We start from the raw sequence: 144,179 nt of genomic DNA on the forward strand, positions 1-144,179 counted from the left end.
GAGAAATTGCGTGAAAACTTTTATCACTATCTCATTTTGATCGACTTACCCGCACATGTAAGCAAGAGGTCCAGAAGATCATCCACTTACAGAAAATAGCAAATCAAATGCCAAATGCATTTACTAATTTGAAACGGATAACTATGTCACATATCCCTGTAGTGAATGTGCCTATCTGGATTGATGTCGCAAAAGGACCATCTACTAGTATCATAGCTTCTGAATCCCAAACATGTCTGAAGCGCGGTAGACCATTGGGTTCAAAGGATAAAAATCCTAGAAAGAGAAGCGTGAGAAATAATAAAGATAATACTACAAAAGAACCTCCTAAAGAAGGTCAAGATTTGAGTAATTCTGATATTCCTGAAGAAATAGTGAACCCGAGACTCAAGTGAATGAAGAACTTTTAATAAGTTCTACCGATGATGAGATAAATTTAGATTGATCAAAAATTACATTGGATAATGTTTTTGCATATAATGTTGCATTTAACCTCATGCAAGATAGTGAAATTCTTGAGCCTAAATTCGTCGAAGAATGTCGATGTAGATGTGATTGATCAGAATGGCAAAAGGCAATTCAATCAGAATTAGACTCACTTACTAACCGTAAGATTTTTGGACCTGTAGTCCAAACCCCTTAAGATGTAAAATCAGTTTGCTTTAAATGAGTTTTTGTGCGAAAATGAAATGAGAAAAATGAAATTGTAAGATACAAGGCACGCCTTGTTGCATAAGGATTCTCTCAAAGACCCGGGGTCAACTATGATGAAACATATTCACTTGTTATGGATGGAATAACTTTTCGATATCTCATTAGTTTAGTTGTACATAAAAATCTTGAAATATATCTCATGGATGTAGTTCCAACTTACCTTTATGGTTCACTTGATAATGAAATTTAGACTAAAATCTAGAAGGATTAAAATTGCTTGAAACATGTACTAAGTCTCGGGAGATGTACTCAATCAAATTACAAAGATCATTATATGGTCTGAAATAATCAGGGTGTATGTGGTATAATCGCCTTAGTGAGTACTTGATAAATGAAGGTTATACAAATGATGTCATTTGTCCATGTGTTTTTATTAAGAAAATGGAATCAGAGTTTGTTATACTCGCCATTTAAGTTGATGACATAAATCTCATTGGAACTCCTGAAGAGGTCCAAAAGGAGATTGAATATCTAAAGAAAGAATTTGAGATGAAAGATCTTGGAAAGACAAAATTTTGTCTGGGTATGCAAATTGAACATTTAGCAGATGGGTCTTTATCCACCAATCTGCCTATACTGAGAAAATCTTAAAACGATTTTATATGGACAAAGCACATCCCTGAAGTACCCTAATGGTTGTTCGATCACTTGAAGTGAACAAGGATCCGTTCCGACCTCTAGAAGAGAATGAAGAACTTCTTGGTCCTGAAGTACCAATCTCATTGCTATTAATGCTCTTATGTATCTTGCTAATGCAACTAGGTTTGATATAACATTTTCTGTTAATTTGCTGGCAAGGTATACTTCATCCCCAAAGCGAAGACATTGGAACGGTATCAAGCATATTTTGTGATATCTAAAGGGTACCATTGATGTGGGTTTGTTTTATACTAACAAAGGTTATGCAGACCTCATTGGTTATGCAGATGCGGGTTATTTATCAGACCCACATAAAGCTTGATCTCAAACAGGTTATCTATTTACATATAGAGGAACTGCTATATCATGGCGATCTACAAAGCAGTCTATTGTTGCCACTTCTTCAAATCATGCTGAAATAATAGCAATTCATGAAGCAAGTAGAGAATGTGTGTGGTTGAGATCAATGATACAGTTCATCAAAGAAAGATGTGGCCTGAAAAATAATGTCAAAGTACCCACAGTTATATTCGAAGACAATGCTCCGTGCATAGCTCAATTGAAAGGTAGCTTCATAAAAGGAGACAGAACGAAACATATTTCACCAAAATTATTCTTCACACATGATCTCCAGAAGAATGGTGATATTGATGTACACCAAGTTCGTTCGAGGTATAATCTTGCATATTTATTCACAAAGGCATTACCAACATCAACTTTTGAGAAGCTAAGATATAAGATTGGAATGCATCGTCTCCAAAATATCAAATGAAGTTTTCATCACGGGGAGTAAAATACGTGCTATACTCTTTTTTCCTTAACCAAAGTTTTGTCCCACTGGATTTTTCTAATAAGGTTTTTAATGAGGCAACACTCAAAGTGTATTATCAGATGTATGTACTCTTTTTCCTTCATTAGGCTTTATTTTACTAGATTTTTCTTAGTAAGATTTTAACGAGACATAACATCTATGAGTGTTCAGGATATTTGTTCTTTCACTAGAATTTTTCTTTTATATGGACATTCAAGAGGGACTTTTATAATTTAAATGATAGTGGATGCTCCATTTGTAATGGGGCCCACTTAAAGGGGACAAGTTGCCGCCATTTCTTCTTTCCATTTGGCTATAAATAGCCATATTTTCTTCAATGAAAGAGCACACATTCTTTCAACTCTCTCTTTCTCTTACTGTCTCTCTTTCTTATTAATTTTCTAAGTTAGTTTGTTTTATAACAAGATTAACTTTATCTCATATCTGATTTGAGGTATTAGTTAACCGGAATTACTATCTCATATAGAAGGTGGGACAAAATAATCTCATAAAATATCTTTGTTAGAGAGATAGACATGCAAGTAAATTAAAATGAAAAAACTAGGGCAAGCAAATTCCTTGCAAAATGAGAGCCACAACTACATGACCAGATGATATTTTTAAAACATAACACATCAGTATTTCAGCATGAAGAAAAATTAGAATTTCTTACTAAAATATTGGTCTAAATGAGAATCCATAAGCACAACTGTATCACCATATGATATTAAAACAAAAGGCAGCTCATCCAAACTTTGACTAATTTTTACTCAAAAGTACTTGTAAAAAGTGTAGGAGCAAGTGCACTACATACAACTTGTAACTACCTGTTATACTTTCCCTCTTGATCCATTTACAAACATTTAAACCATAAATGGCAATTCAAAATAGAAAGATGTCCAAGTGAAGGAAGTAGCGATAAACAACGTCTAAGAAGTACGCGAACCTCCAAACCATCAAATCCGAGTTGGTCAAGCTGTTTCAGCATCGAGTTTCACTCTATTGGAATATCTACGAGAGTCAAAAGGAAAAAAAGAATCAAAGAACTTGTCCGGAATAATGAAGTAGAAATATTAGCATGAAGTAATGAAATATTAACATTCTTTGCATAGTACAAGAAGGAGCAAGGTACTGCAATCAAGTTGCATAAAGAATCACCTCATTTTGAGTTTTCCATAGGCCTAACAATTTTTTCCACTAGTTCCTCCTTCAAACTTAACAATCTATTCACTCTGGGACATATTTAAGACTCCACTGTACTAGCAAAATGAATTTGAAGCGGTAATTCGAAAAAATAACTCTTGGTCAAGACACATCCATATATATATTGCAATGGACAGATTACTGTAAGGCATTTTTTTGGTATACATTACAAAAATAAGGTAGAAGGAAGAATAGGTATTCCATCGAGGCTACTGCACCTTATACAATCTCATGTTGCACTATATGGTTATCGTATCCTGATATTTGATTTAATTTGTTAATAAACAGATATTGAGTCTAACTCAACTCCAAAAGTTATCTCATGAGAAGAGAATTGCCCAAGATCATATAAAGGAAACAACGGTATATTCCCTCAACAAATGTGGGACACTTAACACTCTCCCCCCTGCTGCTGCACGCCCACAATGGATATCTATTACGTCCGTAGACTGATTATTGTAGGTGACTGTCTCTAGTGGTTTAGAAAGAGTTCTGTTGCTACCAACTTCTTTCTTTGTAGTCTAGTGGACGATATTGGGCAAACCAAGAACAAGGATGTGTGTGGCTCTAATACCATGTTTAGAAAATGAATGATGGCTCTAAATCAATTCTTAAAGCTAGCTCACAAGGTGAGCGTTGCTCAAAAAACCATACAAAGAGACAACAGTTTATTTCGTCAACTACTATGGGGCACTTAATATGATTATTATACGCATGTCTATAATTTTGAAAATCAAATGTGACACTTTATTTTATTCCTATATTCACCTTTTAGTGAGAAGTTATTCCTATATTCACCAATGTATTCCCTTCCTCATGCCTTGCAAGTACGAGATGTAGGATGCCCCACCATCTTTTAGCATAAGTGTAGTAAAAGATGCGTCGAGATCCTATTCTAATTTCTCCATATTTTAGTCTTCTACCACCTTCAGTCCTCCAATAATGTCACTCCTGACCATGTTCCATCTACAATGAAAGAAATCCATCATTGAAACTGTTGATACCAGCGACTGCATCTTCTTTGCAGCTCCACAACTCCACTCATACTTCTTCCTCAGGAAACTCCTCACCATGGTGTCACCCACTCCCTTTATCTTCCTCTATATTATTTAATGAAGGCCCTTTTATCTATGCTGCATCTACACTCTTCTTATACAATGGTATATAGAATCCTCCTAAGTGCACCTCTAACTTCCCATTATCCACATGACATTGTACGAACTACATCACATTTGGACACAATTAAAAACAAATTAGTGCAATCAGAACAAGGCTGGCACCGGATCGCTAACTATTATGTTTTGACAATCAATAGATCTAGATTACCGTCTAACAAGAAGTCAATACCCCAATGACCTAAAATATATTTGAGATACCAAAATCACTTCGACGGTAGATCAACATACAATTCAATCAGTTAAGTCGAATGTTCTAAAAAAGCTAGAGAATAGATAGTTTTGTAACAACCTCATTCGCTATATGATAATAAAAAGGAAACACTTCATCATCATGTAGTGCATTGTCTATAATTGGAACAAGATAAAGAAACCCTTGGATGAGGGCAATTGATTCAGGGACAATGATCATGTCATGTTGATAAGACCTCGATCCCTCTTTAAGTCCTAATCGTAAATACCTAAGGTGATTAAGGTTTGTTGATAGAAGGTACAAATAAATTGAATAGACTAGCACACTCCATTAGTGCTTGTTAGAGAGAATGGTTGATCTCGTAACTACTGGTTTACATGATACTGATGCAAGATTGTGGATGCTCATCAGAGAATATCAGTAAATTGTCTCATATGAAGAAAATTGTATTCCATCCCTACTAACTTGTCGATGATATAGTGGAGTTGTGTGGACTCTTCACATTTGGTGCCGCACACATGTCAACACGACATGGGTGTGGGTGTGGGTGTGGGTGTGGGTTGGGTTTGGTTAATCGATTTTTGGTACTTTTGACCCAAATCGATCAAGAAATTCGAGTCAGATACAATGATTTTTGAAATCAAAACAAAAGCTAGGGTGAAATCATAATTTAGGCATATGTTTTTTTATTGTTAAAACATATTTGTATTAAAAAGTCTGCAACCAGAAGGTACTTTAAAGATATTCACATATCAACATCACTGTTGAATGTCCAATGAACTCAAGAAGTGTATCATGGCCTCTATATCATTTTTCACAGCCACATTACATCAGAACAATACGAAGATGCCTTTGTACTTGATAATAATTACAAATTCAAACTTGCTTAAAAACTTCATGCACTCCTATCCTTCCAAATAGTCCACCATAATTTAAGCATATTTTTATAACTATATTTTTAGATATTTAAATTATTTTTAGTCAAATCCCTGCACCCTTATCCATACCTTGATTTGTACCCCGAATCTTAAAATTGAGATCATGAAGGATCAGGCTTCTAGATCCACACCCGTATTGAACACCAAACTCGTGACCTTTAAGTCATACGGAGACAACTTTACCATTGCTTCAAGGCTCCCCTTACGAATTAACATTATATATGTAAACAAATTAAAAGTATTGTTATTTTTCATTTGTCTTTAGATTCAATTCAACATTATTACTTTTTCATTGCAATTGAATAAATAAGAAAACAATGTTGTTGGAATTCGTGGTAATCCCATTGTAAAGATATGGTACCTGGGCCTAACTCAACCCCAAAAGCTAATTCATGAGGAGAGGATTGTCCAAGTCCATATAAGGACCAATTTCTCCTCCATTTTTCGATGTGGGACTTCTTAACACTCCCCTGCAAGCTCAGACCTCAACTGGAGCGTAGATAGTATAATATGGAGTCCAACATGGTGAACAAAGAGTTGGGATGGGTCTGGCTCTGATACCATATAAAGCTATGGCACTTGGACCTAGCTCATCAGTGGAGGATTGTCCAAGTCCATGTAAGGAGTCCAATTTTCCACCCTTTTTTTGATGTGGACTTCTTAACACCCATAATAGATTCACAACACTAAATAAACGTGACAAATAAACTCATAATATGAAAACAATAAATAAACATAACAATACACATGGCAAAGACTCATAATATGACAATATTAAATAAATGTGACTTTATTTTTCATTTATCTTTAGATTCAATTCGGCATTATTACTTTGCAATTGTACTAGAATAAATATGAAGACAGTTTTTGTTGGGATTCATGGTAATCTCATGATCGATTCACATAATATGAAAACACTAAATAAACGTGTCAATACACATGACAAATAGAATGATAATGTGAAAACAATAAATAAACATGACAATACACGTGAAGATGGACTCATAATATGAAAACATTAAATAAATGTGACAATACACGTGACAAATAGACTTGAGCACCTACTATAAATTACACAAGCATTCCTCTCAAAATTGCTCAGGCTTATTCAACCAAAACATCTTATTTTCTTCTTTAATTATTTGTTTTTGCAATGGATAAGAGGACCAGAAAGGGTAGGCAAAAGATTGAAATGAAGTTGATTGAGTCTAAGGAAACACGCACGCTTACTTTCTTGAAAACGAAAAAAGGCTTGTTCAAGAAAGCAGATGAGTATTCAACTCTGACCGGAGCAGATGTTGGTGTTTTACTCTTTTCACCAAGTGGAAGACCATATTCCTATGGTTCCACGAGTATTGAAAACATAACTGATAAATTTCTTGAACTGAAACTAGACGCTCGCTAAGGTGATCATGCTGATGTGAGCAAATCAAGTGTTTTTGAGGCATTTGAAGATATTCATAAAGAAGTACAAGCATTGGAAGAGAAAGATAAAGAGCACCCTCGCTCGGACATACTGACAGACAAACACATGTTGGAGCAGTACATGGCATCCATGTCTCGGTTGGAAAAACTTAAAAAGGATATAAAAGGTAAATGTGTCCCTGAGCCAGAAGAAGAGTAGAGTTCTTGAACTTATAATTATCATGGAGGTGGTAATTGGAATTCTTGAATTTGGAGTTGTGTTTGGAGGAAAATTACCAGCTATCAAGTCTTTTAATTATGGTCAAGTCTTGTCTTTGTTATTAAGTTAATTGTTTTCAGTTTTCATATGTCCATTTATAAGAGGTTTTAGATGACAAAAAATAAGGTTATGTAATTCTTGTGTTATTAAGTCAGTCATTTCATTTGTTTCATCTTTAGTCTTAAATGATGTTTTGTGTTGCCTAGATTGGTAAATCAATTGAAATCGTTTATTGATCTAGTGAGCAGCATGAAAGAAATGGATCAAAGAAAACTCTCGTGCACTCATTAGCGTTCTTTTATGTTTCCATCTGTTGATGCATTTATATTTACACCACAGCTAGCTCTCTATGAGATGTTGGGAATCTCTGTAACATGAGTTTATCTGATATCTATTGACTTTATTGACATATTAAGGAGTTCAAGAGTGATAGCGGATCTGGTTTTTCAAACCGATCCACATATGTAATGGAACAGAGTACTTTATTTCCTTTTAACGAGAGCACATACAAAAATGAGGTTCCTTTCTTGTACGATACAAAATAAATTTTACTCAATTGCATTAGCCTTAGAGATCACTAGGTATGTTGTTGTACATTAGTTGTTGTACATTAGTCTTAGAGAATACTTTTCCAGATTTCACTTATTCCTTTTCTGGCTCCAATTTGTGCAACCTCAATTACTAAATTAGCAATATAGGTATCAACTATTTAAAGTCAAAACTGCTCTTTCAAAGTAAGTAATTCTCAAAAGACCCTTGGCTGAATAAACAGTGAAACACAGGCAATTGAGGAATCTGAATTAAAAAAAAAAAAATATTCGCTACTTAGTTTAAGTTCAGAATCTGATTTTCTTCAAAACATTGTTTATATGCATCAGGACGACGCATACACAGAGGACTAGAAAGGAATCTTGTCAGAGTTATAGAGTCTCTGTCTTTTATTAGCAAAGATAAACATCCACTTTAACCAAAAGCATAACCAGAGAACATGTATAAAAGATGTACAAAGTTGATCAACTTTATGGTTAATAATGATGGAGTTGCTCTAAATCCTTCCAAAAGGCATCATCATAGCCTGACAACGTTATCAAAAGCGAAAAGCACAAAAAAGCTCTAAGGTCGTTTGGGCTTTAAGCGCAAAGCGTAAATAAAGCGTGGGCTTTATTGACAAAAGATGCAACTGGAGAAAAAAAACGTGTGTAATCCAAAATTAATAATCACAAGCATGAATACTAAATATATAGACAAAGAAATTGAAAAACACATAATGATAAAGTGAAATATCAATTGTTTAGTGTCCAATCTTCAGGATTGCACTCATTGGCAAGGAAAAGTATGTCTTAAATCCTTGACAACACTGAAGTGCCTATAAAGCGAGGCGAAACGCTCTACATATTTTCTGCCTCTCTTCAGGGCTTAAGCGTGCTTTAAGCACGCCTTTGACAACAATTAGACTCTTGGATTGTTTGTAAAGATCTCCTGATTCAAAGATGCTAATGGTGAATATTTACATACCTTAACATTTCCACTAAACAATAGAAGCTTTAACTCTCATCTGAGTTTTCGTCTCTCTTTTGATGGTTCAGATCTACACACTACCAAAGCCATAAACATCCAATAAATTACAGAAGCAACAGGCATGGAAAGTACTACAATTGTGAAAATAGTAAGGCAAGATCTATTTTACAAGTAAATAATAGGTTTGAGAGCTAGAAGAGAATTTCTTCACTCCTCACTCAAGCAAAATTCTTGAAATGAATCTTCTCGTAAGGAAAATAAAGAGATTGTGTAGCACCTCTAGATATATTGTCAAGATTCAGGTCGCCTTGTTGAACTTCTGTAACCCTCTGATCCTGAAACATATATGAGGGTAGTTATAAGAAGATGGGCCAACTTTGAGACACACATCTCTCCTTAATAAGAGCAAATGAGAATACGCCTGACAGGAGACACACAAATGACAACCCTAGGTAATTCCTCCATACATCCGAGGTTAGAGAATTTCAAAGCCTAAAAGATGATAAATCTGCTTCAAATTAGGCATAGAATCTAGTTGCTAAGGATGGAAGATGCATATGACATGAGATGCCTGTGGTGAAAGAATCTGTAGCACCGTAAAGTGCATAAGATCAGATGATATCCCAAGATTCATGACCGAGTTATATAGAGGTATACAAAAAATCTGATGACAAACCGCATCATAAACTGCTCTTTGATTGCGCCAAAATGCCATTGGAGGAAGTAGCACTCTCCCTACAGAAAACCAAATGCAGGCAAATTTTACCTTATATATACATCAATCATAAACAAACAAAATTTTCTGTGAACACTAGAAATAGCTAGCTCTGATGACGAATGCACCTGATCTGGATCTGTTAAAACTCAAAGGTTCAGGAGAGATAAGTGGAACTGCCTCTTCCCCTTGCTGAGGACTTCCCTAAGTAAACAAAGGAAAAATAAACAGCTTAAAAACTAGTCAAACATATAACCAAAAGTATTTTGGGGTGATGTTCAAAAAGTACAAAATAACACATTAAGCATTGGAAGTAGCTATCAAGTTCACACCTGTTACCAGCTATCAGTTGTTCAATTCGATAAACCAATTATAAAAGCAGGGAAACAACAAAAGACTTATGCAATAACACAAACTTAAAACTGTAAAACATTGATATAAATGGCTAAATGTGGAACAACCAAGAAAAGACAGAAGTATCAGATCTCTTCTGGGACTAAAGGCACCCACCCCCTACCCAGAAAACAAGAAGCTGGAATTGCTTGGATTGTGTTCACACAATCAGATGCCATAACTGTTTGTGATATTTTTCCTCTCATGCTTAAATCTTCATGCCAGCTCCATATTATCTTACCTAGAAATCTCATACTACCAAATCTTGGTGCAAATTTTGAAAGAAATGCTAGTTTGAGAAATACCTAGAATCATGGTTACTGATGGGAGGTGGCAGGTATCCCGTGAACTTAGTCGAGGTGCACACAAGCTGGCCCGGACACCACGGTTATCAAAAAAAAAAATATCCTAGAATCATGAGGTTATAATGGCTCAATTTCTGCCGTGCTTCTAAAACGCTAATTATTTTAGAACCTGTTAAACATGTAAATTGGAAGTGCACTTTCATGTCACAAGAACACATAATGTAAAATTAAGATAGCTTTTCTATGAGCGCCTACTGACATATGACAATTTTCTTTTTGCATTTTTCGTGGATGCGCTTGAACTTTTAAAGTGAGTTGTTCGATTATCATCTGCAGTTTGCTCCTTTGCAATGCTTGTAGAAGTGTTTGTAGAATTAAGCTTGTCCGAGGACCTCATTGCTCTTTTTGTCTTCTTTTGTACAATAACTTCACTTGCAACTTCTCCATCATTCTCATTGTCCCTCATCAAATTGTCTTCTACTTCGTAGTCTTTTCTCCCATTATGATCCTGTATTGTTTGCTCCTTTGCAATGCTTGTAGAAGTGTTTGTAGAATTAAGCTTGTCCAATGACCTCGTTGCTCTTTTTGTCTTCTTTTGTACAATAACTTCACTTGCAACTTCTCCATCATTCTGATTGTCCCTCATCAAATTGTCTTCTACTTCATAGTCTTGTCTTCCATTATGATCCTGTATTGTTTGCTTCTTTGCAATGCTTGTAGAAGTGTTTGTAGAATTAAGCTTAACCGATGACCTCGTTGCTCTTTTCGTCGCCTTTTGTATAATAACTTCACTTGCAACTTCTCCATCATTCTGATTGTCCCTCATCAAATTGTCTTCTACTTCATAGTCTTGTCTCCCATTATGATCCTGTATTGTTTCACCAGTAGTCTCTACATGATCCTTTTGATCTAACTTCTTTAGATCTTTAACCTCTGCAGGTTGTAGAAAAAGTATAAGCAAAATACAACAAAAACTTGGCAACTTTCAGACATACAAATAGGTTCATAGAGTGAACTTACTTTCTGAACACACAGATGGTTTTTCAAAACCAAGGGCATCACTTGCAGAACCCTTACCTTTAGATTCTCTTCCTAAGCATTTCTCATTAAACGTCTCCCATTGAGGAGGAAAACCAAAAAGAAACTGTTCGATCACCTGTAAAGAAAGAACCACTGACAAGAATTAAAGGATCGCCAAGCGCCAATTATAATTATCTTAAATCACTTTTTCTTTTTCTTTTTTTGTGACGGATAACATAATTGTCTGAATGTCTTTGGTCAGCATATAATGATTGCTAAAACTTCATCAAACAGAGAAATCCCTGAATTCTATCCCTAAGTGTAAAAAACTGCACCAAGTCCTAAAAGTATTGCTTTTTTCCAGAAGGAGAGATAATAAGGAAAAATAAACTACTATCACTTTCTTAATTGAGACATTGTGTATGTTGGGACTCCTGGAATCTCTTTTTTTTTCTAAAATATTGTTGAAGGTAGTATATTGATTTCAGCAATAAGGAAATGCTGGGATGTATTTACAACAGGAGGCTACATTACGTATTGTGTAATGAGCTCAGACAGTCAACCGTAGCACCAACGTCATTTGCAATAGCCATGTTATACCAAAAAAACAAGATATAGTATTTGATACTAATTAAATACAAATAATTGGGGCTCCTAGAATCATTTGAGACACATTTATGTATGATGATGATAATTCATCCATCATTCACAATTTTTAGAAATTTCTGTACAGTAAACAATTTTTTGTCCAGATAATATTATTTGATTCCTGATAAATCAACCTTATAGACACCCTAAAATAGTTGATCTAACCTTTACAACAAACTAAACATATTCTAGTATAACATACTGCCTATTTAAGCTTTGCTACTTCTCTAACTAAGTCTGATGGAAGTGTTCTCTTGTCAACTTCAAAAAAAAAAAAAAAAGTCGCACCAATTTACGGGGAAAAAATATTTTCAGTAGGACGCACCCTCTCCCTTCCAATTTTTTTATTTACTACAAATCGATAAAAGGCCTTCTGATGAATCATTGTTTAATAAAATGTTGTATAGTAGAGGAGGATAGCATCGAGAAACCTTATAGATATGCTAGAACAGTAGAGTACGTATACTGAATTAGCTATGCAAAAGGCTTAGATTTTGCTAGAGCCTAGTTCTTGCTGCAATGGTTATTCGCAATCAAACAAATTGTTCTACATTATTAAAGAAGTTAATTTCAGCAACGTATCAAATGAATCTCTACATTAAGTCATGAGAAATCTGCTTCATAACTACATATGCTATGCATACAATACAGTTGGCACTTCTTATTTTTGTAATCCATCTGAGTCTCCACGGTCTCACAGTCTTGAGCTAAAAGATAGGCACAAAGGCCTAACAGCCTGGACTCTCTCCCAATGAGAAGATATTGCATCGAAAACTGCCGTTGAAGATATTAGCGGTCCTTTAGTCATGAAGGCCGTCTCACTTCTCACTTTGTAAGATATCCAAACCACAATTTTCCTTTTGTGTTCACATATTTTTAGTTCAGTTATAATTTACAAATGGGCGTGACTGTTTCTATATCATACCAGCGTCAGATTTTCCTGGGGACATGCTCTAGCCTTATCTTCCAGGAACCAATATTTCAGCTGACGATGAAGTTTCCCCTTAAACTTGACCTCGTCTAAGTAAGGCTTCAGTTAAGGGGTTGAGACAAATACAAAAGCTCAAATGCAGAATAGAAGGGTGTCTCTTTGGCTTCTTCAACGTATGAACAAGACAATCGCGGAGATCTTTCTCATTGAAAAGTGAGTTGCTTATTGTATCCTTCTCAATATTGAGATATCCAAAAGATTTTCTTTTACGTTTTCGAGAAAATTTCTTAAAGGGGTTTGGGTTTGACACGACCCTTCAGGACTAGAGTTAGATTAAAACAGTTTTCAAGTAAACTGAAGTTGCTCTAGGCAATAGCTTGTCTTTCTCTCTATCTTCTTTTATACTTTCTAACCTATCTGTAATTATTTCTATATTCTATTATCATTGTGCAGTACTAGCATAAGGCCCTAAACAAGTATGTTATTTCTGCCATTATTTTATTCCTTTTCCTTTTTAAAGTAGAGAGAAAGCACAGATCCTTACTGCAATTAGAGAGAGCATCATCTTTGTGATGGTACTCCAATCAAACAATACGACTAATTGTATAACACGAAACAAAATAATCTACTATTTGTAGCAAAAAAAGAGGAGGATTATGTCAAATTCTCATTTTGCAATCAACAAAAAGTTTTCACGGGCAAACAAATACGGCATGACCCTCGTAGCATACCTCAGATGGAAAATCATTTTCCTCTGAACGACTTTTGTTTATGAAGCCTTTGAGGACAACGCATACCCCATCAATGGTCTCAAGATTAAAAACATCATATATCTTGAGAATTGGTGCAGAAGTGAATCCTCGCAGTGCTTGACCCCTACAGAAACATAGTAGAATGATTAAAACAAAAGGATCTGAATGCAAAATGACACTTGAGTCAGTTATAACAGAAAACTACAGAAAAATTATGTCTTTGTTGAGTCCTTCTATTATAATGAGGTCTTAAGTTTGAGAAATTCTGGCTTTAACAACCAAAGAAAACCATGTCCTGCATTCTATAACTTACTTGGCCTCATCATCCTTTTACTCCGGATGTATTCTAATTCTTTAATACGATTGCCAATTTGCCTATTTTGACAAACTCACATTACAAATTAACCAGGTTGAACATCATTTCTGGTTTTGAGGTGACATTTTTCAGCAAATAATCCAATCTACCAGTACTTTACCCACATTGATGACCAGTTTCAAAATGATACATCTTCTCAAACTTTCATTTTCTGGTCTTCACACTAGTCAATCTGGTGAAAAATATTAATAGCTCATTAAATACACCCCCTCACCCCCACCCAAAAAAAAAACAAGAAAATTGCAAGACCACATAGTAAATCCTAAATCTCGAAAACCCAAATACCTAAAACAACAATAAGCTAGCATTTGGCCATAGATTTTGGGAGTAGATTTTGAAATTTTATTTTCAAGTATCTGTTTGTCCATAAAATTTGATCAGATTTTTCAAATATTTTCAAGTTCCAAAAAAAGGGCTTAGACCAGTTTTTGAGACTTTCGCTCACAAAACTTTAAAAAATTTCCAAGTAAAATGCATGTCCAAAGCAACTCAAATTCCAAAATCACAACTTTAAGAAATAAACTTTCAAGTTTCAACTTCAAAATCTACTGCCACCAAACGGGCAACACAACTTTGACAGCAAGAAAAAAAAAAGTTGAATCTTGAAAAGGAAGATAAAATTTACTCTCGAGAAGTGAGGCCAGCAACGGCGAGGGTCCTTCCTTGAGAATCTGTTTCAGCCCTAATAAGCCACCAATCTTTCAAACAGACCTGTTTGTTTGTTTGTCAATAAAAGAAAAATCAAAAACAAGAATCGATTTTTTTAGGGATTGCTGCGAAAGATATACTCACTGTTGGCTGAAAACAAGATTTTGATGAATTGCTGCTTTTGGGTTCACAAGTTTCCTTCTCCTCGTCGACCCTTTGAGTTTGAGCAGTTGAATCAGAAGCCATTGTGCCTTCCTTCTTGCGCGGGAATGTCACTGCTACTTAACCGGGTTATTTATCCCTATCTTTTAAATGTATCAATTTTTTAGTTAATTATTTGAAATCGAAATTATTTCTCGTTTTCCTTTTAGCTTTTAATTTCTTTTTTAAATTTTACTTTTTACTTTTATTTTTCTTTTAAGTTCTACTTGTTAAGTTAGATTTTATTCATATTATTAGTAATCCAAATAAAATCTGAAAACAAAAATTGAATAACACGTGTAACTCCATGTGTGGGATCTGAAGAGGTTAGAGTGTACAGGTAAAAATGTTGTTTCCGAAAGACAAAACAAGAAGGGCACTTTATCCCCAAGGTCACAACCTGAGGCATGAATACACCAAACAGCTATTATAAGAGCAATTACAATCCATATGAAAACATGAAAAATATTGAAATCACATCTTTAAAACGGAGCGATTATAATCGATAGGAAGTTCATGTCCTCATTTCCCTTATTGGTGTTATCTTTTTTCTCCTTTGTGGATGTTTTCTGTGGCATGAAGAGTATGGAACTGCAACATCTGAAATGGTTTCCTTGAGATTTGCAATAGAAGATTTTGCCTGGGATTATTCATATTGAACCCCAGCCACCACCTCCTGGGGTCAGAATCTGAAGTATTTCACCGGCCTGCACCTCAATTGTGTTTTTTCCACCAACATATACCTTCCTTTTATCTTTTGTGATGAGGAAATTAGCGCCTCGAGCCCCATCTTTTCCACCCATCAAACCCCTTGGCGCATGCACACGCCTTTCTGATAGGATACTCACAATGACTGACCGCTTGAATTCTATCTCCCTGATAATGCCATCACCTCCTTTATGTTGTCCAGCACCACCACTATTCTCTCTTATTCCAAACTTATGCAATATAACTGGGTATCTTTGCTCAAAGATCTCTGGATCTGTCATGCGAGTGTTGGTCATATGGCACTGGACCGCACTCGTACCATCCCAAGTAGGTCCAGCCCCACTTCCACCTCCAATTGTTTCATAGTAACCAAAAGTGTCATCCCCAAAGGTGAGATTATTCATGCAACCCTGTGAACAAGCACAAGCTTGGAATGCAGTGAGAATGACATCGGTGACCCTCTGTGATGTAAGGACGTTACCACCAACCACGGCAGCCTTGTCACTTGGAGAGAGAAATGAACCAGGAGGTATATAAATCTTTACAGGAGCCAAGCAACCTTGATTGAGAGGAATGTCAACGTTCACCAAACAGCGTACACAATAAATGACTGCAGCAGCTGTCACTGCTTCTGGGGCATTCCAATTACCATAAACTTCTGGGCTGGTCCCGGAGAAATCAAAAAATGCTTCTCCCTTCCGAGAATCTATCGTAAGCTTTAAGTGTATGGAAGACCCGTCATCCATGTAATCTTCCTCTTCGATAGTCACTAAGTCTCCCTCTCCAGACCTTTTTGATTCGGAGGAAACTCTCGCAGCAACAGATTTAAGCATTTCTCTCACTGCTTCTTCGGCATTAGCCTGCACATGGTTCATGTATGCCTGGACAGTTTCCAGACCGTATTGCTCGATAAGCTCATTAATAAGGGTAATACCTCTCTGATTTGCAGCCACTTGTGCGTGAAGGTCAGATAAATTATCCTGAAGCCTGCGCGTTCCTGGAATCTTATGAATTGATTCTTCAGAACAGGGGTAACAAAGAAGTTTGGTGATTCCTTCTTCCTGAAAAATGCCCTTCTCAACAAGCTTGAATGTTTTTATTGCTGCTCCTTCCTCCCATATGAACTTTGAGAAAGGTGGCATACTTCCAGGAGTAATACCTCCAATCTCTGCGTGATGCCCTCTACTTGCGACAAAGAATATCAATCTACCTTTGTTAAAAACAGGTGTAATAACAGTTATATCAGGCAGGTGGCTACCGCCTGCAGAAGGATGATTGGTGACTAAAACATCTCCCTCATTTAGATTATCACCCCAGTACTTCAGCTGCCATCGAACAGTGCTCGACATAGCCCCCAAGTGCACAGGAACATGGGGTGCATTTGCCACAAGCCCACCATCAGGGCCAAAAAGTGCACAAGAAAAGTCTAGCCGCTCTTTAATATTTGTTGATATAGAAGTCCTCTGCAAGGTGCGCCCCATCTGTTCAGCTATTCCCATAAACCGGTTGTTGAAAATTGATAGCTGTACAACATCTGCAACTTTTTCATCTACCTTTGCCGTATTGGAAGTCGACTCTATCTCTATTTTAATGTTGCCATATTTAGTAACAATGGCCTTGCAGTTAGGTTCAACAATGACAGTACTATTGCCATTCATGATAACTGCTGGGCCAGGAATAACATGCCCATATGCCAAATTTTCAAGCTTGAACAAAGGAGTGTCATTCCATCCACTCTCAAAGTATACCTTGTAGTGACTTTCAATTTTAGGGGCACCAGGGGCAGAAGCTAGCGCTCGAGGCTTCAGTATGTTAGTGACTCCAACACCGCGAACCCTAACATCACATATAACTATACTCCTGTTTTGAAGTTTAAATCCATATTCCCTTTGGAACAACTTGACAAATTCAGCAGCATAATCACCTCCTGATCCATCATCATTGATTGGTCTCTTTACCATGATTGCGGTGTCTGTTCCCTCGTACCTTAAGTTTAAGTATGTTTCACTGGTGATAATTGCTTCTCCGAATCCTTGCTCCTGCAGCTTTGACTTCACCTGCTTCAGCAAGATAGTTTCTCTGCGAGAGGCTTCAATCACAGATTCAGGACCATAAACAGCTGAATATGGCTCTTGTGCCTCTTCTACCACATCAGCTAACCCCATACCATATGCACTTAAAATCCCACATAACCTGTGAATAAGAACCTCCTTCATTCCAAGTGATCTAGCAATGGCACAGGAATGTTGAGGACCTGCACCTCCAAAGCAAGCAAGAGCATGGTTGCTTGTTTCATGGCCCTTCATTTCTGTCAATTGTCGTATTGGACGACACATGGTCTCATTGGCAACATTCACAAAGCCTTGTGCAATCTCCTCAACCGTCATGTCCCTCGCAGATGAATCCTGGCTCTTTCTGTAGGAATTGATTTGCCTTGCAAGTTTTTCAAACTCTTCCCTGGTAGCACCAATATCTAATGGCTGGTCTTCATTGGGACCAAAAATGGAAGGGAAAAATTCAGGAATGACATAACCTAAAATAAGATTTGCATCTGTAACTGCTAGTTGCCCTCCTTTCCGGTAACAAACTGGTCCTGGATGTGCACCCACTGAATCTGGTCCCACCCGGAAAGAACCAAACTGAAATTTTAACTTTGATCCACCGCCAGCAGCAACCGTGTTTACATCGAGCTGAGGTGCTTGAATTATTGCACCAGCAACCTGGGTTTCTATAACTTGTTCATAGCTACCAGCATATCGGCTGACATCAGTAGAGGTACCACCCATGTCAAAACCGATTAGGGCCTTGTCTGTTTCAATCCCGAAGAGTGTCTGAGAGTAACCAACTACACCACCAGCAGGACCTGACAAAATTGCTTTGTGGCCTGAAAATCTATGTTCTGGTGCAAGCCCTCCATCCGACTGCATAAATAAAACATTCAATTTCCCTTGTCCTTCATCAAATTTGGACATAAAACCTGACAAGTATTCTTTAATAACGGGAGTCAAATATGCATCTACACTTGCTGTAAAACCTCGAGGAACAGCTCGAACCATAGGAGTTAAAGCAGATGATATAGATACATGCCGGAAACCCAAACTAAGAGCTAACTTTTCCAGAAGTATTTCATGCTCGGGGTAAGTATAAGAGTGAAGCAAAACCACAGCTAAGCAACTAATACCCTTTTGCAGCAAAGCATTCAGTAATGGTTTCAGAGCTTCCTCATCAAGTGGCTTTATTACCTTGACAAGCTCGCCCGAAATACCTTGAACAAGTGATGGAGAAGAGTCCAAATCTACTCCCTCCTTATCAAGAACCAGCTCAACTCTCTCATCAACCTCTACAACCTCTTCATACAGATTCGATGGTTTTGATACAGTGAGGTCAAATATATGTGGACGAGCCTGGTTACCAATCTGGAGCAAATCCCTGAAGCCTCGAGTGACACATAGTGCAATTCTCTCCCCTTTCCTCTCCAACAATGCATTTGTTGCCACAGTTGTACCCATCCTCACCCATTCTATCTTATCGGTAGGAAGCTTCGAACTACGGGGAATTTTCTTTCCCGTAAATTCCTCCAAAATCCTCCTTATTCCTTCAACTGGAGCATCATCATAATTAGAAGGATCAACTGACAACAACTTCATGACTCGGCCTTCTGGTTTTCCAGGAATTTCTGCATACACATCAGTAAAAGTACCTCCTCTGTCGATACAAAATTTGAGTTTTGCTTCACTTTGACTCCCCATGCTAAACTACAGGTAGTGCAATCCAAGAAATGACTTGATTATACAGAAGATATTGCAATAACCTGGTATATTGCCAGTAAGAGAGAGTTAAAAAAGGGCTTTGGTCACAAGCATGACAAACTCAATTAGCCAAAGAGTAGTAGCAAAATAAACACAGCACCGCTGCAGACTATGCACCACAAGAAATTGCAAAAAGAGAAGCATCAAACACTTTTCAGAAGGGAATCAATATATGTTTTCAAGTGCTTGAATGTCCACGTTCTTGAATACAAGAATCAACAAATCCAGTAACCATAAGAGGAAATAACCAGGACAGTCCCTTAAGTATGGGCATAGGAATGTTTTGGTCCCTCATAAATACAGCTGAACATAAAACATTACTTATGTTTGCAAAAGTGAACAGCTTTGGTTCAAGCTATAGCAGATTTCTTAAAACTAACAGAAAAAAAGGACGCAAACTAATGTTACCGTCTGTTAAACTAATGTAAAGAAGACTTAGAGAAACCTTTTCCTAAATCTTCTTGTTGTAAAGAGGAAAATCCCTAATTTCTTTTCTTAGCTTTTGACGCCAAAGTGCAGGGATACAGCAAAGCAAAAAAAAAAATAGCAGAAAGAAAAACTAAAATTGTAATATTCTAGTTTAAAGGCACATTAAGGAAAGAAAGCCCATTTACAGCGGGAGAACTTCAACTTCTTCCCAAACTTTCCTTCTTGCACCAGAAACAAAGAAGTATAATGCATCTCAGTCTTCACTGTATGAACAAATCTCTATTTAGTTGCTACAGACCCACTTTCGTAATTGTATGGACGCCAAACACGATTTAATTGAAAGATAATTTCCAAACTAATATACTTAACCTTAAAATTGCACAGATTAAGGCTAGAAGCACAATTTTCCTTCGATTGAACTTCAATTAATTTTTATTAGATCCTTCCATGATCCATTAATGGAATTTATACATCTATCGTTGATTAAGGATCCTTGCTTCTAGACTAGCTGTTTGGTTTCTAGAGACTTTGGGTAGATTGGCTTTGGGAGAAAGAGTGTCGACCAGACCTTTAATTCTCTAGGATTTTGGAAGATTAAGGAGTTAGTGTCTACATATCGGTGTTAGTTTAACTGGGACTTGTCTGTTATATGTTTGAACAAAAGCTATCAACTTTGACAAACATTCAGGATCTTTATGTTCAGCTCTATATACAAAGGATCAAAATATTTCTATGTTCATACTCAAAAGGACTATGCTGGTTTTTAGCATAAAAAGAAAAGGAAAAGAGCATCAAACACTATAACTGAAAGATAAGATGATGTACTTAAGTGCTTGAGTTTCGATATTCTAGCATTTGAGAATCAACAAAGCAAGCAACCCAAAAACAAGAAACTGAGAGGAAAAAGAAGAAGAGCATAAAAGTTACGACTTTTTATTGAAGAGCATCAAACACTATACCTAAGGGAGAAGATATATGAACTCAAGTACTATGAAAACAGCAAGCAACCAAAAACAAGAACATCCCCCCCCCCCCCTCCCCCAACAAAAAAAAAAAAACACTACACATTCAAGTGCTTGAGTTTTGATTTTTAGCATCTGAGAATCAATAAAGCAAGCAACCCAAAAACAAAAATGGATTTTGGGTCTACCTCAGCCCAAAAGCTAGCTCACGAGTCAGAATTGCTCGAGACCGTGTAAGTAGACCACTCAACTCATTAACTAATCAACGTGAGACTTTTTTATTCTTCAACATAAAAAAGTTATGACTTTATTTTATGAAGAGCATCAAACGCTATAACTAAGGGAGAAGATATATGAAACTCAAGTGACTCAGCATTGATATAGTTCCAAGAATCAAAAACAGCAAGCAACCCAAAAACACAAAAGGTTAGGGGAGATATACACAGTCAAGTGCTTAAGTTTTGATAATTTTGAATCTAAGAATCAATGAAGCAAGCAAAACCCAAAACAAGAGAAGAAACGAACAAAATCAACATATGGGTTTGCATCAATTCAAGCACTGGAGATGAACAAACAAAAATTAACGGCTGTTAATTTCAAGATAGCTACGACCCATCAAGATTTTCTCAAATTTCAATCAAATCCCAGATGTGTAATGAGATAATTATCACTGAAAAGTAAAAGGGTACCTCAAATTCAACGAAAAGCTGCTTAGTTCTTCGACCTACAACTCCAACAATGATTCGATCATTTGCTGTTGATTACTGTATGAAACTTCGCAGAAAATCGACCGTCATATAAATTAATAAATTATATAATTCGTGATGATGAGGAAAATATATACTACAAATTCCAATGTCGTTTGCTACGTGGGATAAGTCGGATAGAAATCTTTAGATTGATAATTTTAATTTTTAAAAATATTATATTATTATCGTATCAAAATTTAGTATGATTTAGTATTTTAAAGTTTTGAGTTTTGATATTTTATAGTACGGTAACATAATTATTGTTGCCGAATCTATAATAATATAAGTATGATATAATACATAAATATGTTTTTTAAATTAGTTTCAGCTGACATTGATGCTATTTAATTTTGGGTATGGATAAACAGATATTTAAATTTGTATAAAATCGAACAAGTAGACATATATGTCCTACGTGACATAATACATATAAAATGTCACGTAGGATGTAAATTGTCATTTAGAGCATATATGTTTCCTTGTTTAATTTTATACAAATTTAAGTGTATTATTTGTTCATATTCAAAATGAGAGAACATAAATGTCAACTAAAATCAAGTTTATATATATATATAAAAGTATCGTTTTGCCCCCCAAAAAATAAGACAAATAATTATCATCATAGTAGTCATTAATTTTGTAACAATTTATATCTGAACACTCAACATTTATACATAAAAAGAGTTCTCAAGAAATTATATATTGCATTAAATATTGTAATAAAACTTATTTTTCAGAATTACATCGATTTATTCGAAAGTCTAGAAATACTACGTATTAATTTAGAGGAGAGTGATATTTTATAAACTTGTATAAATCAACAAATATATATCTTTATTATTTACAACTACATATTAATACTGAGTTGCGTCATCTAAATTCCATTAGGCTATCTAGTAATCTATCATAAAATATATTACTAGTCTACTACTAACAATAATTATTCATTAGATTTCTAAATTATATTACAATGATTTTTGAAAACGATTCTCTGATTAACATTTTCTTCATAGTCCCACGAAGAACTTTACATACTTATTCAAAATAAGTGAAATCTTCGATCTGTGTATTTGAAAGTTGCTCAAATAAAAAAAAAATCTAGTCTAGTCTAAATTCAAGCACGATCAATCCATCTGCTTCTAGGTTCGAAAATGGCACCAAACAAGGGCAACGGGTCTTTCGACCTTCGTTTGGTTTGTATGCAGCATAGATCCATGAGAACGGCTTATATTAATATAAAAAGGTTCTACACTAGGGACAACATGTGGCTGTAGTTTAGTGGTAAGAATTCCACGTTGTGGCCGTGGAGACCTGGGCTCGAATCCCAGCAGCCACAAACCCCTTTTATTTTTACACCAACTCTTAAAACGACGCCGTATAACCACCCATACTCTAAAAACGACATCGTTTAACGACCATCACCAGCACTAGGTTAAATAGCTCCAAAAGTCCGATCTTTAAAGTCTTCACTTCTACTCTCAAAGGAAGAAAAATCGAAGATCGTAGCTTTTGGGTTCTTCGAATTCTACACAAATTTTACCCTTTTTACGTATCACTGTAAGTTTGAATCTGTTTTTTTTTCAGAAATAAATAGTACTTTGTTATTGAGCTGATTTTGATAGGCGATTTATCTTTTGGGGTTCAATTGTTTTGTGATTTATCTTTATTTAGTGCAATTGAATGCTTGATCTATTTTGATTTCGGTAATTCGATAAGGAATGAGGTACATTGTATCAGAATAGGGAAAAAGGAGAATTGTTCCTTTATTTTTTGTTGTTTTGTTTTGTGGGTTTTATGAAGGAGATGGAATTTGTTGAAATATGAAATGAATTATGTAGAAGAAATTAGATTATGGACCAAGGGTTCTGAAGGCTATGAAGATAAAGCAAAATATATAGGGGGGCTATAAGTTCCATTTCTATAGTGCTTTAGGAGTTCTGCAAACAATGGGAAGAGTGTAGTAGGGTTTTGTTTCGTATGATGAAAAAAGAATGCCAAATGTTTGTTTGTAGAAAATGGTAATATCTAAATCATTTTCTGGTGTTCAAATAAACTTTTTTGATAAGTAGAAGGGAAGTAGGAGTAGTTTGGTGGTGGACAATAATGATGTAGTAAGAGTGGGAGAGGGGTGTGTTGGTGGTGTTTGAATACATTTTTGTTGATAAGTAGAAGGGAATTGGGAGTAGTTTGGTGGTGTACGTCTGTACGATGATGATGTAGAGTTGGAAGGGGGTATATTGGTGGTGTTCGATGTTATCTTTGTGAGTTTGAAAGAGTGAAATATTGTGTCAAAATTGGTGGTTTGATATTTAGTTGGAATGAAGAAATCTCTAGAGTATACTGGCTTTATGCACCTCAAAAGATGGAGGCTGCTTTTCCCAATTTGGGTTGATTATTTAACATATGTACTCGTGAAAAAATATTTAAGCCATTGAAGATAGCTAAAGCAGTTTCTCCAAGAAACCAAATCAATGTTTTTTGATGTGGAAAAGTTTGTTGCATTTTTCTTAATATTTTAGCTTCACTTGGATCATACAGCTCGAATTGCTGGAATAGTTTTAGCATGAATCAGATTTTTCTCAGCACGTGCAATCCGTTACGGGTCCAAAGGAGATGGAGACAATTGGATCAAGATGGGTTTTCAAGCTTTTTGCATTTCAAGGGACAAATTTTCATGTGAATGATCCTAATTAACAACTAAAATCAACTAGTATCCAAACAGGTGCATTGTATTCAAGCTGAAGAATTAGAAATCCATAAGATTAAATCCTTCCATCCATATAGGCCCTGAAATTATTCCAACCCAATAATGTCTGGACACTAAAGATATAAGAATGGAGATTGGAGACCATGTAGGATAAAAGAAAAGAGAGAGAAGAGGATGAGGGAATGGGAGTGTTATGTATTTGTTTTAGGATTTGATTGGAAAGAGAAGAAGGTTTGTGTAACGTGACAAAGCTAAGTTTAATTTGGTCATTAGCTTAAACTTTAGAAACAGTTTTGTTAAAGCATGTTTTGAAGGAAAGGGAAAGAAATGGAAGGAGAAGAGAAAAAAGGGGCAGCCCGGTGCACTAAAGCTCCCGCTATGCGCAGGGTCCGGGGAAGGGCCCGACCACAAGGGTCTATTGTACGCAGCCTTACCTTGCATTTCTGTCAGAGGCTGTTTCCAGGCTTGAACCCGTGACCTCCTGGTCACATGGCAGCAACTTTACCAGTTACTCTAAGGCTCCCGGAAGGAGAAGAGAAGAACTGAAAAAAAAAAAAATTAGGAAGGAGAGAAGAAGAGGAGTAAGCTGAACCTTTTGCTGTTGGTTTGACTTCTAGGAAGAGAAATTAACGCAGAAGAAAAGAGGAGATAGCGTCATGTACCCTAAAAGAAAGAGCTGGCATGTGTTCATTGCCTCCAGCTTTGCAAGTCTCTTGCATTTGATGGCATCTTGGTTCTTAGGCACTCATTGGTCTGTAGATAATACTCCAAAACGGATATATCTACCCTCCTTTTCTATTCCTTTTTCATTCTCCATCTTACCGTATTTGGTATTTTTATTTTGTTGCCTTCGTTTTTTTCCCTTCCTTTCTTATTTTGGCCTTTTCTTCTGCTACCTTTAGCGTTTGACAATTGACACAGTGTTGAATAGCTTGGCTGACTAATTATCTAGCGAATAATTTGTCTTCTAGATTGTTAGAAAACAGGTGTTGGTTGGAGTGTGTGGCTGCATAAAACTTGTACGTATGAATGCTAGAGTTGGAGTGGTTAAGAATTTTGGATCGGTAAAGCGAAAATGGGTAATCAAGAAAAGAAACTCAGCATTAATCTCTATGATATTTCAACTTTCAGCAAAAATGACGTATTAGAATTTAGAACATATAACCACTTTCCAGTGACTATCCTTCTTTTTTTTGCTTATCCTTTTCTCGAATGCTAGTGTTCACATATTAAGCGACAAAATATGGTGGTTAATTTGTTTGATATGTTGTTTTTTGTGCATGAATGTTGCAGATGATTGACGACCAGGATCTCGGCTTCTTCGCCAACTTTCTTGGCATCTTTATATTTGTGCTGGTCATCGCTTACCATTATGTGATGGCAGATCCAAAATATGAAGGCAATTGAAAGTAGCTTATTTCGAATTAGCCTCGGCAACAATAGTTATGTTTGTTACTTATTTCGAATTAGCTTCGGCAACAATAGTTGTGTTCTTCTATGTTTAGCAGCTCTATATTATAGATATTGAGTTTTGATGTGTCGAAACATTATTACTGAGCATTGAGTTTGCATCTGGCTGTTTCTGGTCCATAGAAACTTTGGCAAAAACTATTGATCAGTGCATTGCTTCAAATGGAGTAAAGGATCTCATCTTTTCCTCCCCTCCCCTCCCCTCCCTGCCGCCGCAGCGTAATGGTTTAGAAGTGTTTGTTGTTAAAAACAAGAAGTGATTGCTGTCTCTATGATTTGGAACTTTATTAATCAAGATCCATAGTTACCTTACTTATTACACTATTTTTTACCAATACCATGTATCGCTCAACAAAAAATTAATGGCTAATAACATTTTGGTTGTATAAAGTATGGTTTCTTTGCATAATCTCCTCTAGATTTTCTGTGTTTGATGTTATATTTACCATTCGATGTGTTTGGAAATTCATGATCTTAGTGTTAGCTCTTCATAATTACTTATATCATCACTTTGGTATGGTATAACCATAAAATCATTCATAGTTTAAATTGCCTAGATGAATATGTGCTTAATAAAATGTAGAGAAGATTCAGAATAACATATTGCCTTTGTATTTGAAGGAAAACTAGAGAGAGAACTATAGATGATAAAATGCTAATGCCCACTTTTGGATCTACAGCTTTATTCTTTTTTTCCATTTGATCATATGGATTTGTTTATAGTAACTTATGAACAAATTGGTTCTCCCAAAGGATCTTCCCATTTCACCAATTCTTTTATCCCGTTGTCGATGTCTCTTACTTCTCTCTCCAAAAAGCTCATGCAAAATTCTAAAGAACACAAACAACCAACAATGGTTCCTCTAAGCTCTATACCTGCAATGTCCCTCACTTTACCACGGACCTCGTTGGAGTTCTGAAGAAAAGAACTCAGAATCATCTGCATCTCCTCGTCGTTTCTAGAATACATGACACTCTCCCTTAGACATGATGAATTCCCTCCTTCAAGATCATTCAATATATTCTGCTCTGGCTGGATTTGAGAAGTTTTTAACAGTCTGATAGAAATGGTTTTCTCAAAGCAGCTCACTGAAGAGCTTAGAGCATCCTTAAAATGCTGTAAGTTGTTGTTTATGTATTGTTGAAGCTCCCTTTTATCAGGATAATATCTATCGAATGCTTGAGAGAGGAATTCGATATCACAGGACATGAAGAACAGAACATCTGCCATATTTGACAAAGATTTTTGGAGCTTTTGGCAGCAAGAAATTGGAAAAGGAATAAACCAGAATCTAGGTTCCAAGACTGCATCTTTAATGAACTTTGACAAGTCATGAACTTGAGATTTCAGATTCATTTGCTTCTCCATTAACCCCTTTTGCCTTGAATCAACTACCATGTGTTTAGTGCAGTCTTTGATTGTTCCTTGGATCAGATAGAGATGTTTTTTGACTAAAGTTGCTGAACTTGTAGGCTGCAGAATAAGCTCAACAACGACGAAGCAAGCTAGTCCAATGAAGGCCTCTGTGAGTCTGGCAATTGCAAATTCACTAGGTGGACCATAACTCTTTCTGCCCAAAATCAGTAGTGAACCTATCATTGCAGCTGTCCCCCCTGCTTGAGTGAACATCCTACTATGCCTTAGAAATGTGGTGAAAATTATCCAAGGGAGGAGGGATAAGAACCTTATTTGCGCGACTTTTTGAAAAATAGTGCAGCCAAGTACACCATACACTGATCCTATAGCTGTTCCTTGTGCTCTAGCATTTGCTTCTGTGAAAATTGCTTGTTTCCTTGTAACAAAGCTCAGGGCTATTGTGAGGCCTGACCAGTATCCATTTTCTGTGTTAAATAGAAGACCAAGTAGCACAGCCAGTCCTAATGAAAACGAACACTTGAACGCGAATACCACCATTCTCTCATTGATTATTGGCAAAGTCTTATCAATGCAGACTCGTCTGCAGCACGATTTGTTACTACCACCACTACTACTACTTCCTGTTGTGCCTCTTAGTCCTTCGTTTATTGGTGTGATCGTGTCTGAATCAGTCGTGCACATTCTGAAACAAGATAAGAAGAAAAGTGCTGGTTGATCTTGTTTTGTTGGTAAAATTGGTTCATGGGAATGCCTAGAAGAGTACTCCTTCTCAAATTCCCCTTCTGTTTCCATAGCTGTTAGTGAATTATGTGGTAGAAATGATCTATCTTGCCCCATTATTTGACTAAGAAACATCATAACATGATGGGTGACTTTAAAGAGCTCTTTATCTATCATTCTTGTGGGAAAAGATGGACAAGAAGTTAAAGCCACTTCCATTCCTTTCATTGAAATGTCCATATTTTGAAAACCAAGTCCTGGATCTGTGAAATGAGGATTCAAGTATCTCAACCAAGGTTTCTCCCATTGCAAACCTTCCTACTCAAAAGTATAAGAGGGTCATTTATATTATTGGACAAGAATCAGGTTCATTTCACGTATGGACACTGAACTTTATTTACTTTAATTATAAAGTCATAAAAACTACTTTTTGTCCTATGAAAGTAATTGAGCTTGACTCGTTATAAGTTATAACAGTAAAGTCACAAACTAGTCTTAGTCACATTAAAAGTAGAATAGCACAAAATTATTGTTAATCGCATTGAAGTAGCTGAATTTTACCCACTATAACAGTCTAGTCATCAAACACTTGTTTTATTACATTAGAGTAATTGAATTTATCGATTGTAACAATAAAGTTAATGTGCAAATATAGTTATGTAACTATACTGTTATAGTAGATAAAGTTCAGTGATCGTACGTGTACGTGAAATTAACATGAACAGGAATTGATAAGGGATCCTATGAAGTTACCTCCAAGAATTTGATAGTCTCAAGAAGCTTAGTTCCTGTATCAGTAAAGGGCTTTGTTTGAGATATTAACTCCATGGTTATTTGATCATCTTGAGTATGAATGGCTTTCAAATATAAATTTATTCTTCCTGATGCACTTTCTGCATAAATTTGGTATAATTTTTTCACCTGTTTGCAATGAAAATTTACAATATATGTTAGCAATCAAATTTGAAGTACTAAAAGACACATGCATAACATATTATTTGTTAACTTTAAAAAATTATCTCAAAATAAATATCATTTTAGGAATTCAAGACTGAAGTTGACAATTGTTTTTAACTATATTCGATCACGATACTCCTTTCATTTCAATATAAATGAAATATTTTGGCACTTTTTCTATGGTCTAAAATGAATGAAGTATGCACAGTATAGCTTCTTACACTTTAGCTTCGTTCCAGATTCTACATCTTATTTATTTGTGACCTCGAGGAGCTGTATGATGTGAAAATCTTTATACGTTTTTCCACAATATATAGTGACATGACATGATGATGTTATTAAATAAATTATCAAAAACATTGAATGAAGTAGTGCAACAACTATATGTACAAACCCCACACATATTTACTTCAAAATGTGCCTCATCTCTTTCCCAATGTTTATAATTTCTAATCAAACAGAGTGGAAACATCTGAGAAGTTTATATTATGGACCATAAAAGTGAACCATACCATACCATACTAATCAAATTAAATAATATAATCAATCAAATTGTCATAAGAATAAGGCAACTTCTATCTACCACAAAAAAAGTGCAGTGTGCATATGTCAAGTTGAACATCAAATATTTTAATGTTAGTTTTACTCCGAATATTAAATTGACGGGTTAAACTGAATTTGAAAATATCAAAATGGGTTGAGTTAATAAATTGACGATTTATTGACCCCTTAAATGTTATTTGGTCTGAAACGGTTTGAGTTGAAATGGCTAAAACTAAGTTTTAAATTCTTTATTTGTTTTCTTATAAATTGTTTGAGTAACTAATAAAAAAAATTCATTATATTATGACTATATATAATAATTTCAAAAAATAATGTCTTTTAAAAATATTTAGATAAAAATTTCTCATGAATCAATTTGGGTTGTATATTATTAACTGATCAAACCTAAATGAATTAGACGGATCATGATTTTATGAGCTGATTTTATCATTCCTAATTTCAAGTAAAGAGTTTTTCTCTCTCTTCTATTATACTATAGTTAATTGATTCTCCAAAGAACTCAAGGTTCGAGCTTAAGATATATATACCAAATTACCAATAGTGAAAACAATATTATATAATGATGTCAATATACCTAAATGAAAAACTTACGATTAAAACAAAGTGCTTTTATATATTTGACTTTTCAACAGCTTGAAAACCTTGGTTTCATCGAAAGTATAAAACAATTGAATGGTCGAATGGAACGTAAATTCAAGGATTTTTACATGTAGATATTGTTAGTTCACTGGATCATATATGTTTTTTCACTGTGAATATATACATTAACAATAACCTATATATAACATTAACTTACGTACATTATATATAACATTGACCTATATATATTAATAATGTAATTTTTTTATAATATTAAGTCATCTAAATGATATCTACGAGTAGTGGCAGAGTCAGAATTTTTATTAAGAGAGTTCAAAATCTGAAGAGTAGACACACAAACTAGGCGAAGGAGGTTCGATATCTACTATATATATATAAAAAAATTATTTTAACTATGTATAGATAGTATAATTTTCCGTCAAAGGGGATTCGAATGAACACCCTGAACTCAAGATGGCTCTGCGCTGTCTACGAGGTAATCCTTCATAAAAAGTAAGACACTACTGAAATAGAGGCCTTTTCTATCGTGAATCAATGAGAAGATCTTATTCTAAAAATATGATTTTTCTATCGAACCAATTCACTCGGAAAATGCATAGTGGAAAAAAGATTCTTACTGAAATACTGTGAAGCTTCCTGATTTTTTTCGTGTAAAAGATAGTAGTATTTTTTTTTCTCAACGATTCAATCAAAATATCTGTGAAAATAGCCACTACACATTTTTTAGTGGGAAATTTCAACAGAAAAATATTAATTGTTTAATAGTGGGATTTGTAATCTTAAAAATAATGCAAATTAATTATCTACAATAACCACTACTAAAAAAAGGAATTAACGGCTCACAAACTTTATAGATAAACAACAAAATCTATAGCTAATTCTATTTAGCAATGAATTAGGGAAAAATTACCAAATGATTATGTCAGTTACGAGCTATTTAACCACAGAATAACAATGAAATTTAACCATGAATAGTTAAAGATGATCTGACAGTATAAGAATTCTTTCAGGTATTTAAAATTGGGGGAGGGCCATTTGATTCTGAGCTTGTTACGTGTTCATCCGTTAAAATTAAGGGTAAATTTGTACCAAAATATAATAAGGGGTATATTTGGACCGAAAGTATAACAGGAGGAATATCTTTAGATCGAAAAGTATAACGAAGGGTACTATATATAAACTATTTCTGGTAGTGCAGGAGTATGTTTAACCCGTTTCCTATTAATGAATATAAGTTGTATACATACCTCATGATAAGCTAGCCAAGGATAGGGCAGCAACAAAGCTAAGATAGAAGCCACAGCTCCAAGCAAAGTGCTAAAAGCAATTCTAAGAGGGTGCATCACAGGAGAATTGAGATAAACCCCATGAATAACAGCATCAACATACACTATAACAAGTTGTCCAAAGGCAATTCTCTTGCACATCAAGTCTGTACTCTCCGGCAACGCCACCAAAAATGCGCTCAACGCCACCATGAGGGCGGCTACCTCGGGTGAGAATTCGTCGGTGGCAACATAGTTATGAAGCCATAACCCTAGCATAGAAAGTGGCATGATTTGAAGTGTGGCAAGACATGCATGCCAACATCCCCTTAAGGCATGACCTAACGTGGCGTCGGACACTATAAATATCGATGTAACGTAGGAAAAAGAAGGAAATGCTAGTTGCTTCGCAAGAGAAGGTGGACTATATAGGGTGACACACCCCACTATGGCGCATGCTAAGGCGGTTCGAATAGACGAGTGTAGCCTCATCCACCACATGGCACGAGCTCGTTTAGCCACCATGGTAGTTGGCATGATGAGGTAACAATTTATAAGCTAGAAGACGTGGTTGTACCGATACCAGTTGACAGCAATTGGCCAGTTTCCTACAGTTGACCGATATTTACCTTTTAGTAACAAGACAACTACTCTCTGCACATATGACACTAATTAAACGGCTAACTAAAAGATTCACTTGCCAATAACAAGATAATTAGTTCATGCATTCACCACTAAATAGGCTAGCTAGCATAAAGATTCATCTACCAACAACAAGACTTCTAGATACTCTCTACACGCCACTAAACGGCTAGCCAGAAAATTCACATGTCAGCAACAAGGCGACTAGTACTCTCAACACGTCACTAATGGCTATAGCCAGAAGATTCACCTACCAGAAACAAGATGACTAGCTAGTACAACACACCACTAATTAAATGGTCAACTAGAAGATTCACCTGCCAGCAACAAGACAACTACTCTCAACATGACACTAAATGGCTATATGGATATTCATTCACCGATTAGTAACAAGACGACTATTTTCAACATGCCACTAAACGACTATATATATAGACATTCACCTTCTAGTAACAAGACGACTATTTTTTGGACGCGACTAAACGACTATATGGACATGCACGATACAAATGTCACAAGAGGAAAATAGGATGAATTTTTGTTAGCAGGCTCACTAGTTTACAGAATAGTGAATGGTATTCCAATTTCAGCAGGTTGGTGGTGACAAAGTAAAGAAGGGGTCCTCTAATCTTGAGTAGGAGAAGTATTTATAGAATTACTAAAGTGTCACACTCATACATATATCTTGACAATCCAACTTCTTACCTCAGTTAAAGAGTAATTTAAACACTAAAAATGAAAACGTTGTTTTTCTTGAGTCAAGGGTCTAACCAAAGACGTAAAGTATGTATACACTTTACCCTTCCCCAAATTTCACTTATGGAACTACACTAGATATATATATATATATATATTGTTGTTGTTGTTGTTTAATTAGTATTTTTTTAAAATCAAATTCCAAAGAAATGATTAAAATATATGCTAGTCAGAAATAATTATGTAGACCCTCAACAAAACTTGTGTGAGGCTCTGATGTATACCCTTTCAATAAGGGAACCTTTAAACTTTGTGAGCCTCTCACTACTTACCATGCCTCTTGGTTGCAACTTAATTATAGACTCTTATTTTACATTTAAATATGCAATAAACATATTATTTTATAATTGCTAGATGCTTCAAAAATTTAATTAAGAAACATATTCTACAAACTTTAAGTCATATTTGAAATTGTTGAGTAAGATTTCATTTGGATTAGGTGATTAAAAGTAGATGATAATTATCAAGTGTTTAAAAGCAATTTTAGGCATTGAAATTGATTTTATAGATAAGCAATCTATAAAATCCAAAGAAAATGGCTTAACACACTGGACATTTTCTGAGGCACAACAAATTAAAGGGTAAAACAAATTAGAGGTTTCTTCCAAGAGTCTTGGAGCTAGGATTGTTAATTAACAAATCAATACTTCAAAATATTCATCAGAGCAACAAGGTATGAATATGACATTCTATTTTAATTTGAAAAGAAGAAGTCATTTCCCAATATAGAATTGAATAAACCAAGTTAAGAGAAATTTGATGGTATTGTAATCATTCAAGGGAAAATGTTCAAATTTTTTTCTCTAACTTTGCAAAAATAAGTCTAGATTTGTCCTTCATTATTAATAGTTGGAGTCATATATATATATATATTCATACCACAAAATGAGTTAGAATTTCCTCTATTAATATAGTCAAGGTCAGATCTGTTGTTATAAAAATGGGTTAGATTTGTTTTTACTGATTAACGATCAGACTTTCCAACATGTGGTGCGTTCTTTTACATACGAAAGGGTCAAATTTGCATTTATATTTTTCGAAATGGTCTAGACGTATGATATCTCTTATAGAGAAACCACAAAAAAAAAAAGGGGGGGGGGGGGGAATATCCAATATTTTACTCGTAAAATAAACAAAGCTGTAATAATAATTAGGATTAATAAAATAAATAAGATTAAATACCTTGCACAAATTTGTCTAAGGAACTTTGTAGCTCTTCCTTTTGGCAATCAAATAAATAATGTAATACGACAAGTAATTTCAACATTAGTACAACTAAGCTTTACCAATTAAATTCTATCAAAATTAAAATGCAGCAGGCCGACCAATTAATTCTTTACTCCTATAATTGAGTTCTTATCAACAAATTTAAAATTTGAACTTTATGAATTTTTATCTTTTGGATGATGATCTCAAATTAATGTTAGTTATTGAATTTTGAATTTATTTTTTTTATATATTATGATATCTTAACACAAAATATACAACGTTTAAACCAAAATTAACACTAAATTTTATCGAATCTGTATGTTCGTGTCTATATTCATCTCTTGCATTCTAAAGAAAGGTGTCAAAATTATAAGAAAAAGGTTGATTTTTTTAAAAAAAAAAACAATTAAGTAGCTATAATCCACACTTAAAAGTTAATTTTTGACGCAAAATATAATGTTAAGAGTTCACAATCATGTCGATTTATTTAAAAGGGAATTAAATTCCCATTTTTGCAAGGCACATTATAGTAGAATCAAGAATGGACATTAATGTCGATATATTCAACTTGTGTGTCATTATTGTCCAAGAATTCTTTCATCTGCACCATGATTTGGTATATGGCATCTACACATCCACAAAACAATTTTCTTTTTGTTGGTAGATTTAATATATATATATATATATATATATATATATATATATATAATTATGTTGGTATCTGTATTGGAGAAGAGTAAAATTCAAATTTGCATGTTGTAGGGTCTATTTTTGAGGGCAATGCACTCAATTAGATTTTTTTTTATTTTCAGAGACTCAAATGTTAGAGACCTTTTTTAATCTTGAAGAGACCTGGAACCATCTAGGAAAATGCTGTGACAATGCCATGAAGAAACCTATAATTTATTCTTCTTTTTTTGTATTCTGTTCAGGAATAACTCTAGTGAGACACTGACCAATTAAGAAAAAGAAAGAAGGAATAATATACTTACTATTTGAACCTAGTGCCCATGAGGTAATGCCAACATTTAAATTTTAATCTTTTGAAGTTATAATTGGTTCTAGATTAATATAAAGTACATATTGAATGAACTTTTAAGAAAAATATAGGATTTAAATCAAAAACCAACGCATTCACCCGAATCCGTAATTTGACCTTTTAACTCCATTATTTGTAAGTATTCAGTGAGTATTATTTCCGTCTAATCCAAACTCGCGTTAAATAGTTTTATTAATGAGGGTATAGCAATTCTACAAAGAAATTCTTGATTCTCACAACTTATCTGATAAGAAAGGTGAAGAAATCTATCGATCCCAGTTTCCACTATTCTCGCGATCATAATATATGTCATAAACTTATTATAAGCTTGATGGATGTATAAGTAAAGTATTTTCTCAGAAAAACAACTCCCACTCCATGCAATTAATTCCCTACATGCTTAAAAAGGTATTTTTGGCAAACTCTACTCAGTACTATTTTGTTTTCTCTTCATTCTTCTGAATCTTATGTATTGCTCTTATTTCACTTTTTTTCGTTGTTATTACTATTTTTATATCTGTATTCCTTTATTTTCAAATGGCTTGAATATGCTTTATTTTAAGCCAATATTGCTCTTGTTTCACATTTTTTTTTGGTTGTTATTACTATTTTTATATCTGTATTCCTTTATTTTCAAATGGCTTGAATATGCTTTATTTTAAGCCAATATTGCTCTTGTTTCACATTTTTTTTTGGTTGTTATTACTGTTTTTATATATGTACTTCTTTATTTCAAAAGAGCTTGAATATGCTTTATGTTAAGCCAGTGATCGATCGAATTAAATGTAGGACATTAACAGTGAACTTTCCTACTCGATTGTCTTTCCCTCTTTGCTAGGGAATGTAAATTAAACCACATAATCTTATTATGCTTTATATTTTATTCTTCTTATTATAGATTTGTACTAGTCCCCTGACATAGTGACATTTATCATTTTGCTGCATATTAAAATACGTGGCTTCTCGGACTTTCCTCTCTGTTTATTGATGACAATTAATTATTCTCATTTATAAGGGTGGCAAAATTAACTCAAAACTCGCCCAATATTTCCATAATAATCTGTTCAAATTTAATTCAGCCCGCTTATTTGCCATCCTACTCATTTATATCCCCCCTTTCTTTTTTTTTCTAGAGGGAATTGCATGCACGACTTGTCTAAGCTGCTACTATGAACAACAAAGTCAAGGATGCTTCCAGAAATCGTCTAGATTCTTCCTACTTGTTGAGCCAACATTTATATCAGTGGAGGAAATTATAGGGGAGCAAGGAATTATATACATCTTTATAAAACTACTACATAATTTTGTGGATTGATTTGTGTTCAAACGAATTGCTATTACATGTGGCGGAAGCAGAAACTTCAAAGAGGTAATCCAAACAAATAAATAAAAAATGCTCTTTTGTGTTTAGGTGATACAACACTTTATATATCACCTATATACATAACATAATTTTCCGACAAAAGAATTCAATTGAACTCGATAAATATAGCTCTGCCACTAAGTAGAGCACCAGCCATTTTGGCATCTATGTATTAGGTTTAAGAGTTTTGTTACCATGAAAACAAGCAACGCTAGGTGATGTCTCATATCTAAGTTTTGATGGGTGGTACCTGATATCTGTGCAGGTTACAAGCAGCAGGTATCCATTGAAATAGTCGAATCACGAGTTGCTTGAACACCATCTACCATTATCTCATCATTGTTAGCCACTTTTCAACAATTCCTGCCTGAATTGTTGAATATCACCTAACCTCACATGGGAGGTCCCGAGCTGAGTGATTCTCCCCCAAAACAATCTACATGACCTCATACGGGAGGCCTCTCGTGCTGAGTGATTCTCCCCCAAAACAATCTACATGACCTCATACGGGAGGCCTCTCGTGCCAAGTGATTCTCCCCCAAAAAACTGTTCATGTGTGAAGTTCCGAAAACAAAAATATGTGATTTAGTAAGTAGAACTCATTGTGAGGTCCAAAGAGGATGTGAACAGTAAGTGAGTAACAATAGGAACGATACAAAGACATGGTTGCAGTGTCTAGTTGAGATTGTGAATATATTCCTAATAATATGAAAGAATTGCAATAAGAACAAAACCCAATGTTTAGATGCAGATACCATTCGATTTTCACATATCCAAAGAGTGAACTGTAATTGATACAGAAAGTTAAACAAACAAAAAACAAGAAGCCTAGTGTAATTCCACAAGTGAGGACTGAAAAGGATAAGATGTGCGCAGACCTTACTCCTACCTTTGTGGGATAGGGAGGTTGTTAGACCCTCGGCTCAAAAGAGAAATTAGCGAGGCAGTGTTGCAAGAAAATATTGACAGCAAACTAACCAGATGCAAGACAAATGAAGCAACAGATAGTAATACACATACATTGAAGAATAAGAAACTACATGACTACTAAAAGGAGGAGGGTGAGGCTAGCCCCCTGCCTCTCCCACATAAAGTGCGACAACACTCAATTACCTACTAACATTCAACAAGGTGTTAAGAAAGTTGTTAGAAAAAAATTGCAGTAAAATATAAGGAATAATTTTTCAGAGGAAGAGGAGAGTTCGTTTATACAAGCAATTTTTATTTTGAAAACAAGTATCTGCAATTTTTGTAGAGGAAGTAGGCATTTTCTCACAACTTCTTACTTACCTCACATATTAAAGATGCAAAATTAAAGAGAGAAAAGAAAAAGTTCATTTGACAATTTTCCTTTCCTGGCAACCAAACACCACCTATCAAATAAAAAGTTCTTTTGACTAGTTTCTTCCATAAACTTTACCTCTAAAAATACTAAATTTGAATGATAAATACATTCAAGAACAAAAGAGAGTTACCATGTACCTGCGTCCTGCTCTGCATTGAGCTGGTAGGAGCACTGAGAGGTAGCAAGTATGGTGGAATAGTAGAGGTGTGCCCAAACTGGTTCGGACACCACCGTTGATTAAAACAGAGAGAGAGAGTTGAAGACTAGTGTTCTTATTAAATGACATGTCTACTGTCGGAAAAACGCAGAAGGAACACAAAGCATATGGGAAAGCAAAAGATATATGAAATGGACAAAAAAGTGAAGCATTAATTAATGTAAACATTGCATAAAGAAAGCTAACCATTTACAGTGAGCTTTTTGTACGTAGAATCTATGACATCTACCAAGCTATTCTCATCATTTACAAAACATAATATATACCGTGTTAAAAAGTTTCAGAAACTTGAATTTCAGGAAATGTACAATGTAGGTTTGTCTTCAAAATTGTCACTGATTTCTTTCATTCTGCATTCCATAGTCATTGTTTCAAATGTGGAATAATCATCCTTGGTGAAGCATGACTAAACTTCAAATTTTAACAAGAGGTACTAGGATGTATTACTATTGTGACACGGTTATCAGTAGGGTAAAACTAAGCAGTCTCACGACAGTCTAAACCCAACTCACATTCCCTATTGATGGTCTAAAGAAGAACAAGACATTTGGTCTAGTTCCGAAGTGGTAGGCATGCAAAAAAGTTTTAAAACTGGCTTCAGGTTAAATAACGGAATACAAATACGGTACCCGTGAAACTTTTACTCTTTACCAACGGGCAACATGGCTATTCTCTGTAATTCTACTTAATAGTAAATTGTTTCAGGATCGACATATAATTCCCTACACAAGATCTCTACATTTTTATCATTTCTAACTTTATCAAAAGAAAAATACTCACATTACACCTTGCTGCAGATGGCGTAATCTTGCTTGCTCGAAAATTGAACTCTTTGGAATATTTCAGGGGACTAGCAAATATAGATCAAAGTACTGATGATAATACTCGAGATACAGATGCAAATAATAATAAAATGGCAATGGTGGAAGCTGTTGAAAATAATAGAGATCGAGTAGTTGATACTTGTGTTCGAGATGATACTCTAAATACTATAGCTACAGTAAATTGCACCTTAGCTACGATCTCGCAGACTTTGGTTTTTGGTGCAAAGGATGGTGATACTAGCGATTCAGTGGTTCCTGTTATTAACTTGGAGACTGATCTAGCGCCTAATCCTAAAATACCTGCTGCTGGTGTTTTATCTGGTAAAGATCCTAGTTTGGCTACGATTAAAGATCCAGGCCAGGCTAATAAGGTGCAGCAGCGTGGAGAAAATTTGGATCAAAACTTTGAATCTGGTGGTACATGTGATCATGACTTCGCTTTGAATGACAATGATAAGGGAGGCTGGACTGAAGTACCAAGCAAAAAAAATTCTCCAGGTAGCACCAAAATACAACAACTTGATGGCACTAACCCAACTCGCAACGAGCAGACAGTAAATTGTGAAGATAAAGTATCAAGAAAGGTGGTGTGCTCTAACACCCTTGATGCCCTAATGATCAATTCTGATCAAGAGCTCCATGCATCCAATCCAGTTCTTCAAGTTTCTAATACAGAAACTAATAGAATAATCAAGGAGCCACAGGCCGCAATGTTGAATAAAGCAAACCCAATGGTCAAATCACCTACGGCCACAATCAACACCTCAGATCATGATGTTCCTTCCCCATCTTTGGAGTCGCTTGGAGAGCAAATATCCGGGCAGCAGCTAATCTCCATAAGGAATGACAAGACTTTGGTGAAAGGTAATTCGTCCATCTCTCAAGCTAATTTTACAAACGATTTGATTGTTTATAAGAAAAACCAACAGGAAATGAGTGCTTCTAGGTGGGCAGATTTAGTTGAGGAAGAGGAGCATATTATTTCACCAGCAAGGAGGAAGTTAAGTCTTCAGGCACCCACATTTGTGCCTTCAAGTAAGCCAAATCCATCTATGGAAGTGACAGTTGATAACTCTAAAAAGAACTTGACCATTACCACCAAGGTATTGGAAAAGAGCCATGAGTCAGAAGATGTAGTTTCAAGACTTAGTCCAACTACAACTAATGATATTGACTTGGGCAGTGACATGTTTGATGGGGATGATGAGGATGATATGCTAGACATATTATTTGATAAGGTAGCCAAGGATGGGGATCTCTCACCTAGGCAACAAAGAAGTGGAAGCAACAAAAAAAAAACGACACATGAAAGGCAACATAGTTGGGATGGTAAGTTGACTGAGGAATTTATTCCAAGGAACATACCGATGCGATTGGCAAAGCAAAATCATATGAAAGTTTCAACAACAACAAGATCAAATAAATCCAAAAAGAAGTGATGAACTATCAAGTTTTGTTGGACATATTTGACGAAGAAGACGAGGGAAATACTTCAGGCTACTTTACACGGGCAAACTATCTTTTTTAATTCCTACATATATAAAATAAAGTTTGAGGTTGATAACTCAACTTTATTCTTAGATTTTATATTTTGGCATTACTTAAGCATCCTTATTTGTAGTATCATCACAGAGTGTATTATAAACTCTATGATGATTATAGAATACTAGTTTTCTCTAGCTCTTATTTTCTTCATGCTTATTAATTAGTAGAGGTTCGTTACCTCATTAGGATTAGTAAGGTAAGGCCTAGCCCCCCTTGTTTGTACTTTTCTCTTTGAGGTCCTTTTTCTTTATTAATAAAAACTAGCCCTAGGCACACCTTGCCTAGCGAAATTGATTAAAAAAAAAGGGTTCTTTTATCTGGTTGTCAAAGTAATTACTAGGCCAAATATAGTTAGCCATTTGCTTTAAAAATCTATTTTTGATGCAAATAACAAACAATAATTGGTGTAAATAAGCAGATATAACCACGAATTGTAAATAGGTAAGATCATGCAATCTAAACAAGTTCCATAAACTTCTTTCTTCTTTTTTTTTTTTATGATAGTGGTGTTCGGACCAACTTGAGCCCCCTCGACTATTCTACCAGGTACCTGCTAGGTTGCTACCTCCCACCAATAGAGACACTGATTAACTCTTACTACCAAGGCCTGTCCAGATGCAAAGAAATCACATCGTGCTTTTCGCCTCCAAGATCGCATGGCTCTCAAAGGAGCAATGGGTAGCAGTGATACTTCACATGTACTGGCATAAAAGATCTTAGATAGTCCTCTGCACATAATTCTATCCAGAAATACATAATCCCTCTTCGGCAGGCAATTGCTTAGAAACTATTCTAACTACCAAGAAAACAATTCTAATTAGCAAAAATGAAATTTTACTAGAATAAACTGTAGAACCAACTAGCATTTTATTTTAGTACCTTCTATATCTCCAGTTGCGCACCTCTATCCCTTTCTTCACAGGATTCCTTCCCTGGATGATTATCATTCACTCTCTTCTGTTTCTTCACGGGGCCTGATGACTTTCCAGAGAAATCTGATGAAGTTTCTTATGCCTTCATTGACATTTTCTGCTTCAGTAAATGCAACCTCTTCTTCACTCTCAGTATCTCCACCTGTTGAGCTTCAATTAGTTGAACACTCTACTTTCACCTCTTGAATTCGATATATTTTCAAAGATCTTTACAAGAAATTTCTGCTGGAAAGTTTTTAGCTGATTTGTTCCCTTCAGTAATATTTTCAGCTTTTCACAGTTTCATCTTCGACATCTTTATGAAATGCTGAATAGGTTAACATTGAAGACTCCCACATTTGTTTTTGGCATAAGTTACTCCGCATATTATTCTAGGCTGGTTCTTCTTCCTTCTACAATTATTGCAAAATCAACAATGTGATAAAAAATTCCCAATCTTATCATTAGTTTCACAGTCATCCGTCAATACCTCAAAAGGCTCATCTATAAATTTCTATTTTACTGTTATCCCCTGGTATTAAAAGAGCATTTTCATTAACTTTAAAGGATTTTGAGAATGTGCCAGAGTTGAAGTTTCAGGGTCTGGGCCTACTTGATCAGTTTTTCTTGACATGTTGATAAAGTAGAGCTGATTGAATCTCCAATACCAACACTAAGGAATCAAGAGATGCATGAGCAAACAAATTACAAGGAACCTGTCATCAGTTATAGCTGATTGATCTCCAAATCCTTCTCTTTTCCTGTCATGAACTGAAATTTTGACATAAAATGTGGACATAAATGAAGAGCTGCACCAGCAAGAGGATTAAGAAAAGTCCTGGAATCATTAAGCTCCTCTTCAGTTTGCTCATCCAGTTGCATCTAACTCCTGCACTGACTAGACGTCTCCAAACATATTGCAAAATAAGAGACTTGGAAGTGTTCATCGATCATATTGAACGGTGCTATAGCCATACACTGTATTTATCTTTGCTATCAAGAATATTTGTCCTGAAGTACACCCAGACAACACATCATATAGCTGATTACCAAGTGCTTGATAAAACAATTACTCCTTCAGTTTCGATTTAAGTGGCATAGTTTGATAGGGCATAGAGTTTAAGAAGAAAAGAAAAAAACTTTTGAAACTTGTGGTGTTAAACATGTCATAACATTTGTGTGGCCATAAAAGCTTCTCATAAAGGGTAAAAATGAGAAGTTCAGACTAAATAGTTTTCAAATTAGAAGCTGCTTTTTTATTTTGAAGGAAAGGACTAAAAAGCAAATGTTGTCACATAAAACTGGAATGGAGGGAGTATCATTCATATGCTATTTGCCGCAATACTATTTTCTAAGCAAGAGGGAAAATCTGGACAGAAGTAGCCATTTACTAATTGGTCTGTGGAAGGGAGAATCATCAATTGCGCCCTCAAGGCTTAGATGCCCTTTCCTGTGTGAAATTACATGCTGGATGAATCTCTTATTGGAAGACAAGATAATTACCAGAAAAATCATACCACATTCCAGATTGATAATAACTAGTTTTATAGTTCAGCAATTATAGATCTCAAGAGAGAAAAAAGGTAGATTAGCAGCAGGATTCAAACAATTTATACTTTGGTACCAAATATATAATGCCAATGATGCAATAGCATTAACTGCAAAAAAGTTCATCTTTTGAATAACTTGCTTACCTTTTCAAAAAGAAAAAAACCATTGTGATTAGGAAGAACTTTTTTACAATTTATGATGATAGGAGGATATGGGACCACGGTATTAGTAACTTCTTAGTAGGGATGTGCAAAGACTAGTTTAACAGATAAACCGAACTGAAAAAAAATGTTATTGGTTTATCCGTATCGGGTTATTGGATTAACGGTTTTATAAAAAAACAATTATTGAGTTAACGGTTCAGTTTTGATTGTAAGGTTTTAGTTAATGGTTAAACAGATAACCCAATAAGAGCCCGTTTGGATTGGCTTTAAGTTGGTCAAAACCAACTTAAAGCCCCTTTTCAGCTTTTGGACATGTTTGCCTAATGCTAACTTTAAGCCAGAAAGTTCTTAAAGTCAGTTAAAAATGAAAAGTTAGGATTTCTAACTTTTTTTTTCTAAGTGCTTAAAGTCATTTTCTTTGACCATGAAAATTACTTTTATATCCCTTATATTTTAACTAAATTCCAAACTACCATTTTTATTCTTTTAATCCTAAAATTCACATAATTTTCCTTATTTAAGCACTTTTATCCAAACACTCAACTGCTTATTTATAAAAATAACTTTCAGCACTTTAAAGTTCTAAAAGCACTTCATACATAAAAGTTACTTTTTTTAAGCCCATCCAAACGGGCTCTAAGACTATACCAAAATTATTTTTTTATCCCTAATTATATAATACAGTGACTTTAGATTTTAACTACAAACCTGCTTTCTTTTGTATTTTATAATTGTTGTCTTGGTGTTGTTGTTTTCTTTATGAAGCCTAATTTGGTAAGGTACTACCCATCAATGTAAAGTGTAAACTATGAACTAGCCATGTTTTTCTTTTTGAGAAATCGCTAAAATGTTACTGCATCCAAGTTTGCTACTTAGCCATAAAGAAAACAAGTTTGTTTTAGCAACAACGTATTTGAATTTGCTTCTGCATGTAGTTTGTGTAGAATCTTATGCATGAAGCCCGTGTATGTGTGAAAAATTGCAAATAAGAAAAACAAAAAAAAAATCAGAGGAGCATTTTCTTACACCGGACAGAACCGACCAATAAGCACCCCTACTTCTTACTGTAGTTACAGACAAGGAAAAACTTGTGTTGACAATAAAAATGATAAGACTGCACTATTGTAAGTTCTATAATGCATAAAAAACTTTACAAGGCTATATATTCGAGACAGTTTAACAAAGTAGCACCACATTTAGAAATCAAGTAATGTTATATTCAAGCTAACATTCCAACTCAAGGGGGTTGAGAGTGACAGTTCATTATTAGCAACTAATACTGGGCTTCAACCATTACAGGTTCCAACAAGCGAATGTAGGTAATTTGGAACATACGATCGGTGAAATACACTACGCACTATAGAAACCAGGTGCAAACCTTATGCTGTGGAACATTCTCTTTGCCTATGAAGATAGGAATTTGTTTTAACGCACGAAGTTTTGCATTTCACATTCACTTGCATCTCAAATGTGGGGACTAATCTTCACATAAATTGATTGTTCCCAACTTCATTAGACCTTGCGAAAAGGCAAACAAAAAGAATTCAGAATGCTTATATCATGATGCTGAGCAAACCTTGTCGCTACTGTCTAGTTAAGAATTTGAAAGAAACAAAACAACAGATAATGAATGCTTTCTAGCACAAGAAAAAAATTACGTCACTATCATATTAACATTAGTCAACACATAACAAGAAACAAATTACTTCACTATCATATTAACTTTAGCCAACACATTATCTAGCACATGAAAAATCACTTCACTACTATATGATACTACCAAAAAGAAAAAAACTGAAAAAGGATAAAGAACACATAGTTCAAACATTAGCCTCCAACATGTTACGTTTGAGCTTGCAACGTTGACGGTCCAAAAGGGGTGAATAATGCAAAGAATAGACAGCTCGACAAGTTGGGCAAGTGTTGTTCCCAGATAGCCATGGGAGGAGACACCTTGTAGGAAACATGTGCGAACAATAAGTTGTAATCACTTCATTCCCGTCTTTAAACTCTTCTTGACAAACAGGGCAAGTCTCATTCATTAGATCTTTGATGCTAACAGCTGGACTTGAACACCAAGATCTATCACATGGCTGGACTTCGACAAATCCTCTGGCTACATCCACCGCAATGGGTGGTTTCATTGGACAACCCCCGCCTTCACCCGTATATTCCCTTAACATGTCAAGATACTCAAGGACATCCTCAGTGTATTTACAAAATGGGCCATTCCTATCAGTAGCAGCACTCACATTGCGCACAGTGACAACCCCCTCCACTTCCTTGTCGTCATTCTCAAACCAGCGATACAATGGGGCATCAGGAGGATACCCTGTGAAATTGGGGGAAGCATTAAGATAAACTTTATCAGTAAAATTGACACAGCGAGTCTGGGAGATTTCAACGACGACTGCGTAAGTCGGCCTTGGCAGTGGCAGTAAAGCTTGAGAATCTTGAAACTCAGTGAAAAGGCGAAAAGAGATGTCGTCTCCCAATTGTTTGATAGTTTGTGGCAGAAACTGAAGAGTAGCAGAAACAAGCAAGGAACCCAGTGACGTTTCTCTGTTCCGTAGCTTTGACAGATCAAAAGGGTGACAGTAGAACACTTCTTCTCCTCAAGTGTGTAGCGACTGTACTCAGATTTATAACAACCACATTCACAAGGGTGAAACATCAAGAATGTACTTCTGATTATGAACAAGCATAAGACTTCGGACTGTGAAATCTGGTTCCTTGCTAGCTTTTCGTTCCATAAGAAAAGCCGAAGTGACTAGCAGTCAGCATTTTCAAGGATACTCTCATTGAAATTTGTTGATTTTGCTTATCAGAATGCAGAGGTAAGCTCTAATGGAGAAATATTTATAAAGAGCTTAACTTAATGAAGTTTCCTAAAAAGTTACTTGTGTATTACACGTACACACAGTCGAGGTAATCCTAAAGTTGTTCTAATCCAAGTTCCATAAAAAAGGATTAACTTGTCCCATGCCAACTTGGATGGCCCATCATATACTCCCTGCTGACCACTTTATTTGTCACATTTTTTATTTACATGTTACTTAATAAGTTTAAGTGTTTTAATTGTCATATCCTTATTTATTATTTTTAATTATTTATAAAATTTTAATCTCTCTACAATAAATAAAAAGAGAGTTAATCTAAATAATCACAATATTGGATTATGTGTATATGTTCTTCACTTGTGTTTGTCGATGTTTAATACTTTCAAAAATAATTATTACTAAGGGCAAAATGGAAAGAATGTACCTATATCTTAGCTTTCTAAAATGACAACTATTTTGGACTATATATATTTAGGGCCTGTTTAGCCATGTGAGATGAAATCATGATTTGAAATCATATCAGATGAAGTTGAGTACCAAATGCTTGATAAAACAATTAGCATTCTCTTTTTTGTAAGCAGGAGGCAAAATCTGGACAGCAATTTCCTTATATTGATTGACCCTTAGAAGGGAAAATATATAACTGTTGCCCTCATATAAACAGACATTGATGTCCCTTCTATGAAAGAATATCAATGGTTCAATCTGTTGTTAAAAGATAAGACATTTACCTGATAAGATCATACTCTCTCATGTCCCAATTTAAGTGTCCTAGTTTGACCAAACACGGGGGTTAAGAAACTTTTGAATCTTGTGGTCTTAAATTAAAGATGTATCTAGTCCTTTAAATCTTGTGTTCTTAAACTTGCCATGTAGAATGTTGGAATTGGAAAACTTACTAAATATAGAAAGAGGCACTCTTTTAGGGACAGACCAAAAAGGAAAGTAAGACACTTGAATTGGGATGGAGGGAGTACTACAATCCAGCTTTCACAGTAATCAGTTACATAGTTAAGCCATTAAAGAGCTCAACAGACAAGAGTTTATACTTTAGTACCAAATATATCATTCAAAGATGTGATAGAATTAACTGCAAAACTCAGGTCAAGTTAATTTTAACATCCACGGCCATGACTCAGGACTCATCCAGACTCTATTCAACTTCTTGCACTTTAACCATCCACTATATTATTCATATGATTAGGATGAATGTTTAACAAGCACACACTTGTGATGATTGGAGAAATGCAGTTTGCACAGAGTTAAAGTAATTAAAAGCAGATGCAAACCTTATACTGTGGAACATTCCCTTTGCATATGAAGATAGGAACTTGTTTTAACTCATGAAGTTTTGCATTTCACATTTGCTTGCATCTCATATGCGGAGACTGATCTTCACATAAGTTGGTTGTTTCCAATTTCACTAGACCTTGAGAAAAGGCAAACAAGAAGAATTAAGAATGCTTATATCATTATGCTGAGCAAACATTGTCGCTACTGTCTAGTTAAGAATTTGAAAGAAACAAAACAACAGATACTGAATGCTTGCCTTTCTAGCACATGAAAAAAATTACTTCACTATCATATTAACATTAGCCAACACATTATCTAGCACATGAAAAATCACTTCACTACAATATGATACTACCAACAAAAAAAAAGAATAAACTGAGAAAAAAGATGAAAACACATATTTCAAACATTAGCCTCCAACATGTTACGTTTGCGCTTACAACGTTGACGGTCCAAAAGGGGTGAATAATGCAAAGGATAGACAGCTCGACAAATTGGGCAAGTGTTGCTCTTGGATAGCCATGGGAGGATACACCTTGTATGAAACGAGTGCGAACAATAAGTTGTAATCACTTCATCCCCGTCATTAAACTCTTCATAACAAACAGGGCAAGTCTCATTCATTAGATCTTTAATGCTAATAGCTGGAGTTGAACACCAAGTTCCATCACATGGCTGGACTTCAACAAATCCTCTGGCTATATCCGCCACAATGGGCGACTTCGTTGGGAAAATCCCACCTTCACCCGTATATTCCCTTAACTTTTTGAGATACTCAAGGACATCCTCAGTGTATTTACAAAATGGATCATTCCTATAATCAGCAGCACTCACATTGCGTACAATGAAACCCCCCCCCCCCCTCCTCCTCCTCCTCCTCCTCGTCTTCTTCATTCTCAAACCGACGATACAATGGGGCATCAGGAGGATACCCTGTGAAATTAGGGGAAGCATTAAGATCAATTTTATCAGTAAAATTGATACACCGAGTTTGGGAGATTTCAACAGCAACTACATACGTTGGCCTTGGCGATGGGAGTAGTAAAGTTTGAGAATCTTGAAACTCAGTGAAAAGGCGAAAAGAGATATCGCCCCCCAACTGTTTGATAGTATGCGGCTGAAACTGAAGAGTAGCAGAAACAAGCAAGGAACCCAATGACGCTTCTTCATTCCGTAGCTTCAATAGATCAAAAGGGATAACAGTAGAACACTTCTTCTCCTCAAATATGTAGTTGTATTTAGAACAACCGCATTCACAAGGCTGAAGGGTCATGAATGTACTTGTGATTATGAACAAACATAACCCTTCAGACTCTGATATTTGATTCCTTGTCAGCTTTTCGTTCCATAAGAAAACCCTAAGAGAATTGCAGTCAGCGGTTTCTCTGATTCTCTCCATTGAAATTTGTTGCTTCTCGGATGAGCTCTAATGGCGAAATATTTATGAAGTGCTTAACTTGAAGTTTCCTAAAACAGACGAGTTTCCTAGAGTTGTTCTGTAATCCAAGTTCAACAAGAACAAGGATTGACTTGTCCCATGCCAACTTGGATAGCCCATTGATACGGTATGGTTTTGATTTTTAAAAATATTACATTATTATCATACTAATTAATTTGATATATAAAGTTTGATTTCGATATTTTGGATTATAATAAATCGAATATTATAGTTTAGTCAACTTTAACTTACATATATATGTATAATAAAGAATTAAGACTTTCATTTTTCAAGAAATGTCTCAATTATATCATATTAATATCTTACACATGTAAAAATATTTAAAATAAAGTACAAATAATTCTCTTAATTAATCAATCACACTAAAAGAACATTTAAATCAAGATAAAGTAGTTATAATTTCAACATCTAAATAATTAGCTACTATTTTATATATTTGCTGTACTATTATATAGTTAGAAATATATGATTTTTATATGTAATTATGTACTTTGATTACGGTATTCGATTTTCATTTTTTTTTTATAAATACCAAATATACCATATCGAATATCGAATTGTTTTTAAAAAACATATCAAATACCATACCAACTACCATACTATCAAAATCGTGGTGTTAAAAATTTCAATTTCAATATGTATTTGGTATCTACCGTACCATGCCTATCCCTAGCCCATCATATACAAGGTTAAATTTTAAATATGCTCTATCTCACTTTATTTTATTTTAGGCATACAACAACAACAACAACAATAACAATAACATATTCAGTAAAATTTTACAAGTGGTGTCTAGATATAGATGGACATGGTATGGTATATATCGAATATCATATTGAAACTAAAAAAAAAATTATACTGCGGTATAAATGTTATGGTATTTAACATGATATTTGATATGATATTTGATGTTTATTAAAAAAAATACCGTATACGACATCGAAATTTTAAAGTTATTGAGATGTAAAGATTAGTTAGAAAATTAGTTGGAAACAGGGGTATTATGGTCATTTTCAGCCCTCCTAATTAAACAAACTAACTACCAATTAGTTAGATAGTTAGCCTAAGTAACTACCTATATATATATATATATATATATATATATATATATATATATATATATATATATGTGACTAAGGCTACTGAGATGTTAGGGCATTTTCTGAAGCCCCAAAATTGAAAAAATCTCTTCCTCTCTCTCTACTCTATCTTCTCTCTATCTTCTTCTTCTTCTTCATCCTGATCTTAGATGTAGAAGAGCTCAGATAAGCTCATGGTATCAGAGCAGTGATCACAGCAAGAAGCTCACCTAGCTGATTCAAAGACTCGAAGATCAGAGTCAAAGATTCAGTCAAGTTTCTAGCTCAGTCTTTACAGATTTAAGCTTCATCGAAGCTCAAACTGCAATCAACACTGATTTCCGTAACAAAGAGCTAAAAGGTAAAGAGATGACAGGTGAAGCCACAGATTCAGCTCAACGAGTGGCTATATCAGGTTCATCAAGCTCGGTAGGTAACAATGGACAAGGTATTGACTATAATCATCCCTTATTCCTTAGTCCTACGGATGTGAGTGGTATTAGCATCATATCATTCCAGTTGCAAGACATTGAAAACTATACCTTGTGGAATCTATCAATTAAACTAGCTTTATTAGGTAAAACAAATTAGGACTTGTGGATGGTACATACAGGAAAGAAATGTACAGTGAAGAGCTATGGGGCCAATGGGAAAGGGTAAATGCGATTGTGTTATCATGGCTTATGAACTCAGTAACGAAGAGCTTGCTTAGTGGAATTGCATTTGCGTCAAATGCTTCAAGTGTGTGATCTGACCTACAAGAGAGATTTGACAGGGTTGATGGATCAAGAACCTACAGCCTACACAAAGAAATAACCATTTTACAACAAAGAACAGCTTCTGTTTCAGCATATTATACAAGGCTGAAAGCACTGTGGGATGAGTTTGAAGTGTTAGTGCCTCCACCGTGTTGCAATTGTGAGAAATTCAGAGGATTTGTAGCTCACATGAATAGACAAAAGTTGTATCAATTTCTAATGGGATTGAACGACACATATCATCAAGCTAGGAGTCAGATTCTCATGATAGATCCTTTACCTACTATCAATCAAGCATATGCTATGATAGTAAGAGATGAAAGTCAGAAGGCTGTGGTGACAGGCATCAACAATTTAGGACTATATTCATCAAATTCTGATTCAATAGCTATGTACTCTAGAGTTGGAAACAGTTCAGGTATTAGTAACAGGTTCAAGAAAAATACATCCTTAATCTGTGAGTTCTGTAAGTGTATAGGCCACACAAAAGAGTCCTGCTATAAGGTGGTGGGATATCCCCCAGATTTCAAGTCCAAAAGGAAGGTTCAGAGTGCAAACATGGTTCATGCAGACACCAATGGCCACACTAATCAATCTCAGCAGTCAGGTCAGGCTAGTTTCTCTTATGGTTTGAACACAAATGTGACTGATGAAGCAATATGGGATAGAAACAGCACAGGACAGCACACTGCAGATAAACTATCAGCAACTACTTCTAACAAGACAGCTGAGAAAGAGGTCAAGCAACTATTGCAGGGGTGTACATTTACAAAAGATCAGTATGAGCAGATTCTTATGATGATGAATCAACAGTCAGGATCAAGAGCCAATGCACCTGATTGCAATAAGGCAAACAATGCAGGTAAGGCCTTATTTGTAACTGAAAATAGTGATATGTGGATTGTGGATATAGGTGCAACAAACCATATGGTGTCTAAGATAGAGATGCTGCTAAAAGAGTCTGTACTTAAACTTGCCACTCCGAAGGATGTGTGTTTAGCAAATGGTGGTACCACTCAAGTAACTCATATTGGATCTTGTAGCCTACCATCTAGAAGTCTGATCACTAATGTGTTCCATATTTCGGAATTCAAGTACAACTTAATGTCTGTTAGGAAAATAACTAAGGAATTGGGTTGCTCAGACTCCTTCTTCCCCGATTTCTGTGTTTTGCAGGAGCTCTACACTAGGAAGGTGAAGGAAGTTAGTAGACAAGAGGGTGGCCTATATCTGCTATGGAGCCAATTAAATCAAGGTAATGCAAGTAAGACTCAGGATTCTGCCTACTCTGTTGATGCTGGTCAGTCAACAAACAAGGAATCAGATATAGAGCTATGGCATAAAAGGCTAGGATATGTATCTTCAGCTGTACTTGTCAAGATATTCACTATGAATAAAGTTAGTATGTGTAAGGTGTCTGAGTGCTTAGTGTGTCCATTTGCAAAACAAACTAGACCTGTATTTCCTTCTAGCATCATCAAAAGTAGTAGCTATTTTGATTTGATACATATTGATCTTTGGAGTCCTTATAATACAACTACCTTTGATGGTACCAAGTATTTCCTTACAATTATTGATGATTTTTCAAGAATGACTTGACTATTCTTACTTAAGCACAAATCAGATGTGTGTGTCTCTTAAACTCTTTCTGCAGTATACTAAGAATCAGTTTGGGAAGGTGGTTAAAGTCCTAAGATCTGATAATGGTACTGGGTTTGTTAACTCAGTATGTGATAGTATGTTCAAATCACTGGATATTATACATCAAAGGTCCTGTCCATACACTCCTCAACAAAATGGTGTGGCTGAGAGGAAACATAGACACCTACTAGAAGTAACCAGAGTCCTCAAATTTCAAGCTAAAATACCTATCAAATTTTAGGGTCACTGTGTGCTAGCTGCTGCTTATCTCATAAATAAAACTCCCAGTACTGTGCTTGAGTTCCACACTCCTTATGAAAGATTGTATGGCATAAAGTCAGGTTTATCTCATTTGAGAACACTTGGTTGTCTAGCCCTAGCCAAGAACCTCACTGAACATGACAAACTTATGCCCAGATCAAAATCAGCAGTTCACATGGGATATTCTGAAGTGCAAAAAGGCTATATCCTGTTTGATTTACACAATAGCTCATTTTTTGTCAACATGGATATTCACTTTCGAGAAGACATATTTTCATTTGCCAAGAATGATAATTCTGCAACACAGCAGCTATTTGTAACTATGTAAACTATTCTCATCTCTCACCTTCTCATTAGTGTTTTATTGCAGTTACATCCTCTGTGATAGAACCCAACAGCTATGCTAAAGCAATCAAAGATCCAAGATGGGTTGAAGCTATGCAGACTGAGATCCAGGCCTTAGAAAGCAACAACACCTGGGAGATCACTTCATTACCTACAGGAAAAAGGCCTATTGGCTGTAGATGGATATACAAGGTCAAATACAAATCCACAGGTGAAATAGAGAGGTTCAAAGCAAGATTAGTTGCAAAAAGATACAATCAACAGGAAGGAATTGATTACAAGGAGACCTTCTCTCCTGTTGTGAAAATGGTCACTGTTAGAGCCATTCTCTCAACTGCAGCTTCTAAGAATTGGCACATCCATCAAATGGATATCTTCAATGCCTTCCTACATGGGGACCTGGAGGATGAAATATATATGCAGCTTTCTCAGGGATTTGTCAGTCAAGGGGAGAAGGTGTGTAGACTAACAAAGTCCCTTTATAGGCTCAAGCAGGCTCCAAAGCAGTGGAATCACAAACTCACTGAAGCTCTAACCTCCCTTAAGTTCAAACAAAGTCAATATGATTACTCCTTATTCATTAACAAGTCAACAGAAGGTATTGCAATTGTACTTGTATATGTAGATGGCATGTTAATAACTGGTAGCAGCCTTAAACTGATAGAAGATACAAAACAGGCTTTACAAAGAGCCTTCAAAATGAAAGACTTAGGGGAGCTTAAATACTTCCTAGGAATTGAATTTGCAAGAACCACAGAAGGTATACTCATGCATCAAAGGAAGTATACCCTTGAACTTATAGCTGAGGTATGACTGCCTGCAGCCAAACCAGCAGAAACTCCTATAGACACCAACATCAAGCTCACATCAAGGCAATATGATGATCATGTGAACAAGAAGCTGGAAGAATCAGAAGATCCTTTGGTAGATCAAGTTGCATATCAAAAACTCATAGGTAAGCTACTGTACCTCAACATGACAAGGCCAGACATCTCCTTCAGTACTCAGACACTGAGCCAGTTTTTAAATCAACCAAAAAAGTCGCACATGGAGGCTGCACTAAGGGTTGTCAAGTACTTGAAGAAGTAACCTGGACAAGGTATATTATTGTCCAGACAGTCAGATAGGCAGGTCACTGCATTTTGTGATGCAGATTGGGCTGCTTTCCCACTAATCAGAAAGTCAGTCACAGGGTTCATGATCAAGATGGGAAAGTCCCTAGTCTCATGGAAGGCCAAGAAACAAACCACAGTATTAAGGAGCTCAGCTGAAGCTGAATATAGAAGTATGGCCTCAACTGTATCAGAACTTGTATGGCTGCTGGGCATGTTGAAAAAAGTGGATGCAGATGTTGAGCTGCCTGTTCAAATGTATAGTGATAGCAAAACTGCAATTCAGATTGCAGCAAATCCAGTATATCACGAAAGAACAAAACATATAGAGATAGATTGCCATTTTATCAGAGAAAAACTACAGCAAGGCCTGATCAAAGTAAGCTACTTACCATCTCAAGAGCAACCTGCAGATTTGTTAACCAAAGGGCTGTCAAGAGTTCAGCATGAGCATCTTTTGTCCAAGCTAGGAGCTTTGAAGATTTTTGCACCTCCTAGCTTGAAGGGGGGTGTTGAGATGTAAAGATTAGTTAGGAAATTAGTTAGAAGCAGGGGTATTATGGTCATTTTCAGCCCTTCTAGTTAAACAAACTAACTACCAATTAGTTAGATAGTTAGCCTAAGTAACTACCTATATATATGTATGTGACTAAGGCTACTGAGATGTTAGGGCATTTTCTGAAGCCCCAAAATTGAAAAAATCTCTTCCTCTCTATCTACTCTAACTTCTCTCTATCTTCTTCTTTTTCTTCATCCTGATCTTAGATGTAGAAGAGCTCAGATAAGCTCAAAAGTAATATATAGAACCCATATATATTATATTTAAGACTATCAACAAGCTATTTGGAAAGTAATTAAGTTCTCATGGAGCTACATATGTCAAGTTAGATTTAATAAGGTGTCAATGAATGAAATTCTTGGTGTATGGGACCATCATACTATGCTTAATTTTAGGTAATATCGTTTAAAGTTTGTATCTTTGACTACTTGATTGTGATTTATTGTTCTTTTTTGTGAAATTGTTTAACAAAGATAGTTGTTAGTCTAATATGAATGAGACATTTTTAAGAAATTCAAGTTATAATTTTTTATTATATGAACATATGTAAGTCGAAGTAAAAAAATTATGTTTATCGAACAATCACACCACAAAATATCAAAATCAAAATTAAAAATATCGAATCATATCAAGCTAATTTGGTATGATAATGATATGGTACTTTTAGATACCGAAAATCAAAGTTATTATCAATTTTAAAATATCATATTGGCCCACCCCTTAGGTCTGGAAAGGGTAGAATGTATGCAGGCCTTACAACTACCTCTCGTGGTGGTAGAGAGTTTGTTTTCGAAAGACGTTCGATTCAAGTGCACCAAATCTAGATACAAAGAAAAAGGAGAGAGTGAAGAAACTATACAATTCACAAGGAAACAGTGCAAATTTTGCCAGAAGGGAACAAAAAAAAAAAATAGTGCAATAATCGAAACACAATAAGCAAAAAACTAGGATAAATGTGTCATTTAACTTGCCATCAGTTAGTATTTATGTCCTCCAATTTTTGGTGCACTAGTATATATTTAAACTTGTATAAAGTTGAACAAATAGTTAGTGGCAATTTGTGTCCTATGTGGCGTCTTGCCTGTATTATATCATATATGATATGTGTGTCAATTTGTTTAACTTTACACATGTTTAAGTGTTTGTTTGTACAACAAAAATTGAAGGGCAAAGATGTTAGTTGAGACCAAGTTAAATAATATGTTTATGTATTATATCTTTTTTTATTTGACTATAATAAGTTAACACACTTGATATAATTATTCAGTACAGTTAAGTTTTTTTTTTATCGATATCTCAAAATCAAATCTTTTATAAAAACAAGGAAAAAAAAGAATCGTTTAGTTACAAGAGTAAAGGATTCCCTTCGTCCCATATTTGATGGGCACTTTCTATTTTACATGATGATTAAGAAATCATTAATAGATTGATTAACTTTACTATTTTGCCTTTTGTTCATATTAATTAGCCTCTTGAAAAAAGAAATTTTGATTCTTCAAAATTTGTTTTAACTTCCAAAGGCTATATTAATTGTATGGATAAATGGAGAAAAATCAATTAATTCTATCATGATTTAGTAAGTGATCAAGTAATATGGACAAATATTTATAGTAAGATGTTCATCTAAAATGAGATAGAGAAAATACTAATCACAAGATAAAGTCGGATTATTTTATTTTGTGTTTGATTAATTTCTATTTTTACCTTCACGTGTGTAAGCATGCTCACATTGTTGTGATTGATTTTATTTTATCCACATATGTAAGCTAGTTCGTATTTTCGATGTCAAGACTAGATAAAGGAGAAGGATTGGGCTAGTCATGGAAAAATATCCACCTAGACATTGTAGAAATTATAAGAGTCAGTATAGGAAAAAATTTCGTGTGTTTTCATTCCTTCTCCATGCATGTATATATACAATCATATGGAAATCCAAAGAAACTATTATGCCTAATTAACTTTACTGTACCTATTTCTATTGGCTAGTCAAACTTCTATGTCTAACTAACTTTACAGCTATAGCTTTATTCTTTACAATATCTCTAAAGATAAAATAGGTAATCTAACAAGTATGTATTCTAGGTACTTTATATCTATGCAGGCCAATTCCATTATATCTTTGGCCTTTGTTGGAATCTGAATTTCTGGCCGATGTGTGTCTCTTTGTTTTCAATAATGCTCAGGCTCAATGGTTCTTGTTCTTCACTTCATCTTCATCTTCTCTATTCTTTTCCATTGAAAATGGAGGAACTGAATCTGTAATTTCAACAGCCACATGTTAAAATATATTTTAAAGAAGAGAAAATCTCACCTCGTGATTAATTAGAGTGGAAATAATCAAAATCAAAGACTTTGTAATTACAAGAAGATGTGCGAAAACTACATATAAGGATTGTAAAATTATTTCTGGAGAAGCGATGATCACCCAAATATAAATTATTGATCTTAAATAATGTAAAGCTTGAAAGTGTCAATAATACGATTCAGGTTATTTTTAAAAAATTATATCAAATCAATTCTTCATTTATTTTTATTTTTATAACAAAATGAGAGTTTTCGAAATCGTCCCATGATCTCAATTTCTTTTTTCTATCGATATGATTTGGTTAACTTTCAAAAATAAATTAATCAAGATGGGGCTCAAAAATTACAAAAATTAAGTATTCAATAAGAAAAATTTAAATCATACGAGAGAAAAAATGTATAATACCTTATATAATTTGCTACTCAAAATTGTGAGAATACCTTGTAGTTTACTACTCCAAGATATTAATTACTTAGAAATAATTTAGTTTCAATATATAATAGTAGAAGCAAAAGTTTCAAAGTTGCGACTTTGTGTGCTAATTATATGTTGAAATTTATTTGGTCTTCTTCTGGTTTTCTTGAAAGTGATAAATATTCTTTCTATCATCCCCAATTCTAGACTTTTGTTACTGACACTGCCGATCCAAAATAGGCGAATAATGCAATGGATAAACAGCTCGACAAGTTGGGCAAGTGTTTTTCTTCGATAGCCATGGCAATAGACACCTTATATGAAAGGCATGCGAACAATAGGTTGCAATCACTTCATTCTCGTCTTTAAACTCGTCACAACAAACAGGACAACTTTCATCTATTAGATCCACAATGCAATAAGCTGAACTTCGACACCACGATCGATAACTTACCTCAACTTCAACAAATCCTCTAGCTACATCCATCGCAATTTGTGGTTTCGTTGGACAAATCCCGCCTTCACCAGTATATTCCCTTAATTTCTTAAGATACTCCACAACCTCCCAACGGTATCGATTATACGGATCATTCACAAAATCAACAATATCCCCACATCCTCCCATATCGTTCCAATTCTTTACGAATCGACAATGAGACGGAACAGGAGGAGGTATGAAATTGGGCGGCAAGGTTAAATTAAATGGAGGACGAAAATCGATACAACGAATATGTGAGATTTCGAGAACGATTACATACGTTGGTCGTGGTGGTGGTTTAAGGAAAGCTTGAGTAAATTGAAACTTTGTGAATAGGGAAAAAGATATATCGTCCCCCAACTGTTTGATAGTTTGCGGCAGAAACTGAAGAGTAGGGGAAACAAGCATTGGACCTAATGATGCGTCTTTGTTTAGTAACTTTGATAGATCAAACGGAATGACGGTAGAACGCTTCCGATCTCCCATTTTTTTATAAGTATAATTGTTGAATACAGAAGGCTGAATCCCGTTGAATGTACTTCGAATTAGACAGACACATAAGCCTTCGGATGGTGAAATTTGATTCTTTGTCAACTTCTCGTTCCATAAAAAAAGCCGTGCTGCATTGCAGACAGCGTGCTCTTGAATTCTCTCCATTGAATATCAGAATGCAATGACATTAGTAATAAGTTGATACAAAGCCTTGAGCCTCGTAGATTTTATAGTAATAAGTTAAATCCTAAATTGTTTAGGATTTGGCAATGGTTTTCCTATTTCTAGTCAAATTGGGTCATATAAACTAACTATTATAACTATAGGTATTATTATGAGATTATGAACTTGTTGTATATAGGCATCATGGAGAGAAGCTTAAGAAGCAAAGGAGAATGGAAAAATTACAGTGTTATTAGCGGTCATTCGGGTTGGGTGCGATCAGTTGCAGTAGATCCTAGTAATACTTGTGTTAGCGGAAACGTGAAAATATAAATAACAAGGAAGAACAACAATATTTAACGTCGTTCGGATCAGAATGATCCTACATCCACCAGAGAACAACTGTATTTATATTAACAAAGAAAGGGGAGAGATTTCAAATACAACTAAGAGAATTGCTCTATCAATTCTCTACTCTTCTGATATATTTCGCAAATGTCTTAGAATATGAGAAGACAAGAGCGAAATATTTTTGAGGTGTGTTTCAAATGAATCAAGAATAACTTATTTGTATGAATAAATTCTTGCTCTTGATGTCATCCATAACATTATATTTTGTGAAGATATCAAAATTTACCAAACTTTCACCTACCAAGTTGCTATATTAAATGATTTAAATATATTGAAAATCAATTTAAATCTATTTTTTTATTTTTACAAATTAAAAGAAAAGCTACATAAGAGTATATTTGATCATTCTCGCAAATTTGATGAGTGTGTTTTTATTTTTTTTCATAAGTGACTTTTTTTTTCCTTCTTTAATTCAACAACTAGTTGAGTTTATTATCTTGATGATCAAATTTCTTTTTTTAGTAGTGTTCTTCTTCAATTTAAGAATTATCAGAAATAATAACGAATCTTGAAATTTTGAGACTTTTTTTTAGTTTAAATCAATTTTTTGAAAATCACCATTTGTCGAACTAAGCTTTATGTCTCTACTCTCTATCGTCAATGCGAAACAATGGACATAAAATCTCTTTCTGTTTTTTAAAAAAAAATTATTTTTTTAGAAACCTATACTTGACAAAGTCGGTAAAAGAGGTTTGTGATTTTATTTTTTTTACATTATGATTAAGGGTATGTAATGAAGATATATTTTAGATGATGAATATGGAAAAGAGCGACGATCCAAAAAATAAAAATCATTTTTTTTCTACGATCCATCTTAGTCATGTGTTGTAGACGCATGAAAATGTCCTGCACTCTTTCTTTTATAGAACATACTAAGATAATCCTTCAATTTCCCCAATATCTATCACTACTACCAGCTTTCACCCAAAAAGAAAATATTATACTAATCAGATAGGAAATCGAATTTGTGTGAGCCATTTTTGAAAATGAATTAGGAATTTTTGACCACTCAATTCAGGTGGACAAAACACCATATCAATTCATCCTATTTCATCATATCCAAAAAGTAATATGGTTCCGAAGGATACATAGAATATGGACAGTTTCAATATGACGCTATTTGTTTACATCCATTAGTTTGGGAATTCAATGCCAATTTTGATGGAGATCAAATGACTATTCCTATTTTATATGACAAACATACTACTCCTTCCGTTCCTAATTACATGTCATCATTTTAGATTTTACGCTTTTTACGAAATTAGGTAAGTTTATTATTGTATCCTTAGTATTCTCTTCAAGTTAATTTTTTAATAAATAAACATATATTTTGATTAATTAAATTAATGAATATGAACTAATCATTTAATTTTTTTATATTGCTCAAATTCATATTTTAAAGTTAATAACTCTCTTGAGGATAAAATAAAAAGAATAATTTTATTTATATATTTATTGTTATGAAATAAGAATGATATATAAATAAAAACTTAGGAAATATAAATCATAAAATAGCATAAGTATTTTGGGCAAGTGGGCAACAACAAAATCCAGTCAAATTTGGCTAGCGGGGGAAGTCTTATTCCCACTTAGGGGGAAAAAGAAACGAATCACAGACCGTTAAAGTATCATCTGAGAGATCTAACGGCTATAAACCCACTCTAAGTTTTAGGGTTTAGGAACATTCTAGAACTCTACTCCTTATAAAGTCTCATCTTTCTCATCGCATTTTTCCTCCTTACAAACCCTAGTTCCTCAAAGCTTATTACTGCCTCTCCTTTCTCTTCAAAAAACTCACCGACACTAAGCGAAGGAGAGAAGCAGAGAAATACAGTAGTAGATATGTCTGGAAAGGGTGAAGGTCCAGCAATCGGTATTGATCTCGGAACAACATACTCTTGCGTCGGTGTTTGGCAGCATGATCGTGTTGAGATCATCGCTAATGATCAAGGAAACAGAACGACGCCGTCTTATGTTGGATTCACTGACTCTGAGCGTCTCATTGGTGATGCTGCTAAGAATCAGGTCGCAATGAACCCTATCAACACTGTATTCGGTAAGATTTCGATCTACTCTCTATTCAAGTTTTTCATCTGTGATCTATGATCTATAATGATGTCATTCAATTTGTTGGACGTTTTTCGCTTATTGATAGTCAGTTTAGCTAACTGCTCTGTGTACACGTTTTCATATGTGATTTTTTAGCTGTATCGATCTCTGTTTTTTCATAATGGCGTGGTCTTTATAGTTTGTTGGATGTATTTTGCTTATTGATAATTAGCTTAGCTTACTTTTCGTGCTAGATCTGATTAGATTTACTGTAAAGCTTATATTTATATATCCAGAGGCTACACAAACACTATTTACTCAATATTTTCATGCGTACCTGTGCAGTTACTAATTTTTGGATGTTATTCTAGATCTAGTCCTTTTCAATTTAAATTTGGATATTGAGTAAGTAAATGAATACTATTAGTCCTACCATACAAGTTTCGTGTATAATGATTACTAGTTTGTGGCATTGTTTGGACATACTAGGTACTGTGCTATGTGTTGTGTCATGTATATGATAAGTTTATTGGCAAAAGCTGTAGGTTGTGCTGCTTTGTTTAGTCTAGTGATAAATTTGTAGGGTCTTAGTCAAAATAAAGTTAGGATCTTGTCCTTATAAGTTTACCTTGTGTAGATCTTCAGTTACATCTATGAGGATTTTTATGAAGACGTTAAGTCGCTCTCATTTTAATATTCCTTTACTTGCTTGTGCTTATAGTGAGTTGAATTGTCCTTGTAACTTTTGAGCTAACATGCACTATATAAATTTGCTTTTCATATTAAAAGCCTTACTATTATATTTAAGAAGCTTAAAATTTTTGTGTTTAACTGTTGAAGTTTAGACAGTGTACGAAGGTCTATTTTTGTGGCAGGTCTTGTTTGACATGTACATTTGGAGATTGAAACTTTTTTATAGCCGATCTTATTTTTTATACGTACATTTAAAGATTAGAAAAGGTCGCAGGGCTAGAAGGTCTGCTTAATTTATTGCTGCATCTTGGTTCTTGCTAAAGTCCATTGCTTGTTCTGGTATAATTTATTGCTGTATCTTGGTCTGCTTAATTTATTGCTGCATCGTGGTTCTTGCTAAAGTCCATTGCTTGTTCTGGTATATTTAGCTAGTTTAATTCTGTTATCTATATCTATATGCTTGTTATAGTGTGAAGTTGTCAAGGAGAACTGAAAGAGAGAGGTCTGGTGTAGTTTGCTTGTATTTTTCTGATAAATGGTATAATTACACAATATGATAGATATTTTATTTATCAAGAAGTCTGTTGTTGAAAAACCTTAATTTTAAGTAATAAATAATGCAATGAATTTGAATCTTCCAACAACTTTATATTTGGTAGAAATTTTTTTCTGTAGTTTGTAGATTGTTTTATGATCTTTAAGATCTATGTGTTGAACAAAAAATATTTATAATGCAGATGCAAAAAGGTTGATTGGTAGGAGATTCAGTGATGCAACAGTGCAGAGTGACATTAAGCATTGGCCATTTAAGGTCATTGCTGGACCTGGTGATAAGCCAATGATTGTTGTTAACTACAAGGGTGAGGAGAAGCAGTTTGCTGCTGAGGAAATCTCTTCTATGGTGCTCATTAAGATGAGGGAGATTGCTGAAGCTTTCCTTGGTTCCACTGTCAAGAATGCTGTGGTTACCGTCCCAGCCTACTTTAACGACTCTCAGCGTCAGGCTACCAAGGATGCTGGTGTTATTGCTGGTCTGAATGTTATGCGTATTATCAACGAGCCTACAGCTGCTGCCATTGCTTATGGTCTGGATAAGAAGGCAACTAGTGTTGGTGAGAAGAATGTGTTGATCTTTGATCTTGGTGGTGGTACCTTTGATGTATCTCTCCTTACCATTGAGGAAGGTATCTTTGAGGTGAAGGCCACTGCTGGAGACACTCATCTTGGAGGTGAGGACTTTGACAACAGGATGGTGAACCATTTTGTTCAAGAATTTAAGAGGAAGAACAAGAAGGATATCAGTGGTAATCCTAGGGCACTTAGAAGGTTGAGAACTGCTTGTGAGAGGGCGAAGAGGACCCTTTCATCCACTGCTCAGACCACAATTGAGATTGATTCTCTCTATGAGGGTATTGATTTCTATTCCACCATTACCCGTGCTAGATTTGAAGAGCTCAACATGGATCTGTTCAGGAAGTGCATGGAACCAGTTGAGAAGTGTTTGAGAGATGCTAAGATGGACAAGAACTCTATCCATGATGTTGTACTTGTTGGTGGCTCCACCAGAATTCCCAAGGTTCAGCAGCTCCTGCAAGACTTTTTCAATGGGAAGGAGCTCTGCAAGAGCATCAACCCTGATGAAGCTGTTGCTTATGGTGCTGCTGTACAAGCTGCAATTTTGAGTGGTGAAGGTAATGAGAAGGTGCAAGACTTGTTGCTGTTGGATGTTACACCTCTTTCCCTTGGACTTGAAACTGCTGGTGGTGTCATGACTGTGTTGATCCCCAGAAATACCACTATCCCAACCAAGAAAGAGCAGGTCTTCTCAACCTACTCAGACAATCAGCCTGGTGTGTTGATCCAGGTATATGAAGGTGAGAGAACTAGGACCAGGGACAACAACTTGCTTGGCAAATTTGAGCTCTCTGGTATTCCTCCTGCTCCCAGGGGAGTTCCTCAGATCACAGTGTGCTTTGACATTGATGCCAATGGCATCTTGAATGTTTCTGCTGAGGACAAGACCACTGGACAAAAGAACAAGATCACCATCACCAATGACAAGGGCAGACTCTCCAAGGAGGAGATTGAGAAGATGGTTCAAGAAGCGGAGAAATACAAATCCGAGGATGAAGACCACAAGAAGAAGGTAGAGGCAAAGAATGCTTTGGAGAACTATGCATACAACATGAGGAACACCATCAAGGATGAGAAGATTGCATCCAAGCTGCCTGAGGCAGACAAGAAGAAGATTGAGGAAGCCATTGAGCAGGCCATCCAGTGGCTCGATGCCAATCAGCTTGCTGAGTCGGACGAATTCGAGGACAAGATGAAGGAGTTGGAGAGCATCTGCAATCCAATTATTGCCAAGATGTACCAAGGTGCTGGTGGTGACATGGGTGCTGACATGGGTGATGATGGTCCTGCTCCTAGTGGTGGCAGCGGTGCTGGTCCCAAGATCGAGGAGGTTGACTAAGCTGTTTCTGTTCCTCATGTTTTTGGTTTCATGAGATATTTTTATCCCCAAGAACTGCATTTTATTATTTCTGCATCGTAGTTTTTAGTTAATGATGATACTTTTTTGGGTATTTTGGCTTGTGTTCAAGTATACTATTTTAATTTTCGGATTTATATAATTTCAGATTTTGCTGAAAGCTTGGCTGTCCTGTTTGATCTATGCCTTGAATATCTGTTCTATTTTTCTATGACAAGTCTGATGATATTTTCTGTTTCTGGCTTTCTTTTTGGTGAGTGGCCTTAATTTATGGAAGATAACAGCTACATGGGATAAAAAATTGTCCAGTAGATCTAACATTTGTGTTTACGAAATATGTTAGCTAGTGGATTACATGTATGTTGTTTACTCCTAAGTCGGTGATAAGGAAATGTCAACTATGATAATTGGACGATTGCTGATCTGAAAGGTCGATTTTTCATTGATAGCCTATTTGCCCTCTTCTATCGTTTGACGTTATTTAAGTTATCCCACTGTCTCTCAATAGAAGTGGGAATATGAAATCAGCACGTAGTTTTGACAATTTCTACAATTTGTTTAAGAAACAAAATATTAAATAGGAAAAGTAGTTCATCCATGCAAGCAATAAAGGGGGGACCAACAAAACAAGTGGGTAACAGTTGCCACCATTGACCACAATGTTAGCAAGTTGATGATGACATGCACTTGTGCAGAAAGTAAGCAAATTTAGACTCAACTTTCTTCATTTTAATTGTCACATGCTGTCAAACAATTACTCAATGCTAAGAGGGACACGTCCAATAGCTCCATTGCCTTGGGTTTGTGGTCCTTAAGATACAAGTGATAGGCTCTCGAAAGTAATCACTGATCCAGGTTCATTTGGGATTGTGATAACATTTTTCAATCGATTGTGTGATAACTTTTTCTTCATTCAAGATATTACATAGATTAATATATTCCCGATTGACCTCAGTGACAAATAATTGAATGCTTTAACTAGTACAGTAAGAGAAGTTAGATAAGCTAAAAAAATGTATGTGTCTGAAAGCTCGAGATCATAAATAGATTCAAGTAACCATTGAAAACAGCTATGTATTAATGCCATTCATTAACAGACAAAACAGAACTGTCAAGCTTTGACGATTCGTCCTCAGAACACTTGGTTAAAGGTGATCTGGAAAAAGTAGTTAGAGATGGACCTAAAACTGGAAGACTTTGATTCATCACCTTCACAAGCTCAGATTGTAGTCCATTGCTAGCAGTGCCCTCGGTGACTCCAAAACCGCAAGCTTTGAGTTTCTATTTATTCGAAAATTTTCAATATTACAGTTAACTCTCAACAGATTAATATTGGCGATTCACATTTCTACCCAAGTATTTAGCTAATTAACTTAATTTTTATATGTATTCCTATTTCAATCTCTCATAGACCGGCAACTAGCATTGACTTTCAACTTTCAAGCAGCTCAAGAACCTCTACCAAAATATCAATTACTCCTACTATATACTAAAAAAGGATATCAAATTTCATAGCAACTAGTGTTGCAACAACCTACCAACAACATCTAGCGGAATATACATCATACAGTTGCATAAAACTACATCATATGAAAACTAAGTTGGTGCATAATGAAGCATGCTCCCTAACGTCTTCCACTTAGGTCAACATGAGGTCATTTCCCCCAAGGTGAGGACGGAGGCAAACACGAACTTCATGTTCTTCAGGTCCTTCGCAAAGTTTTGGTACCAACATCTCGAGCACAGTTCCTGATTCGTCGTAGTATGCTTCAATTTTGGCATCTTCAGGTATTCTGGTTGACAGAGGAATTTCTCTGACAAACTCCCCCGGAGGGCAATGTTCTGAGGATGAATCGTCAAGCTTGAAAGTTCTGTTTTGTCTGTTAATGAATGGCATCCGAGATGTGCTTAAACAAGACACCTTTATTATACCGTGTGTGAGCGTGTTTCGCCAGGAAACTTTCACCCTTTGAAGATCTACAAATGGCAAACTGAGTAAGATCAAGTAACCTTGTTCATCTTCATATATGCTTTTTGCAGCTGTTACAGGCCCGTAGGCATCTCTCAACACCCCACTAAAGTCATGTAACCAATGCGGTTCAGTTGCGTGAATTTCAAGATCCGGAGTTTGATAGGAAGGAGGATTTACTTGCAGGTAACACTCATCTTCATTTCCGTGAGGGAAGAAATCCTTTTTCCTTTTGCCATTGGCAGGTAGTAGATCCATTGCGTCCCCGTTGCTGTGACTGGATGGCTGAGTTAACAAATTAAGCCCTGATCCATTAGCCAGTTTCTTTGGATTGGAATGTGGACTACTCTTAATTGGTGGGAGTGGTCTCTCAAGCTCAAATTCAGTGTTGGGGAGGTTTCTCCATGAACTGTAATCGCTTGCTTCGAGTGGGATACTAAAGTTGAGTTCCCTACCAGTGAGTTCCATCCATCTTTTACGCTCCTCTTCATCAAGAACCATGAGACTGGGAGATGGAACGACTTCAATACCATGAATACACTGAGGATTTGATAGACCCCTGTAGTGCTTCCTCTGCATTCTATGAGATCGTACGAAACCCTTGTCAACACTAAAGGGAAACGGACGCTCCCCTTGACGAGAATGCCCATTCATGTAACTCCGGAGCTGCATCTTACCCAGTGCATTCTCAGGCCTTTCCTTGAAAATCCACATATACAGGTTCTCCATGTCATGCTGAACCATGAATACATCAAGCTGGAGATCAGATTTATCAAACCCGGAATATCCATTACTATCCCGTACCATCTTCGCCTTGGATTTCTCATTTAACACAGGCCTAAAATAAAAGCTAAAGAAAACCCAAGCACCCCAAATACTATCCAAACGTTTTGCACATTTCCTTCCAACTTTTGGTACACTAATACAACTTTCAGTTTCATATACCTGTGTTCCAAGCCCAACATCAAGAATATCACAATGTTCCGAGTTCCATGGCTGCGGAGGAGGACTACGCTCAGCTGATAAAGGCAAATTAATATCAGGTGGACAAGTTATGACTACTTGTCTATTCATCTCGAGGTCTAATTCATCATGTGATGAAGATGCACTCGAATCCATGGACAAACGGGTCGAAGGATGATGATTCTCCATCGACAGTAGTACAGTACCAAAAAGTATCTTCTATCTCACAATTCCTTTTCTTGGGAGTGAACAACAATTACTAATGACAACTTTCAAAACTAACAAACCAGAACAACAACTTGAACAAAAAGACTTAAATCTTTACAAACACAACAACTATACTATAGTTCTCTATATCACAAAACCTTAAAACTTATTCCACCAGAGAAACAAACAAAACCCCAGATTGGTAAAATCAGCAAATACAAAAAAGGGAAACCTGACACAACCCCAAATTATTATGCAACAAAACAATGAAACTTTAGGAACAAAAAATCCCTATTTATACATACAGAGATGACAAAAGCCAAAATCCAAAATCCAAGAAGATCAACCCTGTAAAAGTGCATAGGCTTTTCCAACACAAACAATATAAAAATTGAATCTTTATCCACTAGTATAGTATAAAAAAGATAATCTTTTTGTTTCTTTTTTAAATAATAAAAGTGTAAATATAGGATATTACCAATCTATGAAGCCAAAACCCAAGAAAAGTACCAAATCTGAAGTGATTTTTGAAGAATACCTTAAAGCTGCTGCTGGAGGAGGAACAAAGAAGAGAGAAGAAGGGAAATCAATGGTCCAAATTAAAATCCCCATCTTCTTCTTCTTTCTCTTACCTTATCTTTTTCTTTTGTTTTTGTTTCTGACTCAGTCTTTCTTGTCTTTCTTAAGAATTCGTCATACATACACACACACAATTGAAAGGGGCGGAGATAGAAATATATAGAAAGAGAAAGGTGAACATAGAGAGAGAAAGAGAAAGACCCAAATGGAGAAGGAGCTAGGAAGATGGGCTGTGTGAGGTTTTGGGGAGAAGGGTGGCAGTAGTTGGGGATGGGGGACACATTTTTTTTTTCTTCCGTATCCAATATTCATATTAGAGTTCTGATTAAATTTGAATTCGAATTTATATTAGAAAATCCCATATTATGATTAAAACATTTTTTAACAAAGACGATTTTGTACTAAGAAAACTTGAACCTGAAATATTTGCCTAAACATAAAAGAATACTTATCATTACATCATAACCGTCGACGTCGGTTTGGGGGGGGGGGGGAAAATTGTTGGTTTCTGGTGACATTGACACCGAAAAATCAAGAATCATCACCGTTTCCTAACGGTGTTTCCTTAATCGATTTATACAATATTTTAACATCCATTTTCACTTGATTATGATTAGTTTTTTTTATATATATATATATATATATATATATATATGTTTTTATTTAAAATTTTAATGTTTGAAATTAATTTGCTAATTTAGATATAAATTTTAAGTGCAAGTAAATATTTATTATTCTATTATGAAAAAATTATGACTTACTAGATATATAATCAAAATAACATATTCAGTTAGCCATATAAATAAGGATCAAAAAGGATAAAATGTACGCATGTTTCAACCCTATCTTATCATACAACTACAATATTTCTTTGTTTTGTCTTTAGCTTTCGTAAGAGCTCTACTATTTATTTATTGACCAAATAACCAAATGCATCAATCAATTTTTTTTTAGCATTAGTGTCAATAGATAATATTAAATCAATTTTAAAAAATTATACATAAAATATTTAGTTTTGTGGAAAGATCACAGGTTCATGTATTTCATAAATTAAATAACACATAAATTCACCCCTGTATAAACTAATTTTTTGGAGTTAAGTTTGGTTCAAAATTCATTTCTTTGTATGATATCAGAGCATGACTAATTCTAATTAATATTTATTAATGGACCACCCAATTAAATTTTTCACACATCAAATATTCAGTCATAAACGTGAGGTGGAATGCTGAAAAATCTCACATCAAATAAAATAAAAATCTTTTTATAAACTTAGATAGTTTTTCTCTCGAAATTTATTTCTTTATCCACCCAATATGAAAGATAAATAATTAAAGAGAGAAAAACTTAAACGTGAGAAAGCACTAAGGTTTTTTATTTGTGACTCTTGGGATGAAACATCTTAGAAGATCTTTTTGTTTATTATAGAAAATAAATGTTATAAGATGTGTATCTTATTAGGATTATCACCTTCTAGGGAGCTAAGTGATAATTTTAATGATTAAATAACATTATAAACAAAAAGATAGGCATGAATATGATAATGTATGATTTACTTAAATTAATAAGAATGAAAAAGGGAAACAAAATTAAGATAAGTGAAGTGACAGATTGTCCAGCATGAATATGATAATGTATGATTTATTTAAATTAATAAGAATGAAAAAGGGAAACAAAATTAAGATAAGTGAAATGACTGATTGTCCTTGTTCTTTTAATTAATAATTAAGGGAACTTTCAGCATATTAATCACAGTGTTTGATTATTATTTTACAATCTTTCAAAAATAAAATATATTTAAGTTATAAATCAATTTATATATTATTTTATATACTTATAAAAATAAAATAGCTAATACATAAATAATCAAACTCTATATTAATTATCCCAACATAACTAATTTCTCTCTCTCTCTCTCTCTCTATATATATATATATGCATAACTCTAATTATCAATCAAACGTCCCTAAGTTCAATGAAAGTTACTTATTCACTTTAGCAAATTTAGAAATAGTAAATTTTTACCATTATAATTAAATAATCATTTTTTATTAATTGAATTACTAATAATCAAATTTGTATTTTATAGTATTATTAATAATTTTTTTTAGTAAAATAAATATATTAACTGATGTTTTTTAAAGAGAGTGTGAAATGCATATAAAATGGACGAATAAAAGAAAATAGAGTGGATATCACTTTAAAAAATTAAGAAAAAGGGGTGAGAAATGTCGAAATGTCAATTCATTGCATATCAATTATAGATAATTAATATACAATACTTATATATCAAAATGTTTATCTTTTAAACAACAATTATTTTCTACTAAAGTTTTCAGTATAAATATCTGAATCTTCACTTTCTTATCTTTTAAAAGAAAGAAAAAGAAGTAATAGTAATATATATTAATTTGTTATAAATTAACTAACTTGACAATTTTATAAAGGAAGAAGAACAAGAGAATATGTATATAGAAAGTATTAATAGAGAGAGTAGTAATATAGAGAGAGTAATAGTAATTCTTTCTTTTATGTGTTTGTGTATTTTACATTGAAGTTTAAGGCTATATTTATAGCCATATTTACAAGTGGAGGAAAATATTAATGGGCATTTTACCCACTTAAAAAGTAAATGGACTATCCACCATTTTAAGTGGACAATCATTTTACTTGGTTGATATTACTTGGTTGATAATACTCCCCCTTGGATGTCCACGAGAAATGTGCCTCGTTAAAACCTTATTAGGAAAAACCCAGTGGGAAAAAACCTAATGAAGGAAAAAGAGTACACATATCTGATAATACGCCTTGAGTGCTGCCTCATTAAAAACCTTATCAGGAAAACCCAGTGGGACAAAACCTTGACTAAGGGAAAAAGAGTACAGCGCGTATTTTGCTCCCCCTGATGAAAATATCACTTAATATCTCGAAGACGACGCATTCCAATTTTGTATCTCATTTTCTCAAAGGTTGAAGTTGGCAATGCTTTGGTGAACATATCCGCCAAATTGTCACTTGAACGAATTTGTTGGACATCTATTTCACCCTTCTTTTGAAGATCATGAGTGAAAAAGAATTTTGGTGAAATATGTTTTGTTCTGTCTCCTTTGATGTATCCTCCCTTCAGTTGAGCTATACATGCAGCATTGTCTTCATACAATATTGTTGGAGCGTCTTTTGTCAAAGAAAGACCACATGTTTCTTGAATGTGTTCAGTTATTGATCTTAACCAAACACATTCTCGACTTGCTTCATGAATGGCTATTATCTCTGCATGATTTGAGGAAGTGGCAACCATAGTTTGCTTTGTTGAACGCCATGATATAGCTGTACCACCACATGTAAATAAATAGCCTGTTTGCGATCGACCTTTATGGGGATCAGATAAATATCCCGCATCTGCATAACCAATCAATTGTGATGTGGAATCATTTGAGTAAAACAATCCCATATCAATGGTACCTCGAAGGTATCTGAATATATGCTTAATTCCATTCCAGTGTCTGCGTGTTGGTGAAGAACTAAATCTTGCTAACAAGTTTACTGAGAAAGCTATATCTGGTCTAGAATTGTTGGCAAGATACATTAATGCACCAATTGCACTAAGGTATGGTATTTCAGCACCAATAAGCTCTTCATCATTTTCATAAGGCCGAAACGGATCTGTATTAATATCAAGAGATCTCACAACCATTGGAGTACTCAATGGGTGTGCTTTATCCATATAAAATCTCTTTAAAATATTTTCAGTATATGTTGACTGATGGACAAATATCCCATTTGTAAAATGTTCAATTTGTAGACCAAGACAAAATTTTGTCTTTCCAAGATCTTTCATTTCAAACTCCTTTTTCAGGCATTTTACTGCCTTTGAAAGTTCTTCTGGAGTTTCAATAATATTTAAATCATCAACATATACTGCTATTATGACAAATTCAGATCCAGACCTTCTCATAAAGACACAAGGGCAAATTGGATCATTTTTATATCCTTCTTTTAGCAAATATTCGCTAAGACGATTGTACCACATTCGCCCTGATTGTTTCAACCCGTACAAGGATTTTTGAAGTTTTATTGAGCAATTTTCTCGAGAATCCTTGTATGCTTCAGGCACTTTGAACCCTTCGGGAATTTTCATAAAAATGTTGTGGTCCAATGAGCCATATAAATAGGCAGTGACCACGTCCATTAAGTGCATTTCAAGCTTTTCATGAACTGCCAAATTCATTAGATACCTGAAAGTAATTGCATCCACCACAGGGGAATATGTTTCCATATAGTCAATGCCAGGTCTTTGCGAAAAACCTTGGGCTACAAGTCGTGCTTTATATCTTACGACTTCACCCTTTTCATTTCGTTTACGCACAAAAACCCATTTGTGCCCTACTGGCTTGACACCTTCAGGTGTTCGAACTATTGATCCGAAAACTTCACGTTTTTCAAGTGAAGTTAACTCTGCTTGAATTGCATCCTTCCATCTTGGCCAATCATTTCTCTGTCTGCATTCATCGACAGATTTTGGTTCAAGATCCTTATCTTGTTGCATTATTTCAATGGCAACATTATAAGCAAAAATATTATCGACCACAATATTATTTCGGTTCCACCGTTTTCCTGTCGACACATAACTTATTGAGATTTCTTCATTATCATTATTTTCAGGTACTTGGACCTCCTCGGTGGTATCACCATTTGTTGTGTCTCTGGGCTCTTCTTGAGCACTCGCCTCCAAATTATGATCATCTTGATCATTCATTCCTTTCCTTTTTCGAGGATTTTTATCTTTGGAACCAAATGGTCTTCCACGTTTTAAGCGTGGTCTAGATTCATTTGCCTGAATAAGTTGTCCTACCGGGACATCAACTCGAACTTGAGCATTAGCAGCTGGGATATGCGATTTAGTAACCCGTGGAAGGTTAGTAAATGCATCCGGCAGTTGATTTGCAATATTCTGCAAATAAATCATCTTTTGAACTTCTTGCTCACATTGATTTGTTCGAGGATCTAAATGAGATAGTGACAATGAATTCCAATCTATCTCATTTTTCATCTGCTTATGTTCTCCCCCTAATGTTGGGTATACTGATTCATCAAAATGACAATCAGCAAATCTTGCCGTAAATAAATCTCCAGTCATAGGTTCCAAATATTTTATAATAGAAGGAGATTCATACCCAACATATATTCCCAACCTTCTTTGGGGACCCATCTTTGTGCGATGTGGTGGAGCAATTGGGACATATACCGCACACCCAAATATTCTAAGATGGGATATATTTGGCTCCCTTCCAAACGCCAACTGTAATGGGGAAAATTCATGATAATTTGTTGGCCTTACGCGCACAAGTGCTGCTGCATGCAAAATAGCATGCCCCCATACTGAAATAGGAAGTTTTGTCCTCAATAGCAATGGTCTAACTATCCATTGGAGGCGTTTAATCAATGATTCCGCTAGACCATTTTGTGTATGTACATGAGCGACCGGATGCTCAACTTTTATTCCAATCGACATACAATAATCATTAAATGATTGAGATGTGAACTCACTAGCATTATCAAGACGAATTGTCTTTATTGCATAATCTGGAAATTGTGCTCTTAACCTTATAATTTGAGCTAACAATCTCGCAAAAGCCATGTTGCGAGTTGATAATAAGCACACATGTGACCATCTTGTAGATGCATCTATCAAGACCATATAATATTTAAATGGTCCACATGAAGGGTGAATTGGCCCACATATATCACCCTGTATACGTTCCAGAAACGCAGGGGATTCAATCCCAACCTTAGTTGCTGATGGTTTGATAATCAGTTTTCCTTGGGAACAAGCAACACAAGAGAATTCCTTAGATTGAAGAATTTTCTGATTCTTCAAAGTGTGCCCATGTGAATTCTCAATAATTCTGCGCATCATATTATAACCGGGATGGCCCAACCGGTCATGCCAAATGATAAAATCATCAGAATCAGTAAACCTTTTGTTTACAATGGCATGTGATTCAACAGTACCAATATTTGTATGGTACAACCCAGAAGAAAGTGCAAGTAATTTTTCGTGCACAATTTTCTTCTCCATATTTATTGTAGTAATATAAAGGTATTCAACCTGTAATGACCCTCAAGGTCATTTTTGGAATTTTTGTAAAATGACCATTTTATCCCTCCCTTTAGATGCCCCGAGTAATTTCTAATTGTTATCGGGTGTTGATTTTTAAAAAATCCTATGAAAAGTTAAGTCCTTGGAAATTTTGAGTTTCATAAGCTTTAAGTGTTAAAAAGTGGTATTTGGGGTCAATCGGAGCTACAGATCTCGGAACGGAATTCCATCGATTCCAGCAGCTCTGAAATGTCTAAATTGGGTTAGGAGACTTTACGGAATCAGTTTTGAAGCTGTAACGAAGATTTGAGGCCTTGAGTTGAGAATTTGAGGAACTTTAAGCCAAGGTTTGACTTTGGTCAACTTTTGGAGTTTCGATGCTCGGAATGGAATTCCGACAACTCCGTTGGATTCAGGAGATGGTTTTTGGTCTAGAAGAAGTGTTGGTTGAATTTTTAGAGGTCCCGAGTCCATTTTGGTATTTTAAAGGCCTAAATTAGTTTAGTTGCGACTTTTTGAGTTTTGGGCTAACGAAATCTCGAATTCAAATTCTGATGGTTCCATCATCTCCGGAATGACCAAATTAGGCTAGTAGCACTGTTGGAATAACTATCGAGTCAATCGATACGAGTTTGGGCTATTTGGCGCTTTTGACTTTGAAACTTAGCCTATAGTTGACTTTGGTCAACATTCTTGGAAAATGCGCTCGAATAAAAATTCTGACAGCGCGGTTAGTTCCGGAATGTTGATTTTGGTCTAGAACGACCCTTCGTTCGCTTTTTGAGGCTTCCGGACTAATATCGAGGCCCGCTGTGAAATATGACTTAAAATGACTCTTGGATGTGGGACCCACTTTTTATTATAATAACCTCGTATGAGAATTCTGAATGCGCCATTGAGTCCGAAATATCGAATTTAGTAGGGTAGCATATCTGGTTTATTTTTATCGGATTCCGAACGAATTCCGAGGGTCCATTCGGAGACTTTAAATAATGGAAAACCAGAAAAATCTGGTGCAATAGTGCAGATTTTGCACCAGATTTTCAGATTTTTCTCAACTTTAAACCCTCATTTCTTGAGTTCTAGAGCTCCAAATTGGGTGATTCAAAAGGCAAAATTGTGAGGTTTTTCGTGGAGAACGCATTGGAGAGATTGAAAACTGATTTGGAGCATTCGATTCAGGTAAAAATCGTGATTTTATTTGCAGCAGTATCCATTTTCGGAATGGATTTTTAAAGAACTTTGACAAGTTATTTCTTGACCAATATAAATCTGATTTGGGTGATTCCAGAGGCTATCTTGTGTGGAAATTTAAGGAGAACATCGTGGAAGTTTCAGAATCTGTTTTTGGCACGTCGTTCGAGGTAATAAATTGATTTTTAGCTGCAGATTTAGTGATTTTCGGAATGAAATTTTATTGAATTTTGAAAGAGTGTATCTTGGCCAATATAACTTTGTTTTGAGTGATTCTTGAGGCTAGATTGTGGGGTTTTTCGCAAGGACCATCATAGTGCAATTTGTTTGGGTTGAAAGAGTCTCGTATTTCCAGAATCTACTGATTTCGATGCTGCCATTTTTGGTCTTTTAGTCCGAATTTATGAGTTTTGGTTGTTTGATCGTCTTGCATAATTTCCCACCCCGAATTGTATTATAAATCTGATTTTTGAGCTTGGGGTGACGTTTAGAACCTGTTTTGGGGGTCAAATCCGGAATTTCGTATGTGGGTCCCACAATTCCCGTTTTCGACCCAAAAATTGGCCCATTTCCAAAAATTATGAAATTAGTGTCTAAACGACCGTATCGACGTTGTGGTTCTATTTTTGACAGTTTGGCAGCGTTCCGAGGTCGTTCAAAAGTGAAAAGCTCCAGCACAGTGATTTGAAACTCGTGTGTTTAGCCTATAGGTAGGCTACGGTTTACCTTTCTTTAGATTGAGTTGGAATGTGTGAAAGCATGTTGAAATAGTTGGGATTTTGGTTGGGTAGTTTAATTGTATATCTCAGGTGTTAGAAATCATGTTTTAGGCTTGTTATCGGGTTTTTCGGGTATTTAAAAGTAGATGTATCTTGTCGTTATTTGTTAGTATTATAAGAAGAGTTGAATGAGCATGTTGTTGATACTGTGGAGTATGTTGGCCTTAGTATAGGTGTTAGAAATTATGCTTTAGGCTTGTTATCAGGTTTTTCACGTATTTAGAAGCATGTGTATCTTATCGTTATTTGTTAGTATTATAAGGAGAGTTGAATGAGCATGTTGTTGATACTGTGGAGTATGTTGGCCTTAGTATAGGTGTTAGAAATCATGCTTTAGGCTTGTTATTAGGTTTTTCAGGAATTTAGAAGCATGTGTATCTTATCGTTATTTGTTAGTATTATAAGGAGAGTTGAATGAGCATGTTGTTGATACTGTGGAGTATGTTGGCCTTAGTATAGGATGTAAACTTTCTTTATATGCCCGGCATCGCTCCGGTGGACTTAGATCCCTGTAGAATGGTGTAGCGGGCTAGTGCCTAGTAGTTGGCCTTAGCTAGGCGATACCCTTGCTCTTAATAACACTCCCACCCATAACTCGGCTCTGGTTCAAGTTTTGGCGACATACCAGTTGACACATTGTGGAGGAAATTATCGGTACTGTTGTTAATTAGTTGGAAAGGATATATTCGAAACTATGGGATAAATTATCGGGGAGCATCCGGGTACTCAGTCCCGGCCTCCACCGACTTGCTAGTATGACGAGCATCCGGGTATCCAGTCCTGGCCTCAATCATATCGATGTATTACAGCGAGCATCCTGGTACCAGTCCAGGCCTCGACTGCACCGATGTATTACGGCGAGCATCCGGGTACCCAGTCCCGGCCTCGACCGTACTGATGTATTATGGCAAGCATCCGGGTACCCAGTCCCGGCCTTGGCCACTTTGAACATTCGGGCGAGCATTTGGGTCCCAGTCCCGGCCTCGACCCCTAAGTCACCCCTAGATCGATTGACTCTTGGAGATTCTGGGTTTTGGAAATGATACAGTACTTCGGTTCCTGATATCGCAGATTCTTGGTTCCTAGCCTTGGTAGTTGTAGCTATTCTGTGTACTCGGCGAACTTATGGGGGTTCGTTCGGGTTTTTATTTAACTTGCGTACGAGTGTCCCAGCTGGGCTTATGGGTGCCCAGTTGGGTATAGTTAGCTGTAGCTCTCGTAGATAGTACTCTTTTCACTTTAGATGCTTATGTTGATTTCTATTTAGGCTTATTCCTCTTTTTCATATTGTTTTCACCTATTCTGCTCAGTCGGCCTATGATGCCTACTGGGTACCTGTTGTCTTGGTACTCATACTACACTCTGCATCTACTTTCGTGATGCAGGACCGAGCACCAGCTACTGTCACGAATAGATCGATCTTGTTGTAGTCAGATTCGGAGACTAGGGAGATAACTTGGCGTTTTTGGATCACTTCTGTCTCCTTCAGAATGGATGGCCCGTCTTTTGTCTTCTGAGACTAGCCAGTTGTTTTATATCTTTTTGGTCCACTTTCGGGACTTGTACTCATATTTTATTTTGTAGCAGCTCTGTACTTGTGACTTCCAGGTTCTGGGAGGGATCTTTAGTTGTTTAAAACATGTTTTGGTTTACTTCCGCTTATTCATTCTGTTTACTTTTATAATTCAATGCTCTTATATAGTTTTTGCCTTCAAACACATTACTTGAAGTTCTGGGTTGACGGGTTGGCTTACCTACTAGAGGGTTATAGTAGGTGCCATCATGACCTGATGAAAAGTGGGTCGTGACAAGTTGGTATCAGAGCGCCAAGTTCATTGGTCTCACTTGTACAGAGCTAACGTCTAGTAGAGTCTCGCGGATGGGTGCGGAGACGTCCGTAACTTATCTTCGAGAGGCTACAGGATGTCATTAGGAACGATCTCTATGTTGCTTCATTTCGTGCATTCTTGTGTCTTATTGGTTTCCTGAAATCTCATTTGTTTTGCTCTTTCATCGGAATGGTTCGTACGCACGGTACTATTGGAGATGATGACCCACAGTTCTGGGTAGGCCTTGAGGCCGGCCCCGTAGAGTAGGCAGGGAAGCAGCACTAGCTCCCAACCCGGAGATAGAGCCGAAGCTAGTAGAGGAGCATCAGGACGCTCCTATTCCTACTCAGCCAGAGGGACCACCACCACCAGCACAGCCCCCAGCTGCACCAGTTATGACCCCAACACTGCAGGCAGCGATTGTGCAGCTCCTCACAGCTATAGGGGTTGTACCACAGGCCTCGACCCCAGTAACATGCATACCGGCACCGTGGGATCCGTCCACCTAGTCAGCACCTGAGGTTCAGCCGCCTCCACCAGTTGTTGCACCTCCGCCAATAGTTTTGGAGGGTGTGATGTCATTACAGGATCAGAAGATGTTAGGGGTATTTAGAAGGCTGTCACCCCCGATATTTTCTAGAGCTATTGGCGAGGATGCCATAGCGTTCTTGACTACCTGTCAGGAGCAGCTCCATTCCTTAGGTGTTGTGGAGTCCAGAGGCGCCGACTTCACTGCTCACCAGTTCAGAGGGGCAGCTAGACAGTGGTGGCGCTCTTATTTGCAGTCCAGACCAGCTGGGTCACCACCATTGACATGGGCCCAGTTCTCAGAGGCTTACTTAGCTCGATACATCCCTAGGAGTATTCGGGACCGACTTCGGGATCAGTTTACTCGGTTGGAGTAGGGCCACATGACGATTGCAGAGTACGAGGCTAGATTTCATCAGCTTTCTCGACATGCCACTATGATTCTACCTATTGAGGAAGAGCGGGTACGATGTTTTGTGCGTGGATTAAGACCTTACCTGAGATTGGGGACCGAGCACCTTGTTTCTGCGAGCCGCTCTTTTCTGGATGTGGTGGATCATGCCCGTACGATCGAAATTATTCATCGCCAGGCCCAAGGGGGAAGCGATAAGAGACCCAGGCATCAGGGTAGCTTCAGTGGGTCACATTCTAGAGGCCATGATAGTTATGACAGGCCCCGCCAGCGGTTTCAGTAGGATAGGTACCAGCAGGGTCAGTCCAGCCGGCCGATTCAGGGTGCTCTACCAGCAGTTGAGAGTAGTCAGCCCCATTCGGGGGGTTCCATCGCAGGGCAGAGCTCGAGGGGATTGGGTCCACTTTCTTCCTACCGCGGACGAGTTATCATGGGTCGCTCAGCTTCAGGATGTTTCGATTGTGGCTCACTAGAGCACTGGGCTAGGGAGTGTCTCGGCCGGGCTAGACCGTTGGCAGTAGTACCACCTCCACCAGGAGGTATAGATCGGGGTCACGGCCGCGGCGATGGTCAGCAGGGTATTCGGGGAGGTTCCCGAGGAGGCAGGTCAGGTGGTAGGGTGAATATTCGTGGGGGAGGCCGACAGGGCCACTTCTATGCTGCTCCGGCGAGGGCAGAGGCTGAGGCATCAGATGATGTTATCACAGGTACTATCCTTATTTGTCAGCAGACTGCTTCAGCTTTATTTGATCCAGGTTCCACGTATTCCTATGTGTCTATATATTTTGCTCCACGTTTGGGTATTCCTTATGAGTCACTTGAGGTTCCGTTACATGTTTCGACCCCGGTAGGGGATTCTTTAGTAGTGGATCAGGTTTGTAGATCCTGTGTGGTGACTATTCAGGGGCATGAGACTCGGGTAGATCTTATTTTACTTAATATGCTGGACTTCGATGTTATTCTGGGCATGGATTGGCTATCCCCTTATCATGCGGTTTTGGATTGTTATGCCAAGACCGTTACATTAGCCATGCCTGGTATTCCCTCGGTTTTGTGGCAGGGTGTTTATAGTCGCTCACCGACTGGGATCATATCCTTTATGCGGGCCCGACGGCTAGTTGCATCCAGGTGCTTAGCATACTTAGCTTATGTCCGTGATGTGTCCAGCAAGGCCCTTACTATTGATTCAGTTCCTGTGGTTAGGTAGTATACTGATGTCTTCCCTACTGACCTACCTGGTCTACCCCCAGAGAGAGATATTGACTTTTCCATAGATTTGGAAGCCGGGCACTAAGCCTATTTCTATACCACCTTACCGTATGGTCCCTGCAGAGCTCAAGAAGCTCAGTGTGCACCTTGAGGATCTTTTAGGTAAGAGATTTATTCGCCCGAGTGTGTCGCCATAGGGTGCACCCGTCCTATTTGTTAAGAAGAAGGATGGGACTATGCAAATGTGTGTTGATTACAGGCAGCTGAACAAGGTGACGTTGAAAAACCGTTACCCCATGCCTCGTTTCAATGATCTATTCGACTAGTTTCAGGGTGCGACCGTGTTTTCTAATATTGACTTGAGGTCTGGCTACCACCAGTTGCGGATTAGAGAAGCCGACATTCCTAAGACTGCTTTTCGGACTCGCTATGGCCACTACGAGTTCCTTGTGATATCTTTTGGGCTTACCAATTTCCCCGCAGCTTTTATGGACCTTATGACTCAAGCGTTCAGGACTTATCTTGACTGCTTCATGATTGAATTCATCGATGATATATTGGTATACTCGTAGAGTAGGGAGGAGCACGCGCAACACTTGAGGTTTGTCCTCCAGACCTTGAGAGACTAACAACTTTATGCTAAATTCTCAAAGGGCGAGTTTTGGTTAAATTCTGTGAAATTTCTAGGACACGTGGTATCCAGAGACGGTATCAGGGTAAATTCGATGAATATTGAGCTATTCGTGGTTGGGCTAGGCCCATATATGTTATAGAGATTCGGAATTTTGTTGGATTGGCTGTGTATTATAGGCGATTCATCCAGGGTTTCTCCACCATTGCAACATCATTGATCCATTTGACTCACTAGGATGTTCCCTTTGTTTGGTCCGAGGAGTGTGAGTCAAGTTTTCAGAAGCTTAAGGAGTGTTCAGTTCCAGAACATCAGTTTCATTTTGAGTTCTGGTTTTTCAAGTTGAGGTTGGGATTTGGGGCTTTGCGCGGGGTGTCCTTGTTTTGATTGTTTTCATTCTCATATGTTCAGGTAGAGTATGTAACTCCTTAGAGGTTGGTGTTGTATGGTTCGATAGGCAATTTTCGAATTGCGTTGAAGGTTTTTGAGATAGGTAAGGATTGGTAGAACGCCCTTAGTGGCTTGGAGAAAAGGATTTGAAAACAAAAGACAAATACTTGAAATTTTGAGTGAGTTGTATCTGCCATGGTCGTGTATTACTCAATTCGGTGGTTTTGGTTTATTTTGGTTGTCCTCAATTGAAATTCAGTGTTTTGAGTCAAGTTCGGGCTAAACGAGTGAGAGTTGGAGCCCAAGAAAGGACTGAAGGAGTTTTTGGAGTTGGAAGTGAAAATGAGGATTTTCTTCTCAGCCTAAGTACTGTGATGGCGTTGTTCAACTCGAGAGGGTGTCTAAAATTTAGGCAAAGCATGCAGGTCCAAAACCCTCGTCCTTTCATGCCTCTAGAGAGTGATTGTACTTTTACTTTCGCGGACGAAAGTTCTTTTAGTAGTGGATATTGTAATGACCCTCAAGGTCATTTTTGGAATTTTTGTAAAATGACCATTTATCCCTCCCTTTAGATGCCCCGAGTAATTTCTAATTGTTATCGGGTGTTGATTTTTAAAAAATCCTATGAAAAGTTAAGTCCTTGGAAATTTTGAGTTTCATAAGCTTTAAGTGTTAAAAAGTGGTATTTGGGGTCAATCGGAGCTACAGATCTCGGAACGGAATTCCGTCGATTCCAGCAGCTCTGAAATGTCTAAATTGGGTTAGGAGACTTTACGGAATCAGTTTTGAAGCTGTAACGAAGATTTGAGGCCTTGAGTTGAGAATTTGAGGAACTTTAAGCCAAGGTTTGACTTTGGTCAACTTTTGGAGTTTCGATGCTCGGAATGGAATTCCGACAACTCCGTTGGATTCAGGAGATGGTTTTTGGTCTAGAAGAAGTGTTGGTTGAATTTTTAGAGGTCCCGAGTCCATTTTGGTATTTTAAAGGCCTAAATTAGTTTAGTTGCGACTTTTTGAGTTTTGGGCTAACGAAATCTCGAATTCAAATTCTGATGGTTCCATCATCTCCGGAATGACCAAATTAGGCTAGTAGCACTGTTGGAATAACTATCGAGTCAATCGATACGAGTTTGGGCTATTTGGCGCTTTTGACTTTGAAACTTAGCCTATAGTTGACTTTGGTCAACATTCTTGGAAAATGCGCTCGAATAAAAATTCTGACAGCGCGGTTAGTTCCGGAATGTTGATTTTGGTCTAGAACGACCCTTCGTTCGCTTTTTGAGGCTTCCGGACTAATATCGAGGCCCGCTGTGAAATATGACTTAAAATGACTCTTGGATGTGGGACCCACTTTTTATTATAATAACCTCGTATGAGAATTCTGAATGCGCCATTGAGTCCGAAATATCGAATTTAGTAGGGTAGCATATCTGGTTTATTTTTATCGGATTCCGAACGAATTCCGAGGGTCCATTCGGAGACTTTAAATAATGGAAAACCAGAAAAATCTGGTGCAATAGTGCAGATTTTGCACCAGATTTTCAGATTTTTCTCAACTTTAAACCCTCATTTCTTGAGTTCTAGAGCTCCAAATTGGGTGATTCAAAAGGCAAAATTGTGAGGTTTTTCGTGGAGAACGCATTGGAGAGATTGAAAACTGATTTGGAGCATTCGATTCAGGTAAAAATCGTGATTTTATTTGCAGCAGTATCCATTTTCGGAATGGATTTTTGAAGAACTTTGACAAGTTATTTCTTGACCAATATAAATCTGATTTGGGTGATTCCAGAGGCTATCTTGTGTGGAAATTTAAGGAGAACATCGTGGAAGTTTCAGAATCTGTTTTTGGCACGTCGTTCGAGGTAATAAATTGATTTTTAGCTGCAGATTTAGTGATTTTCGGAATGAAATTTTATTGAATTTTGAAAGAGTGTATCTTGGCCAATATAACTTTGTTTTGAGTGATTCTTGAGGCTAGATTGTGGGGTTTTTCGCAAGGACCATCATAGTGCAATTTGTTTGGGTTGAAAGAGTCTCGTATTTCCAGAATCTACTGATTTCGATGCTGCCATTTTTGGTCTTTTAGTCCGAATTTATGAGTTTTGGTTGTTTGATCGTCTTGCATAATTTCCCACCCCGAATTGTATTATAAATCTGATTTTTGAGCTTGGGGTGACGTTTAGAACCTGTTTTGGGGGTCAAATCCGGAATTTCGTATGTGGGTCCCACAATTCCCGTTTTCGACCCAAAAATTGGTCCATTTCCAAAAATTATGAAATTAGTGTCTAAACGACCGTATCGACGTTGTGGTTCTATTTTTGACAGTTTGGCAGCGTTCCGAGGTCGTTCAAAAGTGAAAAGCTCCAGCACAGTAATTTGAAGCTCGTGTGTTTAGCCTATAGGTAGGCTACGGTTTACCTTTCTTTAGATTGTGTTGGAATGTGTGAAAGCATGTTGAAATAGTTGGGATTTTGGTTGGGTAGTTTAATTGTATATCTCAGGTGTTAGAAATCATGTTTTAGGCTTGTTATCGGGTTTTTCGGGTATTTAAAAGTAGATGTATCTTGTCGTTATTTGTTAGTATTATAAGGAGAGTTGAATGAGCATGTTGTTGATACTGTGGAGTATGTTGGCCTTAGTATAGGTGTTAGAAATTATGCTTTAGGCTTGTTATCAGGTTTTTCACGTATTTAGAAGCATGTGTATCTTATCGTTATTTGTTAGTATTATAAGGAGAGTTGAATGAGCATGTTGTTGATACTGTGGAGTATGTTGGCCTTAGTATAGGTGTTAGAAATCATGCTTTAGGCTTGTTATTAGGTTTTTCAGGAATTTAGAAGCATGTGTATCTTATCGTTATTTGTTAGTATTATAAGGAGAGTTGAATGAGCATGTTGTTGATACTGTGGAGTATGTTGGCCTTAGTATAGGATGTAAACTTTCTTTATATGCCCGGCATCGCTCCGGTGGACTTAGATCCCTGTAGAATGGTGTAGCGGGCTAGTGCCTAGTAGTTGGCCTTAGCTAGGCGATACCCTTGCTCTTAATAACACTCCCACCCATAACTCGGTATAGTCATAACTTTTGAGATGCGTTGGCAATACTAGAATTTATGATCGTTTGGCTTCGGCTCTGGTTCAAGTTTTGGCGACATACCAGTTGACACATTGTGGAGGAAATTATCGGTACTGTTGTTGATTAGTTGGAAAGGATATATTCGAAACCATGGGATAAATTATCGGGGAGCATCCGGGTACTCAGTCCCGGCCTCCACCGACTTGCTAGTATGATGAGCATCCGGGTATCCAGTCCTGGCCTCGATCATATCGATGTATTACAGCGAGCATCCTGGTACCAGTCCAGGCCTCGACTGCACCGATGTATTACGGCGAGCATCCGGGTACCCAGTCCCGGCCTCGACCGTACTGATGTATTATGGCAAGCATCCGGGTACCCAGTCCCGGCCTTGGCCACTTTGAACATTCGGGCGAGCATTTGGGTCCCAGTCCCGGCCTCGACCCCTAAGTCACCCCTAGATCGATTGACTCTTGGAGATTCTGGGTTTTGGAAATGATACAGTACTTCGGTTCCTGACATCGCAGATTCTTGGTTCCTAGCCTTGGTAGTTGTAGCTATTCTGTGTACTCGGCGAACTTATGGGGGTTCGTTCGGGTTTTTATTTAACTTGCGTACGAGTGTCCCGGCTGGGCTTATGGGGGCCCAGTTGGGTATAGTTAGCTGTAGCTCTCGTAGATAGTACTCTTTTCACTTTAGATGCTTATGTTGATTTCTATTTAGGCTTATTCCTCTTTTTCATATTGTTTTCACCTTTTCTGCTCAGTCGGCCTATGATGCCTACTGGGTACCTGTTGTCTTGGTACTCATACTACACTCTGCATCTACTTTCGTGATGCAGGACCGAGCACCAGCTACTGTCACGAATAGATCGATCTTGTTGTAGTCAGATTCGGAGACTAGGGAGATAACTTGGCGTTTTTGGATCACTTCTGTCTCCTTCAGAATGGATGGCCCGTCTTTTGCCTTCTGAGACTAGCCAGTTGTTTTATATCTTTTTGGTCCACTTTCGGGACTTGTACTCATATTTTATTTTGTAGCAGCTCTGTACTTGTGACTTCCAGGTTCTGGGAGGGATCTTTAGTTGTTTAAAACATGTTTTGGTTTACTTCCGCTTATTCATTCTGTTTACTTTTATAATTCAATGCTCTTATATAGTTTTTGCCTTCAAACACATTATTTGAAGTTCTGGGTTGACGGGTTGGCTTACCTACTAGAGGGTTATAGTAGGTGCCATCATGACCTGATGAAAAGTGGGTCGTGACACAACCTTTCCTTCATTTGCAGTCTCAATATGATAGCCATTTTGACGAATAACCTTGAAACTTAACAAGTTTCTTTGAGACTTACTACAATATAATGCATTATCAATTACCAATATCGTTCCTCCAGGTAGTAATAAGGTTGCTTTTCCAGAGTCTTCAATTAATTTTGTACTACCAGATATTGTATTGACATAGTCCTTTTTCATAATCAAATGACAAAAATATTTCTTTTCTTTTAATATCGTATAAGTTGTGGCACTATCCAAAATGCACATATCTCCATTATTCATCTTGAATCCAATTGAAGACTGATAAATTTATTTATCTTCATAAAATTAAAATGCATTGTAAGAAATAAAATAAGTAACAATTTTGCTAGAAAAACATAAGTCCTTTTTTTTTTAAAGTTAAATTATGGTAATTTAGAATTTAAAAAATTATATGATTCAATTATGATGAATGTTACAATAATTTAGTTTATGGAATTATATACTTATTAACCTTAAATAAATATTATACACAAGTATTAAAAACAAATATAAAATATTATAAAATATTAATATAATATTATTCATCATGTATAGATAATTTGTTTATTGACAAAAATAATACAATCATTATATATTATTAATGTCTAAAACATTAACAAGAATAAATAGTTATTATAATGACATTAAATAAGGCGAATATTATTTTTAGTAACAATATGATATTAAGATTAAATAATAGCACACTAATAGTAATTAATTACAACATTGTAAAATAGCACAATGTAATAAATAATATACAATTATCATAAAAATGTAACCTTGATTATTATTATTTTTTTCTTCAAATACATAAACGTAAAAACACAATAATTCGAAGTACATGATAACATATTGAAAAATATGAAATTAAACATCAATTAAGATCCTTAAAAAAATCTTCAACCTCCAAATGAGCAATATCATTGAGGTCATTAAAATCATCATCCCTTAAGGCCATATTTGCTTCAATATTATCATTATTCAAAGGCCTTGCCTCAACATTATTTTCGAACGCCAAGTGTGACTCTATCCGAGCATTAGAAGAAGAGGCACCACCTCTATTTGCCTTTCTTTTAAAAGAATTTTGATAAAGTCTTACAAAATGCTCAGGCGTCCGACATTCATTTTTCCAGTGGCCTTTCATGCCACAACGATGACAGTTACTTTTTGAAGGGCCATTTTGAGAACTGATATTGTTCTCCCTTTTATGTTGACCACCACCACGACGATTATTATATCGTCCTCTGCCATTGCCACGCCCACGCACATTATTATGACCTTGATATTTATTATGTCTTCTTTCAGACTGGCCATGTGCTTTTACCATATTTGCCTCCGGTAACGGAGCAGTTCCAGTGGGACGGGCTTCATGATTTTTCATTAAAAGGGCATTATGTTGTTCAGCCACCAGAAGGCATGATATCAATTCAGAGTATTTTTTAAAACCCTTTTCACGGTATTGCTGCTGTAATATTACATTAGATGCATGAAAAGTAGTTAGTGTCTTTTCTAACATGTCCTCATCATTTATATTTTCCCCACATAATTTTAATTGGGAAGTTATTCTAAATACAGCAGAATTATACTCAATTACGGTTTTAAAATCTTGAAACCGTAAGTGCATCCACTCATAACGAGCCCTTGGCAATACCGTTGCCCTGAGGTGGTCATACCTCCCTTTTAAGTCTTTCCACAATTCAAGTGGATCTTTCACTGTCAAGTATTCCATTTTTAGGCTTTCATCTAGATGATGACGAAGGAAAATCATAGCCTTTGCTTTATCCTGACTTGATGCTGTATTTCCTTCAATTATAGCATCACCAAGACCCTTAGCGGTAAGGTGAATTTCAGCATCAAGTACCCATGACAAATAATTTTTACCAGAAATATCAAGTGCCACAAATTCCAATTTTGACAAGTTTGACATGATGAAAATTAATTTGAAAGTAACAAAGATAACTTAAAAATTAAATTTCTTTAGTAGATATACCTGATATAGAAGTTAATTTTCTGAAAAATTAGAGCTTCGTGCTGATAACGTGTTATAAATTAACTAACTTGACAATTTTATAAAGGAAGAAGAACAAGAGAATATGTATATAGAAAGTATTAATAGAGAGAGTAGTAATATAGAGAGAGTAATAGTAATTCTTTCTTTTATGTGTTTGTGTATTTTACATTGAAGTTTAAGGCTATATTTATAGCCATATTTACAAGTGGAGGAAAATATTAATGGGCATTTTACCCACTTAAAAAGTAAATGGACTATCCACCATTTTAAGTGGACAACCATTTTACTTGGTTGATATTACTTGGTTGATAATATAATTAAAGACCAAATAAATGTAGTTTGTAATGGAAGCAAAATGAATTGTGGAAACGTGAATCATAACTACTTTTCTTTTTGTGTGGGGTGGGGGTTTCTTTATTTTGACTTTTAAAATATAAATATTGGCCATCTGTATGTATTTGATTTAAATTAGGACTTAAGTTGCTTTAGTTATCATTTTTAAACAATTGAACTAACACATGCAAGCCATGTCAATACGTCAGAATTTATAAATTATTCCGAAAAGGATCTAAAATATCCCTTAATTATACAAATTGAGGGGTATTTTAGACTCTTTTCATTAAATTATTTAACAAGATAAATAAAATGAAGATAATACAAAATCATATCAATATGTTATAAATATCAAATCGTATTAATCTGATATATTTACTTGTGCACAATTGAACAATGTATATCAATTTTGTAAATATAATTGACTTATGAACTATTTAAAAACAGATAAAATGAAGATGATACTTAATGTCACGTTCTATTTGACATGACTTGTGAACAAGACGAGTTTATTAGGTTAACCTAAGTTGTGAATAAATTAAAGATGGGTAAAATGAAGATAGTTTAAACCTTGTCCAAGAGCCCATATTCTATACTCTATTAATTTTGGCTCGAAGGGACTCGAGATTGGAGATAAAAAAAAATGGGGTGATTTATAAGAATAGCTTTGGAAATATGTAATTTTGACTTAAATCCACTATTAACGAAAACGATATTAACTGAGTTATCCAAAGCCTAAACAATATCAACTTCCTGAATGAGCATGATAAACCCCAGAGGCCAGAATCATCCAAACTTCATCCACATAACCTCAAGTGATAAGATTAGACAATAATCCCCATGGAAGTACTCCCTTATCATCAAATTATTTGGCAAAAGAATAGGATATGTATACTTCTAGAACAGACTCCAGACCCTCTGGTAGCCAACTGAAAAAATAAACCTTTTTGGCATTAGTGACGACTTCTATCTCATTAAGCTCATAAAACCAGAAAACTATGTCAAAATCTTACACCAAGGACCATGGTTTCTAGGCTTCCAATTTATCTCTATTAGGAAATACAACAACAACAACAACAACAACCCAGTGAAATCCCACAACATGGGGTTTGGGGAGGGTAGAATGTACGCAGACCTTACTCCTACCAAGGTAGGACGGCTGTTTCCTGGAGACCCTCGGCTCAGTAAAAGCATAAATGCATAAAAAAATGTTAGATAAGAATAGAAAATTAAAAGCTTTTTGAGAAAAACAACAAACAAATAACGAATAGATAACAAATAAATACAAATAAATAAATACAAATAACAAATAACGATTAAATAAATAATGAAATGGATATGCCTCCCAGAACTCTCGACTGAATTCTATGACCTTACCATACTATAAAAAATAGGAAACCAAATAGGAGCATTCTTAAGATAAATACCGTTACAATGAACACCTCTCGAGGAAGATATGCCAGACTATGCATCCTAGCCCCACTGTCAAAAACATTACCTAGAGACATCTTAATAGGCACTCATCTTCAAAAAATCCAATAGGAACCCTCAACACCCCTATGCTCCGCATGTGTAAAACTAGGACACTTAGTACCATCATGTCCCAATAAACCAAATGACATTCCTTCCACATCCAAGACACATTCAGAACAGCAGGATATTAAGACTTCTACTGACAAGAATGAAAAAGAGGGATGGACCACTGTCACATACCCAAAAAGGAAAAAAACAAACATGAGCAACAATCGTAACGATGAAGTTTTTATGTTCTTCCAATCGTAAACCGAATGAATCTTGAACACTGATGAAGTTTTTATACTCTTCAAATCAGTATTAGATTCAAACAGAGTAGAAAATCATAAAAGCCCCTAATTGTTTCAATCTAATTGAAACCAAATAACAAGAACAAGAATTCTTATTGGATAAAAAGCTTTCTAGGACAAAGATATAAAACTATTGCCATTTTAAGCCCATTCTTGACACCAATAAAAAAATATTGAACCACCATCAATATTATTATTATTTTTTTTTCTTAAATATGAGCAGTCACGAAGTGCCTTTGTAAATTCTCATTCTTAGCAACAAAGTGCACTCATTCCAAATTTCTTAAATACTAATTTCAATCCTTTGAAAGATACCGGTGACATTTGAAAATTCACAAAAAAAAAATTACTAGTAAAATTAAATGACACAATTAGAAAAGTTTTCAGTGGCTTCACCACACAACTTTGCCACATTAACCATTTTTGTTGTCATTAAGATGCAATTTTCATAATGAGAGATTATCAATGTTGATATTTAATAAATTCCTTAAGATTGTTATCCCTCCTATATTAAGGTTAGCACACCAGAACAATAAATATGAAAATAAAAAATAGTATCCGAGTCCACAGAATTCACTGTGTGTCCTTAAGAAATTTAATCCCCTCACTGTACCCGAGGTTAAGGATTATTTCCTCCCAAGATAAAACGAATAAACTATTAAAGAAGTAGCGGTACCTCAAACTTCAATAATTTCAGCGAACTCAAAAGCCAGCAACAAAATCACACAAAGACTCAACTTTATTTTTGATGTTATATCCCGCACTTTTGGGCATGCAGAAAGAGGAAAAAAAATATTTTTGGCTTGCAAGGAGTAGAGTTGTGAATTATTTTATTCATTTTAATTAGTACCGGTGTGATGTTCATGAAAAAATTGGTGTGAAAATACGGAGGAAGGCCGAGGGCAAAATTGGAAATTTTGGAAACTAGTTGGTGAATTACTAATACGACTTATGGTTTTGTTGGGCTCAAATAATGATAATAATAATAGAAACTAAGTGATTGGGCTTGGAAAATAAAAAGGAAAACAAGAGAGGCCCAACACAAGGAAAGGGCCCAAGTCTTGGAACTTAGCCCATTAATTAAGCGGCTTATATATATATATATGTTGATGACTTTTAAGTCATATTTATCCATTAAGTTTTCTTTATCAACAAGAGGATTCAAGAGAGTTCTAGAGAGAAAGGAAGAGAAGAAACTTGAAGCTAGAGGAAGAATGGGTTCGGCCAAAGGAAAAAAAAAGGTAAGTCTCCAATTTTGCTTCATGAATTAATTATCTAAGGTGTACCAAGATGTTATGAAGGTATTGGTAACGTAAATTTATGGTTTGTAGCATCCCAAAAACGTTACCAAACAGCCCCAAAGTTTTACCCGCGCTAGGAGAGCTTCCGAGGCAAGTTTTGGAGAGTTTCGATAAAGGTAAGATCTCCCCTTTCAAATTGGAGTTTATGATGTTGTTATGAGGTGTATTACGTGTCCTAAATATGGCTGGAATCAGAGAAAATGTATAAGGAGGCATGATGTTGGAAACTACTAAATTAAAGTCGTAGTAACTAAATCGAAGTCGCGTAGTGTATGGTCGTTGAGGCGCTGTGGGTGCAGCTGGTTGGATTGTATGTTGCAGGGCTTTAAAGTATTTAAAAAGGGTGTGGTTGCTGCTGGTTGCAGCCACACGACCCCCCGTTTGGTATGGTTAAAGATTTTACGAAATAAGGTTAAAAACTCTATTTTGGTATCGTAGTTTTATGCTAGTTGTTTGGAGCTTGTGTTGTGTAAAGTTGAGGTGATTTGATTGTATATATACTTCTGGTTGTTGTTGTTGATATGGTTTTTGACATGGTGGCCGAGTTGAAATCTCGGGGATGGTGTATTTATAGGGGATGCTGCCGAAATTTCGGCAGATTGGAAATTAATTTGTTTGAAGGATTGAGACAAGTATATGGTGATGAATCTAATGACTATGTCAACTCTCTTGAATGTAGAAAAACAAGTTGGACATAAGCGTAGCTAGTAAGGCGCGGCACAGGTATGTAAAGCGAACCTTTCTTTCTTTTGGCATGTCTTTGTCATAGGTATGTAAAGTTAACCGTTCCTTCTTTTGGCATGTCTTTGACATAAGTATGTAAAGCTTACCCTTTTTTTCAAGGAATGATCCCGATGTTATGGTTTCATAAGTTCTTCCATATTTTTTTTTGTTTCCAAAAGTTAGGTGTCAATGGTCCCAAGGGAATGACTACTTTTTCTATAACCCGTCAATGTTTTCCAAAATGTCTATAGCTTTCCAAGACAAAGGTTTATAGTATTACAAGCTTTTATGATAGTAACGATAGATATGTTTTACAATGACATTGATGATGTCGAGGATAAGAATATGTCTATGATGGCTATGATAAGAACGGCTTCATGTATGTAATGTTTACTCTTCTTTATCTTGGCATGTTTTGACATAAATATATAGAGCTACTCTTTCTTTTTGGCATGATTTTTATGAAACAACTATATGGCATTTTATACAATTTCAAGAAAGTCTTATTCGTAGAGCCACTAGGATGGCCAATTTTCTTGAGTTTCCAAAGGATATTTTCTCGTGCTTAGATACGTGTATATGATTTCAAAAGTTTTATTTTGATATAATCCATGATAATTTTTGAAAGGTACTTGATATGACTCTTATCTTGATTTTGAATCATAACTCATTCCGATTATTCTACGAGTCTTGAAAATTGGTCATATGTGCATATGTATACCATTTGACGCCTTATGAGATTGTGACCTTATTCTACGTTCTCTTAATATTATCTTTCGTTGATAGTCTCATCCTATAATAATTGTTCCTTCAAGGTGAGACAAAGCGACCATGGTTAGTCTATAATACAATCGGAGGTTACCGACCTTCCGTCACTCCGATAAATACACGAGTTTCGTTGGGCTCTCGTGCATGCTGTCTATATGTATATGTATATGGGGGATATGGGGAGGTGTATATGTGGCGCTATAGACGCATTCCCACCTGATCAGTTGGAGTAATTTTCATCCTGGACGCGAGATGCCCGGACGCGGGAAATATGTGGGCACGCCGACGTTGTTCGGTGATATGACTTCTAATTTCTATACATATGAAAAAGATATGTTTTATATGATAAGACAAGCATGCATGGCATCCGGCCTAAAAGGGCACTCATATGTACAAGTTACTCTCTTATCTCACTATATGTCTATGATTCTACGATATGGTTGTTCATACCTTATGTTCTTTATTATGCTGATTTTCATGCCTTACATACTCAGTACATTACTCGTACTGACCCCTTTTGTTTGGGGGCTGCATTTCGTGCCACGCAGGTACACCCAGATAAGTAGAAGCTACTATAGAAGATGTTCCAGCGGGGTTGGCAACTCCACTTGTTCTGGAGTGCTGCCGAGTCAGAGTTTATGCGCTATGATGTTTCGTTCGAAGTTAGAGACTTTGCAGACAGAGTTGTGGGTATAGAGTGTCATCTTTGTAAGCGGCGTCACCAGCCGATATGTTATTATGTCGTATGTTATGAGTTTTATGGGATGATAGATTTTGGAAAAAATAATTCACGAAGCTTAGTTATGTTTTTCATTTCTTGTTGATGTAAAAGTCTAAGAGATTAAGTATATACTATGAAGCAGCGTGTTCGCTCGGCTCCAAGCATGGGGTCGGGTGCCCATCACACCCTGTTGAGATCGGGGTGTGACAAAGTGGTATCAGAGTAGGTCGGTCTAAGGGTTGTCTGCAAAGTCGTGTCTAGTAGAGTCTGTTTATGGATGTGAAGCCGGCCACATTTATAAGCAGGAGGCTGCGGGGCATCTAGGAATTGTCGACCTTCTTTCCATCCTACTTCGTGCGATAGAGCCAAGTCATAGGAAAAGAGATTCCCTATATGAGCTTTATACGCGACTGAAAGAGGTGAGTGACGATATGACGAGTTATAGAGGTGAGTCTGGATATATCTGCATTGCTACCTGAAACTGGAAATACTGGATAGCTGGAATGTGTCATATAGTTATATGTTCTGTGAAGTACTATTGATATTTTCTACACACAGATTTTGAATAGTGGGCATGGTAAGGAGATCCTGCCAGACTGGGTACGTCTAATAGGAAGAAACGTGGGAAGGAAATACAGTAAATAAATAATAAGTGAGATGCGTTGTTTCACAGAGGTTATGGCGATGAAAATGCGATCACTACCCTCGGGAATCAGGGAGTCAAGAACGAAAGATAGTCATGCACGAAAGCGAAAGGGGAAGATTGAGAATCAAAAAGGGCAAAACAATAATTGTAAAAGAAGGACGTGTTATGAAAGTATCTCGGAACCTGTAAGACCTTGACTCGCTCCTGATGATGTAATAAAGGTCATGCAAGGAAGTGGACGCGATTATATCGGCATTAATACACCCGATTCCATCAAAGTTATGAGGTTAAGCGTGCTTGGGCAAGAGTGGTACTAGAATGGGTGACCCCCTTGGAAGTATGCAAGAATTCTATATATCCAGACGTAAGAGACAAATGAGAGGTTAGAGTAACCTAAAGAAAAACTAGAGTTTATGGAATGGCTGGAAACCTTAAGAGGTCGCGTAAGATGAGGCAGACTAGGCTAGTGAAGAGACAGAAAGTGCATCACAGTTCTAGAATAAGGATATGCTTAAATAGTGTTTGGAAGTATTTTGTGGGCTAGTCGATGGTAAATATATACATGTACATATGAATGTGTAGGATGTCCCACGTATGATTGTATTGGTGGACATGTGAGTTCCAGCAACTGGTGTCATGGTAAGGAGGGCATTAATCATACAAGGGTACCGAAGATCGAGCGACAGCAAGAATAAAGAGTACAACTGTTGCAACGTACGCTGCTATTATTTGACCATAGGTTAGGATTGGAAATTCTCGTAAAACGATATTTGGAAAATAAAGAGAGTGAGTAGATGGAAAGCAAAGAGATCAAAGTATTAGAAGGAGGCGAAAAGTAAAAAAACCTCAGTAAGTGAAACTCCCGAGAGAAATCACCGACAATGCGCGAGACCATATTATATTAGGCTAAAGAGGGATCACAATATTCTCAAGTACCAGAAAAGGAAACCCATAACATGGAATGAGGACTCGTGTAAGACCTAGGAGTTCGAGTATAAGGAGAATGAAGTGAGGGATAAGGAATGGGCATGAAGAAAAGGACAACAATAAGAGGAACCCTTCCGAAGTATTAAGACATCCCATAAAGTCGGTTTAACATTCGAGGACGAATGTTCTAAAGGGGGGAAGGATGTTATATCCCGCACTTTTGGGCATGCAGAAAGAGGAAAAAAAATATTTTTGGCTTGCAAGGAGTAGAGTTGTGAATTATTTTATTCATTTTAATTAGTACCGGTGTGATGTTCATGAAAAAATTGGTGTGAAAATACGGAGGAAGGCCGAGGGCAAAATTGGAAATTTTGGAAACTAGTTGGTGAATTACTAATACGATTTATGGTTTTGTTGGGCTCAAATAATGATAATAATAATAGGAACTAAGTGATTGGGCTTGGAAAACAAAAAGGAAAACAAGAGAGGCCCAACACAAGGAAAGGGCCCAAGTCTTGGAACTTAGCCCATTAATTAAGTGGCTTATATATATATATATGTTGATGACTTTTAAGTCATATTTATCCATTAAGTTTTCTTTATCAACAAGAGGATTCAAGAGAGTTCTAGAGAGAAAGGAAGAGAAGAAACTTGAAGCTAGAGGAAGAATGGGTTCGGCCAAAGGAAAACAAAAAGGTAAGTCTCCGATTTTGCTTCGTGAATTAATTATCTAAGGTGTACCAAGATGTTATGAAGGTATTGGTAACGTAAATTTATGGTTTGTAGCATCCCAAAAACGTTACCAAACAGCCCCAAAGTTTTACCCGCGCTAGGAGAGCTTCCGAGGTAAGTTTTGGAGAGTTTCGGTAAAGGTAAGGTCTCTCCTTTCAAATTGGAGTTTATGATGTTGTTATGAGGTGTATTACGTGTCCTAAATATGGCTGGAATCAGAGAAAATGTATAAGGAGGCATGATGTTGGAAACTACTAAATTAAAGTCGTAGTAACTAAATCGAAGTCGCGTAGTGTATGGTCGTTGAAGCGCTGCGGGTGCAGCTGGTTGGATTGTATGTTGCAGGGCTTTAAAGTATTTAAAAAGGGCGTGGTTGCTTTTGGTTGCAGCCACACGACCCCCCGTTTGGTATGGTTAAAGATTTTACGAAATAAAGGTTAAAAACTCTATTTTGGTATCGTAGTTTTATGCTAGTTGTTTGGAGCTTGTGTTGTGTAAAGTTGAGGTGATTTGATTGTAAATATACTGCTGTTTGTTGTTGTTGATATGGTTTTTGACATGGTGGCCGAGTTGAAATCTCGGGGATGGTGTATTTATAGGGGAGATGCTGCCGAAATTTCGGCAGATTGGAAATTAATTTGTTTGAAGGATTGAGACAAGTATATGGTGATGAATCTAATGACTATGTCAACTCTCTTGAATGTAGAAAAACAAGTTGGACATAAGCGTAGCTAGTAAGGCGCGACACAGGTATGTAAAGCGAACCTTTCTTTCTTTTGGCATGTCTTTGTCATAGGTATGTAAAGTTAACCGTTCCTTCTTTTGGCATGTCTTTGACATAAGTATGTAAGGCTTACCCTTTTTTTCAAGGCATGATCCCGATGTTATGGTTTCATAAGTTCTTCCATATTTTTTTTTGTTTCCAAAAGTTAGGTGTCAATGGTCCCAAGGGAATGACTACTTTTTCTATAACCCATCAATGTTTTCCAAAATGTCTATAGCTTTCCAAGACAAAGGTTTATAGTATTACAAGCTTTTATGATAGTAACGATAGATATGTTTGACAACAACATTGATGATGTCGAGGATAAGAATATGTCTATGATGGCTATGATAAGAACGGCTTCATGTATGTAATGTTTACTCTTCTTTATCTTGGCATGTTTTGACATAAATATACAGAGCTACTCTTTCTTTTTGGCATGATTTTTATGAAACAACTATATGGCATTTTATACAATTTCAAGAAAGTCTTATTCGTAGAGCCACTAGGATGGCCAATTTTCTTGAGTTTCCAAAGGATATTTTCTCGTGCTTAGATACGTGTATATGATTCCAAAAGTTTTATTTTGATATAATCCATGATAATTTTTGAAAGGTACTTGACATGACTCTTATCTTGATTTTGAATCATAGTTCATTCCGATTATTCTACGAGTCTTGAAAATTGGTCATATGTGCATATGTATACCATTTGACGCCTTATGAGATTGTGACCTTATTCTACGTTCTCTTAATATTATCTTTCGTTGATAGTCTCATCCTATAATAATTGTTCCTTCAAGGTGAGACAAAGCGACCATGGTTAGTCTATAATACAATCGGAGGTTACCGACCTTCCGTCACTCCGATAAATACACGACTTTCGTTGGGCTCTCATGCATGCTGTCTATATGTATATGTATATGGGGGATATGAGGAGGTGTATATGTGGCGCTATAGACGCATTCCCACCTGATCAGTTGGAGTAATTTTCATCCTGGACGCGAGATGCCCGGACGCGGGAAATATGTGGGCACGCCGACGTTGTTCGGTGATATGACTTCTAATTTCTATGCATATGAAAAAGATATGTTTTATATGATAAGACAAGCATGCATGGCATCCGGCCTAAAAGGGCACTCATATGTACAAGTTACTCTCTTATCTCACTATATGTCTATGATTCTACGATATGGTTGTTCATACCTTATGTTCTTTATTATGCTGATTTTCATGCCTTACATACTCAGTACATTACTCGTACTGACCCCCTTTTATTTGGGGGCTGCGTTTCGTGCCACGCAGGTACACCCAGACAAGTAGAAGCTACTATAGAAGATGTTCCGGCGGGGTTGGCAACTCCACTTGTTCTGGAGTGCTGCCGAGTCAGAGTCTATGCGCTATGATGTTTCGTTCGAAGTTAGAGACTTTGCAGATAGAGTTGTGGGTATAGAGTGTCATCTTTGTAAGCGGCGTCACCAGCCGATATGTTATTATGTCGTATGTTATGAGTTTTATGGGATGATAGATTTTGGAAAAAATAATTCACGAAGCTTAGTTATGTTTTTCATTTCTTGTTGATGTAAAAGTCTAAGAGATTAAGTATGTACTATGAAGCAGCGGGTTCGCTCGGCTCCAAGCATGGGGTCGGGTGCCCATCACACCCTGTTGAGATCGGGGTTTGACATTTAAGAAAATATATGCAGAAGAGGGAGAATTCAATGTTTTAAAAATGAGAGAAAAATTCTCTATTTATAGACAACAAAGGGTAGTGTGAACAAATTTTTATTATGGTTTATCAGAAAAGTCACAATCATTCACATAAGTCACAACCTTTCACAAAAGTCGCAACTCTTCAAAAAAGTCACTACTTTTGTTGAAAAGTCACAACCTTTTGGAACGGTCACAACCTTTTATTTCCTATTCACACCTTTAAAACTCAACACTATCTGCTAAAGATCATAACAAAAATAGTAATAAAGATGTCTCAATACAACTACCATCTTTATCACTCCTCCAGACAAAATCCTCTCCAACTCTAGAATCAAGGACTCATCATGAGCAACAATTTCCACCCCAATCACATGACAAGAAGCAGTCTCAATCACCAACCTTTCCTACCCATAAACTTCCATCACTAAGTTCAATCACCCTTCCTTTACGAGAACCAGCAATCTCAAGAAATATCATTGTCACAATCACGCAATCCATCCTTCCAGCACTTCTTGAACCCCTACACCCTACTCAACCAACATTACCTACAATGAACTTCCATCTTACTAGCAATCTACCCAAATGCAGTACTAACATCGCCCTATGTGACCTAGGAAGGCATGCTAGACCTGTCTCAGAAAAGAACAATCTCTCCCCTCCCATTACCCAATCTGATAGAGGAGAGGCTAACGTCCAGCCTTATATGGATGGCTTTGATAAGCTAGAACTAACGTAGGAACTGACAATGCTAGAGATCTATCACATCCTACACTATCCCACTCCTCTTTCCAATTTGAATATACGACACCTCTCCCTTATACACCAACTGAACAACTTCATAAAATCCTAGTTGAAACAAATCCTAGTCATGTACATTCCAAGCCAATCAAACGAGGAAAGCATAAAAAACGAGGAAGACTACAATATGGAGGACCAAGTTGTCCCAGAGATGAGACTGCCATTGTCCCCTACTCAATCCCTTCATCACCAACCATCAGGAGAAGGGGCATCAAACATTCTTGACCCTTTCACTCAGACTCTGTATCTGAAGAACCTTTTGACACTGGACATATTACAAAATGTAGAAAGACAGTTCCTAATCAAAGTCCCACAAGATGTCAACAAAATAGATATCAACATGCGATGCTTCTGCCCGGCTACATCAAAATATGTGATACTCCTCATTCCAACTTTGAAGAGCAAACAGATTATGGAAGCAATGAATGCGGACAATGCGACATCATCCTATGTGAACCTAGAGATGACTTTAATGACAAGAGAGAGTTCCAACCTTCAGCAACCCCCCCAATGAAGATACTACTCTGGAACTGTAGGGGAGCACATAATGCAAATTTCATAAATACTATGCGAAATCTTATTAATACTTATAGTCCAACTGTGCTAGCACTTACCGAGAAGCAAATGGAGGATCACAACAATCTGCACCAAGCTATGGACTATACTGATGTAATACAGGTTCCAGCCTCCTGCTATTCTGGAGGGATTGCTTTATTCTGGAGGAGCTCGGAAGTTGAAGAGGAACCTTTTGTCTTGACTGAGCAGAAAATTCATGCCACAATTGAGGTAAGTTCTACCTCCCCTAAATAGTTGTTCACTATAGTATATGCTAAGAATAACTATAAACTAAAGAATACTTTGTGGGATAATTTGAGAAATATTTCATCAAAAACAAATGGACATTGGCTAATTTTGGAGATTTTAACGAAGTTATGAATGCTTCTGAAGATTATTCTAAGAATAGCTATAAACTAAAGAATACTTTGTGGGATAACTTGAGAAACATTTCATCAAAAACAAATGGACCTTGGCTAATTTGTGGAGATTTTAACAAAGTTATGAATGCTTCTGAAAAGTTTGGAGGACGACCTGTAAATAATGGTACTAGCTCCCATTTTATTAACTGCTTAAGTGATATAGATATGATAGACTTGAGTTTCAGTCAAAAATATACTTGGACAAATAAGCATAAAAATAAAAAAACTATTATAAAGGAACATCTTGATAGATTCCTTAGTAACCAAGCTTGGCTAAATCTTTTCCTAGATTCAAATGTCCTCCACCTCCCAAGAACTCACTCCGACCATTGTTACTTGCTTTTAAAATGTTTCAAAGGCTCTTATAACCATGATAAAATATTTAGATTCAAATCCATGTGGATTAGGCATCCCGAGTTTCCTAACTTAGTTAAAAGTGTTTGGAAAAACAATGATAACTATAATGATGCCTTTGGAAAATTCATGCAGTTGGTTAAAAGATGGAATATTCATACCTTTGGGAATATTTTCAAGAAGAAACAAAGCATCCTTAATAGATTAAATGATATTCAAAAGATGAACGACAATCATAAACAAACTTTTCATCTTGAACTAGAAAATGCTTATGAATGATTTCAATGAAATGCTCAAAAGTGAGGAGGACTTATGGAAATTAAAATCTCGAGTCCAATGGTTAGGTGAGGGAAATGCAAGTACTAAATTCTTTCACACAACTACCATTACTAGAAGATGTAGAAGTCGAATCATTGGGCTAAATGACTTGGTGGAAAACTGGACATTTGATCCTGCTAGTATTAAGGATATTATCCTCAATCACTTTCAAGCTATCTACTCTATTGAGCTTAGTAAAAGTGACTACCAAATCCTTAACTCTCGTAAAAACGCTCTCTCAGTTGTTAATAAAAATTCTCTTAGTAGACCCCTCAAAATAATTGAAATTAAGGACGCTATTTTTTCCTTTCAACCCCTCAAATCACTTGGGCCTGATGGACTACACCCTCTTCTTTTTCAGAAATATTGGAATGCTTTTGAAAATAGCACCATTCTGCAAGATATGAATAAAGCTTATGTCTGCCTCATACCTAAAATAAAAAACCCTGAGCATATAACTCACTGTAGACCTATTAGCCTTTTCAACACTATTTATAAAACGATTACAAAAATTATTGTCAATAGAATTAGACCTCATCTTGACAAAATCATTAGCCTAACTAATGCATCTTCATACCTGGTAGAAGAGCGGTTGATAACACCACTATTGTCTAAGAAGCTATACATTCTTTCCAAAAATCAAAAGGGGAATTTGGGAAAATGCTCCTCAAGATTGATTTAGAAAAAGCTTTTGACAGGTTGGAATGGTCTTTTATCAAGCAATCTCTCTTGATCCTTAACTTTCCTAAAAATATAATTGACCTCGTCATGTCTTGTATATCTACCTTCTCTATCTCTATTCTAGTTAATGGTCAACCCACAAAATTCTTTCTACCAACTAGAGACATTAGACAAGGAGATCCCCTATCGCCATATATATTTATAATTTGTATGGAATTCCTTTCTCGGCTCATTAATTATGCTATCGAAGAAAAACACTAACAACCTGTCAAAATTGGCCGAATAGGCACCCCCATATCTCACTTATTATTTGTTGATGACATTATTTTACTTGCTAAAGCCAACATCACTAATGCTAACACCATTATTCATATCTTTAACATCAGAAGCAAAAATAAAATAGGAAAATACCTTGGTCTTTCTATCACAAATCACCGCCCTAAATCATCTGACTATCAATATATTATTGATCATATGAATAGGAAACTTAGCGGTAGGAAAGCCCATTTTCTATCTTTAGCAGGACGGACTACCCTCATAAAATCTGTGTTAGCCTCCATTCCCACATATGCCATGCAATGTAATTTACTTCCCCTATCAACTCGTAATCATATCCACCACATCCAAATAAACTTCCTTTGGAGATCTACTCCAGAAAAAAAAGAGATTACACTTGGCAAATTGGGACTTAGTAACGACCCCTCGAGAGGTGGGAGGCCTGGGTGTTCAAAATACAAATGGTAAAATTTTTGCCCTCCTAGCAAGCTTAAACTGGCATTTTTTAAAAATATAAGAATCATCTTTGGGCAAAAATTCTCTCAAATAAATACTCAAATAGAAGCCATGTTACTAATATGAAATACCTTACCCATGATTCTTACATCTGAAAAAGTCTAGTACGATCCTATACCATTTTCCAGAAAGGTATATCATGGAATATAGGTCAAGGAGATACAATTAGGCTTTAGGAGGATAATTGGATTGATGCATCATATTCCCTTCGATAAAATATCCAAGGTCCTCTCACCCAAGATGAAACCAGGCAAATGTTAAACTTCTTAATCAAAGATAACACATGAGATTTATCCTTCTTGTCTTTTGAGATCCCTCATAATATCTCTATCCTCTATTTTTAGTACATATATCCAAGTATCTCCTAATAAAATAGATACCTTCTTCTTGAATCAAAGTATCGATGGAAGTTTCAATACCAGAAGTGCTTATAGGATGTATCTCCAAGCCTAGGGTCTAGACGTGACATCGTGAATAAGGAACCCTAAAGTAATTCAAATAAGCCTCTTAGCATTTTTTTAGCGTTTAATAGGCCTAGGGTCTAGACGTGACATCGCGAATAAGGAACCCTAAAGTAACTCAAATAAGCCTCTTAGCATTTTTTTAGCGTTTAATAGGTAATGACAATAAATAAACAAGCGGAAATCATAATAGTAAATCTTCAACTTATATATGTCCAACAATATCTCTAACTTTTAGATTTAACGGGGCTAAGACAGGTCCCTAGCTCACCCTCAATCATAATAGAAAGAAATGACATAGTAAATGTCTAAAGATCTTAACATATCATAAGCTAGAAAGATAAAGGAGTATTTTTCCAGGCACATGAGAACTCACCAAAAGTAGCCTTCAAACAAAATCTCAGCTAGCCACATAGAGGAGAACGAGGAGGAGCACCGGTCCCTACATAGTGATATCATGTAGGTAAAAGAGTATGCGTTAGTACTTTGAATGTATGAAGTATGTATGTTACATTCCGTATTTTTGCATTTTGGATTATTCGTAAGCTAACGATTATAAATTCAAGGACTTTTAATTTTGAATTTTAAAAGGACATGATTTGTTGTAGATGCCAAGTTATATGAATAATTTATGTGTAGTAAAATACATCTCAAGAAGGACCCTTAAGCCAAATCAAAATAGAAGCCATCAAATATGTTTTTCTTAAAGTCACGTTTCGGGTAAGCTGACTTCGGGAGGCCATAACCTCTTTATAATTTGAGAATTTGGGAAACCTTTCAACATAAAAGTTGTAGATAATTGAAATATCTTTCCAACCATAGGTCGTGGGATGAAATGTGATATCGGAGTAATAAGATATAGACGTTTTAAGTCTGACAGGCCAAACTAAATAGTGAATTCGGCCCAACCCAATTCTAATTCGGGTCAGGCCCAATGCACACGAAATTAAATCTGATTTTTTGTAACTATTCCTTCATACTTTAGACCAACATAATTCTGGAAATATCCAGAGAGAGAGAGAAAGGGAGTTCTTGAGAGAAATCCCAAATCCGACCAAAATTCAAGTCTCGAAATCCGAAGCTTATGAAGAGAAAATTGTTGTACGTCGCGTTGGCTTCAATTTGAGCTAGAAATCAGCCAATAAGGAGAAGATTTTATGTGGTGCTGCAAATTTAAGGTAATATTAAAGTCTCATTTTCATTGTTAACAAGTTTAGTTAGAGTTTTAACGGATTAGAACGGAGAAAATAGTGTTATAAACTAGTTTGGTGATTTGTTGAGATTTATGGGTTAAAGGGTTGTTTTAGGTAGATTAAATAGATGGAATTATCTTAGTGATGATGTATAATAATGGTTGATATTGTTTTGATGTTGTTGATGAGTTGTTGTTCTTGAATTTGGAGGAAAAAGGTGTATGAAGATTGTGAATGTTCAAACCCGTTTTTGGAATTGAGTAGCTGGTAGTAATTCTGGAATATCTCATTGTGTAGACCTTAGATTTTAGATATTAAACATGTTTTGGAAAGCTAATACACATACCTACAACTATTATGTTTATGTATTAGTCTATATCTGCTGTTATTATGTCGAAAACTGAGCATGAATCATAAGACAAATTCTGTCCAGATTCTGGATTGAAAATTCCTTCATGTATAGCTGTTCGTATTTTGATGATATCTCTTCGTAGAAAATGAATTTTGAGTTGATTGCTTTTGCATTGGAAACTTAAGACAGAGATCTAAATGTTTCATGAAGGTTATAAAGTCCAGTTTTGCCGTTTTCATTTTCAAAATTTAAATACAACGTGAGGTACTTGACTTTTCGAATTTACTGCTTTGGTAACATGAATAATAAATCTTATTTTGTATCAATATTTTGGATTGTTGATGTTGGTTGATGATTATATGGATGGTTTGAAAGTGGGAAAAGTGAACGGTATAGGGGAGGTGCTGTCCAATTTTTTTTAGAAATAACCTACTAACGATAGACTACGTTTTATTCTTGTCCATAGCTTAATTATAGTGCTTAACTTTTTAATATAGGTTGAGACAATATTGGACAACATATACGTATAAACGCTAAAGGTATGTAAAGTTAACATTTTCTTCTTTTGGCATGATCCATATGAAACGAACGAATGACGTATGCTTAAATTCCAAAAAAACTCTTATTCGTAGATATACTCGGATGGCTACCGTTTTTGATTTTCAAAATTTATATTGTTATGTATTGACTCATGTGTATGATTCCAGCCATCCTAGTTGGTATAACTCATGTTGTGGTATAATTCATATTTTAGTATAATCCATAATTGGTGTGATTCATAATGACTATTGTCTTGGGTTTCAAATGATGGACTATTTTGCTTATTCTATTAAGTCTCCGATAATGATCAAATTTCACAAGGTTGCTAATGATACCTTATTCGTGCATATTGTTATGGTATTATTCACCGAGTCCTACGATAGGCCGGGTATGTTATCATGTATGGATTCCACTACATTATTCACCGAGTCCCTTACTAGAGGGCCGGGTACGTGATATGATACTATGATAGTATAATGATATGACGATATGATTATGGCACCGAGTCCCATAATGGGCCAGGTACGGTATCAGTGTACACTACTCTATTCACCGAGTCCCTTGCTAGAGGGCCGGGTATGGTATATATATACATATGACGATATATTGATATAATTGTGACACTGAGTCCCATAACGGGCCAGGTACGATATATGATGATGATATGCATGTCTTTATTTTATAAGACACAGGTACAGTGATTTATTGATTATGATACTTAACTCCTGAATCTTTATTTCAGATGTGATCTCCTTTACGATATTTTATGCTTTATATACTCGGTATATATTTCGTACTGACCCCCTTCTTCGGGGGGCTGCGTTTCGTGCCCGCAGGTACAGATACTCATTTTGGAGAGCCGCCACCTTAGGATTCTACTCAACGGGTTGAAGTGCTCCATTGTCTCAGAGCCTAAACTTTTGGTACTAATCCTTATAATATATATATTTGTGTATTTTGGGGGTACGGCGGGGCCCTGTCTCGTCATATGCTATTGTTAATCCTCTTAGAGGTCTGTAGACACATGAGTGGGTTGTATGTAGATGTTGTCTGGTGTACTAGTATGGCTTATGTTTTTGGACATTTACATTCGGAGTGAAAGCCTTGTCGGCTTACGTATTATGTTATCTTATTTTTGACAATTAAGACTCCCCAAGAAATAACTGATTTTGGTATATATATAAGTGACCGTTTGAGACAACGTGCTACCCATATAAATTCTATATAGTGTTTAATTGTCGATTGATAATAGATAATATGTGTGTATACGAGTGTCCAATTCGGACACTAGTCACGGCCTACGGGGCTAGGTCGTGACAATGTAGGCATGCATTACAAAGTAAAATATTTAGGACATTTATAAGGTAAAATACATAAATGAGTGTATGCATAAGTAATCAAGTAGATATCATTTAAATCATACATATGTGGATATATACATGCACGATTAATCATGTAAATAACATTTGAAAAGTTCATTTGTGGGAATTTGACTATAACCGACATTAAGACCATGTGAGCTATTACATGAAATCCAACATAACCCCCTACGTTGGACGGGAAGTCTACTTGCCTAGGGTAGAACTCCGTTAATTTTACATTCATTCTTTAACTTTAAGAGCTTTCGTGGATCCATTAGCCTAAGCCTACAAGGACTCCTATATTGGCACATAGTTAATGAGACAAGGGGGGTTGCTACTAGGATTTTCTTATCGAATCTCACTTCAATGACCCATTCGGTGCTAAGTCAATCCCACGGAATAGTTTAATACTTCAAAATAGTCATAACATATAGCTTGAGAATTCAAAACATCACATTTGGTAGAATAGCTTATTAAAACCTTTGGTTATTCAAATATGCAAGAATTGTCCTTATTGCATGAAGAATCCATCATTCATATCATTTCATCATTCTTTTATTTCATAAGATTCCCTTTTGATCGTAGACATTGCTTTTATAAATATTCATTTGGAGTCAAAGCTTTCAAGTCAAATTTCATTGAAAATATAGTAAAACTAGGTGGGTTCAAATCACTTCAACTTTAAAACTTGTATGTAAATGAATATGCATAAATACTTTGAAATTCATTAATTAAAAATTATTTTTTAAACAACCCACCATGAATTTCAAGAACCTTTAAGAGCTAAATTGAGAAAATACTTAAAAAAATTGTCAATTCATACATATAAAATCATTTTGCATCAAAATAGATCAATAATCATTAGTTTAATCATGATTCATGCTATTAAGTAGAAATAAGAATTACCCATAAGAAAATTTTATTTGAAATCAAGAGACTTAGTTGAAAGAGTTTTGGACTTCATGCATGGAAGAACCCATGGATAAACACGCACATACCTTAGAGTAAAGCTTAACAAAAATAAATATAATTTATCATATAATCAAAATACTTTAGGCATGAGAGTGGAAGAAATCCTCTCATTGAAGCCTTACATACCTGAAATCCGAAACTTTACTCAGAATTGAAGGACTTAATGAACACTCTTGAATCCTAACCTTTTCTCCTCGACGGAGCGTTTTGTGTACTACCCAGAGTATATGAATCACTGAAATAATATTTTTACACTACTAAGGATTAAAAGTATATTTTGAAAATGAGTAAAAAAGTGTATAGAGAGAAGAGTTTCTTGAGAAAGCTTGATGAACAAAATGATGAAATAAGGTGTATATTTATAGGTGTGAAGGAGGGACCTAACAATAATTAAAATAATTATTAAAAAATCTAAAAATTTAATGGAGGATTGTGATGTCATGGGTGATGTCAAATGGAGGACTATTGATGTCATTAGTAATGTCAAATGGATCTAGATCTTCAATGGTTGGTGAGATGAATCTCATTTTTACGAAATACCCTTTTTCAGAGCTATGTTTGAACAAGATAACTTTCTAATTAGGATTTGATGTTTTACATAAATTATAGATCTAGAAGTCTTCTTTCATGTCGTTCAAGAATCAACTTATTTGGAGGACTCTACAGTGAGATATGATTTTTCTTCTATAAATACTTCATTTTTTCACAGTATCAGGTCTTGCAAAGATTAATTTATTTGACCTACTTAACCTCCAAATCGTAAGATATGGTCTTCACAAAAGTTGTAGGTAATGATGTTGGGTTTATTCAGAAATTTGAATCACCTAATTTAGACTATCCTATAAAAAGTTATATCGAAAATACAGAAGCAGTATTATTTTCGTCGAAAATTAAAACACCATATACAACCCAATACAAATAACAGAGTTAACCAAGATTGAGTCTGAAAAATCAAGTCCATTAACAAGATTAAATTCTTCTTGTGGCTACTATTCTTTAATAAGCTTCCAATAGTTGTAGCACTATGTCATAGAAACATTACTTGCTCCAAATATTGTGCCACCTGCATCTACAAAGAAGAAAACACTATGCACATTTTTGCGAAATGCCCAGATGCTACATAAATCTGGCGAAGCTTCAACCTCAGCATCAACTCTCATGATTTCTATGACTACATTAAACAATTATATACCACCGTCACTATCATGTATGTAGGCAATCACCACTTGGTGCCTAAAGCTATTTTGATACCAATCATTCTTTGGAATATTTAAAAAAACAGAAATAGCAAACTCTTGAAAAATAAAAACATCAATACTATCTCTAACATCATCAATAATATTACTTTTCATGCCATTGAATTCACCCACCTAATCCAAGTGCCTGGGAAAAAACTTTCCAGACACGTAACTATAGTACCATTGCACAGACCCCCTGAAGGAAAATTGAAGCTCAATATTGATGGCTCCTTCTAACATTTGACTTCTAACGGGGGAACATGAAGAGTAATTAGAGATCATCTAGGGAATTGGATTGCGGGTTTTGCATGCAAAATGAAAGGCCAAAATGTCCTTCACACAGAAGTACTAGCTCTGCTCCATGGACTGAAACTAGCAGAAAATAAAAGAATTAAACAACTGCTAGTGGTAACTGATTCCCAGGTACTTTTCAACACCTTACACATTAAAAATCATAGATATTCACCTATTTATGCTGATTGCAGGTCAATGCTACTACAGATGGAAGGAACACTGCTGGAGACTATCCCAAGGGAGTCTAATGACACGGCAGATCTATTATCAAAATACAGAAGGAAAACGAAGGATCCTCAGATGGTTGACAATCAATTATATATTTTTGACGCATCTCCTTCTTTTATAAAAAATGCACTCGAACGAGATATTGTTGCAACTAAAAACTCTTGTATTAGTTTCACTTGTATGTAACCTTCCTATTACTAAATAAAATCCTTCAGTTCTTAAGCAAAACAAAAAAAAATAAATTAAAAGTTCAAAATCATTTATTTTCAAAATCATTTGATGTGATTTGTAGATAATCTACAACCGATCCTTTCACAACCTTATTATAACAAAAGTTTAAACACCTTTTACATAACTATTTAAAATAGATTCTTTACTTTGGAATCAAGTTTTTGCATGACTTTTTCTTTTATTGTCTCTTAAATTGATGATCTTTATTATTTTTTTGTCTCTGCTGGTTATTTAGTGAAAAATTATGGGCTGAAGTATCTTTAACTATGACTTAAAGTTGCAACCTATAAGTTTAGAAAACTTTTGCGTGACATAAATTGTGTATTAACTAATTCACAATTTATACCTTGTGATTTACTTTTAAAGTAGAACAAAGCTAAAGTAGATGTCTTTGGTAGAAAGCGATTTACTTTCAAAATAGAATTTCTCAATGGGAGTACAGATTAGTCAGATCTCAAATCAGATATCGAATGCGGAATGGGAAAAAAATATTCAATTCTACTAAATAATGCAAATTAAAATGGTTATCTTTGCTCCAAAATAATAGTCCTTTGAGTCCGAGTTATATACAATATATAGTATGGTAACTATAACGTGCTTCTACCGCTATACATACATAATACCAACAAATCTAACAAATTAAAAATTCCAAATAAGAACTTGTATATATAGACAAACATGAGTACAAAAAGCCCAAGCTTCACTAGATTAAATTTCATACAAACCTTCCCATAACTATGGTGGTTATATTAAAATTAAACTCTTATTGATCATATCATCCTTCAATAATGGGAGAAGAACAACATCATCATAGAGGACTTGAAATCAACCCTATTTTAGTTGGCCTTCTTGGTGTCATAGCTGGTGCTATAATCGTCGTTATTTTACATTTTGTAATAGTAACATGGTGCAAAAATACTTCATCTGCTCCTCCAGAACAAAACATGATGATTCCAGTAAGCCAAAGTCAAAATCACACTCGTGCTAATGCTCAACAAGAGACGTCTAGTAGCACGAGCACAAGCAATTCGATGGTGCAATTGATTGTTTCGTCTAAAGAAGATATGTGTTCTATATGTTTGGGTGAGTTTATGGAAGACGATGAAGTTAGGGTATTGTCTCAATGCATGCATATTTTTCATGTGTCATGTATAGATGTATGGTTGCATTCTCATCGAAATTGCCCGCTTTGTCGTGCGGATACTACGATGGCACCTCCGCAACAACGTTTAATAGGATTGTTGTCGGAGCCCCGTGTGCAAATTCATTATAACTTAGAGTCAGTAGATTCAGAATGAACATGCACGTACACATGTTTACGTGCCTTTTGGTTTGCGTTTTGTTTTAGGAATAAGTTGTAAGTGAGAATTTGTATGCATCTTTGTATCATTTCCTATATGGGCCGGCGCCCCTAATAGAAACGATCCAAAACATTTATATGGTCCACAAACTTTAATGGAAAAATTACTAGAAAAAACATTTTTTAATAAATAATTACTGATTTTAGCGATACTTTTTATTTATTACCATTTATAGCAATATATAGCAATATTATGATATATCTACTATGTATTAAAAGTGAATTATGCATGCAATATAAATGTATTATAAGTGTTTTAAAATATATTATACTTGTTTGGTAAGAAATTGACACAATGTATTATAAGTGTATTAAAGTATATGATAAATATATTATCCATGAATATAATTTGTATTATATGAGTTTTATAAATTATTTCTCGCTAATATGTATTAAAATTATATTATAATTGTATTATAAGTGTTCAGTGAAAAAAAAATATTATTGCTATAAATGATAAATATTTTCTTAATGTAGTACATTTATGTAAATTTCCCAACTTTAATTAAGCCAGCCCAAATTATTGCCTTTAAGAGATGATAACGGTGCGGAACATGTGAGGCGGGTTAAATTTTTTGCGGGTTAAGGCTGAATAATCAATACACAAATCTTAAAATTTGGAGTGTTAATTTAAATATCTGATAAGTCATTTTTCTCAAAGCTATTGTTACGATTCAAATCTCCGTAACTAGTGAACCAATAGTCGATAATCCTCTTATCGTGCGAGTTAGCCATATTCTCACGTTATTCATAAAAAAAATAATAGAAAATCGAGGATGAATCCAAATTGAAATAATAAAATATATATAGAAAGGAAAAATTAGGGATTTTTATTTGATTTGGGAGATTCCATTTAAAATAGGGGCATTCTTAAGTACTTAGATAACGGCAGAGACATATTTGATACTATAATATCATTAGGATCAAATATAAGTGGAGTACTTATAAAAATTTTATTCACCGACTTGTAAAAAACTATTTATACAACAAATTATCTTAGAAGGTAATTATAGAAAAGTTACTACTATAATAAAATGAAATAGTAAAAAATTAATTATCACATATTATATTACATTAATATTATACAAGAATTTGTATCAACAGGCATATATAATTTAAATCATTTCAACATTGCATTTTTAAGAATTCATAATTAAAATAATGCCACAAAGTCAATAGGTATATCCAACTCCCCGACCGAATTATCAATTAAATATTTTCTATTATCTCAATAATTCACACTTTCTTTCTTTCAATTTATTTAACATTTTTTGAAGATCGAGAGTTAAGTAAGTTTTATTTTATTATAATCTTTTCATATATATATGTCTTGAAATAACAACAACATATTCAGTGTAATCTCATAAGTAAAGTTTAAGGAGGACGATCTTATTCCTAACTTATAAAGATAAAAAGATTGTCTGTCTCTGATAGATGCTTATCATTCATATATATTTTTAAATATTTTAAATTATCAATTATTATATCATATTACTTAGTTTCTAAACATGTAAATTTTATTTCAAGAAAATTAAAATTTTCATATTTGACTTGTGGTCAAAATTAAAAAGCTTTTAATTCTTGAAATTCAAACATTACCCTATAAATTGAGACTGTGGAAGTAATACTAATAAAATGTTCATCATGTATTGACTCTTTTCGTTTCAATTTGTTTATTCTGTTTTCTTTTTAGTACGTTTAAAAAATATTTTCTTTTTTTTTTTACCACTTTTAGCTCTAACAGAAAAAGTATATATATATATATATATATTGTTTAGGAAATGTTCATCTTATCTCATGTATGATGTTACACTATTTTATCATTAAAAAAATAATAATAAAAAATATATATATTGTTTAGGAAAGGCGGAACCCATCAGTGGCCCCTCAAAGTTGGCATCAACTTTCACTTAGACACTTCAACTAAGATTTGTTCATTTTAGACACCTCAAGTAAGGTTTCGATGTGTCATTTTGACATTTTTTTTTACAATCACCCAAATATCTAAAGTGTGTGTAATACACTTGCCGCTGATGTGTCAAAGTGACCAATTAAATGAAGTTAATGACCATTTTTTTCTAATCAAAAGTCATTATTTAAAATTATTTTTGATATATCTGTCACGTTTCTTTATTTAATTGGTCACTTTGATACATCAGCGTCAAGTGTATTACACACACTTTAGATATTTGGGTGATTGTAAAAAAAAATATCAAAATGACACATCAGAACCTTACTTGAGGTGTCTAAAATAAAGAAAACTTAATTAAGATGTCTAAGTGAAAGTTGATGTCAATTTTGAGGTAAAAGGTTAGGCCTTTAGGAAATGTTCATCTTATCTCATGTATGATGTTACACTATTTTGTCATAAAACTATTAATGCATTGTACACTTGTCTTGAAATTCGAAAACCAAACAAAATAATTTTTTTTAAAAAATAGCCAGTCATACTAATAAAATACATAATCAAATTAATATCATGCCCAATTCCTTTACCATTAAAACTTCAAAAACTACACTTCTCCTTCACCGGCGCCGGCGTCTTTACCGGAGCTCCGACATGTCCCCTCTATTTGCAGTTTTCTCTCTAATCATACTTATAATCATTCCGACTATCATATACGCTCTCATCTATGCGATGAAATACCCGGATAACATTTCCCGGCGAAGCTCCGGCGAAAATTCCGGCGAATCCAAAACGCGAATTACATATCATACTACGGATATGATATCGACTATAAAGTATGAGAAAAAAACTTCGCCGTCGCCGGAGGAGGATTCCGGCAATGAGTGTCCGGTGTGTTTGACGGCGTTTGTTGACGGAGAAGAAGTTAGACAGTTGATGGCGTGTAAACATATGTTCCATTTTTCTTGTATTGATAAATGGCTAAGTTCAAAATCCAGTTGTCCTGTTTGCCGTGCTTTCGTTACCGTTAAACGGCCAAAACGGCCGGCGGTGAATTTCGATGATGATTTCCGGCAAGGTTTGCCGGATGCTGCTTCGTTAGTTTGATTCTTATACTTCATTTACATTTTATTTCAACTGAATTTATTACTTTCAATTTGAATTATGTTATGTATATACATGAAGAATTACAATATTTATGTATATATTTAGAATTTAGTGACTTCAAATCTTGAATTCGTTTTTGATGGATTTTTTTTTCTTTCTTCAATTTTTTGATGTCGTTGGGTTGTGGTTATGAGGTCTTACTAGTAAATGTCGAGATTTCATGAATAATTTCTATTTTTTAAGATATAATATATAAATATATTTTTCTAATTTGATAATACTAATTGATATTTATATTTTTAAATTTTGAGTATGCATAAATAGATATTTAAATTATCATAAAATTATTAGTACATCTATGTGTCCTTTACGAAAAAAATCTCGATGTGATTAATCATGTAGAACGTTACATATATACCTTTCTTTTTTTTCTTTTAAGTTGTGTAAGCTAATAAAATGGAGCTTGTTCGGATTATTCCTGAAATTTTGAATTGTTCAATCAAATAATATTAAAATAAAGTGAATTACTTTTACAGAAAAAGTAATTTATCTAATTAGATAAGTAAACTTCAAATACTAATTGAAGAAGAATAAGTAGCTAACATACTTTGTTTCAATTTGAGCTGATGCCTCAAATAGCCACATTTAATCAACTTAATCAATTCATTATTTAACCAACAATCTTAGAATTCGTGTCTAGTCAAAAAAGAAAAAAAAAACTTTTGTGAATTTTGAAAATAAGTACTTGTGTAAATTGCCAAATTAATTGAAGTGGGGTATTCAATAAGTCCAGATAAATCCAAGAGACAAATAAAAAAAGGTGAGAGCCATCATGATGAAGTGACAATGTGCCAAATCCAAATTCATTTAGAAGTTTGCTTCTTTCCATAATCCAACCAACTTGAAACTCGTTTTATAATAAGTGGTGTTTTAAATTTGAATACACTTTGTAAGAAAATTATTGATTTTTTAAAGGTAATTCTTTTGCTAATTTTTTCTTAATCAAATACCTTATAAAAGAAGTAGTTTTTTAATAATTTTTTGATTATGTAAAATTTTATTTATTTATTTAAGAAAAATAATAATAATATTTTCTTAATTTTGTGAAACATCACTTATTATGAACCAAAATAAAAAATACAAACTTAGTATGAAACAGAGAGAGTCAAGAAGACAGTGTATATTCAAATTTATAGGTAATACTTTTTAGGTTTGGTTGGTTAAATTGTTTTGACAAACACTTTTTTAGAAAAATAACTTTTTTAAAAAAATAAAAAACTTAAAAAGCAAAGAAAAAAAAGTTTATAAGTAACATTTCATATTAATTGTTTCGTTCTAACTCTCAACACTCCATATATCCTACCTCCTAGTCCTTAGTACCCTCACCGCCACTCCCAAACACCACTTTTAATCCACCACCACCACCACCTTCTACAACCAACCCTTACCACCTCACTTCCCACCTTATTTTTGAGATAATATTATTTACTTAAATATCAATATGTTTTTAATAGAAATAATTTTCTCTCATTATCAAACATACCAAAAGAGTTGTAATTTTTGGATCTTGAATTTTGCTTCTTTGGTAAACACAATAGACACACATTTAAGTATTAATGAACCTATTTTCTATCTCACTTCAAGTTATTTCAACATTGATATAAGTATATAAGTGAAATTCAGATGTGATAGATGGACGAATCATAAGATGATATGTGGCGGAAATTATAAGTCAAATATAAAGTTATTTTAGAGAAAAAAAAGGGCAGTCCGATGCACTAAAGCTCCCGCTATGCGCAGGGTTCGGGGAAGGGCCCGACCACAAGGGTCTATTGTACGCAGCCTTACCTTGCATTTCTGCCAGAGGCTGTTTCCAGGCTTGAACCCGTGACCTCCTGGTCACATGGCAGCAACTTTACCAGTTAGGTACGAAGTCATCTGGATCTGATGATATGGTAAAAATCCATCTAACTTCAGAGACATGATATTAGGTACGAAATGCAATTAGATGTATCCTCCCAAATAATGGAGTCTGGTAAAGTGTAGAGTATGGGTAAATTTTAGGACTATTTTATAGAAATAAAAAAAATTATTTACGAAAGATATTTGACTCAAGTGTAAATATAGCACAGCGATTAAAACAAAAAATAATGTAAATTCTAATGAACAAAAATCATCTATGAGTTAAAAAAACCTGGAAGATATTGGGGACAGGTAACATGTCACTATCCAACCTCCACCTCTAACCTGCATTTCCCCCTTCAAATTCTTCAAATTCTTCAAATCTAAGCTAAACACAAATCCTCTTTACAGTAACACAAAATCAAGAACAGAATTTTTTTTTCAAACCAAAAGAATCAATGAAAAGAACTCACCTTAGATACATCCACCATAAAAAATGGTCAACACCCATTATTGTATTCACAATCTTGGCTCTAATACTCCTTCTTACACTAATTTTAACCAACCCCACTTCCTCATTTAAGCCTAAATCATCAAACCCACAATCAAAATCAGTTCTTTCTGATGAAAAAGCTGAAATCTTGCCTGAGTTGCCTCGATTAGCTTACTTGATTTCGGGTACTAAAAATGACGGAGTAAAGATGAAACGGCTGCTTCAGGCAGTGTACCATCCAAGGAATTATTATCTGTTGCATCTTGATTTGGAGAGTTCAGATAGTGAGAGATTGGAGTTGGCTAAGTATGTTAAGTTGGAATTTGTGTTTAGGGATTTTGGGAATGTTAAGGTTGTGGGTAAATCAGATCTGGTTACCTATAAAGGGCCTACTATGTTGGCTTCTATGTTACATGCCATTGCTATTCTATTGAAGCTGCCTAAGAAATGGGATTGGTTTATTAATCTCAGTGCCTCTGATTATCCCCTTATGACTCAAGATGGTTAGTACTATGATTCTGTCCTCCACCCCCAAATTCATGTTGTTTTCTTTGAAAGGTTGTAATTTGTTTGAAGTGTAAAAACTATATTTGGGGCAGCCTCGGGTTTTCGATGATATGAGCTTAGATAGGAGGTTATGAAGGTTGTGAATTAGGGTAGAAAGTTAGTAGGTAGTTGAATGTGTCTCGTTTACTAGCGGGATAGGATTGGTGGTAGGTTGGTGCATTGTACCTATTTCTCTGTTTATACCAGTAGACAGTAGTAGTAGCAGTTTTCTTGTAGTTGCCTGTGTTACGACTTTTGTTACTCGTTCTTTCCTGTGCTTTAGTTATCACATTAGTTGGTTGTTGTTATTGCTCCTCTTTTGAATGTTATGTTTTGTTGTTGTTGGTTTGAAATGTGTATATTTGTACTAAGTCTGTACTAATTGTCATGAAGGAGAAGTTAGTGTTGTGATACTCTGTACCTACTGACTGAAAATCTTGAATCTGTCCTAATGATACTGATTTGATTCAAATGCTGTTCCTCATCAGGGCAGACTCACAAAATTTTAAATTGATTGGGTCACCCTACTTTGTTGTTTGGACTTGATAGGAAGTGTAGTTTCTATAGATGGTGAGTGTTAGGAGTAAGGAGAAGTTAAGTGGCTGGAAAATAGCTTGCTTAAGTGCCTGTTTGGCTTAACTTATTTAAAGCAGGCTTATAAGCTGCTTTAGATAAGCTAATCTAAGCAGACCCAATTATTTTTTGGGGATCATTTTAAGCACAAAATGACTTTAAGTTGGCCAGCCAAACATTCAAAAAAGATGAAAACAACATATCAACAACTTATAAGCCAATCCAAATGGGCTCTAATTTTGATTGACTTCATACTGTTGGGTTTAAGTAATGTGTGAATGGAAAATAAGAATTGGGAAATGTGGGGGAACCAAGTGAAGGGAAAATGAAAAGTCATTTCTTCCTTATTGGTAGAAGAAAGGAAAAGTGTTGTCCTTATATTAGGAGACACTTCCTTTAGCTCTTAAAGGATTAAGTAGAGGGTTTCCTCACGCGCCATTGCCGTCGCTTGCTCGGCTTCGGCAAATGATGTGATTGATTAATTTCCTTTTTCTTTAATACTAATTATTAATCTGCTGAATTATTTATTTATTAATTAATTAATTCATAGAATTAATTTGAATTAATTAAATTACAGAATTTACTAACTAATACGCGAAACAGAATTAATTTGAAATTCGCGGATTCGGAAAGGACCTATTCCTTCCGAACAGATATTTTCCTTCCCAAAAGACACCATGCCAGTTCTAAACAGATGAGACTGTTTCGAACAGGTGAGTTCGCACCCCTTGTTTACTATAAATACGGAGACTTCTTCTCATTTTTCAACATTAAAATTTCTCCTTCTTCTGCATATATTTTCTTACAAAGAAAGTTGTGTCTTTGTGTGATTTCGTTGCTGCTTTTTGAGTTCGTTAGAATTATTGAAGTTTGAGGTATTGCTACTTCTTTAGCGGTCTATCCATTTTATCCTGGGAGGAAATAATCCATAACCTCGGGAGATTAAATTCCTTAAAGACACACAGTGAATTCTGTGGACTTGGATATTGTTTTTTCTTTCCATCCTTATTGTTTTCGGTTTGCTAACTTTAATACAGGTGATAACACATACTCTATTCCCTTTGTTTTCTTTATAAGAATAATAATCAGAGGATGTAGTTTGTTTTGAAGCGCACTAACTGTTCTTGGCTAGAATTGTACATATTGTCGAAAGTGTTTGAAGTATGTACATTTATACTAAGTCCTTACTTATTGGAATGACAGAGTAGTGGATGTAGTTATATCTGAGTCCGCCCTGATGATAATGAATTTGATCCAAATGCTGCTCCTCAGCAGGACTCTAAAAATTTTAATTTGATTGGCTCAACCTAGTTATGTTCTGTGGAGTTGATATGAAGTTTCTAGGCTATACTGGGTGGATGCAGTACTAAGGAGAAATTAAGTGGCTGGGAAATATCTCGCTTAAGTTTGATTGAATTAATACTCTATTTTAAGCGAGTGGGAAATGAGAGTAATATTATTAATTTAGTTAATTACTTGAATGTTTGCACTTTTTAATTGGAAGGTTTAAGAATCTATATCACATGCTTATATAGTTTTCTTCAGTTGATTATTCCTAATATGTTACAGTTAGGAGAATTTTATTGTTACCACAGTGAAGTCTTTAAAAGAAATTTAGTTTATATGCTAATACAAGTGATAATAACTTCTGCTAAAGCTTGGTAATCTTGAGGTTCATGTCCAAGTATGGTGTATGTAAGGAACATTATACTCTCGACAAGTTTGAATGAGTTCAGTAGTTATTGCATGTCTGATCTCCGCAACGTTAGAAATACATTGTTGTATCAAATAAATACAAATAAATCATATGTTATTTTTATGGTTAAATGCTAATTTTTATCATTTTCAATAAATTTGATTCTGTTCTATTTCGCCTCGATTATTTAGTGAAGAAAACAAAAAGGCACTAACATTCAATCAGTTTTTCATCTGGTCATTCTATTGCTTTCCCACGTTTCTTACTGCTATCATTTTCGGGCTTCTTTTCTGTCTTAGCCAAAGATGATCACTGCCTATTGTTTACTTTTGATGTGGTCAAATTTTTAGCAATTCCCAGCTTCCAGTCATCTGTTTGTTACAATTACCCTTATGCATCTGATCTATTTTCTTTTTGTTTCAGATATACTCCACATTTTCTCATACTTGCCTAGGGATCTGAATTTTCTTGAGCACTCAAGTAATATTGGTTATAAAGAGTGAGAATACTATCACTTGACTCTGGTTTCATAGGATCTCTCTTTCTGATGGCAAACAGATCTGGTCTTTGATGACTGCTGTTGAGTAACTTTGCATTACCTATTATGTTTTGTAGGTTTTCTAGGGTGAGGCCTATTATAATAGATCCTGGTTTATATCATCTGAAGAAATCTGGCGTGTTCTGGGCTAAGGAGAAAAGATCTGCTCCTGCTTCTTTCAAGGTGTTCATGGGTACTGCTCGAGATTTGCTTCCTTTTCCGTATACAACCATATTTTATGCATGCATAAGTGTGTTCTACATTGTAGTGATTCATTTATTTTTCTACTCCACTGATAGGTAATTGGTTTGTTTTTGAGAAGGAAAGTGGGAATAAAATAAAGATTAGTAATCATTTATTCATAAGATAACATAATAAAAATGTGCTAGTGATAAGTTTCTAATGAAGGATTGTAAGGGCAAACAAAAAAAACAACAACAGAGCTCTAAGGGCATGATGAAGCAGCGTAACATGCTTCCTACTGGTATCTAGTGTTAAATTAACAGATGTTGGACAATGATTACTTTGACATAAGTTGGATAACAAAACTCTTCCTTTTTTACGGCAGTGAGGAGAGGGGAACTGGGGAAGGGGTGCGGTGGCCTGAGTAGGGGGTCGTGGAACTAGACGTTCCATCATCTTATTTGGGTATATGCCTTTTTTTATTAGCCATTTTTGATCTTCCGTTGTGACCCCATTATTTGTCACCTTCTAATGCAAAACACATGTAGACATCAGGATACATGAATTTGGACTCGGAGAATAGATAGCTATCAACCTGATTTTTGAACTGTTTTCTCATAAATGCTGTATATAATCAAACTAGGAGTGAGTTTGCTGGATCAGGTATCTGCTTTCCTCTTGATGATTTTGTATCAAAATGATATGCTTGATGCCTTCCAAATTCTGAGCAAAATAGTGTGGCAACAAAAAATTGTGTAACATAGATGAGTAACGGCCGTTCTTTTGGTGATTAATTGACACTTGTTTATGCTTTCCAACACTATATATATTAAGGATCATATTCGAAGGTAGAATATGTGTTGAGTCCCACATCAGTGGGATGAGGAGAAATTGGTCTCTTTATATGGTCCTGGGCAATCCTCACCTCTTGAGCTAGCTTTAGGGGTTGAGTTAGGCCTAAGGTCCATCTCAATTCATGGTTTACCTATGTAAGGCCCCCATATTAAATTGTCTACAATTAGTCTTTTTATATGGTTTTGGCCAATTCTTACTTCTTGAGCTAAGCTTTTGGGGTTGGTAAAAGCTACCGAAATAGTCATATAGCTCAATCCTTAAACTGTTGGCTCCTTTCTCGTAAAAAAAAATACGTTTCCCTAAAGTCATTTGTTGTTTTGTTTTCACTTCCAGGGTCTGAATGGGTGATGCTCTCAAGGCCATTCCTTGAGTTTTGTATTTGGGGCTGGGACAATCTACCGCGCACTCTTCTGATGTACTACACAAATTTCTTGTATTCTCTCGAAGGCTACTTCCACACCATTGTCTGCAATCACAAAGACTACCAGAACACGACAGTGAACCACGACTTACATTACATCAAATGGGATAATCCCCCGAGGCAGTATCCTATCAATTTAACACTCAAGCACTTTGAGGACATGATCCAGAGCGGTGTCCCCTTTGCTCGTACTTTTGCTACTGATGATCCAGTTCTTGATAAAATTGACAAGGACATCTTAAGAAGATCTCATGGCCGGTTTTCGTCAGGGGCTTGGTGTGTGGGAACTTCTGCTTTAGGCAAAGATCCTTGTATAGTTTATGGAAGTATAGATGCTGTGAAACCATCAGCAGGCTCAAGAAGCCTAGAGAAACTTGTACTTAAGCTCCTTGATACTGAAAATTTCAGGTCAAGACAATGTAAATAAATTATACACTATCCTTTTTTCCTCTTGAAAATCTCTTTTTTCTCTTTTCATTTTCTTTTTCTTTTTGCCTCTTTGCTTTGTTTAGTTATTTGGCATGCTGTGAATCAAACCCTTTTGTCTGTTACTTGGTTACAACAACAACATACCCAACCCCCTTATCCCTACATTGGGAAGGTAGAGAGACTTTATTCATAATCAAAAAAATAATAATACAATAATAAAAAAGTCATGTCGAAAATAATGAAGAAAGCAATGATAATCGAAATAAAAAAAAATGTAATAATAAATTTAAAAATAAGATAGTAGAAGAGTAATATTAATAATCGATAAAAAAAAAACTAGACAACATTCGAGTACGTGATGTCTAATCACACATCACAAATATGTTATTTATCATAGTCAAACTCTCACACCTTCTCACCGAAGCACCGAGGGACAAGACCGTAAAAGGCAATAGAGAGAATGAAATAGCGGGAACACAAGCCTTTTGACTTTAAGGTCGTGTTTGGTCAAAACTCTCTGCTCTTTTTCTTGTACTAATAATAATTGTCTTTTTCGACCATTCAGTTTTGTTATTGATCCTTGTCTTCAAACACACTCAACTTTCAGGTTCTTCACTTTCTTCCCCAATTTCTTTTTTTTGGATCCAAATAAAATTGTATAAATTATTCTAGGGTTTTTGCTTGAGATTGAAATTCAGTTGTGAAATTTGGTACTATGATATCTCAATTGCTTTATTTTGTAAATTGTATAATTTTTTTGTTGTTTAATTAGTAATGTACATAATCTCTGCATTTTGGATTCCTGGGTAGTAATGTAGAATTTTATGATGCAGTAACCGTTTCATAAGTTTGTCAATCTTACTATTTCATTGAAATGACGATACTGAAGTTGTCATTTTTATAAAAAAAAGTGTTAATGGTAAAAAACACTTTTTGCGAGTTTTATATCTAACTATCACTTGTTTCCTTTTTCTACTTAAACTATCACCATAAAATACACCTTAAAACTGATTAGGCTAACTATCAGTTGTTTCCTTTTCCTACCTGAACTATCACGGTCTACTCAACTAGGTGTGTTTAGATACATAGATGAGTATAATTCAGGTAGGGAAATGGAACAACTGGTGATAGTTCTGGTAGGAAAAGAGAGCAACTGATAGTTGTAGTGTGAAACTCGCGAAAAAGTGATGGTTTAGGTGTGTTTTTGGCCATTATCTCTTTTTTTTTAAAAAAAAATAAAAGTTAACGAGATAAAAGTCTCATATACGGTTCTAAGAGGGGGAGTTCTGCCTAATTCAATAATGTATATGATTGGTTCAAAGAATGTCTCGAGATTCAAGCAACTACGGATGATATAAATAGTAAATACACATTCCTCCCCACGTCAATATGTTTTATTGTTTAGGGGGGAGTTATGCTTACTTGTTCTTTTAGTATAAGTACCTACTGGGTTTGCTTTGACTTTTTACTATTGTTTTGCTGTTATTGAGGCTTTTGCTTCATATCTTCTTGCTTACATTTGCAAAGAATTGTACTACTGAGTTATTCTGGTCGACCTATGAAAGCATTAGTCAATCAACTGTTCATCAATCCCACACAAGTTTGGGTTAAATATATTTATCCTTTATATCCACATGAAGGAGTATGTGTATTAAATTGGTGTACTAACTTGAGGACGACATATATTTTTCTCTCCTTTTTTTGTCACAAGGAAATCTGCTTGTATGATGGATGGAAAAACCTCTGCAAGCACTATTCAAGGATTCAATCGGAGATGTTCTGAGGGAAAGGGTTCATTCCGAGCTACAACAGATAATAATGACAAAACTTTGCATGTTAATCAGCATGCTCAGACTAGGTGATTCAATTAACTGATGCTTTTCTTTCTCTTTCATTTTGCTGTATGGTTATGAAGTCCTATAAAAGGTTCTGATTCCTATATATTTTTCTGAAATTGTGTAAAGTGACACGGCAAAGCTGAAGAAAGGCTCAAAAATTGTCGGAGGAGGTCTAAGACAATACAGTATAATGGGTCGGTGATGATCGAAGGAATGCTTAATGTTTTACACATTATGCCCTTTTTTGGGTAATTCCTTTTGTTCTGGATAACGATTTTGATTTTTTCATTTTTAACTTGTCAATTTGCAGTTTGTAAGAAGGTGGAAGATAAGGGACGAATCACATACAGTGAGGTAATTTTGATCCTTTATTCTGCTAGACTAAATGATTACGAAGGTAGACCTAGTAAATATCTATCTTATGCATCATAAGTTGCACCTTCTCAATCTTCACAGCATTTCTGTCTTCACTTATTAACTAAGAATTTACTCTGAGTATCTGTATTCTGCCGCATATTGGCTACAAGCCTATAAGGACAAACTGATTAAACATCAATTTATTGCTCGTTCAATGAAATGTTGCAATATTGAACATTATTTGTCATGCTTAAGTGGAAGTCCATATGAAAGATTGCTTTTTTGGGTAGAGCAATGGTGGTATTGAATCTTAAACAAGAAGTAAAACATTGTACCGCCATAGATATTTTAGGCGCTTACACAATTCAACTTGGGTTGTTATACCAATCCTTGCTAATGTGAAAATATTTCTTGACCAATGACTAGCAAAGCTTATAGTTTATTCTGCATTTCTATATGCATGGAGATTTAAAAGCATATTTAAGTCAGATCCAGCTAAACACATCAGTTGAAAGTACATTAGTGTGACTTTTCTTTGATTCTTGTTATATATGCATATGACATATAGATTATCATTCCTGATTTATAGGTTGCAGACGAAATCATAGCCGAGTTAATGGCAATGGAAAGCAGTTCCTCAGTTCCCCTTAATGAGGTTAAGTGCAGATCTCAAGACGTCAATTCTTTCTTTCTCCATCTACTATGATTTGAATATAATGCTTTATAACCTTTCCAGTCAGATGAGAAGAATATACGTAGACGAGTATATGATTCGCTCAATGTCCTTATGGCCCTCGACGTTATCGAAAGAGATAGAAAGGAGATCCGCTGGAAGGGCCTTCCTGATTCAGATTCAAGGGACATGGAGGAAACGAAGGTTAGGAGGTAGCTTAAGATTTAAAATTTTATCATCATTTCTCGCTATCTTTTGTCTGTATGCATAAGGCTTAAGCTTTATGATCAAATGCTGATGGAAATCTTGGGCTGTTTGAAAGCGGTTGCTTTAGTTGCTAAGGGTGAAACAGTAATTGTGACAGATGCCTAAACTGTGTTGATGAGCAAAATGGCTGTCTAAAAGTGTATGAGCCCGTTTGGATGAGCTTAAAAAAAGTAACTTTTATGTATGAAGTGCTTTTAGAACTTTGAAGTGCTGAAAGTTATTTTTATAAATAAGCAGTTGAGTGTTTGGATAAAAGTGCTTAAATGAGGAAAATGAAGTGAATTTTAGGGTTAAAAGAATAAAAAGGGTAGTTTGGAAATTTAGTTAAAATATAAGGGATATAAAAGTAATTTCCATGGTCAAAGAAAATGACTTTAAGCACTTAGAAAAAAAAAGTTAGAAATCCTATAAAAAGGGTAGTTTGGAAATTTAGTTAAAATATAAGGGATATAAAAGTAATTTCCATGGTCAAAGAAAATGACTTTAAGCACTTAGAAAAAAAAAGTTAGAAATCCTAACTTTTCATTTTTGACTGAGTTTAAGAACTTTATGACTTAAAGTTAGCATTAGGCAAACACGTCCAAAAGCTAAAAAGGTTGACCAACTTAAAGCCCATCCAAACGGGCTCTATATGTAACTGATCCTAGATGCATAAGAATGCTTAATTCCTTGGCCTCATTGAGAAGTGGGCCTGCGTTACAACAGATTCCCACATTTCTGTGTAGACTCACTGTGTCATTAGATGATATTATACAAAAATTCTGTACTTCTCCAGAAGCAGCATGCAGAATTAATGGCGAAGATTGGGAAGAAAGCTGCATATCTGAAAGACTTGGAAGAGCAAGTATGTTCATTGTCTACTCCTTTCGTACTATTGTCATAAGCTCTTCAAATCAACATTGAAGAAACACTACACCTAACTGAGTTGTTGCAATGATCTTTACTTTCTGCACAATTTGGGAAAGCTTGCAAGTCTGCAGAATCTTAAGCTGCGGAATGAACAGTCGTGTAAATCTACAAATGGCCCTTCACAAGGATTCTCTTTGCCATTTATACTTGTTCAGGTATAAGGCTTTAACTTTTCCTCCGAAATTACTGGATCTACTTATTAACATGGTAGACGCTTTGATCACACAAAGATCAAAGTAAATGGTCCTTAATTATATCTTTCACCTTTTGATTTACTACTTGTGTTTTTTGATATTGTACGGTAAAGTCCAAATATTTTGTCAAACAGCTTAGGTTTTTAAGCCATTTTGACTCATATCTTTTCATTTACTTTTTTTGTATAAGTAGTGTTGCACGTTAAATTCCTTCAAGTCTTTGACAAACATTTTAGATTTTCAACGAATTTTATAATGTTCAATCTGATTGATTTTTGTTTTTCATACTGTTCATGAGAATGATTTTGTTCCCTATCTTTCAAATGATGTGTTATTATGTCCAGCTCTTTGACTGAGCCACAAAGCTCACATAGAAATATGAAATAAATAATATTCTTATTAACTTCCAAAATACCTTCACAAGGTACGGGGGTAAGGCTATGTATATATCACCCTTCCCAGACCCCACTCGTGAGATTACACTAGGTATGTTGTTGTATTAACTTCGCAAACAGTTTTGCATAAAATGCATGTTGTGTGGAATTTGTTACAAGCATGTGGAACTATCACAGAAAGCATGAGTTAAGAGTCCTGATTGGTGAGTGTTTGGTGTTGGAACCACCATTCGAACGTAGGAGTTCCAAGACTGGAAGCACCCTACTTGTTTGACACATTACTTGCAGTTCACTCAGCTAGTTATTTACTCCCTCTGTACTAATTTATGTGACACTGTTTGACTAGGCACAAAGTTTAAAAAAAGAAAGGAAGACTTTTTGAATTTTGAAATTTGTGGTCTAAAACAGTAAGGGTAAGGGTAACAGGGAAGTTTAAGGTTAAGCTATATCTAATTATAGAAAAGTGACATTCTTTTTGGGACAGACTAAAAAGGAATCGTTCCACATAAATTGGACCGGAGGTACTACGTTGCATGGACTTTTGTATGGGCATGGGGGGTATGTATCAGGTACAGAGCTTGTAAGTATTGGTATGGACATTTCCCATGTTTAGCAAGTTTTAGTATAGCTTTTTAGGCTCTGTCTGAAATATTAACATCCACCTAATACTAGTTTAACATGATTACGTCAAGACAAGTGGAGAGTCTGTTCATCATAATTATTGGAAATATATGTGATTGTCTGTAAGCTACTCTTGAATTTCTGAGAATTCTATGAGTACATGCCTATAATGTGCAGAATTTCTGACTCATTTCCTCTTTCACAAAATACTGATATAGACTGCTTCCCATGCTACGGTTGAAGTTGAGATCTCGGAGGATATGCAGTTGGTCCACTTTGACTTCAACAGGTATGTGAACATCTTTAAAGGCCAACTGATATATATCATTTGGCATGCGGATTAAAATTTTGTATACAGTAAGAATTCGTTATCATCCTCATAGGGCTGATAATAGATTCACCCCACAAAATAAAGCAGCTCTTTATCATACAACCCGTTTTTTGCATTGTTGTGCTAATTGGGTTAGAGTTGCAAAAAGGCTATTGACATCAGATGATTGGAATTTCGAAACCTACCAAAGGAGGAGTTTAAATTTGGAGAAAGATGATAATGAGAAGATGAAGGGGATGAATCACCGCATCTTTGACTATTTAAGTAAATTACCATGTACACCCTCTCCATCCCAATTTAGGTATCCCATTTGGTTTGAAGTCGATTACTATTGTAAGAGTTATATCTTATGAGTTTAGATAAAAGTAGGTCCAAAAATGAAGGTAAAGTTGACTTTTTGAAGAATTTAAACATTGTTTAGTAACCTATGTTGCTCGGACTCTTCAAAAATTTCAGCGGGTGCGTGTCGGATTCTCCAAAAGTAGCGTATTTTTGGAGAATCCAACACAGGTGTGGCATCGAAATTGAAGAGTCCGCGCAACTTAGTAACTATTAGAACCATGAAAAGTATGGAGAAGTGTTAATAGAGAAAACTACGGGACAATCCAAGACGAAAGTAGTACCATTACACTCTTTCCCCTCAAGTCAAACTTTTTGTTTCCCAACCATAAGTGGTTAGGATTTGCATATCATTGTCATAATCATTGTCAAGAATTCTTTTTTCCTTTTCAATATTTCTGCATTATCTGTTGTGTAGAAATGCAGATTCAATTTAAATGAAACTTGTTCGATTTCTTTACAGGAATATTATTACACATAAGTTTAACATGACTTTTCTTGTTGATACTTTGGCAGCGTTCCTTTCTCTTTGCACGATGATGCTTATGTCCTAAAACTGATGCACAATTATGAGCTCTTAGAGAGTGAAAGTGTATCTCAAACTTCCTAAATACACTCATCGTGTAGCTAGTCCTGAGGTCGCTTCAGAAGGCAGCAGATCATTTTACTGGAACTTCGGAATTGACACACCCCAAATGATATTTTGTCAATCTACATAGAGACTCCAGTATTAGTCACACAGTATTTGTACCTTACAGAATACATAGTCATACATGGCATTAATACAGTTTATGTAGAAGTTAAAGAGCTGGTAATTATCTTTGTTGCATTTTGCAACACTCAAATAGGCTGACACCATGCCTTGGTAGTTTTTTGTTCTTTTCTGGAAAATGGTAGTATAAGATTTTGGTGAACAGAAATGTACTTAGTGTATCTTATGTTTTATTTTGGACACATCGACTGCCGCTTAAATTTGTCAGTAAATTTTATTCAGACTCTTTGATTTTAGTTTGTCCCAATTGAGCACCTAAATATATGATAAGTGTTCTTATTAGACACTTCTAGCTCAAATTTAAAACCTTTTGTGGTTGGTTCTCAAGTGCTTATTATGTTTGATAAGTTAACCCCTTAAAATATGTCACATCTCTTAATTATACACATTAGTTTCAACAAAACGGTAAAACCTCAAGCCTATACAAATTGAGGTTGATTTGTATAACTAAAGGAGGTGTCAGATTTTATGTGATTAACTTATCTATGTAATATATGCTTGAGAACATTCATAAAAGGTTTTTCAAAAATTGAATTAGAAGAATCTAATATGAACACCTTAATTTATTATGTGTTGAGTTGCTTAACTGAAACATGTCATAGTTTTCATTGGTACGTTTTTACGTCAATTCTCTCTTTAATTAAAAGATATATTCATAAAAGTTTTTTCAAAATTTTAATCAGAAGTGTCTAATATAAACACTTTAATTTATTATGTATTAAGGTGTTTAACTGGAACATGTTATAGTTTTATTGGTAGGTTTTTACTACAATTCTCTCTGATTAAAAGGTGCAAGTAACATGCTATAAAAGGTTATGTAACATTTACAATAAGTTATAAACGAGTTTTTATTAAATAAAAATCACCTACTATTATTTTAAAATGACTTGATTGCATAAATATTTTTTATGCTATTTAATTAGAAGGTTTTGTTAACAACAACAACAAAAAAGGGGGCAAATGTCAAGAGATTTGCACACTTATTGAAGGGGTAAATTGCAAAGACGGAATATGCTTTATTTAAGCTTCATACTTCCTTTGTTCACTTTTATTTGTTCAAAACTTATGTCTCTTAAAAAATAACGATTAATATAAATATTTTGTGCCATAATAGTCATATTCATTGGTGTATAATTTTAGGTCTTCAAAAATGATTTAGAAAATAAGTAATTAGTGTTAAATATAAGAAGTAAAAGTAAAAAAATATTTTTAAAATACTGGATAAATAAAAGTAAACAGAGGAAGTAATGACTTAGATTTTGAAATGAGATGATAGATCAAAACATCCCTAAACTATTAAGTTTTTATTATTTTCATATTTAAAATAGGAAAATGAGTCAAAACTAACCCTCAATTATGGGAAAGGAAATTCAAAATTTATAAGACAAGAACTGAATTTCTTTTTCTTTTTATTTTTCTTCTTAAAAGAAGTTTTGTGAATTACTGTTTTGTGTTTACCACACTGCTAAGTTGCTTAGCCCAAGAGACCTTTGAAAATTATAAACACTTAACTATCACAATGTCTGATTCTTTTCACTTTTTTAGAATGTGAAGGTGGGCTCCTTCTTTCTATTATATTCATTTACACATTTTTTTATTATCTAATATTGGTAGGTAAAGCCTACAGTTTTAATTATTTATTTATATACTGCCATGCACAGCAGTATGGTGTTGGGGGTGGCTGGGGTGGGGTAGAGGAAAGCATACTTGAGAATGTTTGTCTAATAAAGACCTTTTCTTTAATTAATTAATTCATAATTTGGCTTTATTATTAGTAATATTTTATATATCTTAAACTTACACTATATTACTCTTATGTAATATTATATCTATGCATGTAAATGATTGAATTGCACATTTGTTGGTGCTTTTGAAGTTACAGATTTGAGCGGTAAAAAAATTCTCACACGTTTTTTTAGCCCCATCCTAGTGGCAGAGTTCATGTAGTCAAAAAAGCTTAATGAATTAGAGAATATATATATATATAAAAGAGCCTAAAATGCCCTTTAACTATTGAAAAAGGTATAAAAATACCCTTTATTTATCTATTGAGCCTAAAATGCCCTTAACATCCATCTTTAGGTCCAAAATTAATTATTTAAAATTAATTATAAATCAAAATTTTTTTAACAAAATTTTAATTAAATAATTTTTTTTAACTACGTGGTGGCCATCTATTGGTTACAATTTAATTATTTAAAATTAATTATAAATCAAAATTTATTTAAAATAATTTTAATTAAATAATTTTTTTAAACACATGTCTTCCATCTATTGGTTATAATTTTTAATTATTTAAAATTAATTATAAATCAAAATTTATTTAATAGAATTTTAATTACGGAAAAGGGCCTAAAATGCCCTCGAACTATTAAAAATGGTACAAAAATGCCCCTTATCCATCTATTGGGCTTAAAATGCCCTTTTTCGTTAATGAAAAAGTCATTTTTGGATCTAAAGGTGGATGTCAAGGGCATTTTAGGCCCAATAGATGGATGAGGGGCATTTTTGTACCATTTCCAATAGTTCGAGGACATTTTAGGTCATTTTCCATATATATATATATATATATATTGTTGAGTCCCCTGCATTAATTTTAAAATGTTACCGCAAACCCTACTTTAATTTCCAGAGAGCACTTTGTGTATATATTTGATGTCCTTAATTTCCATCAGAAATTAGTCAACTGACTAATACAGTTAATTAGTTATATAGCACTAATTATATGTGCCTATATAAGTAGCTAGTTAACTCTGTACAAATTCATGCAAAAATAGATTGTAGTATTAATATCTTGAAGCTGGCTTAGTTTGTTTATCCCCCCCCCCCCCTTTTATATATATATATATATATTAGGGACACATTTAACTCTAACTCATGGATATGTCTTGTTGCAAACATGTATCCCATAATAACACTACTTTACCCTGCATGCAGCATGACAGATATGACAGCCACCACATTGTATTCTCTCTGTCTATATATACACTCTATATATATATATAAAAGGCTTCTAGCGGCCATATATATGCACATTAACAAAGAGTGTTAAAGTTTTTATCGACATTAGTTAATTGTCTTAATTTTAATTAGGAGCATTTACAAAGAGTGATAAAATATAATTGTCACTAGTAATTGCCTCTAGTAATTGCTTCTAAAAATATATATTTAACGATAATTAAGTTATTATTGTTAATTAATTGCCACTTGAAGTTATATTTAGTATAGTGATAAAGGTGAGAAGCCAGTCTTAAAGCTACAAATTCACAGAACACAATAATTTTAGGTCAAACTTGATATTTGTATTAAGAAAGTTATTTAATATGGGTAAATAATTTATTCAGCATTTCAGAAGCAAAAACAAATTGTAATTCAGTACACACAACCTAAAAGAAACCTCCTCCACTCTCTCTCTATATTACTGAGTAAAGTTGTCTCCATGATTTATCGATCACGAGTTCGAATCATAAAAACAATTATTAATATTTGTATTATAATAGTCTATCAACATGATACCCTTTGAATTGTAACCTTTTTTTGAACCCATTAATGCAGGATGTTTTGTACACCGATCAACTGCTTGACTAAGTAAAGTGGGGGTGTGAGAGGTGCAACTCCACAAGTTTAATTTTAATTTAATAAGAATCTTAAAGGTTAAGAAAGTAAAGATATTACTACTACTACCACCCCCATCTCCCCCCCCCCCCCACCCCTTCTCTCTCGAACTACTAAAAAGTGAACAAAAAAAATACAAAAAAATGGGACTTAAGAGTAAGAACAAACTATAGGACCCAAAATTAAATAACTTGTAATTATGTGTAGTAGTATATATATGCTACTACCATAAAGCCTTCCACTTTATTTGAGCTCCATTATTATTCTCATCAAATATTCCTCTCTACTTTCCTTTTATCTTTCTTCCTTTCCCTTTGGCAAAATTGAAGACTACTTCATTCTCTTCACCTTCAATTTTTGATGTGATTCTCCACTAACAAAAAACTTTACAAAAGAGAATTTTTATAGATCATATTCAAGAATTTGCTATGAATTTTTCTTCAATTCCAGCTTATCTTGATCCAGCCAACTGGCAACAAGTATGTTTTGTATTTATTTAATTTAATTTTTTTTATGCTTCTATACATCAATGGTTTCTTTGCCAAAAAAGTATTAAAGATAATATTCTTCTCAACTTTTCTAATTATTTTAAAACATTCTTCCTTTTTTTTCATCTTTAAATTTCTTGTATATACTTAAAGATAATTATTCTCAATTTTCTTTTTTTTTCAGCAAAGTGGAAGTACTATCCAAAATCATCATCATCATCAACAACTCACATCTGCACCACCGCCTCCAGTACTACCACCTTCTCCAGTAATAGTACCCCCACAACCTCATGGAGGTGGTGGTGCAGGTTCTATCAGGCCAGGCTCGATGGCTGATCGAGCCCGGATGGCTAACATACCTATGCCTGAAACAGCCCTAAAATGCCCTAGATGTGATTCAACAAATACCAAGTTTTGTTACTTCAACAACTATAGTCTCTCTCAGCCTAGACACTTTTGCAAGGCTTGTAAAAGGTAATAAATAATAAATTTCCTATAAAGAAAAATACATATGATAATATATGTACTAGCTAGACGAGTTGAATGTTCAATTTATTAACTTATACGAAAAATACCTAAGTTGATTATATTATTAGTTTTTACATGAAAAATGATTGATTGAGAGTATTTTTTTCGACAGGTATTGGACTAGAGGTGGCGCTCTGAGGAGTGTCCCCGTGGGTGGGGGTTGTAGGAGGAACAAAAGAAGCAATAACAGCAACAAGAGCAGCAACAATAACAGTAATAACAATTCAAAATCTCCGGCTTCCAGTACTAGTACTGATGGTCGTCAAGGTACTAACAATTCGGGTTCTACAAGTACAATTTCATCTCATAGTAACAGTTTTTCTGGTCCAACATCAGCGGCTAGTTTGTTAGGGCTTATGAACCCTCAAATTCCGCCTCTTCGTTTCATGTCTCCATTAGGTCAATTTAGTTCTGATCATCATCACTACCACCATTTTACTCCAAGTAACCACATGAACTTGAATTTTTCTACAAGTTGTGGTAACGTATTAGGTGGGTCCACTGAAGGCATGATGGTTAATAACAACAACAATTTGCTTGGTGCTGGTGCTGGTGCTGATGTTGGTGTTGCTTCGCTTTTATCAAGTGGAAACCTTGAACATTGGAGGATGCAACAACAATTCCCTAATTTCTTAGGTGGATTTGATCCGACTAATTCACCTTCTTCTTACCCCTTTCAAGGGGGTGTGCACGAGGCAGTACAATTCCTTGGTGGTGAGAGTACGAGTCAAATTAGCAGGCCAAAAATCTCAACCTCCATGCTAAATCAAATGGCTTCGGTGAAGATGGAAGACAACAACAATAACAATAATAATCAAGATCAATCAGCTTTGTCAAGGCAATTGTTGGGAATACAAGGAAATAATGAAAATTGGAATACTAATGCTAGTGCTTGGAGTGATCTTTCAGCTAGTTTTAGTTCTTCTTCCACTAGTAATGCCTTATAATTATTGAAATTCGAGGCGAAGCTTATACTATCTTTTCTATCACTGAATGGTCATTCAGAGGTCTTAGCTGGTGATATGAATTGTCTCACTAGTCGATATATACTATCAACAAAAGCTTCTAGTGAAGATGGAATTAACTCGAAAATTGGGAACAAAAGATTGATTCATCGTCTGAAAACCCTAGATTTGCTAGTTCTTTTTTCTTTTTCTAAGTGTTTTATTTAGAACATGTTTGGAGTGTACTTTTTTTTTTGAGTTGTTTTTGCAGTAGCTTTTGTTTAGACATGAAGATCTAATTTTCAATGTAATTGGTATCTAGGTGTTGGGCTGTAAAGGGTGATCATATGGCTAACATTTCTAATGGTATATCATCTTCATGTTTTAATTTTACGGAATTTTTGTATTTTCAATATTATGTATTATTTCATATGGTGATATATTGTTTAATTTCTTCCTTCTCTCATTACTACAATATTTTCTTCTTAATTGGATTTATTATTGCTTGGTTTGATCCAAGTTAATTAATTTATCCAAATTATGAATCTTTTCATGAGGATTTAGATAATGCTAAATGTTTATTATCTAGAAATACTACAACAAATAAGACATTTTGTGACAATAGATTCTATTTTAGCGGGAATTATATTATTGGTGCTAAATAATTGTCGCATATTTTAGGGGCAATTATATTATTGGTGATAAATAATTATCGCAAAATCTTTTATTTGTTATAAATGAATTAATGATCCATGGTCTGAAGCAATGTTGTTCAGATATTTACATGATTAAAAAATCTTACTTGGTAATTGAATTTGGATGAAACTTAATTAATAAATGCATGTCATGATAGACCAATTTCGATGTTGTAATTTTCCCACTTTAATATTCAAACTGCAACTTAAAATATAGAATTATAATGGCAATATAAGGTTTAATTAATTAGCTGCCTTATATTTCGGGATTATTAATTCCACAAATTACGGGCAGCTATATCTAATTATTAATGATTTAATAGGGTAACAAATTCTTTTATACATGTCAATCAGTGTACACTTGAATCTTTTTACAGACTATAGTGGTGGTGTTTGTCTCAAAGTTTAACGGCTACTCTAGTGAGGTGCTATTCTATATTTATACTGAAATTTTATGTTTAAATTTTATTTAATCGTTATTAATAAAAGTATGCAAATTTAGCAAGAATATAAATGTAAAAAAAATACAACCAGCAATAGCCTTTTCTCGTGAAGTTATGATCATAACTGATGTGCATCATTTGAATACAATTTTTTTCCTTTAAGATATTTCTACTTGAAATTTACTATGTGCATAACAATACATTCTCAGAATAACTAATTCTGAGATAAGTTACTCCGCGAGTTTATATCAATCAAACATGGGAGTTTTAAACATAAACTCATCCTAAAATTAATTTTAGAATTAATTATCTCTTATCACTCGTATCAAACAAGCTCTTAGCATTAAATAACTACATAAAATATTAGTGATAGCCAAATTTATAATTGCAAAACATCATTACTATGGTAAAAATACACTTTTAATTTAAATAGTTTATCAAGTTAATATAAGTCATATAATATAAACAAAGAAAATATTAATATAAAGATAATGTAGGAATCCACATAATCGAAATTCTGAATTCTCCTCCATATATTTACTAATTTATAGGACATTATATTGTAGATTAGTAGTAAGTATATTGTCAAAAACGCGTCGGTGTGTAAGCTTTTGCCACTTCATGATATGATGATGATTCTTAAATATTATTATTATTATTCTGTTTGATTGGTGCATGCTAGTCACTTCATTTTATTCTGCTATTTAAATATATTATTATAGTATATATATTATATGTTTTTATAATGGATGTAAGATATGAACTGAAATGGAAAGGAAAAAAAAGAATTCTAAGAAGCAACTTTCTGGAGATTCAGTTGCTTCCAGCTGCCCAGCTATATACAATAGATAATTTATATTCCTTTCGTTTTAATTTACGTGATTTTTTAAATTTAATACGAAATTTAAAAAGAAAAAAAGAAATTTTTTTAGAATTTGTAATCTAATACAAATCATAAATGTTTATATGACTATAAATTATTTTATTAAGGATAAAATAAATACTTTAAAGTTAAATTGTTATAAAATATTAAAAAATATTATTTTTTAAGACTAACTAAAAAAAAGTATGTCACGTAAATTGAGACACGGGGCATGAATTTTGTAGTTCTCAAGTCTATTTAAATTGCTCCAGATCTCATCCACGTGCCTCTTTTTGCAAAGGAAAATGTCAAAAGTATATCTATTTCATGAGTGTATGGTGGTAATTAGAGAAAATAAAATCTGGAATATTCAACTTATTAAGCAATTTAAAGAATATATTATTTATTTAGGGAGGGCAAGACATATGAAATTGTAAAGAAAACAGAAGAATTTGTCCTAATAAAACCTTGAGAAAGAAATCAACCTCCAAGAATAATATATTAGTAACTTGCTATAACAAATAATTAATTAAATTAACTATATAAAATATGTTATTTTTTAAATTATGCTCATTCACCTGATCACCTCAATCAGTAAATTTTCAGATATTTTCAAGTTGAAGATGATGCGTATAATTTAAAGAGATTGATGACATATTTAATATGATTAACTAAATTACTTAATAGACAAATATAAGTATTCAAAAAAAAATCAAAATTTAAATCGAAAGTGTCTAATTGAAATACTTTATTCAAAATTGAAATATTAAACTGAAACATGTATTCTTAATTCGAACATCTAAATAAAATATATCGACAAGTTCAAAAAACTTTTTAGGTGTTAAGCCAGAACTCTTTGTATATACATCCTTCATGTCATTCAAACTTATGTGCAAACTTATACTATTAGGGCCTTTTTTTGGAACAAGTTATTTCGAGATTAATTATTCTGGGATAAGTTATAATTATCTCGGAATAAGTTATCCTTGGATAAGTTATTCCATAATATATATAGAATAATTTATCTTATCACTAAAATATAAATGGTGAGATAAATAATTCTAGACAGTCTAATACATCTAACCAAATATAAAATAAAATAATCCTATATTTTATTTTTAAGATTATTATATTTTATATCTTAGACCAGACGATTCGTTCAGATAACATTTTCACTTCTATTTGGTAATAACAACATAGAGCTAGTTTAGGCTATTACTTTATATTAGGAAAATCTACCTAGAACATGGTAATTATATATGATCATTGTCCCCCACAAACTTATGTACTATGTATGACTTGATCATTTGCTATATATAATTCCCTTAATGATAACAGAAACATCATGAAGCCAGTCCAATGTAATAAAGATTCTTGGGGGATGAGTAAATGATTCCATAATAATTAATAATAATTCAGACAAATTTGGTAAAAAAAACAATGATAAGAAGATAGTCAAAGAAGGTAAGACAAACAGTGGGACAACAAGGTTTCTTAAAAGACTCGAAATCCAAAAATATGCCCACAAACAAAAATTCATCCATTCCCAAACTCCGAGGTTCTGTTATATTACACCTCGAATTCCATGCAATTCAATATTTTTGATATTTTATTATTAATTTATAAATATATATAAATCAGAAGATTTAAAATTTTAAATTCATAGACTTGAAATTTTTATATCGTCTTTATTTTTTATCTCAGGTTTTAATTTGTTGAGAATTAAACTATATAAATTTTAATTAAAACTTAAAAATATATTAAGAAATTAGACTATATGTCGATTTATTTGTATACTATATCAATATGTTGGTAAAAGAGTTCTTGAATTCTGTACTGAATTTGCCCCCAAGAATCACGCGAAAATTTAAAATAAAGATGAGCAGTCAAAGAGAACAAAAGAACACTACTCTGAATGACAGAATAAACATGACAAGTAACGTTCAAGTATATACACATTTGCGGTGCACGTAAATTCATGATTTATGTTCGAATTTATTTGTTAAATATTTTTTAATTTAATTTTTATTTTTACTTATTATTTTTGACAAATTGAGGAAGGACAATTCTTTTTTTTCGATTATAACCTCAATTTATTAACATTGAGTTAATGTTTTTAAAAAATATAGTGAGTAAATATGTTTTGGACCCTATAAATTAATAGAATTAAAATAGTAAACTCATTATACCAATCGTTATTATTTTAATAAATGTACCAAATCAAAATCTAATAAGTAAATCTGAACAGAGAGAGTAAATATTATTTGTTGACACTCACGCTCCTAAAATTAATTAATACTTTCTTTCTTTTTTAATATATGATTTAGTATCCATATTATAAAAATCCTAGATCTGCGTTTGCACTGAATATACAAAATTTATATTTCTTGTCCTGATTTGTTGCACAAAATTCTAGGAAGAATACAATAGTACCATATATGTACCAACTGTTCTTCTAGTTCTTTTCTAGTTCAATTAGATCTTCCCTTCTTGATTTTGACAAACTGGTATTGTTTTATCATGCTTCTGACAAAGAAAATATGATTCAGGGAGACAGTATCTTAATAACCTAATAGAAAAAAATTATCATTGTAAAAGAAATGACCTACTATAATATTCTTTTAATATTTAGGTAGCTTTTTGTCATAATTATTTGAGTGAAATAACAAGTAAAGACTAAAACATGCCATGTTTGTGTGGCAGTATTATTTTATATGTAAGCTAATTTTAGCATGTGACCATATATTGCTTTCCAGTGTTATTTGGTTGTTGATGTTTCTGGTTACTAATTACTAACTTCCCTAGCTCTTCTTTTCTTGGGAATGTTCTCTTACTTTGATGCTTTACATAGTTTCTTCCTTCTTTTGACTGAATTTTGGGACATTAGTGGCCATTTGTGTTAACATGAAATAATATTTAATCAACGAACATTGTGATGAAGTGGTAAGTACTTCTTCATCCTTAATCACAGGTCTTAAGTTCGAATCTTTCTAGGTATGGAGTCGACTTAGGTACGGAGTCGCCTTTGTTAAAGAGTGTTTTGCCCCCAATGTGGACTTTTTGGCTCGAATCCAAATTTAATCGGACTCCAATATGGGTACGAGACACTGAATGAGAAAATAAATAAATAAAAAATTTGCTCTCATCAGGTCCATTAATTAAGTTACACTATTATCTGATTTCACTATAACAATCTTCCTTTATATTACTCCCTCTGTTAGCCTCTGACAGAAATGCTAGGTAAAACTGCGTACAATAGATCCTTGTGGTCGGGCCTTTTCCCGGACCCTGCGCATAGCGGGAGCTTTAGTGCACTGGGTTGTCCCTTTAATACTCCCTCCGTTCTAAGGGTTCGCTCGATCATGTGAGATGAAATAATATATAAAATCATGATATGAAATTATATAAAGTAAAGTTTTGTTTTGTTTGGACATATTCAATTTGGATTTTTAAGTTATATTATTTGCTCACAAGCATAAAAAGTCTATAAATAGAAAAAATATCAAAATTGTCTCAATTCTTTATACAATCGTACCAAATAAGCAAAAATTCACCACAAAAGTATAACACACTATCAAAAAGTTATTCTAAAAAAAAATTACAACATTTATTGATCGAACTTTAGTTCAATGAAAAAGTAAAATTGAACATGAGTTGTAGTGTACTACTTTTTAATATAATCCTCCCACATAATACAAACAATCTCCTCACGTCGAGTATGCATTTCTTGATTAGACGGCTGATAAGATGAACTAACGTTGTTACTTTGAATCGTTTGTTGATCAATATCATTATTCATTAGTAATAAAATCAACTATAATTTTATTTACATATGAAATAAATCGTTGGTAGATGAAATATGTCCACATGTTGATTTCATCTCGTGATTTCAAATCACGAGATGAAATCGCATGTCCAATACTGCTTTCATCTTGTAATATCAAATCACGATATAAAATCGCATGTCAAATACCTACTAAATACATATGTGCTTTCAAGAGTTTAATTTTTGTGGTACAACACAATTAATTGTGAATTTATTAATAATGTATTAGGTTTTAAAATTCCTTAATTAATGAAATATAAATATATTTCACGATTTAGTAACTATTTTTACTTCTTTTTTTCTATCATCTCTCCTTTATCTTCGAATTTCTCTTGCCTCTCTTCTCACTCCTCTCTCTCCAAATCCTGACCGCTTCTCTCCGGCACTCTCATTCTCCTCTCTCCTCCTTCTCTCCCTATCCCATTTGCCATTCTACTCTCTCTCCCTCTCTTTCTCATCTCTCACTCCTAACCTTCTTGCTCGCCTCTCTTTCTATATCATGTATTTTCACTTCTCTCTATGTATTTCTGTAATTTTGTATTTTTGCTTCTCTCTATGTTTTATTATTACAGATGAATACAAGTGATAAAAAAGCAAATGAATACAAATGTTACAAGAGCAAAAGAAAATAAATGATACATGAGCGAATGAATAGGAGAGAAATTAGAACGGATGAATTTTTCTTGTATTTTTTTGTGTTTTGTTTCTTTGTATACACTCTAATTGTATTCGTTGATACAACTTAAATGCGTGCATGAATACAAGCAAAATTAAAGCGAATGAATACAAGAGAAAGTAGAGCGAACGAATACAATCCCCTATTTTTTGTTGTTATTTGTATACTTGTATATACAATGATTGTATTCGTCGATACAATCTAACTACATGTATAAATACAACGTATACAGTCGACTAATACCTAAAAAAAAATATTATTTTTAAAAATCTCAAACTATATATAACTATATATAGATTGATAATAAGTCCCAAACAATATTTAGCTAAAACATGTATCTTGTAAGTAATTGTATTCATTAAGTCGGTATAAACATCAAAGACAAATAAATTATAATCTCAACATTTATTAATCTTTGTTAACTATGTAATTGAAAAAAATCAAAATTTTCAATATCAGACCATATCCATCCGTACGCCAAATTGTGCAAGCACAGTACTATAGTGGTCTGTTAAAAAGGGAAATCGTGAGGGAGAAGCTTGGAATCTTGTACTGTTATTTGGGACTTTTTTGTGAGGACCAACGTAAACCAACAAATCCAAACATTTCATAAACCAATTTTAATAGTGACGGAATCAAAATTTTTATTAAAAGTGAGATATCAAAATATTAAAAAGTAAATTCACCTGTCAAATATATACATAAATAATATATGAATCTAGCTATATTGTGTAATTTTTCAAGGAAGGGATGTCGGTTGACACCACTCAAATATATATATATGTGGCTCCGCCACTGAACCCTATAGGCTGAGGCAAAACTAGGATTTTAACTTTATATATTCTAGATTTTATATTGACGATTTTAAGTGATAATAATTGACTTCTAAATTTAATATCTATACATATTTAATGAATTTATTAATACAAATACACTGTTTAAATAAAATTTACCGTATTTAGCCGAATTCGCATACAGGCTAGTAGCTCTGCCCCTATCTTTAATTTTGGTTCATTATAATGATGCTTATTGGTGAATGATGATTAATCTCACAATGTGATTTTGGAAATTCATGTGGTAGATATAATCAAACAGAACATCAATCCTTCCTGGAAATTAATTTGTTACTATTATTATATCAATTTTCTTAATATTAAGTATTTTGGGTAAAAGAAAATTATCTTTTTCAGCTTTTGGAATAAATATTTTTTGTTATTATTCAAAAAACACTTTCCCTTTCCATAAAACTTGATCAAACATCTTAATTAGGACAAAAAAAATTGGTTAAGCTTAATGATCAAATCAGGATTCTAATTCTAGAATCCTAATTACTTATATAGTTAGATAATTTTTTTTAAAACTTAATGTCATGACTTGCCACTTGATCATCGAAAAAGGAGAAGAATAAAGTCTAAGTCCGTGACATTTAGCTTACATGGGTGGCCCCCACTGTATTTTTTGTTTTTCCTTTGGGTTCTATGATGTCTTATATTATGTTTGGAGGTTAGGTTTTACATCCCCTTTTTATACTCTTTTGTTTAAATAATTTCGAGGTAGGATCAACCTCCCAACACCATTTAGTATTTGAAGCATCAACTTGATTAATTCGTATTCATATCTTGTAGAATTTTTTGCTTGTCTTTCTTTACTGTTTTCAATCAATCGAAAAAGAGAAATTGAGCAGTGCCTTTTAGAAATAAAACAACATTTGATGGAAATTGAGTTCACTAATAGGAGTAAGTTTCTATAAATATTGAACGATTTTCTATTTTTGGAGCTATATTTCAAAACCTCTTATTAAATATAAAAGGATTCGAACCATTTCAACACACTTGATAACTATATAACAGGTGCGGCTCTATAGTTTTGAAAAAAAAAAGTAATTGTCTCAGACCCCTAAATTTGAGGGGCCTCATTTTTTACAAAAATAATAAATTATAAGTATTATTTTTTAAAATATCGAGTATAATTTGTAGAAATATAAACTTTTCAATATAAGAGGACAGAAGTAATAAATGTTTGACAAATCTTGAATACTGTCTCAAGAAATATTAAGTAATTAGCTATAATAAACTTCATAAAATAATATATATTAAAATTCAAGGCCTCCATTCAAATTTGATTTTAGGTCATCGGTTAATTTGAGCCGCCCTTGCTATATAATGTAACGATATATATGAAATTATACGAAAGATTCGTATAACACTAGGGCCAGGCAATCTTCTCATCTTAAAATTAGATGCCCTTTTTCTCTTTTACTCTTGCATTGTCTGGGCCCTTGGAGAGCCAAAGACCGAATTACATATTCCATCGAACTCAATAATTTTAATTTAAATTATATATTTCCTTTAAAAAAATTATTTAATATGTAAATTATCAATCTAGAAATTAATAATTTAAACGATTAGAATTCTAAACCAATAAAGTTTAAATTTTGACTCCATCTCTGCGAGACCATTGAGGGGGGAGGGGGGGAGGGGGGGGAGGGGGTTAAGTAGGTCTATTATCAAAGGCACAATTTGAAAAGTAAGTTGGTAGCATCCTATGTAACATCTTTTTCATGTTCTAAAGAGAGCTACCTTGACCACAACAGCACTTTTAACATTTTCTAGAACTGCTCTTTTTAAAAATAAAATTATTCTTTATGTATTTTTCTTTTATAGTACTCATATGTCTTAATTAGTGGCATCTTTTTTTATTTTTCAAGATTCAAACTAGGTAAATTTAATTAATTTTTATAATATGTTTTTTATTGTATTTTAAAAAAATATATAATTTATAAAAACTTTCATATGACTTTAAATATTTAATTTTAAAATATCAAATTAATTTAATTCGAAGGTAAATTATAATACTGTGTCTTTCCTGGCTTAATTTGGTCCATTCTGTTTCGTTTTTAGCATGTTTAAGAATAATTACTTCTTTCTAAATTTGTTAGAAAATATAACTTAATTTTTTTATTTTATCTTTAATGAAATATTTTTATAATCACACAAATGTTATTACATATTTAAATCATTAAATTTCAAAAGAGATAAATTTAATTGTAGTCGCAAACATTATATGTAATGATCCGTTATGTCATTTTGAGTACCAGTCTTTTTGCTTTAATAAAATATCGTTCTCGCAAAATTTTAAATAGATATTTTAAAATAATTAATTTAGTTAGTGGTTATTCAGTCAAGTCCATAACTTATTTAAAAGCATGTACCACTTGACCCATGTATTGAAATAAATTAAGAAGGTTTAACAATATTTAGAATATTATAATTTGTGAGAGAAGACTTATCGGTGCGGCTAATACAAAGAGCAGTCGCTGTGAGTTTTTCAACTGGTATGCTTCTTTATTAAGGCACTTGTTTTGAAATAATTTACTATCTCTACAATTTAAATTGTGAACATTGATAATTATTACTATATTATATTGTTATGGGATGAATCTAAGTGCATTTATGTGTTTGATATAAAATGGATTAGGGGACAAGTCTTTGAGTGGGAAATCAATTGCAATGATTAGGTAATAATAAGGAAATGATGAAAAAATTGTGAATTGGAAACATTCTGCACATTCTATTTCGTGGTTAGTTACTCTCATGGTTAGCGTGAATTCGATATTTGGGATTTTTCTTCATTATCATATTATTATTTAAATTTGATATATTAGTATGTATAATTAAATAATAGGTGTATTGTATTATATGAACACCATTAAATTTATGTTATTTGGAGGAATCAGGACTTAACTCTAGGCGTAAAATTTAAGAAATATAAGAGTTGACATATTAATAAAAATTCAGATTAGGAACTTGATTATAAATTTGGATGAGTTTTTGAGTCTAGACTCGACATTGAGTAATATGGGTGTCATTAGCTTAAAAATCTTATTGTGATTATTTATTTGAATAGATTGCATCGATTTAGAAGTTCCACGAAAGTCGAAGACGCAAGTTTCGAAATGATTATTCGATTAATTGAGGCAAGTGAACTTTTAAAACTCAGTTAAATCTTGTAGAATTTCCAAATTTCCTTTTTGTGTGTGTATTGGGAGTAATGAGAAAGAGGTTGTGGGCTTCTTACATGAATTAATCTAGGTTGAAAGACGGGGTTAACAAAAAGGTAATGTGTGTAAACTTTTGATTAGTGTGAAATGCCTTGATTTCGATATAGATGTGTATTTGATGAAATGGTTTGATAGTTTCATTGTGATTGTAAACTTCTTGAACTTGTCATTCTTCATTATTGTGTGAACATGCCGATTGCATTTTGTTCTTGAACACTGTGATGAGACGGACATATCATGATGCCGAGATCTTTTCCAGTGGAATTGTATTGCCGAGGTCTTTTTCGGTGAGAGTATGATCGAGGTCATTTCCAGTGAGAATGTGATGTCGAGGTCATTGTCGGCGAGAGTGTGATGCCGAGGTCACTATCGATGAGAGTGTGTTGCCGAGGTCATTTCTAGCGAGAGTGTGATGCCGAAGTCATTGCCGGTGAGAGTGTGTTGTCGAGGTCATTTCCGACGGGATTATGATGTCGATGTCATTACCAGCGAGAGTGTGTTGCCGAGGTTATTTTCGGAGAGTGTGTGATGCCGAGATCATTACTGGCGAATGTGATAGATAATCAATTATTATTTGTGTATGAGCTTCCTTGCATATTTATGTGTGTGATATATTGACTTTTGTTCATGATCCGTGTGATACTTGTGATTCTTTCTTGTGATGACTTAACTGTGATTGTGGAATTTATATGAACTGTACATTGTGAACTCTAGGTTGGGCTGATTTTCTGTACGGGTTGTAGTTATGGAGGTTCGATTGGAATGAAGAAAATTCTCGAATTTTATGAGATTTGTGTAATTTTATTAGTTGGCTTGCTGGGTACCATGTTATTTGATACTCACTCCTTGCATTTACATTTGTGTAGGTTCTGAGCCCGGATAGTGAATTTGAGTTATCCCTTATCCTCCGAGGCTTCGAGGTGACTTTGAGAGGTAGTTGATTGACGCCCGACAATCCCTGTTTTCTTGTAGTGTTTTTAATCTGAATGCAAAATAGGAAATATGTAAACGGAACTCAGATTTGGAAGTACAATAATTTTTCGTAGTTTATATTATTTTATTTTTAATATTTTTCAAGAATTTGGTATAACTTTTTCGAGATGCAATTTCTATTATTTTTGGTCTATTTATCGCTCCTTACATATATTTTACCACAAATTTCAAAAGCATTCATTTATATTTTTCAAATAATTTACTCAATTAAATAGATTCACATAAATTTACATAGAACTAGGCAAGTATATTTAGGTTAGGGTGTCATTTTAATTAAGTTTATAGGGAAAAAGGTCAAAAATGCCTTTAAACTATTTGAAATGAACAAAAATGTCCTCATTTTAT

General features: G+C 34.7%; 12 protein-coding genes, 3 long non-coding RNA genes and 1 other non-coding gene across 24 annotated transcripts; 10 read left to right on the forward strand and 6 right to left on the reverse strand.

Moving 5' to 3' along the window:
- Positions 1–2,766: 2,766 nt before the first annotated feature.
- Positions 2,767–14,967, reverse strand: LOC129882227 (kinetochore-associated protein KNL-2 homolog). 3 transcript variants are annotated; one of them, XM_055956430.1, is made up of 10 exons: positions 14,808–14,967; positions 14,641–14,726; positions 13,619–13,763; positions 11,366–11,444; positions 10,548–11,221; positions 9,719–9,794; positions 9,552–9,610; positions 9,153–9,210; positions 8,873–8,952; positions 2,767–3,175 (listed from the first exon to the last, which is right to left on the reverse strand). In XM_055956430.1, the coding sequence occupies exons 1-9, from the start codon at positions 14,907–14,909 to the stop codon at positions 8,909–8,911; spliced, it is 1,323 nt and encodes a 440-aa protein (XP_055812405.1). In that variant the 5' UTR covers positions 14,910–14,967; the 3' UTR covers positions 2,767–3,175; positions 8,873–8,908. The 3 variants fall into 3 exon arrangements, with proteins under 3 accessions (XP_055812405.1, XP_055812402.1, XP_055812404.1); XM_055956427.1 differs by having other exon boundaries at positions 11,309–11,444; positions 14,808–14,966; XM_055956429.1 differs by lacking the exon at positions 2,767–3,175 and adding an exon at positions 8,391–8,537 and having other exon boundaries at positions 11,309–11,444; positions 14,808–14,966.
- LOC129881986 (agamous-like MADS-box protein AGL29) lies at positions 6,827–7,297 on the forward strand. The gene is made up of 2 exons (XM_055956095.1): positions 6,827–7,025; positions 7,128–7,297. The coding sequence occupies exons 1-2, from the start codon at positions 6,827–6,829 to the stop codon at positions 7,295–7,297; spliced, it is 369 nt and encodes a 122-aa protein (XP_055812070.1).
- Positions 14,968–15,177: 210 nt separating the features above from the next.
- On the reverse strand, positions 15,178–21,591 carry LOC129882226 (5-oxoprolinase 1-like). 2 transcript variants are annotated; one of them, XM_055956426.1, is made up of 2 exons: positions 21,462–21,591; positions 15,178–19,327 (listed from the first exon to the last, which is right to left on the reverse strand). In XM_055956426.1, the coding sequence occupies exon 2, from the start codon at positions 19,319–19,321 to the stop codon at positions 15,515–15,517; it is 3,807 nt and encodes a 1,268-aa protein (XP_055812401.1). In that variant the 5' UTR covers positions 19,322–19,327; positions 21,462–21,591; the 3' UTR covers positions 15,178–15,514. The 2 variants fall into 2 exon arrangements, with proteins under 2 accessions (XP_055812401.1, XP_055812400.1); XM_055956425.1 differs by having other exon boundaries at positions 15,178–19,383.
- Positions 21,592–22,785: 1,194 nt separating this feature from the next.
- On the forward strand, positions 22,786–22,857 carry TRNAH-GUG (transfer RNA histidin (anticodon GUG)). Its single transcript has one exon. It is a non-coding gene; the product is annotated as a tRNA-His (tRNA).
- Positions 22,858–25,521: 2,664 nt separating this feature from the next.
- LOC129882228 (dolichyl-diphosphooligosaccharide--protein glycosyltransferase subunit 4A) lies at positions 25,522–26,017 on the forward strand. Its single transcript, XM_055956431.1, has one exon. It carries the CDS (start codon positions 25,522–25,524, stop codon positions 25,633–25,635), a length of 114 nt encoding a protein of 37 aa, XP_055812406.1. The 3' UTR covers positions 25,636–26,017.
- Positions 26,018–26,255: 238 nt separating this feature from the next.
- On the reverse strand, positions 26,256–32,418 carry LOC129882229 (uncharacterized). The gene is made up of 3 exons (XM_055956432.1): positions 31,165–32,418; positions 28,550–28,717; positions 26,256–28,114 (listed from the first exon to the last, which is right to left on the reverse strand). Exons 1-3 carry the CDS (start codon positions 31,717–31,719, stop codon positions 26,426–26,428), a joined length of 2,412 nt encoding a protein of 803 aa, XP_055812407.1. The 5' UTR covers positions 31,720–32,418; the 3' UTR covers positions 26,256–26,425.
- A 3,674-nt stretch (positions 32,419–36,092) lies between these two features.
- LOC129882230 (uncharacterized) lies at positions 36,093–44,263 on the reverse strand. Of its 5 annotated transcripts, none has more exons than XR_008765728.1 (4): positions 44,127–44,263; positions 41,002–41,931; positions 37,674–40,918; positions 36,093–36,737 (listed from the first exon to the last, which is right to left on the reverse strand). It is a non-coding gene; the product is annotated as an uncharacterized LOC129882230 (long non-coding RNA). The 5 variants fall into 5 exon arrangements; XR_008765727.1 differs by having other exon boundaries at positions 41,002–42,044; XR_008765729.1 differs by lacking the exon at positions 44,127–44,263 and having other exon boundaries at positions 41,002–41,196; positions 41,750–42,990.
- A 12,751-nt stretch (positions 44,264–57,014) lies between these two features.
- LOC129881473 (uncharacterized) lies at positions 57,015–57,965 on the reverse strand. The gene has a single exon (XM_055955669.1). The coding sequence runs from the start codon at positions 57,947–57,949 to the stop codon at positions 57,029–57,031; it is 921 nt and encodes a 306-aa protein (XP_055811644.1). The 5' UTR covers positions 57,950–57,965; the 3' UTR covers positions 57,015–57,028.
- A 2,117-nt stretch (positions 57,966–60,082) lies between these two features.
- Positions 60,083–63,750, forward strand: LOC129882231 (heat shock cognate 70 kDa protein 2-like). The gene is made up of 2 exons (XM_055956433.1): positions 60,083–60,413; positions 61,837–63,750. Exons 1-2 carry the CDS (start codon positions 60,200–60,202, stop codon positions 63,570–63,572), a joined length of 1,950 nt encoding a protein of 649 aa, XP_055812408.1. The 5' UTR covers positions 60,083–60,199; the 3' UTR covers positions 63,573–63,750.
- Positions 63,751–65,077: 1,327 nt separating this feature from the next.
- On the reverse strand, positions 65,078–67,540 carry LOC129882232 (uncharacterized). 2 transcript variants are annotated; one of them, XM_055956436.1, is made up of 2 exons: positions 67,268–67,535; positions 65,078–66,578 (listed from the first exon to the last, which is right to left on the reverse strand). In XM_055956436.1, exon 2 carries the CDS (start codon positions 66,364–66,366, stop codon positions 65,230–65,232), a length of 1,137 nt encoding a protein of 378 aa, XP_055812411.1. In that variant the 5' UTR covers positions 66,367–66,578; positions 67,268–67,535; the 3' UTR covers positions 65,078–65,229. The 2 variants fall into 2 exon arrangements, with proteins under 2 accessions (XP_055812411.1, XP_055812410.1); XM_055956435.1 differs by having other exon boundaries at positions 65,078–67,540.
- A 14,443-nt stretch (positions 67,541–81,983) lies between these two features.
- On the forward strand, positions 81,984–82,775 carry LOC129881474 (uncharacterized). Its single transcript, XR_008765596.1, has 3 exons — positions 81,984–82,060; positions 82,170–82,242; positions 82,706–82,775. It is a non-coding gene; the product is annotated as an uncharacterized LOC129881474 (long non-coding RNA).
- Positions 82,776–102,586: 19,811 nt separating this feature from the next.
- On the forward strand, positions 102,587–104,838 carry LOC129881475 (uncharacterized). Its single transcript, XR_008765597.1, has 3 exons — positions 102,587–102,768; positions 103,633–103,674; positions 104,512–104,838. It is a non-coding gene; the product is annotated as an uncharacterized LOC129881475 (long non-coding RNA).
- Positions 104,839–111,817: 6,979 nt separating this feature from the next.
- Positions 111,818–112,509, forward strand: LOC129881476 (RING-H2 finger protein ATL33-like). Its single transcript, XM_055955670.1, has one exon. The coding sequence runs from the start codon at positions 111,839–111,841 to the stop codon at positions 112,370–112,372; it is 534 nt and encodes a 177-aa protein (XP_055811645.1). The 5' UTR covers positions 111,818–111,838; the 3' UTR covers positions 112,373–112,509.
- A 2,013-nt stretch (positions 112,510–114,522) lies between these two features.
- Positions 114,523–120,130, forward strand: LOC129882233 (beta-glucuronosyltransferase GlcAT14C). Its single transcript, XM_055956437.1, has 4 exons — positions 114,523–115,270; positions 118,006–118,081; positions 118,198–118,313; positions 119,492–120,130. The coding sequence occupies exons 1-4, from the start codon at positions 114,733–114,735 to the stop codon at positions 120,004–120,006; spliced, it is 1,245 nt and encodes a 414-aa protein (XP_055812412.1). The 5' UTR covers positions 114,523–114,732; the 3' UTR covers positions 120,007–120,130.
- On the forward strand, positions 120,101–126,937 carry LOC129881987 (transcription factor-like protein DPA). Its single transcript, XM_055956097.1, has 11 exons — positions 120,101–120,105; positions 120,505–120,615; positions 121,720–121,866; positions 121,973–122,040; positions 122,157–122,200; positions 122,793–122,858; positions 122,940–123,080; positions 123,919–123,987; positions 124,109–124,207; positions 125,481–125,551; positions 126,449–126,937. The coding sequence occupies exons 1-11, from the start codon at positions 120,101–120,103 to the stop codon at positions 126,540–126,542; spliced, it is 915 nt and encodes a 304-aa protein (XP_055812072.1). The 3' UTR covers positions 126,543–126,937.
- Positions 126,938–130,587: 3,650 nt separating this feature from the next.
- On the forward strand, positions 130,588–132,692 carry LOC129882234 (dof zinc finger protein DOF2.4-like). Its single transcript, XM_055956438.1, has 3 exons — positions 130,588–130,798; positions 130,992–131,281; positions 131,448–132,692. The coding sequence occupies exons 1-3, from the start codon at positions 130,748–130,750 to the stop codon at positions 132,280–132,282; spliced, it is 1,176 nt and encodes a 391-aa protein (XP_055812413.1). The 5' UTR covers positions 130,588–130,747; the 3' UTR covers positions 132,283–132,692.
- Positions 132,693–144,179: the final 11,487 nt, after the last annotated feature.

The sequence above is a fragment of the Solanum dulcamara genome, chromosome 3, assembly GCF_947179165.1.
Source record: "Solanum dulcamara chromosome 3, daSolDulc1.2, whole genome shotgun sequence".
NCBI classification, from domain to species: Eukaryota; Viridiplantae; Streptophyta; class Magnoliopsida; order Solanales; family Solanaceae; genus Solanum; species Solanum dulcamara.

Bases quoted from the DNA above. Each gene is read 5' to 3' on its own strand.
- LOC129881986 (XM_055956095.1), top strand. From the start codon at position 6,827: ATGGATAAGAGGACCAGAAAGGGTAGGCAAAAGATTGAAATGAAGTTG. The intron at 7,026-7,127 runs GTATTGAAAACA...AGGCATTTGAAG, and splicing joins ATATTCCTATGGTTCCACGA to ATATTCATAAAGAAGTACAA.
- LOC129882227 (XM_055956427.1), bottom strand. From the start codon at position 14,909: ATGGCTTCTGATTCAACTGCTCAAACTCAAAGGGTCGACGAGGAGAAG. The intron at 14,727-14,807 runs GTGAGTATATCT...ACAAACAAACAG, and splicing joins AATCTTGTTTTCAGCCAACA to GTCTGTTTGAAAGATTGGTG. The intron at 9,211-9,551 runs GTTTGTCATCAG...TATATGTTTCAG, and splicing joins AAAGAGCAGTTTATGATGCG to GATCAGAGGGTTACAGAAGT.
- LOC129882226 (XM_055956426.1), bottom strand. From the start codon at position 19,321: ATGGGGAGTCAAAGTGAAGCAAAACTCAAATTTTGTATCGACAGAGGA.
- LOC129882228 (XM_055956431.1), top strand. From the start codon at position 25,522: ATGATTGACGACCAGGATCTCGGCTTCTTCGCCAACTTTCTTGGCATC.
- LOC129882229 (XM_055956432.1), bottom strand. From the start codon at position 31,719: ATGCCAACTACCATGGTGGCTAAACGAGCTCGTGCCATGTGGTGGATG. The intron at 28,718-31,164 runs GTATGTATACAA...CATTGCAAACAG, and splicing joins CTTGGCTAGCTTATCATGAG to GTGAAAAAATTATACCAAAT. The intron at 28,115-28,549 runs GTAACTTCATAG...ACTTTTGAGTAG, and splicing joins AGACTATCAAATTCTTGGAG to GAAGGTTTGCAATGGGAGAA.
- LOC129881473 (XM_055955669.1), bottom strand. From the start codon at position 57,949: ATGGAGAGAATTCAAGAGCACGCTGTCTGCAATGCAGCACGGCTTTTT.
- LOC129882231 (XM_055956433.1), top strand. From the start codon at position 60,200: ATGTCTGGAAAGGGTGAAGGTCCAGCAATCGGTATTGATCTCGGAACA. The intron at 60,414-61,836 runs GTAAGATTTCGA...TTTATAATGCAG, and splicing joins CCCTATCAACACTGTATTCG to ATGCAAAAAGGTTGATTGGT.
- LOC129882232 (XM_055956435.1), bottom strand. From the start codon at position 66,711: ATGGAGAATCATCATCCTTCGACCCGTTTGTCCATGGATTCGAGTGCA.
- LOC129881476 (XM_055955670.1), top strand. From the start codon at position 111,839: ATGCCCAATTCCTTTACCATTAAAACTTCAAAAACTACACTTCTCCTT.
- LOC129882233 (XM_055956437.1), top strand. From the start codon at position 114,733: ATGAAAAGAACTCACCTTAGATACATCCACCATAAAAAATGGTCAACA. The intron at 118,082-118,197 runs GTGAGAATACTA...TATGTTTTGTAG, and splicing joins AGTAATATTGGTTATAAAGA to GTTTTCTAGGGTGAGGCCTA. The intron at 118,314-119,491 runs GTACTGCTCGAG...TTTCACTTCCAG, and splicing joins TTCTTTCAAGGTGTTCATGG to GGTCTGAATGGGTGATGCTC.
- LOC129881987 (XM_055956097.1), top strand. The intron at 123,988-124,108 runs GTATGTTCATTG...AATTTGGGAAAG, and splicing joins TGAAAGACTTGGAAGAGCAA to CTTGCAAGTCTGCAGAATCT. The intron at 125,552-126,448 runs GTATGTGAACAT...ATACTTTGGCAG, and splicing joins GTCCACTTTGACTTCAACAG to CGTTCCTTTCTCTTTGCACG.
- LOC129882234 (XM_055956438.1), top strand. From the start codon at position 130,748: ATGAATTTTTCTTCAATTCCAGCTTATCTTGATCCAGCCAACTGGCAA. The intron at 130,799-130,991 runs GTATGTTTTGTA...TTTTTTTTTCAG, and splicing joins ATCCAGCCAACTGGCAACAA to CAAAGTGGAAGTACTATCCA. The intron at 131,282-131,447 runs GTAATAAATAAT...TTTTTTCGACAG, and splicing joins TTTTGCAAGGCTTGTAAAAG to GTATTGGACTAGAGGTGGCG.